Source organism: Tyto alba, unplaced genomic scaffold, assembly GCF_018691265.1.
Source record: "Tyto alba isolate M040663 unplaced genomic scaffold, T.alba_DEE_v4.0 Super-Scaffold_25, whole genome shotgun sequence".
Classification (NCBI taxonomy): domain Eukaryota; kingdom Metazoa; phylum Chordata; class Aves; order Strigiformes; family Tytonidae; genus Tyto; species Tyto alba.
In genome coordinates this window covers 277189-419250 of record NW_024881299.1, presented here as the reverse complement: position 1 = coordinate 419250, position 142062 = coordinate 277189, and the positions used below count along the sequence as shown (strand labels likewise).

Sequence of the window (142062 nt, the reverse complement as noted above, 5' to 3'; positions counted from 1 at the left end):
TTCTGGACGTGTCCCCACTGCGACCTCCACATGCCCTTCACCCCCCTGGAGCGCATGTGCCACGAAAGCGCTTGCCGGCCCGCCCAGGGTGAGGTTCCCCCCCCCCCCCCCCAAAAAAAAGGGGGCCGTGACAAGGGATAATCGGGGAGAACCAGCTCGGTTTTTCCCGGCGGGGCGGGAGCATCTCTGCTCGGTGGGCAGAGCCGTGCCGGCTTTTAGGAGACGCCCCTCAAAACGCCACCGAGGGCCGCGCTTTAGGGGTGCAAGGAGGGGGAAAAAAAAAAAAAAAAAAAGGGCCCTGCGTGGCTTCGTTTTCCTGCTGATCCCCCTTTTTCCTCCTTTTCCCCTCGTTTTTTTTCCCCCAGCCCCCCCAGAAGAAACACCCGAAAGCCCCGCCAAAACCTCCGCCCTCCACCGGTCCTACCACTGCGACGCGTGCCAGCGGGATTTCACCTTCACCCCCACGGAGATCCTCCGGCACAAGAAGCAGCACCGGTGAGGGGGGCTCGCCAGCCGAGCGCCACGATGCCGGGGACAGGCAGGGGACCCCCGTTATTGGGGTGACCCCCCCCCCCCGCCACCTCCGTTGCTCTCGGGTGAGTTTGGTGTTTTGGGGGTGTCTGACGGTGACTGAGCCGGGGGTAAGCAAGGAGTCTTTTACTGGCAGCAGCTCTTCCACCGTTACACAGCCTCTAACAGTGCTTGGCAGCATTTGGCTGGCCATTGCCCTCTCCCCGGGGCACGCCGGACGACTCACTGCCTACAAGTTCGTTACTGCTGTCCTAAGCCTGTTGGTTAATTAAATCTTACAAGTGCAATGTTCGATACACTTAAGGCGAAATTTTTCCGCTGCTTAGGGAGCGGCCAGACGTTTTCCGTTAACCGCAGTCTTGCACGTTTTTCCTTGAGCTAAAACTCAGCATCCGAGCCCCGTTCCTCCGTCTCCACTGGTGTCTGCTGCTCCCGGGGCCTCAGGCCCACCAAGGGCAGGATGTGCTGGTCAGTCCCTCGCTGACCGGCCAGCACCCCCAGCCCTCCCCGGCCGTCCCCCACCCGCTCCCCCTTTCTGTTCAGCTGTTCAGCTCCGCTCGACCGGTTTCTCCGTCAGGCGTTGTAAAACGGGTGGCGGACAGGCCGCCGCGATCAGCAATACGGCCCGGACATAGCGGGCCGTTTGCGTGAGGTTCTTAAGGCAGGCAGTAAGCCCCAGCCCTCCGGGCGTTTCCCCGAGCCAGTCCCCGTCGCTGACGACCTCAGGTTGTAAAACACCCGTTCGGAAGCGCCCCTGTGTGTGGGCCTGGGTGGGCCGAGACCCACCGGGCAGGTTCGGGGGCCCTCGAGGGGCCAAGGGCAGGAGGGCCAGATGCAGCTCCTGGCGGTGCCTCCTGCCCTCGGTATCGCGCTGAGCCCCGGGCGTCCCTCCGCCGAGCTCGCTCGGGGCGGCCGACCGCCGGCGGGGCGAGGGAGGCAAGGACTCGTAGCCCGGGGGTCGAGAGTTCCACGTCACCGTGGCCGAACCTCGGCCCGCTTCGTTGTCCTCAGTCATAGATGTCGGGTTTGCCTTGCTAGGGGGGAGCACAGCCAGCCTCCCACCAGTCCAGGGGCCTCCCGCTGCTTCTCCGGGCGGTCCTTCCGCGCCCCGCTTCCACGTCCCCAACCCGGAGTACCCGCAAGCCCCGCGGCACCGTTCCGCGGGGTGACTCGTGGGGGTGGAGCTGGGGCACGGGCGCAGGCGCCCGTACCTCAAACGGCAGCGCCGGCCCTGCAAACCCACGTGCCGCTTGGATAACTGGAACAGAAACGCGCAAACACCGGCGGTGTCTGTCTGGTGGCTCGGCCCCGCCGGGAGGCACGACCTGATTGAATTCCCCTTTTTTGCTTTTGTAAGATTTAAAAAAAAAAAAAAAAGGAAATAAGGAAATAAATAGCCTTTGTGCTCGGAGTGCGCTGCTGGGGGTCGGGGCTCCCCTGCCCGTGCGGGCGCCCGGCGGGGTGTCTGCACCCCCAGCTGACGCGGGGGGGGGGGGGGGCTGCAGGACAAGGGATGTTTTCAGGGTTTTTGGGGATGTCCCATGTCCTGCGACGCTGCCTGGCGCCGCGCGGCCAGCGTGTGGCACTCCCATACCGGGCTCACCCCTGCCTCATCTCCTTTCCTCCCTCTAGCCCAGCGGAAGAAAACACCGGAGCGTGCCGGGCCGGCACCTCGCCACCAAAAATCTGCCCCCGAACCCCCGGCCTTAGCACCAAGTGACCCGAGCATCCCTCCGGAGGACGCTCGCTCCCCGCGCGGCGCGAAGGTGCCGCCTTCACTCCGTGCCTTGGGAACGGTGGCTGGCTCCGGCGCTTTGTTTTTTTTGGGGCTGACAACACCTGGAGAAAGGCAAATCCGCGGCGGCACCTGCCCCGCGGTGGCAAATCGGCAGCTCCCCAGCTGCCTAAACCCATTCAAAACACGTTAATTATCAGCCCGTGCGCTGCATTAGGCTCAGGCAGGGTTATTAGTGGAGCCCCTTCTAATTAAAGGGATTTCATGGTGTTTTTAGCTTTGTGGCATGTTGCGTTTTATTCACCAGGCAAAAGAAATAAAGAGCGAGTGGTTTAAGCGGCTTCGTGACGCTTCGGGGTAAGGGGCTGCTCCAAAACCAGTTTCCTGGAGTTTTGCATTTTTTTTTCAATCCTGTGCAGAATTAACCAACGCCAGCACTCGATAAAATAGTCGGCGGAGGGGAAGATAAAAACGCGGAAGGACACTCGGCGCTTCCTCATCCCCTTTGTGTCTTTTGTTTTTAAATTGATTTTCTTCCCCTTTTGTTTTTAAATTGATTTTCTTCCCCTTTTTATTTTTTTTTTCCCCCTCCTTTTTTCCTCCCAGCGCGCCCTTTGCGACTCGCTGTTTGTCCCCCCCTTGAGTGGGTTTATCTGGAGCTAATGACCGCCCGGGCGCAGGTTATTCCTGGCGGTTTCGTGGCGCTTGCAGAAATTAATTAAGCAGGTGATTTAATTAAGGAGAGCAGGTTATTTGGGGGTGCTAACTCGGGCCTTTGCCTCCGGCCTGTCCCTTGGCTCGGCGCGATCCCAGCCCGCTTTCGGGGCGCGGGGTGTGGCTCCCCGCGATGGGCGGTGGGCTGATGCTCTGAAGGAGTTGCTATGGCAACGAGGAGGGCTGGGGGATGCTGCTGCCATGGCCACGGGCATCGGCTGCGTTTGGTGTCTCTGGCTTTGGCTCCAGGACCCCCAGCTCTTTGCCCCCCAGCTCCGTTAGGGTTGGGCGGTGGAGGGTGAATTAAAGCGCGGCTTTAAGTTCGGAATTAAAGTTTCTAGGTCTGCTCTGGTTCCACGTGCCTAAAGCATTTAGTTTGAGTCCCAGTCCCAGCCTGGACCCTTGAGTGAGTCTTTCACTCAAAAAGACTATTTATCTTTCACTCCCTTGAGTCCCTGCAATTCCTATTCCACACCCACCTGGACCCTTGAGTCCCAGTCCCAGCCTGGACCCGCTTCTCCCGTTTCAGTTAACCAAAACTTCGTGTTCCTGCCTCAACGACCAGAACCCCGCTGCCCTCAGGGATGATCCGTAGGGATCGCAAAGCTCAGCCCCCCCGGCGCCCCCCCCCCGATACCTCTCTTGCGGCAGCAAAGCCGCGGTGCGGCTTCGGAACGAAGCGTAGAGCAGAGGCGCGGGCAGAACAGAAAATTAAACAAGGCCGCCGCGGCCATAAAGGAGTGGGGTTAATTTTCTTCACTAATGAAAGCCACAAATCCAAGTCTTCTGCGGGAGAAGTGCTGGCCTTCTCGTGAAAAAAGCAGAAAACTTGATTTTTATTTATTTATTTATTTATTTATTTATTTATTTATTTATTTAAAAAAAAAGCGCCACTGGAGGTGCTGCTCTTCACCTCGCCTCAGCCCAGAACTGGGAACAACCTGGCTGTGGCTCGTTAGCACTAATTAATGTGACAGCCATGGCTGGGCGAGCTTTAATTTTCCGTTAATGAGCGGGGTGGGTGGAGGTGGGGGGCTGGTGGCCCTTCACGGCGCAGGGGACGGCTGAGAACAGGATTTCGGAAGGATTTTGGGGAGGAAATCTGGATTTTTCATCTTTCTCCAGAAAACTAGACCGAGAGCCAATAATTTTCCCTTTTTATTTTCATCTGCGGAGCCTGGGACGGGGGCGACGATTTACCACATCTGGTGGAAGCCTGTACCAACGGCTAATTACCCTGGCAGCTAATTACCCGCACGTTTCCTTTCCAGGCTGAATTCCTGAGCTTCAGTTCCCACCGACCGGCCCTTGCGTGTTGCCTTTACTGGATAAAACCAAGCCGATAATACCGAGAGCCACCAACCCCACCTCTTACACTCCTTTAATTAGCGATGGAAGAAGTTTGATGATCTGGAAATTAAAAAATTAATAAAAACACCAGGGCTGCGCGCTCCCAGGGAAAGCTCAGCGCTTAAATGAAAAAAAAAAAAAAAAAAAGAAAGAAAAAAATGAACATTTTTTGCTTTGCGAATGACGGCTCCTCCCCAGCCACGGTGAGCAGAGGGGTGGTGTTTTTTTTTTTTTTAATTTAATCTCAATTTGCACACGCCGCACAATTACCCAGCCACCCTCGGCCACCCGAGCGAACGACCTCATTTGTTCTTTGCAATTTATTGATATTATTACTAATACTATTACTGTTTTCACGGAGGTTTGAGGCAAGCACGTTAACCTCGAATTGAAGCCACCCCCGTGTTGTCTGGGCAGAATTAAATGAATTGTTCGAGCGGGCGGGGGGTCTGCGGTGATTACAGGTCCATTTGGGGCGGTGGGGGGTGCAGGGGCTCGGCCCCACCCCGGCCCACCTCATCCCATCCCGCTCCCCCCTCGGCGCATTTTGGGGGCTCCCCTGTTTTCCGCAGGAATCCGGCTTCTCCACCCTAAAAATCCGGGGCTGGCGGCCGGATTTAGCAGCAGAAATCCACCTTCTTTCCTCCAGCCTTAAAATCTCCCAATTTCCAAGCAGAAATTTGGCCCCGCCGCCCTGGAGGTTGCTCACACCCGGGGCAGTGGATCGTTAATAATGAGGTAATTAATGACCCAGCGCTGGGGGGAAACGCTGACTCAGCACCCTCCCGAGACTCACGACGGCCCGGTGTGAGAGCTCTCCCCCTGGATGCCTCAACCCCAGGAGAAATATCGATCCGAAGATGGAAAAAAACCACTTCCAGCCGCATTCTGCCCATTTAGTGCCGGTAATGAACTGGAAGCAGGGATTTTATTTTTTTTTTTTTTTGGCTCTTTTTCCCAAGAGAAAAAGGGTTTAAGTCATTTTCCCCTGGAAAACCTTCTGCGTTTGGGCTTTGGGACGTTGTGGAAGAGCCAGCCCAGGCGTTTGGCAGCCTGCAGAGAGCAGCCTTTCCCTCTGATGGAAGCTCCCAGCCGCCTTCTGCTCTTTATGAAAATGGTGAAAATCGGGCGAAATCCAAGCACCCCACCCCTCCCCTGACACTGTGACCCGCCACGGAGAGATGAAGGGTCCCCAAAAGTCACCAAATTGTCTTATCAAGCAGGAATTAAAATGTCTTTTGTTTTTCTTTCTTGATTCCCTTCGGGTTTGTGCTTCGCGGTGAGTGGGGCGGGAATAAAAATTCATGTTTTTCGGGGAAAGATTATCCCGTTGTCACGTGAGTCCAGAACCTGGGACTTTACAGAACATCCCGAGACCCGCGGCCAAACGCTGAGATTTGGTTCCTGCTCGTGAGCTGCTCAGCGGGACTCGACGAATGAGCCAAAACTCACATGAAACGGGGCAGTTTGGGTTATTTATGCTCTTGATCGGGGCGCTCGTGCTGCTGCTGCTGGAGCCCCTCCTGCCCCACAGCCCTCGAGGTGCCAACCATGGGCAGCGGCCGGCTTGACCGGCACCCTCCGGCCAGCGCAGCACCGCGCGACCAACCCCTGTGGAGGCAGAGAGCTCAGAGAAGCTGAACGAGGATGATGAGCTCGCGAAGCTCGGAGGAGGAAACAGGAGGTGACGGCGGCTACTGCGGAGGGAGCTGAACTTGCCTCAACACCCAGAGGCCCAAGGGTGGCCCTTGCTGTCAGTCAACAGCTCTGTCCGTTGAGTTGGCCAACTGGCCTTCCCTACAAGAATCCGTAGAAGGAATTGTTTCTCCGAGGAAGCCGGACCAGCGCGGGGGGAGAAGTTACGTGTGGCTCAGCCCAACGTAACGGGGAAAAATGAACCACTGAGCAAAACGAGGTTCAGCGAGCGCTCCAACCCATGTCTCTCCTCGTTGACCTGGGACAGGCAGCGTCGCGCCGGCGAGCGGCCAGAGACCGGCGACGGGATCTCGTGCTGGTGTTGCGACTCAGCCGCGTGTTGCGATTGCTCTGTTGGGTTTGGGTGGTGATTCTCCTGGGCTGCTGGCTCGCTTTTCTAAACACCGCCCCCCCCCCCCCCCCCCCCCCGCCCCTGGTAACGTCCAAATACCTTCAAATAAGTAAATTTGGCGTTAAAGCCTTAAACCCTCCTGGTGCGGAGTAGCTGAAGGAACCTGGTTGAAGAGCGCCGGGCTTCGCCACGCGGCTGCTCATCTCCCGTGTCCCAGGTGATGAAGGTCTTGGGCAGCTGGGGGTCGGGGTCCCCGTGCTCCGACCCGGGAGCAATCCCACCCCACCCCATTCCCCCCCGCACGGCGCCGGGCGTGGGGAGAGGGCGGCGGGGTGACGCCAGCGTGTCGGCTGGTAATTTTATTCCCATTTTTGCCGCGTGACACAGACTCGGCTGTCTCCAAAGCGCCCGTTTCTGCAGCTGGAGAAGGAGGGGAGGCGGGCAGGCGGGGGGGGGGCAGCCCCTCCAGCGGCAACGCGGGCGTCAGAAAAAGCCGCATTTTATAGCGGATCCAGGTGTTGGTGTGTGTACGCAGCCGAGCTCTCGCCTCGCGTCGTCGCGTCCTCCACCAGCTCCCGGCATCACCTCTGCGGAGCGAAAATCTGCCCCGTCCCCGCCCCCGCCCCGCAAAATGGGCCTTGGCTTGCCAAAAGGCCTTGGCCCCCAACCCAGAAATCCCCCCTCCGAGTTAATTACTAATTACTCGCTTATTGGGTGGGCTGGGGCTTTGAAAGCAGCTGGTTGATGGCCTTGCTCTGCCTGGGTGGGTGAGGCAAAGAGAATAAAACCTGAGTGTCACCACCCACGAGGTCCCTGTCCCACCAGGACGGGGAGGGGGGCGGTTCACGGGCGCGTTGGCGTCCCCCACGCCGACTGACCTGGCTCCAGCGTGTCACCGGGGATGGCTCACTGCCAGGCGCCCCAAATCCGCTTTCGGTGCCAAAAGGAGCTCAGGAAAGACCTTGGGAGTTGAAAACACCCCCCCCCAAAAAAAGGAATGGGGAACAACCCCCCCCCCCACCCCCAACCCATCCTTCTGGCTGTCGCAGAGGAGGTGGCGCGACCAAGGGATGAATTCCTCTGGCCAGGCTCGGGACAGGGGTCCCCAGAGGGGACAGGGGTGCTCCAGCTCGCCTCCCATCCCTGCACCCCCCTCCCCAAATGAGGGCACCCCAATTCCCCGCAGAGCACGAGACAGAGGGCCCTCCCTGAGGTGTCCCGGTGCGCAAATGAGCGCCCAGAGGGTCACGCCAGGCGTCGTTTCCAGCTCCAGAGAGGAGTTTTCCCCCTCAAAAAAACGGGATTCATCCCCAAACCACCCTCGTGAGCTCCAAAACGCCGCCAGAACAAAGTTTTCTTGGTTTTCCGGGACCCTTCATCGCTCGCCCACCCCTCAACCCCATCTCTGGAAACTTTTTTTCGCAGGGCTGGATCCCGCTCGCTCCGCTTCTCGCAGGATTTGGTTTCCCCTGCCTTGTGCCAGCTGCCCCGTAACTCACTGGAGAATCAGCTCCCAGATCAGCGCTGAACGATCGTTAAGCCTCATTAGCCTTAATCTTCTTTCTCTTGATTGCCGGTTATTGCCCAGGTAGGAAATCAACACCTCTGCGTGCTGGAGAGTCTTTGCTTTCCCTCTGAGGGGCGATCTCAACCCTTCCTGAAGCTCTGCAGAAGCGAAGCGCGTCGAGATCCTCTCTTGGATGAAGGAGGCAGAAGCACGAGGCATCCGGGAAGGTCACGAATGATCCAGAAATTAAAATGTGCCCCCCCCAAACGCCGCAGCGGTGAGCGCGGGGCCGCTCTCCCACGTTGCGTCGGTCGCCACGAGACCGCCGAGTGCTTTCTCCCCTCCTCAATACATTCCGATCCTATTTCTGGGACAAATCGCCCTGCGCTGGCTCAGCTTGCAGAGTTTTTCCTACTGTGAGTAGCCTCAACTGGAGACAATTCAAGTGCCACGGCTGCATAATTAACGCCGCTAATGACTAATGAAGCAAGTGGGGTGTTGCCCGCGTTTTCCGTGCCGGTCGTGGGAGGGGATGAAGCGGGTCGGTGTTTACATGACTCCTTCGTCGAGCGGCGGTCGGGGACCAGCTGTGGGAGGATGAAGGCTGCTCATGGCAGCGACGGCCCGACGGTCCCCGGATGCTCATCCTGGAAGAAAAATGCTTCCAGGGGAAGGCTGAGCTTGCCGAGACCCCCCACCCCTTGCAGCTGAGAAATGAGATCGCTCTAAGTTGCGCTACGGAAAAACTGATTTACTCTCTGTAGGTTCACTTGACACTCCAGCCGGCGGACGTGGCGGCAGTTTTTATTTTTTATTTTTCCCTTTCCTTCCTATAATCCGTCTGCTCAGTGCGGTATCGGAGAGGATCCTGCCGACTGCACGAACCTGGCTGGATGCGCCGCGTCTTTGCAGAAATGATGGGAGCAGTGGGGGGGAGCGATTTCTTGGGGAAAAGCCCCCCCCAAAGCCGGGGATCCTGCTTGGCGCACGGAGATGCTCCCCCGTGAAATGGAGGGGGGTTTTAGCCATGTCTCGGTGCCCGCTCCCACCCCTGCTCCTCTTTCTGCGACCCCTCGCAGCAATGCCACGCAGGGCATGGTCCCCCCCTTATTTTTGCACAGCACCCTTTTTTCTACACCCTTTGCTTTCCAGATGCAAATAGCTTTTACCATCCCCTTTCATGAGCAAAAAGTGCAAAATAATTCTGGACAGCCTGATTTATTACTATTTTTTTTTCCCCCTGACATCGCAGAATGAATAATTTCCTCTTCTCTTGGCCTCGGTCACCCAAAATTACAATTTTTCCGGTGCGTATCCCACACCTCATGGGAGCACAACTCTTTTTCCCAAGACCAGCGGCAAGAATTGACCCGCTCCGCGCCCCCAGGAGCTCTCGGGGATGTCGTCCTCCTCAGCCCGACTCCGAAACGCGCCGCCGCTATTGATCGCGCCGCTGCCTCGGGGATTTATTTTTGCAGCCCGGCGTCGGCGGGCAAACGTGATTGACGGGCTGGAGCTGACTGATCTGCACTTGTGAAGCAAAACAGAGGGGAACTGTGCCTTCCTCTCTCTTGATTTCAATTACAGGGAAATATTCTCCTCCGAGATGTCATGGCTGGTTGTGGAGGAGAGGCCTCAGCTTTCAGCCCCCTCTCCATCGCCCTCGGCCGGGAGCAAACAGGCTCTTCCCAGGCTCTTGGCAGCACCCGGCTTCTTCTCCAGCCATGAAGGGGAAGGTGGAGGGATGAGGGGGTTGTCCTCAAGGTCATGCAGGGTCCCTGGGGAAGGACTTTCTCACCGCCCTCAAGAGCCCAGCGTGGCAGCAGAGTCGGCATCTCTTCGATTCGCGGACATTGGGTATTTCTGGGTGTTTTTTACAAGATGCGCTGCCTCTCACTGGGTCCTTTCCTCTCTCTGATGTCCCCTCTCCTCCGCTCCCTCCATGCAGGATGAGACCACCCACCTTCTCCTCTGTTCCCTCTGTGTAGGATGAGCTCAGCCCACCCACCTTCTCTGCTCCCTCTGTGTAGGATGGGGACATCCCACCCACCTTCTCTGCTCCCTTCACATAAGATGAGCCCACACCCCTTCTTCTCTTCTCCTTCTGTGTAGGATGAGCTCAGCCCACCCAACAGACCAAACCCCAGGGTGAGCCTATCCTGCAGATCACTCGCACCTCACATATTAGTTTGTATTCTCCTCCTGATGGTTTTGTGGAGCCTGACTGCTGTCTGCATAATAATCGCGGTGGAAATAAGGCACGAGGAAGAAACAAGTCTGGGCTCAAAGCCGCCAAGAGCAGGCGTACATTTTTCATTGCTCTGACATGCCAAATTAATGCCGCAGTTCAGCAAACCCTAGCAATGGGGAGAAAAGTTTGCATAACAGAAAAACAAGCAAAATAAAAGTATTATGGCAAACAGTGACAGGGACTGACGGCTTGAGCGAGATGTCGCTCCCCGGTGCCTTTTCCAAACAAGCCTTTGGATGTACAAATGAATCCACTGGTAATATTCCTCACGGTCTTGCAGAAAGCTCATTAGGAGGCTAACGAGGGGCCCAGGCTTGGAGGATAATCCAAAAGCAATTACATATTCTCCCTGTTTTTTTTGGGTTTTTTTTTTTTTTTTTTTTTTGCAGTGAAACCAGGCGAGCTCACATGCAGCAGCAGCCTCCAGAATTTTTTCATCAAAAATCTCCTTTTCAGCTTAACAAAAGCACCTTTTCCTACAAAAGGTCACGCAACTTCGTGACGGCACAAGGCTGATATCAGAGCCCTGGTTTTCCCTGTGTCGCATACAAAGTGAGGGTCATAAGCCTCCCCTGTGAGCTATACAGCATTTCTCTCTGCTTTCACACCTCAAACCTGTCCAATTTATGAAGATGACCCAGGAAAACTAATACCCTTCTCTCTGGCATTTATCATTTTGCACGGCAGTCGAGCATCTTCCTGCTCCGGCAAAAGGGCAAATACCAAGTTGCTGATTAAAACCCTACAGTCGTTTTCAGTAAAAACCACAAGATTGAGTTCTTCAGGTCCTTCCATGCCCTGTTTCTCTGCGAGAACCTCCTCTCCCTCCTCTCCACCTCCTTCTCCTTGGTGCTACTGCAACAGAAAGGCAATACGGCAGCAACTCACAGTCTGCCGCGGTCTGCGAGGATGTTGAATTGAAAATTTGACAGGAAATTCCTGAAGTTCAACAAGGAGCAGGGCAAAGTCCTGCCCCGGGGGAGGAACAACCCCACAGCACCGGTCAATGTTGGGGGTCACCCGGCTGGAAAGCAGCTGGGCAGAGAAGGACCTGGGGGTGCTGGTGGACGCCATGTTGACCATGAGCAACGTGCCCTCACTGCAAAGGGCAACGGTGTCCTGGGCTGCAAAGTGTTGCCCGAAGGTTGAGGGAGGTGATTCTTCTTTAGCCAGCCCTGGTGAGGACACATCTGGAGTATCGTGGCCAGCTCCGGGCTCCCCGGTACAAGAGAGACATGGACACGCTGGTGAGAGTCCAACAAAGGGCCGGGGAGGTGGTGAAGGGATGGAGCCTCTCCCTCGTGAGGAAAGGCTGAGGGAGTGGAGACTGTTCAGCCTGGAGAAGAGAAAGGTCGGGGGGGTCTGACTGGTGTGTACAGAGGGTGCAAAACCAACAGAGCCAGGATCTCCCCGGTGGTCCCCAGCGATGGGCAATGGGCAAACCGGAGCACGGGCGGCTCCCCCTGAACAGCAAGAGACACTTTTTTCCCGTGAGGGTGACTGAACCCTGACACAGGTTGCCCAAGGAGGCGGTGGACTCGCCATCCTTGGAGACATCCAAAAGCCATCTGGACGTGGTCCTGGGCAACCAGCTCTAGGTGGCCCGGGTTGGATCAGCTGCCTTCAGGGGTCCCTTCCCCCCTCAACCGTGCTCTAATCCTAGATATGTCAGACTAGCAGAGGACCAAGGGCTGTGCGCGTCCTGCTCTGCCAGACCACTCATCTTGCATCTCCTGCACAGCACCAACCTTGCCTCAAAATCTCTTCTTAATAAAACCTGAGCAACCTGTAAGTCCAGCCTAAAAAAACCCCACGCAACGTCATCTCAGGCAGCACCGTGTGGGCTGTAGCTCGCGGCTTGCGTACTGCTTTGTTCAGTAGGAAGAAATGGGGCATCATTAACCACCTTCCACCTCAGACAACGCCGAGGAGGAGATATACGCCTTGACGTATGGCAGGCCATCAATTTGGCAGCACGGATCTGTTGTGATATACATCGCCTCTTCCAGAGACCATCAGTTACCTTCCGCCAGCACATTTCCCTTTATTAGGTGACCGAGCAAGCAAAGGTGTAACGCTGCAGGTACCTGCTTCCCCGCCTGGGAAAAAAAAACCTTCTCCTCCCATCAACCTCCCTCCAGCATCTGAGCAACCCAACCCAATTATTACTACAGCTGCACGGAGATTTTCTGGATAATGCACCTTCTCCCCCTGGAAGAGCACCCGTACCATGAAGGATCTTGTCTGACACTCCAACACCTCCAGATAGTTTATTGCTCTAAGCACGCCAGACTGCGGCAGGTTCACGCGGGCTTCTCTGAGTCAGCTTCAGATAAAGCTATCATCTACAGCCTCATCGTAAACTCATCTTCTTAATTGCCTTGTCATTAATACTGGCGCCTACATGCCACTGGTTTGAACGTCCCCCAGCGCAGCTTGTTGCTGTGAAGATCTCCCTCACCAGCAGATGCTGGCGAGGCCTGGCAGTGCAGCCCATGAAATGCAGGGGGGCTGGTCCTCCCAGAGGACAAAACGCTCCAACCGTGCCACCACGGGCGATACCAAGCGCCTTCAAGAAAGCTCTAGATGCCTCAGATAATTTCATTTGCTTTCACTTTGGGCTGGAACAAGCCATCTACTGGTGGGTGCTGTCTTTTCACATCATATACTCTTACATCTCTTAATGTCACTGGGACTGATAAATAGAGACCTGGAGGTGACAGCATTGCTGTTACTGTTCCTCAAACCGTTGCCGCCTTAGAGGCTCCCTCCGCCTTCTGCAACACGGTGAAGGCCGCCCGCCCGTAAGCAGCAGCCCTTGGTCTTCAGACAGTATTTCCACACTAGGAACTACTCTGCATATTTTTTGAAATGCACCTATATTTGTAATTATGTGTGCAAGCGTGCAAATATTGCCTGCAGAAGTTGCCCCAAAGAACCTTTTGCTGCCCTTAATGGAGAATGAATGATGAAAGCCATAGAAGAAAGCCAGTTGTGGTCCCTCAAGGTCCCAGAGAAAGGTTTCCTTGGCAGATTGGGACACCAAGATGTCTTTTTTTTCCTCGGCCAACAAACTTTTTTTAGCTCATCTGCAGTGAGTCAAGGGAATGGTCTTGGATTTGGGTCAAGCCAACTGAGTTGTGTTTGCTCAGTAGCGATGACCCTTTGCTCAGGATTCAGGTTTGAGGATTGCAGGAAGCGTGGAGCTCAGGGGAGGTCCCAACCTCAAAAATATCTTATCTGTAGCGTAAATACAATTTAATTGGCTTCCTGGATGAGTTGGAAAACATCGTCCTCCTGCAGCTGCTGGAGGGAAGCAAGAGATATGCAGAGCAGACCCTGCTTTCGCCCCTTCATTCCCCCAAGGTGACTACAGGGGAGATGGGATGGAAAAAAAAAAAGGTTGAAAAAGTCTGAATTCGGCCTGGATCAGCTGTTAATAAAACAGGAGCAACCCCCCCTGGAAAATGCCGGTGCAACGGGTTTCTTCAGCCAGCAAAGGCACTCAGGATAGACACTGCGCTCCCCGTCACCTACAAGGGACCTTGTCTGCTACTCCTACCCTTGTGTAAGCGAACAGCGGCCAGAGATGGGCTTGATTAAATTAAACGAAGCCTCACATTTATCTTGTCGCTTGGCTCTCCTCCGCTGACTTAATTGAAAGGGCTTTGCAGAGCTAAAAGTGCCCGCGCCACCTCTTCGGCGGTCAGAGAACGGGTTTGTCATGCGGCACGATGCGTAGAAAGGGAAAGCAACGGTGGATCTCGCTCTTAACGTGAGGAGAAAAAAAAAAAAAAAAAAAAAAAAAGAAAATCAGTGAGAGCTCCGGGCTGCTTCACAAAAGCGGCGCCAGGATTTTTGAAGGGCTCATGGGATGACCTGACGGTGGTCGTCTCAACCCGACCGCGCCAGCACCGGCCGTTTTCTAGTGCCGTTTCATTTCCGATTCGCTTTGAGCTCTCGCTTCCCCTTGGAGATAAATTCCCTGGAAGAATGTCACTCGAACCCGGCAGATTCCTGCGTGCAGCTGCTGGGCCTCGTCAAAGCACGAGCTGCGTTCCACCACGCTGGCGAAGACGTGGCTGGAGATGCCCTCGCCCCGCGACCTCGTGCACTGCAAAGCACCTGCAAAACCCTCTCGTTTCGATCCAGAGCTTTGGTCTGGCACGGGATTCCCATCTTCAGCCGTCAGAGGGACCCACAAGGGTAGAAGAGTCACCACCAGGATGGCACCTACCTCCCCCAAAGCATCCATCAGCTCCAGAGCAAGCCAAGCCACGAACCCATCGGCCACCCTCACGCAACAACCACCAGCGGGTGTTTCGCCGGGTGCTCGGTGGTAACACGCAAGAGCTCTTGAAAGACGGTGGAAAACCACGTGTCCTCGTGCACGGACCCTTCCCGCTTTGGGACACAGCAGCAGGAGTTTCTCTCCCTCCTTGTACTTTGAAGTTGATCAGAATGGGCTTGGAAATAATTTTAATTATTATTTTTTTTTTTTCTCCCCTTCTTCCTGGATTCAGGGCTAATATCTGCCCTGAAACTTTGCTACGGCTTTGCAATCTCCCCCCCTCCAGCTTCGTTTCCCTCCACAACCTGTTTGGTTCCGCAGCATCACGCCGGGTTCTCCGTAGGATTGTGGCTGCAGGCTCAATTCGATCCACAAGCCAGGCCGAGATCTCCACCAGATTCCCCCAGCAGCATCGTAGGAGGTTGACAGAGACCCACTGAGGCAGGTGATAAAGTTGGACTTTCACTCAACTTTCTTCCATGATTACTTCGCCTTGGTGGATGCTTCAGGAGGCGGCAAGACACGGAGCTCAAAGCAAAGTGATGGAAATTAAGTCTGTTGCTGGAGGGGCCAAGTCACCTCCTGGAATTTCCAAGTCTAGAAGGGAGAAACTTCCAATTTCTTCTTGCAAAGCCACCATCCCAGCTGAGAAGCCAGGACGATCTCCCTGAAGTGCAGAACACAAATGAAACACACTTTTACGAAGAAAAAAAATCCATTGGATAGGCCACAGCTGCTTTCCAAAGGCTGAAAAAGTACAAGGAGAACCCAGTTTGGGGCCAACCCCCCCGGCGCTTACAGATGGCAGCAGCACCGATGGGATGAGCATCCACGGGGGTAGGTGTGCAAGATCCCTCTGCGCCGCCGTGACTCTGGGGATGTTTGCTGAGGGTGGGGGGTCCCGTAGGGAGGCAGATGCTCGGCAAACCCCAGGGCAGATGCACGTCCTTGGGGCAGAGCTTCATCCCGCGAAGCTCTGGGGCGCGCCGGTGGTTTACGTGTTAGAGCCAAGGAACCTGCGACGGGGCGATGCCGCCTCTCTGACGTGGGAGAAAGCAGGAGGAGAAGAGAGGTGCTGGGCACGTGTAACGAGCACCAGAGGATAAAGTTTTTAGCTAATGAGTACACGAAGATATAGCTGTTAGCTAATAAGTACAGTAAATTGCAGGTTTTTAGCTAAGAGCAGCCATCCGACTGAGCCTACGGTCTTCCACCACCCATGGAGACTGAGGATATCTTTCCAGGATCCTTGATTTCTGCTACCAATTTACTCTTACTCAGATCCCATCACTCTTTGCCTGCAATCAGGACACTACTCTCATGGAAAAAAAAAAAAATTAAAAAAAAAAAAATAAAAAGATCAACTCAGTAGGCAGCTGGATAATCCTACCATAAATACGTCCTCATCCAAGGCATGTAAGGCAACAAGATTTGATCTAGGCACACACGCAGAATGACAAACCGCGTGCGCACGCACAGGCGTAATGATTTAGCACAGCAGTCGCTTTGCAAGCCAACATCTAAAGCTTCCAAATTTAGCCCTTGTTCAAAGGCTTGTACAGATCTAACGCCGTATTGATCTGATATGCGTGGAAGCCGAGACAACATGTCCGAGAGGAGACAATCCCACCAGTTTCCTTTTTGAAAAAGCATCGTGCTTTTGTTGAATAAGCAAAAGAAACAGAAAATCCAGCAGGTAGGTGAAGACCACAAGCGAGTGAAAAAAAAACCCAAACCCAAACCTGGGGGTGGATATGCACAGTCAGAACAGACTGAGTTTCACCAACTTGCCCTAAGAGATTGTGCAATTTTTATTTATTTATTTATTTATTTTTAATGTGTGTATTCAGGGTTAATCACCTATTAGCAGAGTCCTTGTCCTGAATGAGGATATGTAAAATGCACGGAAAGGGGAGATGAGTCCTTCTGTTCTCAGATACCCTCTCTTCTAAGAAAGAAGGATGGATCAGTGAGTGCGTGCTGGACAAAAACGAAGCCACAGCCAGACCTAACACCGGTCCTGCCCCTCAAAAACATCGTGTTGTATTAAAGAAGATTGCAAATGGCATCCTAAAAAAGCAATTTGCCATTTGCCATCCCAGACACACAAAGCCACTGCCTTTACAGACTCTAGCTTGCAAGATCAGGCTTTCCTTCTATGCAACAGGGTCCTAAAACCAACTGGAGGTTCCAAAGATGGAATGAAAATCCCCAATCTGGGCAATATGATGAGTTTTGTCCCGGTCAGCTCAAGCTCAAGCATACAAGCGTTTTGAAAATGGCTGGGTTTTAATGGGCCAAATGCAGACGAAGAAGCAACACGGCTGGCGTTGCATCTGCCTGCCTTTGGTTTGCCAGGTGGTCACCGACAGCCACTTCTCGAGGGCTTGGGCACCCCAAAAACATCACTGCCGGATCCAGAAAATAAATACTTGGCTCTCCTCTAATCCTCTCTCTTTGAGGAGCCCGAAGTGCTTTCTAGGCCCAACCCAAGGTTGATGGGTTGGTCATGACCCAGTGATGGGACATCTTGCAGTGGGGTAGACCCCGAATCGCAAGAGACGTAAGAGCGCGATGGGAGGGGAGCACAGGGACCCCGAAGGATGTTCAGTGGCAGCGTGGCTGAGGGGGGAAGGGACCTCCGACGTCGTCTGGTCCGACCGAGGCCACCTGGAGCTGGTTGCCCAGGGCCACATCCAGGTGGCTCTTGAGTGTCTCCAAGAATGGAGCCTCTGCTCAGTAATTTGTTCCAACCGCTGGGTTGCACCCGCCCCTTGAATGGAGAAATAACCCCCCAAACCGGCAGCCAAGCTCTCCGCTATTTGCTGAGGCGCTGGTTGCTCTGGACCAAATGCTGCTGGGATGTGTTGTTTGAAGCATCCCGGGCTCGTAGGACCTCTCTCCCTGAGGATTTCTGGGCACTGTGCAGAAACACTGCTTCAAAAAAAATGCAATTAGCGATTCTGCACCCTGCCCTGAAGGCCAGTAACCCACTCAGTCTTAAAAAACCCCACCACAAACCCCCAGCCCAGCCCCCTGCCATCTCTTGAAGTGAAATACGAGGCTGTTCACGCTGCTGCATGGTAATTTATAGCCTCCTGCCCATACCCTCCGCAGCTTCTCCAATCCCCCTTGCTTTGTGTCTTCAGAAGATAAATTGGAAATCTGCTTGAAATTAAAGATCAATGAAGAATTTAAGTAATTTCCCCCCTGTGCTCATTCTCCTCTCCTCTCCTCTCCTCTCCTCTCCTCTCCTCTCCTCTCCTCTCCTCTCCTCTCCTCTCCTCTCCTCTCCTCTCCTCTCCTCTCCTCTCCTCTCCTCTCCTCTCCTCTCCTCTCCTCTCCTCTCCTCTCCTCTCCTCTCCTCTCCTCTCCTCTCCTCTCCTCTCCTCTCCTCTCCTCTCCTCTCCTCTCCTCTTCCCTCTTCTTTCTCCTATTCTATTCTATTCTATTCTATTCTATTCTATTCTATTCTATTCTATTCTATTCTATTCTATTCTATTCTATTCTATTCTATTCTATTCTATTCTATTCTATTCTATTCTATTCTATTCTATTCTATTCTATTCTATTCTATTCTATTCTAATTCTTTCTATTCTATATTCTATTCTATATTCTATTCCATTCCACTCCATTCTTTTTATTTTTTAAATTTTACTTTTTTAATCTGAGCACAAATCTAACAAGGTGAAAAAATAAAAACCATTCCCTAGGAATTTTCCCCAGGAATAGCAGCAGCATTTCCAGGAGACTGTGCAAGCTCCTTGTCACAAACCACCCGGAATCAGTTGCCTGACAGCCCACGCGCAGCCTCCAGATCCCTCCTGTAGCAAAAGCCGCCCCCACACCCCCGAGATAACGGGGGGAGAGCCCATCCCCAAAACGCAGCGTCGCTACGCTCCAGCCCGTTCACTGCAGGCAGCGGTGAGCAGAGCATCAAGAAATACAAAGAATGGGCGAGGTGGGTCCTTTTCAGGGTCACTGCACTGAGAAATCAGCTTTTTCTTTCCCAAGGCTCCAGGAGCATCTTTGGTCCAAAAGTCCTGGTATTGATGAATTCATCGGGAGATTTCAGTGGCTCTGGGGCTTTGGGCTCTTTGCTGGGTGGTGCTCGCTGGTGTCAAGTATTTCTGGGTGTAGAACAAATACAAAGCAAACGTTTTTTAAAAAAAACCCAAACAACACCTTCCCCCAATATTAATATAGTAATACAATTTAAATACTAATAATAATTAAAAAATGCAATTAAAATTTTCAATTTGGCCCCAAAGCCCTTTTTCTCCCTTCCAAAATCTCACCCTTTGCACTTTACCAGGCAGCCTCCACTCTCAGCAGAGCCACTCATTAACCCAAGCATAAAAGAAAACAAATTACTGGAGCTCTTTAACACTCGCGTCCATAAAATTACACGCTAAAAAGCCACAGCTCTGCCCGTTTCTGCCAAAGCCATTACCTGTTTACACACAGCGCTGTGGCTTCGGCGCTCTGCATCTGTCATCTCGTAGGGGAGACAAGGTAGGGAGGGGAACGAAGAGAGTTTGGGGGGGGCTGTAGGCTTTTACAGTTCCCCATGAAGTATTTAGCAAGGGAAGCACATCAAAGCCAGAGCATTTTATTAACTTGACAAGAAAAGAGTATAATCCTGAGACCAGTGCTTTTAAAAACCAGGGATGTCTGGTTTCATTAGCTCTGCCCAGACGCTTACGGAGCACGAGAGGAGGGGAAGGGCTGCAGCCTGAGGACTTGTCTACGCTCACAGACTAATTTGATTTAGGAATGTGGGGGGGGGGGGGTGGATTTAAGTGTCCAAAAAAAGGGATTATTCACAAAAAAGATGATGTGGGAAAAAAAATACCCTGAGCAAGAACTCCTGCCTGGACCATCTTGCTCTGCTGCTGCTGGACGAGGAGAGACATCTCCAGAACCTGCCATGATGGAGCTGCAAGCCCTGAGCTGCACCCTTTGGCAGAACATCAATGGAATTTACAGGGATGGCCCCAAAAAAGGTGTTTGTCCTTGGGGCTGAGCTTATGAGGAGCAGATCACGCTCCGGAAGACACTGTAGATCGTGTGAGCCTCCGTCCCAGAGCTTTTTCAATAACACCCAGTTAAAAGTTTTGCAAAGCCTGAGGGTGATTTCTTTCCCGCCTGCATTTTGTGAGCTACTTGCAGCACTTACATATGTATAAAAAAAAATAATAAAAGAAAAATATTTATATATACACACCTAGAGCTGCCCTGCTTTCCTCCATTCACAAACGTGGCAAAACCATCTGCGCAGTCTCATCATGCACAGCATGCCATCTCTGCAGATAAATGAGGGTCGTGGCAGAGTAAATTTGAGGTGTCAGAGGTAAATGCTAAACCTCAGCGATGGTACAAGGTGGCGGCTGCTGAAGACGTTGAGTTGTTTGTGAGCCATGGACTGTACTCACCGCAGAGTGAAGAGCCACGACCACCCCTCGGCTAACCTCGGTGCCGTGGTACAAGCTGTGCAAGCAAACCAGGAGAGGCAGATTCTGCAGGCAGCAAGAAGAGCCTGATGGAAAAAAATACAAAAAAAAAAAAAAAAAGAAGTAAAAAAACTTTAAAATCACATGCAGAAGAACACCACCAATATCAACATCCCCATGCACCTGAGGGCAAACCCTGGGAGAGACGCGCTTAGCACGAAGCTCCTAAACCTACGTCAGGGTGACAAGAGCCACCAGAGATTTTGCAATTAATACTGATTTTGCATGCAGGGGTGCTCTGCAAGCAGCGTAAAACCTCACCACTGGTTGACATCGAGGTCACCAGGCTGGCGACAAGTACGGGGTCATCCCAATTTAACCTCCTGGGTGTTGCTTGGCAGAGGATCTCATCCATTTACCCCCAGATTTATCAGCTCAGACTTAACTTAAGGTGATCTTAGTAACAAGTTTAACCAAAAGGAAGATTAAGATCTTTGGGGGCAGCCACTGTTCTCCATCCTTTCTGAGGGTTAGCTCATTCTGATGTTAATTAATCAATTCCACTCATTCTCCCTCAGTACTCTTAAGAAGCTATCCAGTTCCTCATGGAGAAGTTGAACCAAATATCTGAAGGGTCAAGACAAGGAGGAGTCAGCCAGGGAGTCCAGCATCCAAACCTTCGCGCCCTTAAAGACCCACGGCCAGGGCGGTGGGCAGCCGCCCCAGGGAGCTGCAGGTGGGACCACCAGGCTTCAGCTGTGACGGCTGCACACTGGTGGGGTCTAGGGGCACCTCCGAAAAACCACATCCTGGGACTCTGTCTGAGGAGCACGGCTTGCTCTTGTAACCAAGATTTTGTGTTTTCTAGGATTCTTAGGTGCTTCTCGAGCGGTCCGTGGTTCAGCCAAAGCCCTGGCATGGCAGACCGGCATCCTCTCAAGGGCAAGGAATTAACTCTGCACGCAGAAAGAACACAGTTTAGCAGCAAACATGTTATTAAAAGTCAGCAGAGGAAACCACTGTATGGTTCCCAGCACTGCGGGAAATGCTGGGTGAGGTGTCAGAGCCCAACGTTTGCAGGGAGGCAAAGCAGATCCTCTCGCTGATGCCGTGCGACTCTGCCATTTGCCGCTACGGGCACTCACAAGGCAGATGGGACATTGCCCAGCTCTGCTTTTTTGGAGTTTCTTTGCAGTGAAAAAGGTCATATTGAACAGCATGGACGTGAGGCATCGTTTCAGCAGGAGGACCAGCTCCGGGGCTCATCGTCTCCGTACCAGAAGTGGTGACCTCCCTGCTGTACTTGATGAACGTTGGGGTTTAGGTGCTGGGCCAGTTGGACACACCTTCTACCTTCTTAGCCTTTTCATGAAGCCTGTTTGCCCAGATACCTCAAGAAGAGCGTATTAACTGAACGTACAGAAAAGCAACATGAAAGCTGATTGAAGCTAGCCCGCAGAGCGATGAACGAGTCAGTATTTTGTCATCCTTCCAGCAGCTCTTTGCTAAAAAACATCTTTTTACTTCTGAAGGTTATGAAAGCCTCATTTCGCAAGGCCGAGAGGAACTTGCGGGCATTGCTGGAGAAGGGGATGTCAAAAAACCTGCTGCATTTAATTTTTCAACATCTTGGTCCACTTTTCTCTTTCTCGGGCAAGCTCAAGAGAGAAAACAAACCAAGGGATCTCGCAGGAGCCCTCGCAGCTGCCTCCTGCCCTTTGCTGTCAACCCCCTGCATGGGTCGATGAGAAATCCCCACTAACGAGCACGTCCTCGTACAGGCTCTGAAAATTGGCTCTGGCCCTGCAACTCCCAAGCAGCCTCACAGTTTTCATTATCTTTTTCCAGCTTTTATTGTCCCTCCTGAGATCTGGGCATCAACTTTTCCATGCAGCGCTGCTGGCTTAGGACCAAGCAGCCTCGGTCTAACAAAGCACGGTGCGACCGTGTTATAATTGCAGTTATTCAGATTCTTCTTTTTCAGACACTCAGCTGGTGCCTCCACCTGCAAAAACACCAAATATTGAGCTGCGCCCTGTGCTGCAGATTCAGGATTTCGAGGGGGCTACTGAAAGACCTCATCCAAACGGGGGAAATTCGGGTTGCAATTTGAAGCGAAGCCCAGCTTGCACCTGCGTGGATGCGGACGCGCACGCCCGGCTGTCTCGCACAGATGGGACTGCTATTTCTTATTGTTATGCACATGGCATGCGCGTTCGCATCAGAAAAAAAAAAAAAAAAAAAATAGCGCAGGTTTTTTTTGCTGCTCGATGGAACCGGGGAGATGTCATCCCGCTTTGCACCGATTTAGGGTCTGCGAGGGGAACGGGACGTGGACCCCCCTATGTGTTGGGAACAGGAGCGAAGGTAAACTCAAGGTTTTACTCAAGCTGTGAGTAAAAACCCACCCTGGGGGTTGCTGGGGCTCAAAGGGTCGCCCGAAGGATGTTTTCCTCCTTTTTCTCCACAGGCTTTTGAAACCCGTGGTGGGGAAATAGCCCAGAATTATGGGGAAATGTCACCTCCGAGGAGGGACGTGGCCAGCTCCCGCGGAGAGGCCGAGCCGTGGCACTGGGCAGGTCTCCGGCCGGCCGGGCCCTGCGCCCCGCCGCGTGCTGCAGGGATGCGGGCGGGAGGACGAGGAGCATCGTGTAGGTTTGACCAGAGCCCGTCGCCAGGAGATGCAGATTCGGACGGATGCACCCCGTTACATTTTTTTCTCTTTCTTCTGCAATACTATTTTTCTTCCCTCCCTCTCTACCTCACCCTCTCTTCTTCTTTAATGGTCTTTTAAATACATTACAGCACATTTAATGAGCCATTTAGCTTATACACAGCTGATATTTTCATCAGATGATAAAGGGGCTTTTACCTCTGGAGATCAAGGGCCCGAAATGCATGACATTTTTCCTTCACTGTAGCCATTAATTGCACTTTTTCGTTTCAAAGATATGATAAATCAGCTGAGTTACGGGTGTCCAGAGAAACATTTTTCTTTATCCCTTCCCTGGCACAGCTCATACTGCAGAAAGTCACCCCGTGCGTGCTAGGGAAGAGCCCAGGTCTGAAGAGAGGGAAAAAGACCAAGCATGGCAGCTTTCTATTAAACAGCCTGACAAATGGGATTTTCTTTCTGCTGCTGGTTGTTTCTAGGATGCTATTAATTCTTCCAGATAGAAAATCAGGCAGCGTGAGACAACAGGAGCTTTGTAAAAGCCAGGAGGAACCTCTGAGCGCCCAAGCTGCTGGCTATCATGTGTATTTTTTTTTTATTTTTTTTTTTTTTTGCTGAGCTGTTTCTGCATGGGACTAAAGCTCCTTCTCCGAAGCAGAAGCGAGTTCAGGGCAGGACTCTCACCTTCCCCTCCGCCATCCTTTCGACGCAGGATAACCACGGGGTTGCTCGTTCAGCTGCTGTGAAACCACCACCTCGCACACAAGTCAACAGAACCGGGCTTAATGCCTCCCCCCACCAAATATCAAGCCTTCAGAATACCGATGCACTGGTTGTGTCCACATTAAGCAGCAAGTTTTGGTTTGGTTTGGTTTTTAGGGTTGTGTGTGGTTTGTTGTTTTTTTTTTTTGTGGCATTTTTTTTTTTTTTTTTTTTTTTTTTCCAGCATTGCTGGAAGTCTTCTGGAAGCATAACCCACAGGCGCCGTGGATTCGGGGTAATTAGCACTAAAATCATGGCTCTTCACTAAGCACAGGAGAGCCTTGTGCATAATTAAGCTAGAAATAATAAAAGCTGGTATGAGAGAGATAAAACTACCCTCCCTGTCGTTTTTTCTTTTTGCCAGTCATCCCGGTGCACCAACGGGAGGCCAAGCTGTGGACACTTAATTAGTGATCATTTGTGGTTCTGGTGTGAGCAATCTGGTTCAGCTGAAATCACCCTGGTTCCCCATGTAGACACAAGATGCTGATGGGTTGGGGGGGGGTGAATGTCACCCACAAATCCCTTGGAAGGGGGGAAAAAAGGGGTGGGGAGGGCAAGTGTTTCTAATCCCCATCTTGCTCTACGCTTAAGAGGAGGGAAACCTGCATTTCAGAGTTGAAAAAAGGCCACAAATTGTGAATTTGCAGGAGTTCCGCCACCGTTTGAAAACTTTATATGAGCACAATAATAATGACTCGAACTAAGAGGAGAATGCACCTTCTGCTCTCTTGTCCCGCTTCCACAGCTGCAAGTGCTTTATGCGCTTTTTTTGGTGAGGCCCATAATTCTAAAAAATGCTCCAAGAAACATTTACGACCTCTGCTGCCCTCCCTAATGCCAATTCCAGCAGACAGACGTGCCTCTGTGGCTGCTGTGGCTCTAGGGGGGAAAGAAAAATATAAATATATATATATATATATAGAGAGAGCGAGCCTTAGCTGAGTAGTTGGAACCAGCCCAGAAGTGGCGGAGATCCAGAGAGGAGGAGGAGGAGGAGGAGGAGACGTGGTGGTCGCCATCCCTGGGAAGCCGCTTGCCAACGTGCCGTTACAGCTCGTGCTGGCCCTGGCTGCGGAATATCCCCGTGCAAGGCAATGCCCTCCTTGCGAACCAACTTTCAGGCATGTTTTATATGAGGTATTTTGAGAAGGGAATCTTTTCAGAAAGGACACCCTATTTTTCTTTCTTGTTTTTTTTTTTTTTTTTTTGTTTTGTTTTGTTTTTTTTGGTTTTTTTTTGTTTTTTTTTTAATAATGTTGAGTCAAGGCAAGCCCAGGCAGGAGATACTACATCAGTGGGGTGAAAGAAGAAGAGACAACTTCTGCATCATCTTGTACCTGCATTTTATGTTAAATTTACTATTTTAGTGGAGAGCAAGCTATAAAAAGAGCCGGAATACAAGAAGCTGAAAAAAGCCCCATCGCAAAGATAAACCACTCCTGCATGAGCTCAAACCCTTAGCCACTTCTCCAATTCATTAAAGACTAATTTCTCAGGTATTTGAGAGCTTTTCAAGGTCAGCCTGAAAGCAGCACACCTGTGAGCTGCCTTGCAGAAGCCTGGCTTATCCTTACATAGGCACAAAAGGCAAAAAATCTGATTTTAAGAGGGGGGGATTATGCAAAGAGCAGAGCTTGCAAACAGCAGATCAGCAAGGGAAATTCCTGGGGAAAAAAAAAAATAAAAATAGAAGATTGTTGGAGGTGAATTTTTGCTGGTATTGCAACTGTAGAAATAGAATATATAGAAGAGATTCTCAAATGGGCAACAGCACAAGAAAAACTCTGATACAGAAATACTAGAAATCTGAATTATCCTGTATCTCTAATTTCATCAGCAGATGAAAGTTTTTTATTTTTGGGCACCAAAATCTGTAACAGAAGAGCTTATCTATGAGAGAGGAGCATATGGTGAGTAAAAGGAGAGGAAAACTCCCCCCAAAACAGTGATTCATGGTGCTGGTTTGCCTGAAAGAAATGGGTTGAGTCAGGAAATTGTTTTGGTTGGGCTTTTAAAGGGAAATTAAAGCAAGTTAGGTGTGCAAAAGGCACATGGTCTGGGGTGGGTGGGGGAGAACGGGCTTCAAGTCCATAAGGAAGTGGCTGCTGTATGGAAACTCTGATTTTCCACTTTTAAGCACTTACCCAGCTGTAATTCTTAGCATTTTACCGGCAGCACCCTCCAGGTACTGTTGTTGGGGGTTTTTGTTTGTTTTTTGATTGGTTTGATTTTGGGTGGGGGGTGGGGGGTGTTTCTTTGTTTGGGTTGGGGTGTGGGGTTTTGTTTCTGTTTGGGTTTTGGGTGTTTTTTGATTTCTTTTTTGCAGAAAGCCTTCCTCTCTCATCTGCAGCACCCTGGGTGATTCACACCATTTTTGCTTTTTTTTTTTTTCCTTCTTGCTTTGCCTTTGAAGTTTAGCACCAGCCGGGATTTTGCAGGGTTATAACCCAACTTGTTATGTCCAGGGTAGAAAATCTGTTTTATTATCCAGAAAACTTAAGGTTTGGTGACAATGGGACAGTGGTAATAATGAATAAAAATGGAAATTCATGTGCACAGGGAAAGGTAGCACCAGGTGAGGAGCTTTTTAAATGCAATTCCCATCTGTCTAAATCCTCAGCTCCCCCCAAAAAGAAACAAGAAAACCAAAATACATAAACCAAACCCAAAAGACACCCTGCTCTTGAGTCTGCTCATACTCACTTTTGCCCATTTTTCTCCCCAGGATGCATTTCTGATGGTGATGAGGGAGTTCATAGTGTGCAGCAGATGCAATTAAACTAAAGCTACACCAAGAGGAAGGAGAGTCTGAAATAAGATCACACAGACAATTCTATTAAAATTTCCTTTCTTATTCGGAGGGCGCTTGATGGACAGCTTGAGGAATGGCTTAATTACAGTTTTAAACCTTTGCAGAATCAGACGTTTACCACACTGCTCCAGTTATTAACTCTGATTTCCCAGGAACAAGCAATAAAATAGATACTGCGGGTTTACTAGTGCATTTCGTGATGAATTTTTTTTTTTTTTAAAAAGGGAGAATTTAAGGGATCTATCAGAGACAGCAGATATCTCATTGCTGAGTGGATACAAGTAGAACAAGACCCAGTTGTTGGAGGTATAAACCAGATACCTCCACACGTGAGGTGACAAATAGATGATCATGATAAAACCAGAGTCACTTTGAACTGGTACAGACAACAGCGAGCACGTCAAGGTACAGAAGTTTTCTGATTCCTGAAGGAATTTCAATAAAACATTAAGAGAATATTTTTTAACACGACTTTTTAAAACCAATCCCTGTTCCCAACCTAGTTCAGTCCTTCTAACAGCCCTTGCACCATAAAAGGTCCTGAGTCATCCTCATTTTTAAGTAAATCTGAAAATTACTAAAGCATGGAAGAAATGACTGCTGAAAACGACACATTTCCTACTTTAAAAAGAAAGAATTAAAATAAACTAGTTAAATTAGAAAAGGTAGAGGCAGAGAAAAAAGCACCTCGAACCATTCACAACATTCCCAGCATGGAAATGAGGGGAAAAGTGTCTTTTTTCCACCTCACTGGCTTGGTTGGGCCGAAAACTTTCTTAAGCACTTGCAGGAGCTCTTCCTACCTAAGTTCGAGTAGTAAAATTGGGTGAACGTGAAGGGTGTGTGAAAATTCAATCCCATTTGATTGAGTTAAGAACATACATTGATTTTCCCCCTTTTCTTTGATTCAGAGCTCCTCCTAAATAAAACAAGACTTTTAATGAAGAGGGGCATGGTTCAGATCCCAGTCACTGCCGCAAAAGCCACCAGCCAGACGTTGTGGTGAGCAGTGGAGAAGGGAGCTCAGCCCACGATGAGAACACCATCGCTTGGAGAACAGGTTTGATCATGTCTTCTCAACATTTCAAATGTAATTTGGGGGATTTCAGGTCTTTCGTGCTCTGGCTTGGAGCACAGTGGGGTTACACAGCTCTCCAGTATCTTTTACATGGAGATATTGCCCATTAAGGGTGAGCCTCCATCCTCTAGCACCAAGTCAACCCAAGATTAAGTGTGGAGAGGAGCACTGTTGTTTTGTTTGGTTTTGGTTTTTTCTCCCTAAAATATAAAGACTGCTAATAAATCTGCTGAGCTGAGAAATTCTGCCCTGTGTGATCCTTTCTGCCAAAGCAAGGCTGAATTGTCCACAAGCTCATCAACTCTTTCAGCAGTTGTTAATTAACACAAGAGCACGTATGAAGGCTTCGCCGGTGCCTCCTGCTCTGCTGTTTTCCGTCCCGTTCACGCCAGTGGTGAGCTCTCTGGGCAGGGAATTCTATCCTGCAACTCCATCTCTGAGGATGAGCTGGGGTACTAGGGGTTGAAGTGCCACCACAAGACAAGAAAAACTCCTCCTGAAGTTGCAGCATCACCTGCCCTGAGCAGGGCCACCAGAGAAGCGCATAAAACTCTTACTGAAAACCGTCTGTGTCCTTTCCTTGCCCCGTCTTGTGATCCTGTAGCAAATCCTGCTCACCTAAACGCCTCGTCCCCAAGCACCAGGTATCCTGTTGAGAAGCCATGTGTGATTTGTGCAGCAGCCCTCCGGCTGCTGACGGTGGGAAGACAGAACATCACTTGCTGGTGAGAAGGTCCACTGGCGCCCAAAAAGGACCCAGACAAAAAATAAGACACCAAAATAATTGGACTCATTGCCGGGAGTTGGGATATAGTCCAGCTAAAGGAGCTGAAGAGATGCACATCGCATTTCTTAGTTCCGCCCATTGTTCATCAGTTAATACCCCAAACTCCAGCCCCAGGCGTTGAGCTTAACCACAGACACCCTATTTCTGCTCAGTCTTGGCATTTGCATGCGCAACGTTTCACCTGACATTTCTTTAGCAGCTGTTTTTTGCCCTTCAACCTCTCATTAACGTGTCTTTGCAGAGTTAGCAGGGAAGTTATTTTTATTGCCATCTCCTCATAGATTTTCCCTGGAGAAGATTCTCCCCAGAGAAGGTGCTGGCGGGTGGGCAATCCCGTGAGGTATCTGCCCACTTGAGCAAATCACCACTGCCGCGCTTCTCCACTGTTATTCTACAGCTTGAATGATTGGACCAATTCCTCTGCAGAAAGTAAATAAACAGCATGAGACAGATGTTTCAATTTTTGCCTCTGCTACGGCTGGGAACGACCAGCAAAATCGCAAGCAAGGGGCAGGGTGACAACGCAGTGATGTCTTCAGGGGAGAAGGTAGACGAGACAAAGAGAGGACAAGAGCTGTCTAGAGGCATTTTTGTGCCAATCAGTCTGCAAAAAAGGCACTGCTGTCAATTAATTTTGGGACAGACAGTGCCCACCTCTGACATGAAGGCTATTGCAAATTAGAGCCATGTTCCAATGAGAATTTTAAGTTTTGCAGCCCTACAGTATGTCCAACCACTGCTTTGCATAATTTATATGCGTTTGAAGCAAGTTCGCGGGCTAACATTATCTTTAACAAACCCAGTTTGCTCTTCAGTGGACAAATGTCCTCTCCTTTCATGACTTTTCTTGCATCACCCCTTTATTTGCCCTCTGGGAAGAGCATGAGTCACACAATCCAGTCTTCTCTTCTGAAAAAAAAAAAAAAACAACAAACAAAAAAACCAACAAAACCCCCAAATCAGAGCAGATTTATGGATTGTTTGTGCAGGCTTTCTGGAAGAGAAGAGTAAACAAACAAGCAGCCTGTGAGGCTGTGAAATAACTAGCACAAGCCTACGACCGACTCGTCTGCAGCAGCTGCAAACCAGGCTCGGCAGCCCCCCGCATCCCGGATTGCGTACGAGCAGAGCGGGCAGCAATTTGTTGGAGGCAACCAAGAGCACTGGGTTTGAGAAGATGACAGACCTCCCGACTCAGAATTGCACAGTAATCATTTTTTTGGGGTGGTTTTGTTTTGTTTCTTTGTTTTGTTTTGTTTTGTTTTGTTTTGTTCGTTTGTTTGTTTGTTTTTTCCCCGCCACGTTCAAGCAAAAGCAGAGCTGCGCACACGTGTGCAATCAATCCTTGGAAGACGACAAGCTGATCACTCCATCCCACTCCCCACGCAGCCAGCGACGCCGTGCCCATCAGTCAACCTCATTCCAACCAGTAACGTCCCATTCCCAAATACACAACCCAGCATCCCCCCCCCGTGTGACTGGGCATCTGGGACTGGTACCCAGTGTCAGGGGACAGCATCCCAGTCTGCATCACAGAACTGTAAGGATGCAGCCAGAATCCTCCGACATATATTCACAGTGTTCTGCAAACTGCAATTTAGCAGGGAGGAACACCCAGACAAACAGTAATTTATTCTTTTTGGGTCTTGGTGGCACTAGCCATCTGCAGTTAAAGAGGAGCCCCGTTAAGACTAGACAGGAGACAGATAGAGGGAATACCTGCCAGAAACAGCTCTCGGCTCGCTCAGGCAAGGAAAAGCAATTACCCCCTACAAAACTTAAGGCTAGAGACCACCTGAAGGGCTCGCATGGAAAACCAGCACGGACCAACCATGGCAACAGGACAGGAGAACCGGAGACAGGGTGCAAGGCTGGGAGAGACGGGGACTTCCCCACCTGCCCCCTAACTTGTCCAAGAGCAGTGAGCGTTCGAGTCTTACTTCTCCTCTCAGGGATCCCACCACTACAAGATGTTAGTCCCCTCCCTGCAACAAAAGGAGTATTTGTGAAGTGTTTTCAGCGTGGCTCGTTAAGGGAGAAACCAACCCCACTCAATTATAACCAACAGTGAAGCTCTGAAGTCAACTCAAGCTGTAGATTGCATACCAGCAAAAGGATTTGTTCCTCCCCTCCTCTTCCCCAAGAAAGCAGTAACAAGGGAAAATCCTATTTACATGTCACTTCTGGGGGGGAGGATCAACAATAGCTGCCCGAGAAAACAGAAATATTGCTCTAGCTCGTTAGAACACTGCAAGCAGTTGCTATCTCAGCAGGTGTGGTTTTGCAGTGGGGCACATGCAAATCGAAACACGATACAATGTTCTCAGGTTTCACATGGAGGCTTTTTTTGCAGTTAGATTCTCATGCAGGCATGAGCTGCAACTCGAGCCAAGGGGGAAGGAAACAGTCAGTTTGGGAAAAACACGGGAATTTTGCAGAAGAGTAAGTAGGATCGAAACTGTGGAAAGCATGCAAAGTGTGTCAGATTCTTCTCCGAACCACAGGACTGGCCCTTAAGCTAAACCTTCCAAACCCTGGGCCAAAAAACATAACCCAAAACTATGAAAATCATGGGATTGCTCAACAATTTAGGCTGGCAGGGACATCTGGAGGTGCCCAATTCAACCTGCTGCTCAAAGCAGGGCCAGCTCCAAAGGGCGAGCAGGTTGCTCAGCACCCTCTTGCATAGGGCTCTATATCAACGCTACGATAACTTCATATCCTGGCCCTAAAAACACCTCCAGGACAGTCTGCCTTGGATTGATGAAGCACCCAGACTAGCCTTGAAAGAAAAAAACCGCCACGAAAAATGGAAACGTGTTGCAAAGACATTAATCCATTCCCTGCTCCTTCACTTGACAGCTGCAAGTAGCCCTGGGCCTACACAGAGTAAATATGTCCTTTAATAAAAATCTATAAAGGGAGAAGCTTTGTCTGGATGTTGCCTGCAGTGCTTGGATCTCATAACTCATCATCCACGATCCAAAGCATCCAACTCATCCCCCTTAATTCCCATGTTTATAAGCGCCGCCTGCCTCTGACGGATTATTTTTCATTATGCATCATTAGTTACGGTATTTACAGAAGAGCCAAAGTGACAATGAAGATCATTGTTCAAAACACCCAAATCCTTCAGGAAGAGAGAGAGCATCTTTTGTTTGCTCCTGGGATATCTGCAATAATTGAAACGTGAGTGGTCTGGGAACATAATGCCGTCGGAGAATGCAGCTCGCCCTTTCCAAGGTCATTCGTTGGGGTGACGCCAGAGCTGGCGTGGCAGAGACACCTCTCCACCCAGTCCCACCGTCCGGACCATCGCTTTATGGAAGGCAGATGTCACTTGGGATCGGGTGTAAAGGGATGAAAATGAATTCCTGTCCCCGCTGCTGGCCTCTCGACTACGCCGTGGGGGAGCAGAGCATGGCCACGGATCCCGGCGGCCTCAGCACAAAGAGCATCTTGAGGGTGTTAAGCTCTGGTTTAACGGGGGAGCACATCTATGGGGAGATAAGCAGCCGTGCCTCTTCCCCACGCCCGGAAGAGCAGGAGCACCCCCCGGGGAAGACCACCGCTCCCCATCCCCTTCCAGTCCAGCTCGGCCATCAGCTTGCCCAAGGCACGCAGATTTGCTGAGCCGCATGCCGCAGGCAGCGCGGTTTTTATAGGGCAGGGGGGTTGGGAAAACCAGAGAGAGGGAGTCAAACCTGCCTTGCAAGCGCTCGGCATCCCCCCTTCCAGCTTAGTACCCCCCCCCCCCCGAAAGGGACCGTTTCCACATATGCTGCGGTCTGGCAGCCGCCCAACTGCACTCATTAAGCAAGAGCTACTGCTCCCATAAATCAAGGAGCTGGCAGCTCGTTTAATGCAGGGCGCTGGGCTATGTTTAGCTGCTGAGCTCCCAGAATAGCATCTGTTCCCAGGTACAGACTGCGGGCGCGGAGGCTGCCTCCCCGGGAGATGCCCACAGGACCGGCAGCATCCTTTTGGGCTGCATTGGCACCTCCCGCAGGCCTCGAGATGCTGTTTATTTCAGCCTCCGAAACGGGGATCGTGCTGCAAAACAGCGGCGGGGCCACGGATGCGACCGGCTGTGGCAAAAAGCTGCGAGCTGCCCCCGTTAAGGCAGAATGGCCCCGGGGTGGGTTTTCCAACATCATCAGAACTCCCACTTTTGGGCTGTGAATCTCAATGTTTTCTGCTCCCACAGAAGGAAATAAAAAATAATGATAAAAGCCATGTATTAAAATGGCAAAGGGACTAGATTCCTACCAAAACAAAACACCCTTGGGGGAGGCAAGAAGAGAGCAAAAGTCCTGCAGCTGTTTTGTCATACAGCTTGCTAAAGCGTGGGAAGGGGCTCTGACAGCACCTTAAAACCAAGGAGAAGTGGCACTGCAAAGCCAGGAAATATTGTGGGTTTGTCTTTTTTTTTTTTAATTCCTAGCTGCAGTTCTGTCCCAACCCACAGACACGGCAAGTACCTTTACAGCAAAATGGTGACCCAGATTCCCAGCACGCTCGTGCGCTTCCCCTTGCACGTAGGAGAGGAGAGAAGAGGTAACACCTCACGGTACAGAAATCCAGGGATTTTCCCCGTTTCTCACCAAAGCTTCAGGGAACACACAGAAGAAGTTGTTGCTGAGCTGAACACCATATCATCAGTTGCAATTATTGTTTTCTCTACCCAACTCCAAAGATTCAGAGCAGTATTTGGCTTTGACACAGCGAGGTATTTCATACCCCAGGTATACAAATGCAGAAAAGGCCAAGTGATGCTTCCAGCAAAGCAGCTCAGCATTTCCTCAGTGCCCCAGAAAGCTCCTCAAATTGCTGAATTCTTATTTCTGAAATACTGAGAGAGAGGGGAGGTAAAAGCACCTGGGCTGTGGCGAACCCAGGGTAATTTCTGCTTGCTCAGTATCTTTCTTGGCCGTGCCAGGCCCTCCAGGAGCTTCTGGGCTCAGGACCAGAAAATGTGTGGACATCCCCCCTGCTTTTCTGGTAACGAGGCAAGACACATGCAAGCAGGTAAATTTAGCAGCACAGGTCAGCAGGACTTGCCTTCAATACCTCTCCTTTATAAATGTACTTCTGGCAAAGAATGAATAGTCTGTATTTAAAAGCACAATTCAGCAGGTAGACGGTGGCCAGCGAAAGGACAGAGCAGTGGGGAGGACATGTGCTGCCCTGCTCTTCTGTAGCTTGAAAGTATAACTATGGAGTTGCTGGAAGCAGTTTTTCCGTAAATCTCTTAATTTCAGTGCACGGAGAGCACGATGCCAAATCCAAGGGCACAGACCCGTGCTCGCCGGCAGCACCGGTGTCGCCCCCCCAAAATCTAGTTCTGGTGCTCTCCATGCACAGATGCTGCAGCACATTTAAAGGACTTGGGCTCCTCTTCCACCACACCTCAAAGATGGGAAACATCTCAGCTGCAGGTGCTTGCGCTGGAGTGTCCACCCCTGAGGTCCTTGATGAGGTTTGCTCTTGGCCACTCCTGGGGCAGTTAAAGTGGGGAGATGATGGGTCTTGAACATTGTGCTGAGCTTCTGTCAGTCTCCCTCCAGCACCGAACAAGAAACCTCTCCAACGGCAGTGGGGAAGAGCAGGGAAAGGGGATCTCCTCCAAAACCCACCGTGGAGGTCCAGCCAAGTGGGAGATCTGGCTTGGAGATCAGAGGAGAGCGCTTGGCCAGTGTGCCAGCTCTCCAGAGCTCCTCCACGCCACCAGCCCCATCAGAGGCCACACTTTGGGGAATGTTTCCATGTTTTTGGGGTACCTGACAAGTTCTGCAGGGGGGCTCCAGGATGCAACAGCTCCCGTGCTGCTGAAAACTCTTTGAGCCCCAAGGTGGTACAGGGTATGAAAGGTCAAGCACGACGCTGGGATTTTAATCCAAGACTCAAAAGCCTTCAGACCAGAATTCGAGCATTTTCTACTTCTCTTCAGCGAGCAGATAAGGGATGCTGCTGAATTAGCAAAGACTGTTATCTCCATGGATTTGGATCCTCTGTACTCCTCACAGCTCCTGTCACCTCCTCCAGACAGGACAAACCTGCTGAAGCATAAACCAGAGACGAGGATTAACTGTCAAGCAAAGAGAAAGGCTTCCAGCAAGGGGGAAGAGGAAAAACTCGAACAAGATGCCAACTCCTCAGCGCTGAAACCCCATCCAGCATCTTTCCCTCTCTGCTGCCAGATGGTTTTTGGCCACGTTGGCACCACGCCGCAGAAGCCTGTGATGCTGATTTGCATCGGCTGATCCACCTCCCCGCTCCCATCTGCACAAAGCCCTGGGGACCGGACTGGGTTTGTGGCAGCACACATCCAGCACCGGCATGCTAGTCCCGTTCTAAACCAGTAAGATGCTTGCCAATTAAAATATAATTTGTTTAAGCCAAATTACCCCGAAAACTTGCAATCCCCAGCCCAGCCAGAGCTGCAGGACCTTGACCCTGGCAGGTCCTTCTTCTTGCACAGCTGAGCACCACTGGTAGAGGTCCTCCAGGCATTTCTCTTCCCTCTTTCATAATCCAAAATGTTTATTTCTTCCAAGAGCATCAGCTGCTGGCAGACAAGGAGTGAGCAATGGGAACAGGACAGAAAGGTCAATCAGTATAAAATCAAGGAATAAACCAAATGTCAGAGCAGAAACATTACTTGTGGCATTTGTTTCCCATGTTGGCTTCTTCCTCCCTGACTTTGAGTGTCCAGGTCTGCTCGACCACCACAGTTTGCTAACAACATCCTCACTGCTGTCAGTAATTACAGCTCCAAAACTATAGACCCCAACAACTACAACTGGAGCTCGATAGTCACCTCTGCCACCACTTCACACAGACCAGGATCTCACCCCGCTCCAAGGTGTGGTTTGCCATTAAGTGTATGAGACATCACAGAGCCATTGGGCTCCCATGGGACCATTTCTCACCTCCCAGCCCACCCAAATCAAGCGCATCTCCCAACTCTGTGCGAGCTGTGTGTCTCAGCCTGCCACAGAGCATCCCATACGTCAACGAGGAGGGCAAAGGATCCAGGTTCAGCTAACAGAAGGATGAATTGTTACTCACATGCACCCTGGTAAAAAGAACACAAACAGAGCAGAAACAAGCCAGCTCACTTAGGGAATGGAAAATTCACAGGGCAATGCTTCCATTTAAGTTTTCAATTTAGGATTTAATTCGCTCCTCATACACGGGAGCGGCAAATTAGTTGCCGTGATGGAAAATTTGCTTATAGAAAGAAACTGCAGTCTTATTTCCCCCCTAAATATCTTACTAAAAGGGATGATCCACTCAGACGTTTCTCTGTCTGCAGCCTCCCTGCACCAGAGTCCCTTCACATATTTGGGGGGGGGGGGATGAAATTTTAAGCTATAAAAGGTGATTCACTGCTCTGACAGGTGTAGCGTACAACCCCACCAACATCAACACAGCAAAGAGTCTGAGACTTAAAAATTCACTTAATTCAGGATTGCTGGGCAAACGTGGCAAGAAACGTGCTTCGCATGCTCACCAAAAATTAGCATTCAGTCAGAAGTGGCTCCACAACTGACCAGCTTTATTAACACTTAATTATTAAGTAGCCCATGTTGCTGTGGCCACCTGCCAGCCTGGGACTCCGCTCAGACCGGCCAGGCTGGGTTTTACTACCAATGGGGATATGCGATGTCAGCCTACAGCATGGCATTTGCTTTTTAAAATCACCTGTCCCCAAAGGGTAGATTGCAACCAAAAATAGCCGTCTCACCCATAAGAGAGTCCTGTTCAAGCTATGAGGTCCATGTAAGCAAGCCGAGAGCTATGGTTCCTGTTCTCCTCACCCCCAAACTCCTCTTCTCATCGTGGAGTCCACGTGGCTGACAAAAAGATGCCTGCAGGAGGGTCCCAAAGCACCTAGAAGAGGTCTCCCTCTCCCTGCTACAGGTCACTGCTGTAGCATGAGACCAGGATCTCCCCACCTCTCTTTTTCTGGCTGAGCTGAAAGCAGAGCATGAGGTCTCCAGCCCCTTACTGGACCCAGAGATACCCCAGTGTAGAGAAGGGACGGCAACAAGAGCAGGAACGTCAAGAGCACCAAACAAACCCTCTGTCCAGGATCCTGACCCACCTCTTACCCCAAAAGAGACGTTTTCTACAGCACAGCTCTTTTAAGGCAATAACTAGAGATTCATGAAAACGTCTTTTCCATCCTCCTTTTGTGCCATGCCTGCAAGTGTCCAACCGTTTCCAAAGCCGCCTTGAGACACTAACGGTTCAAGCAAACCCCGAGGACACAGTTTTGAAGCAACAGACCTGTCCCTGAAGACGTCTACAATATCTCCTAGACCATCATCAGTCCTTGGCACAGCTTTGAACAGCAATGGTCCCTCCCGGGCCGTGGAGACAAGGAGGAGAGCACAGGAGCCCTTGCACACTTGTGTGCAGCAGCTGCTAATTCTCAGGTGCTCCATTAAGTGCACGTGAAACTGCAATTACAGCTCCTGTTTCTCCTGCAAGGCCAGCCCTTGAATCCATAATAACCTGTCAGCTTTCAGAACGCAATCCCGGAATTTTTTTCCAATACAAAATAACATTTCATTATTTCGCTAAAAGGGTTTTAATTTCTTATAATAATTGCTGCAGCAATCCAGCCAAGAATTTTTTCCCTTTTTCTGTAACCTGAGCTGATGGAAAATTGCTTTCATTTAATTTAATTACAGCTGTGGAACAATGCATTAAATATGCGGTCCCTTTGTGTTTACTCTTATATTCAAGAGCTAGAATTAATTAGTCCTTAACTTTGAAAAATATCTGCAGCTAGCCACTATGTAAACAGCACAAACACTTTAGTGACTACGTGTTGAGGGCTCAACCAGCCACGATTTTTCCTCCTCCTGATTCCAAGGGAGAAAAAATAGTTTTGTCAAAGTATTCTTCCTTAGAAGCAATCACATCAAATATGGGCAGTGCAATAGCACAGGCCCACGGATGGTCCCCTCCAGCCCACTGCAAAACTGATTAAAATAATAATAATAATAATAAATCACCAGCTGAATACAGAAAAAGGAGAATTTCCAGCTTTTTGAACAGATATTTGCGGGTCCTTTGGTTATCGACAAAGCTGAAGAGTTTCTACTTGCATTGTGCTAGCACCTGGGAAGAGGTAGACGTACCACCCGAGACATCATCAAAAACCACCCCAGAAACCGTCGCAATGCTCAGAAACAGCTTTTAATGGAGTTAAAACCCTACACACGGGGGCTGGCGCTGTGCCGCTGCCCTACACCAAACATCGGGTCGCAGAAGCTGCTGTGCTAAAAAGACCCCAACAGTAAGATGTCACCTTGGAGACCAAACCATAACCTTTTGTGCTGGGAAATGGAGATTTTGGAGGATGTGGAGGTGACCACGTGCCTCAGAGAGCCTCGGCGCTTCAGCTCCCACAGCTGCAGTAATGGGGCAATGAGGCCAGGGGTGGGCTTGGACACCCAGGAGTCACCAAGCCACATCTGGCCCCGGAATAAGACCGCCCAAGAGACAGCCTTATGGCTAAACTCTCCAAGAACTTTGGCCACTGGCAGCACTGCAGCTCTTAAGCCAATGAATTTTCCATTTGCTCAGCACTGTGTCTAAAAGCACGCACTCGGATGTCTTCTAGAAGATGCTTTATTTGATCTCTTGAGCTCCTGAGCTTTTCAGACCGAGTTGGTTGTCCCTTTGGGCAGCCCCAGCTCCATTAAAAAAACACCTTTTTCCCTTTCAAGTTTGTCTTGCTTTATCTTCCAAATTGGCAGATCCTGCTGTGCTTTACTCCAGCGGGTCAGAGGGCTTTTTACACATATTTTCCCCCTCAACTTCAAGCCATTCTATTTTTTCTTTTTTTTTGGTGTTGATTAAACGGATGGCATTTTCCCAGTCCCTCTCTCCAGCCATTTCTGTAAGCTACCATGTAATTTTGGTGTTTCTTCCTTGTATTGCTTCCAATTTTTTTCAGCATCCTTCTAAAAATGCCACTTGCGTGACAAATACAGCATTCAGTGCTCAGACAGTAAAACCATCTCCCTCTTCTCATCCACTCTTGCCTATCACAGACAAGAGCTGCACTTGTTATCCAGGTTTCTGAGATTTTTAACTAATCCACTGCCCTTCCTCCAGTGCAGGAGGAGAAGAAAAGAGAAAGCCAGCCTAGAAAAAGCTGTTTTCAGTAGAAATCAGTGCTACTTCAAATAGTCTCTATCTCAGTGCACACCAGGAACAGGAAACAGTCGTACATTATTGCTTAATTACTTACAAATGTCTGTAGACACTTTCTATTAACTCACTGTACAATTTAGCCAAAGGCAATAGGATTTACAAGGAAGGCAAGACACTTACCTCTTCCAATTAAAATCATCCTTTAGCAAAGCCCAAAAAACTTTGTAATTTGGTAGTGCTCCACTACCACCAGATACGACCTACAGGCCACTAAAAAGGGAGGAAATAAAAAGCTTTTTAAAATGAATGCTATATTAACACGGCCCACAGACCATTTTTTTTCCTTCACCAACAATTTTCAGATGAAACAGCAGCTAGCAGGGGGTTTATTGCACAAGAGCCGCTTATGCGGTGTCTCATTAATCTAATCAAAAGAGGAAACGGCAAAATACCTATTCAAATGCATCTTGCAAAACTAAAGTAGTCCAACAAGGCTAATAGCCCCAAAAGACTGAATACACCAGAATAATTCTGTAATGCTCAAAGCCCTGTTGGGTTCACAGCTCTGAGTTACTCGGAGGCCACCTCTCCAGCCTCCAGCAACGTGCTCTTGTTGTAAGTGCTTCTCATTGTGGCTTTGCAGAGGCTGCTAATTCAGTTGACTTCTAGGGCACTGTCAGCCAGCCTGGATTTCCAAGTCAAACTAAGAATTTCCCCTTCCTGAGCCCACACGATGGTGTGCTACGTCCACACTGGCAAGGAGCAAGTCTGTAGAGCAAGGGCTGCCCACGCTACGCGGTTATTTCACACTACTCCGATACAAGTCGTGTCCATGAACTTGATGCCCATCAACACTGAGGAGCACATTTTCTGGTGTAGTTTCATCTTGAAGGACCCTCTCTCCTACACCTCTGAGTTCTCAGCCTTTCCCTTTTCGCTCTTAAAACGGATCCAGATGGGTCTGTTGTTGTAGAAGCAGCCCTTGGCATGGCAAAGGCATCACTGCTACGTCTATCAAACTCATGACCGTGGCAACACAGCTGCTGCTTGAAATTTATGGCAGCGAGAAGTTTGATGCCCAAACCCCCTAGGTTCTTGCCTGAAGAAGGTAGGTTCTTGCCCAAAGACAGTGAGTCCTTGCCCTTGCCTACCTGCTGCCCGCTCCTTGCAGGTTCTGTGGCTTTTCAACCTCCCTCCTGAAGGTCTGATACTAATGAGGCATTAGCAGCCACGTCCTCACAACCCTTCTTGCTGGTGGGAACAGGAGGCACAGGCAGGTGGCTTCAAACAGCCTAGTTGTGGGACACGGTGACAATGGGGACAGAAACTAGTGCCCCCCAGGACAACTGTAACGGGAGAGCATATAATTAGCCCACTTGGAAGAAGTTCAGTTGGGAGGGTGAGATGCTGAAGGACGAAATTAATTGCTTCGAGATCAAACAGAAAGGAGCGGGGATAGGAAGGCGTCAGGCGCATTCGAATGAGTTTGAGGTTAGCAGCACGTACCCCCGAGAGCGCGCGAGCCCAGCGTTTGCTGAGGGAAGCTTGCGTGCCAAGAACAAACACGAAGCCAGCCTCCACCTCTCACCATCCCAGGGGAGAGGAGCCTCGACGCTGCCCGCGATCCGGCAGAAGCAGCGCGGCAGCGGGAAGGAGGAGAAAAGGCTGGTGAACATCCCCTCGTGTCTCAAAGCATCTGAGTTCAGGAGGAGGACCGGCCACCAGGTCACCAAGATGATGCTTCTGCACACTGCAGAGCTTCACACACACACACCCCCCCAAGAGTACATTTTTATGCCGCCGTCCAGAATATTTTATTCTGTTTGTCAGTTTGGAAGAAACTGCTTGGCAAAGCCAAGGAACAGAAAAACCAAAGCCCCATAGCACAGATGCTCACAGGTCCAAGTCCAGGGAGCAGAATCCATCCCAAACCCACATCAGAGCAGGGAATGGCTCTCGGCATCTTTTTCCAAGGCTGGTGCACCCTCCCAACCTCAGTCAAACTCAAGTGTGTCTGTAGAGGATGGGAGAAAGAAACCCACCAAATTTATCTGCTTTTTTTTTTTTTTTGGCTTTGCAGAGATGTTTTTGTCTTGAATCCCAGAGCATGAGATTTCTTTGTCTGCTCACAGCACCCTGCCCAGACCGGCATTGCTAGGGCTTTCCAAAGGGGTGTTGAGTTTTACACCCAGAATTCAATCACAGCTCTACCTAAAACATGGGAAAAGGTTTAAAATATAAAGGTTTGTGCCTCCTTTGAAGGAAGAAGAGAAGCTATGTGCGCACATCCACTTCAGGGCATGCCATTCAAAACATAGCTTAGATCTAGGTGAGCTAGAGCTCCTCTAAGGTATTTCAGAAGAAAACCTTCTGCATCTTCCTCACGTTGTGTCTTTGGGCAGCAAAGACTGAAGCAGAGATAAAGCTCACACTGGAGCAAATCTGAAGCTGCAGAGATCTACCAGCCCTAAATACTGGGACTGCCGTTGAGGATAATGTTGATTTGTGTTAGGCAGAGGAGCTGCAAATACATCCAACTTCTTGCAAACCATCACAACTCCTTCCCTGGATGTAGAAAAGTCCCTGGGTCTGGACGACAAGGTCAGGGTCCAGCAAGAAGCAGGTTATAAACAGGTAGCATTTCTAGGGCAGCCTGAAATACCGTTGCAATAAGCAGTCACCCTCAAGGTGATTAAACGTGAGCTGACATTTGGGGTGATATCTGGGACTCGATCAACACGAAGTTGCGCTGAAGAGTAATGCTGACTTTCTTTAAACAGGTTAGGCGCCAAGTCCTTGTTCTAACATACATTTTGTTGTGTTGAAAATCAACGACAACTACAACAAAAGAACACCTAAAGTAAGTAAGAGGAGGTGTGTGCTAGAGGCTCCAACCCATCTTAGCATGACTGCATCCAAAGTCTGCAAGCACCTTGAGGAAACATGGGACCAGACAAGGAATGAGAAGGGGATTTTTTTTCTCCAGCCACTTTCCCCTTGTGCCTTGAAATGCCCACAAAAATATGGATTGATTCCACTTCTGGCTGCAGCTTATCTATTCCTGGATGATTACAAGATGTAAGGTAACATCTCTGAGAAAAAGAAAAAAAAAAAAAGAAGAAAAAAAAAAAATCGATGAGGGCCAATAAGAGATGCTGCAGCAGGTACAAAAGGTAGTCTTGAAGCTTCGAAGCAAATTAAGTGAGAATGGATCTTTTCATTACCTGATTGACACATACTTAATGGTGCCACAGGCCAAAAAACTGATTTATTTGGAGTGGCTGGAGCAGCAAGATAGCAAGAAGAGTCTTCTCTTCCCAAGGGAAAAAAAATCGAGCACTATCCTCACCCCCTTTCCACTGCACAACACGCTCAGCACCCATCACTGCCAACAAAGATGCATGACGTGAAACACCCTGGTGCAAATTGTCATCATTTTATATAACTGTGTTTATACAAAATGCTTTTTCTACTGTATGCTTCCAAGCTGCAGAAGAGAAGTGCTCACGAGCTCTTCTGGGAGATGGTGTCACACGGGCACAGACCCTCTCTCTAAATAGCAGATGGGGACAACTGGGCGGTGGGTATTACCCTATAAACACCAGGCAAAGCACCACCTAAAGAGGGAATTTGGAGAATGCAGGATGCTGAGCTTTTATCTAGATGCTCTTTCCTTTGATGATAAGGATTTTACTCTCTAGTTATCACCTTGCGCTTGCAAAAGTCCCCTGGCTCTTGGCGGAGTTTTGCCAAGTTCGTCGCAATGTTTCCCCAGGAGCAATGAAAGTGGCACAGTGCATGTCTGGAAAAAATGAATACCACCCGATTAAGTTATGCAAAACATATTGTTTGGACAAAAACAATCCATGAAATCACCCTGCGAGGTTGACAGATGCATTGTTAACCTTCTTTTACGGCTTGGGAGTGGGAGCAGAAAGCAAACCCAGGACTCCCAAATCCCCAGCACGTTCAACAGCTTAGGAGAATTATTTTGGAGAGGCTGGGTCTTTGAACTGCCAACTGCAGCAGACAGCCTGACACACAGCATTTAAAACACCAAAAAGCCTCAGTCAAAATATCTGCGTGCTCTGGTACCCTCCCCCCAAAAAGCAACTTGGCTCCCCTCAAAGCCCCCCTATAGCTGGGGGAGGGTTGGGGGGGTGGACAGACCTTCAGGATGACCTTCAGGGAGGGATCTGAAAAGATTGTCACCCAGAACAGGCTGCTGACAGCTTCCACACAACCTGCTATTAATAAGTCTCGCATTTTGTACGCTAGTTAAAATGCTAGCTTTTTTTTTTTTTTTTTTTTTTTTTTAAAATCTACATGGGAAATGGTGTGACAAACAGGCACTGAAGACCAGAAAATTATATCAGTGTCTCTGCTGAGCCTTGTAAGAATCATTCCTTCTTTAAATGTGCTCCTGAGGACAATATTTATTTAGAATTAAAAGCCAGCAGTACATATTTCTCAGGGCTTTTTTCACAGTATAGATTAAAGGCCTGTGTTGAAGCTGAAAGAGGATGGGTACTATTTTCTGTGTGCAAAAGTGCCAAACTCCAGCAGTATCAGTAAAATGAGGCAACTTGGAGGCTCGAAGATGTAGCCCAGCATATGACAAGCACGGCACCTCTCATCCCAGCCTTGGAACGGTGTCCAGTAGCTCACCTGAAAGCTGGCACAGCACGGCCAGGGTTGGATGGGACCTCTGGAGATGGTCTGGTCCGACCTCCCGGCTCAACCAGGGCCACCTAGAGCCGGTTGCCCAGGACCGTGCCCAGACACTTTGGAATGTCTCCAGGGATGGAGGCTCCACCACCTCGGCACTGGCCTCCCCAGTGTTGGGTGGAGGGGAAGGACCACTTCAACTGGTGGCGACGCTCCTAAGGCAGCCCAGGACGCTTGTCCCCCTTCGCAGCAAGGGCGCACTGGTGGCTCGTGGTCAGCTTGGTGCCCGCCAGGACCTTTCCTCCAAAGCTGCTCTCCAGCTGGTTGCCCCCGGCACATCCCGGTGCCTGGGGTTGTTCCTCCCCAGGGGGAAGAGGGGGAACATCTTCAGAACGTTTGACCCTAACCCCAAACTGAATTCACCACAGCAGCTTTTCCACAAGCCTGGCAGGTCTGAAGCTGGTTCTGAGAAGCACGGAGAAGGTGATTTAATCCTTTTTTTTTTTTTTTTTTATTTGCTCTAACCCTGTGGGAGTTTATTATTGTTTACAATAGATTCTCTGCATTAAAGATTATTTTAATCTGAATCTTAGAAAGAACAATAAAAAGGCTATTAGAACTCTACCAGAAATTTAGAGATGCATTTAATTAATTTGTCGAGAGTTAGTACTATAACTGTTTCAAGTGTGATCAGAGTTCTGCATAAATACGCACAGAACTTGCTGGAATTCTCCAGAGAAGATTTAAAACCAGATTTAAAACAAATACATTAGCACTAAAAGCAGAAGAAATTGTTCTAAACACAGCCTTCCCCTCCTGCAGCCAACCCCGTAAATCTCACACAGTTTAGTTACCAACAGACAAAAACTCTGCCTGTGAAAGATATCCTCCCAGCTTTCTGGGAAGGAAATAAAGTCCACTTAAAGCACTGCAGAAGTGGGATGGCCCCACCAGGAGGGAGAAACCGAGGTCTTTCTACTTCCACTTGATTCTTACATTTCCCGCTGGAGACCAGAAGCATCGACTGGTTTACGACTCCTTGCTGTCTTTAGGAAACATCACTGGCAGGCATGCTCAGTTATTTAATGTATTTGTTATTTATCTTGATCTACTCCTCACCTCTCCTGAATAAATGCGTTAGAGCAGGGAAGGCAGCGTGTCAGGCAAGCAAACTAGCTACCGAAGGGTGGCATGATCACTTTGGGTTTAACTATTGTGCTTTTGCATGCAAATTCTGGGATGCGGCAGGTAGGTCTGCAGTTCCAGCAGCTGAGAGGGGAAAGGTGGGAAAGGGCAAGGATTTGAACGCCTGCTTTTAGAAGGAAGCCTTGCATGCAAAAGGTACTAGCGCTATTCAGCGCACATACCCAACAAGCACTCGGCAGAAAAAACAGCGAGCCGCGGGTCATGCTTTGATAATTCTCACTCTCCTTTCTGCCGGTATTCTGTTGCCTCCAGCCCTCAGCAATAAGCAAACACATAGAGTTGTTAACGGTGAAAAGCCCATTACCTGCTCTATCGGTTGCAGTTATAATAAGCAACTCCAGATCCATGGCAACTGAATATCCAAAAAACTCGGTGTCATGCACGTAGGTGCTGTCATTACCAGACAGCACCCACAGCTGCCAACAGGCAGCGGTGCTCACATGTAAATCAGGGCCTTCATCAAGGCTACCATACATAATTTTCAACAGCGACCTACCTACACCCTAAACGTGGCAAAACCATCATATTCCCCAAGAGTTTTTGGGAGGTGTGCCATGCCATGCTTATTTTGCAGTGGGGTGGGTGTCCCAGGGATTCCAGTCCCAGCAAAGGCACAACCCATCCGTGCATCCAACACACTCTTCCGGCAGTCCCCGCTCATCCGTCTGTCCTCTGCCCATTTATTTCAGCCTCAAACCCAACCCGCAGTTAATTTTGTCCCATCCATGTTGCAGCAGGCGGTCAGCTCCACCTTTTCAAGACAACCTAGTATAGGCATCCTGAAAAACCCCAAAAACTTCTCGAGAAAGCTCTTAATTTTTCCAAAGTTCAAAAATAAGTTGAGAAGGCATCCGGTGTCCTTCGTGAGAGGACCTGCTTCAATTCCACCAGCCCTGAAGTCCAGCTGAAACAAGACACAACAGCAACCCTCACCCCATAGCAAGAGGAGAGTTTTGAGTAGCTCCGATTTTTGACATTTTTAAAGCCATGACCACACAAACGCTTCTTCCCATTGGATCTCAGAGTGCCGAGACTTGCACCACAGCTTATCAGCCAATGCTCACCCTCAAAGGTGAGGGTAGGCAATTAATAAGAGCCACGCGACGTGTCACAAGTGCCAAGGCAGCTCCCAGTCCCACTGGGAAGGGTGAGTGTCCTACAGCATCCAGCCGGTGACAGCCAGCTCCGTGCTTAATGAAGACAAATGACAGGATTCATTTAAAGCGCGTGAATGGGTCTGCGCCTGCAATTTGATTCAACTGAATAGGCCTCCTGTCATAGTCAGTACAAATTCTTCTCTAAATGATTCTGTAGTTTCACATACAGAATGATTAATTCTACTTTTTTTTTTTTTTTTATTATTATTAAAAAAACCACCACCTAAGACTTATTGTTTCCTTGTCTGCAACTAGGTTTTACTTGGTAGAGGAAGCAAGTAGATTAGAGAAACTCAGGAATGTCTTTAACCCAGGTGCTTTGGCAAAAGCAAGAGCCTACCTAAAGAGCCGCAGTGCCGTAGACAGTAGCATCAAACCTTAAGGTCAGAAGCTGCGTCATCAAGAAAATTAAAATTCTGAGATAAGGCAAAGTAAAGAAGGTTATTTACTCTTTTGCTGCCAAAATTATTACAAGCAACATGGGAAAACTGAAGAACAATTAGACCCGACTACACTCTACCATGCAGGATGCAGCCACAGCTAAAGCTCCCCAGATGCAACCCCGCCTCTGCCTCCTAGCAGAAGCCTCCCCAGACCAAGGCGGTCTCTCCTCGTAGCCACGGGACAGCTCTGACACCTCCTGTGCGATACAGCCGCACCCCAGCGGGCGCAGGGGAAGCGGGTTTCTAGTGGAGAGGGACATACCAAAGCCTACAGGTCATCAACTGGTGGAAAGATTCACCGTCCATCAGCAGAAGACTTGTCACCAGCCAAATCTGAAACGCATGTCACATTGGGAGAGGGGGCCAGTGTCTCTCCAACAGGAGAGCGTGTGGTCACCAAAAAGCACAAGGAGACAAGCCCTCTACCTTCATTGGTATTCCAAGTGCACGTTCGCATTGTTTACACTAAACACCAATTATTTCATTTACTCAGGGATGATTGTAATTAATAGGGAAAGAACAGGCTTGAGAGCTGACAAAAGACATGATGAAGAACAAGGAGCAGGTTCTGGCCCCAACCTTTTTACCTCCCCACCCTGAAACAGGGAACCCAGCAAGAAGAGCAGCACGTGGATGCCTCACACCAGGCCACGGGAATCGGCTGCCAGAAGAAGGAACATCACACCAACAAGGAGGCAGAAAGGCGAAGGACGGCTGTCCCTTGCTGGTCTCCCTAAGGACACGTTTGGCATCTGGTTTATGGTCAAAGGAGCCTAATGGCAACCTCCAAGCAACCTTCCCTCCGTGCAACCACTCGTCCTGAATTCCAACAGCCCTCAGGGTCCAACTTGCTTTTCAGCAACTCACCCTGGAAATCCGAGGACCGTACTCTCCCCTAACTGATGCAAAGTCTGACCTACTGCACTTGCACCCACTGCGTCTGCCCTCCTGTCCCCAGGACCAGTGAGGGGTACTGTGGGGGTTCATCTCGCCCAAGGCCACGGCTCAAAGCTCTGGGTGGCTGCTACCGCCGCAACGTCCCTTGAGCATCTTAGCTTGGGCTTCTCGGTCTTGCACTGAAGCACGTGCTTTGCTTTTCGTGCATTTAATGGGGAGGGGAAGGTGCCGCTTGCCACTCACCGCTCTGACCGCATTTGCTCTTGTAAGTAAAAACGGTTGGAAGACGAGAGATTAGAGAAAGTAGCTTAAAGGTAGGCTGGAGGGGAAAAAACCCAAACCCACAGTCAGCATCAGGCAGCGAAAATGCCGGTGGAATGATATAACTCCCTTCATTCCCAGCCCTTTTTGCATATCTAACACCAAATCAGTCACCTCACCCACGAGCACTTCTGCTGCGGCAGATGTGGCTCCGCTTAAGATCTGCAAGCGGAGGGGAAAGTAGGTCAGCATTACTCGCAGCTCCATCCCCAGCTGCATCGCTCGGGATCGCGGAGACGTAGGGGCTTGTTAATATTCCTCTTTTACACATCCAAAACCTTAAAGCCTGCTGCCGCTCATTAGCCAGCAAGTCGGAGGCTGATGCTGCTCAGCACAGCTCACGAGAAAGTCAAGTTTCCAGTGGAAATAAACTACAGTCTAGTGCCCCAGGCAACAGAAATAATGTGATAAGGTCTCCAATAACATCAGTATGGGTGAACGCTGGTTTCGGTCTTTATGTTTCCTATTGGCCGTGACAGAGTCCTTGACCCACGCAAGTCAACTAAGAGCCTGATTTATTCCTCTTGCAACACCAGCGATAGCCACAGCAAGAGTCCAGCGTTTCAAAGCCAGCAATAAACAGCCAAACAACACCCAGGATCCTTGAATTTTAAATTAGCTTGTTCCTTATGTTTAAGGATGCACTGGGATCACTGAGTGAGTAATCTCTCTCATATCCCTGCAGAGCGTGCAATCACCTTGTTCGCTGCAGCTCTTCCAGCAGCAATTTGAACTCCCGTTCAGGCCCTGCCCGGATCAGAGATGATCCTTGCATGCAGATTCCCTAATTCCCAGGGTGCTCGCAGCAAGCCGGCTGCTTTCTCTTACTTATTCCTTATTTATACTGTATCCAAGTGCTTTTTCCCTTTCCTGCCTTTGTCCCCACAAGACCCCCATGCCTGCGGCAAAAAAAAAAAAAAAAAAAAAAAAAAAATCCTCTGCATTTTCAGGCAGAAAAAGGTTAAAGAGCACCTGAAAACTACCCACTCAGGAGGTCTCATTTATAACCATGTTTATCAGACTGGAAGATGCAGCCAGCTGGAAAAAGGAAGAAAAAGTAAAAACACTTGGGAAAGTGGGTTCAAAAAGTTTGAAAGTTATCCTTAACTTTTTTATCACAAGGTTACGAAAGAAATGTCTGATTTTGCAGAGGAAACAGAGGAACGGTAGTGGGATTAAGATCCCCATAACACCTCCATAAACATTTGGAAATCTCCAAGAAATGATGCCAGGTTTTGACCTGGTCTGCAGTGCAGAGCTTTGTAATGAAAGATAACCTCCACGTTTTATTTTGCATTTTGATTATCTACAAGATGGACTAATCCAGCTGTCCCAAAAAGGGTCTTATTGAATGACATAAACTCTCAGCAGGCAGCCAGCAGAAAGAAAGTACCTCCTCAGCTCAGCCTGTGAAATTAAAAAAAAAAAAAAAAGTCAGAACAAAACCAGAAAAAAGATGCTGCCAGTGAACCATCAATCCAAGAGAAATACGCCTCTCAGAATTTATTTGCAGCCAGGTATTTGCCCAACAGCTTCTGAGCAAGACAGAGTGAGAAATATGAGCAGCATGGCTGTTTTATTCTGTAGACTGCAGAAAACCTCAACCTTCAGTTTGGGAATGAGGAGATTGTCCATAAAGAAGCCAGGGAACAGCAAACAGCACAATCATTATTAAATTAAAATATCCACAGCCAGCCCTAGGAGCATGGCAGTGCCCTTTCCTTTAACTCCTTGCTATTATTTAAGTCTCCAAAGAGAAAAATGCTCATGCCCTCAGCCAGAGCACGCAGGACAGACTCCAGCCCCAAACTCTTTGACTCTACAATACCTCTTTGACCCCTATTTTTTTTTTTTGCACTGAGCATAAAGAAAAAGAAGTGACAGCGCTTCTGTGTAAGGGCATTTAAAGTCAGACCCTTCTGTATCCTGCTGCCAGCTTTGCTTTCTCCAGCACATCAGTTTTTTATGAGATTCACAGTTGAATGAACTCCCTTTTGCCTTCCATAGGTCATCAGGAGTCACAACACCGGGAGGCACGGCATAGGCGTAAAACATACGTACGACATAGTACATACTACTATAGGCCACTCTGAGCCCAAATTGCACGAACACATCACAGACACAGATGGAATTACACGTATGCAATAAAATCTCATGAACTACAGACAGAGTGCAAGGTGGGTATCATGCTGGATGTGCTAAGGAGGCAGCTCAAGCTCCTTTGAAAACATCCGAGTCCAAACCCTTGACCTCATCAACAATGGATGCATAAGGAAAACAACACTGAGAAAACATCATCATATAAATCAACATTCGACTCCCAAACAAGGCCAGCACTCAACGGCAAAAGCTCAAAGCACCACAGGAGAAACCTGACAAAGTTTTTTTGCTCCATGATATTGGGAGAACTGAGCTGCAAAAGCATCTCTGCAGCAGGGGACGACACTGAACTGAAGGCCCAGTAAGTGCACAGATATTTTAGGGACAAATCAACGGGGTCAGCCAGTCTGAAGCTGGCCAAAAAAATACCAGATCTAACCAGAAGTGGGTGTAGAAGGGCAAGAAGTCCTCCATGAAAGGGCTCATTGCTGCTTTTTCCCACTCTGAAGGATCAACGTAGGGTTTGGGATGGGAATCCTCAGTTTGCCTCAACCTGTTTTGTGGCAGAGGGTCTGTAGCCATGGAAGACATCCCAAAAGCGCAAGAAAAAAGTAGGGAGGGGAAAAAACAAAAGATACATTTCACCTGAAAACAGGAGCTTTACAGGAAGGACAGACTTCAGACCACGTTCAATTCTTCCCCTCTACTTTGAGTGCAATATCCCGGGCTGGACTGAACTCTTATTTCAAAGGTGCTACCAAAACAGCAATTGCCCATTTGGGTTGTATTCCTAGCAAAGAGCCTAGCTAGGGGCTTCATCTTATGCTATGAAGGCACCGTGTTAATTTTAGTGCAGGATCCAGCAAAAAAAAAAAAGAATTAAAAAAAAATTAAAATTAACTTAAGCCAAGCTTGTACTTCTGGGCAAACTGCTCGTGTTGTGAAGTCACCACCGAGTTGCAAATATCACCGCCTGGCATGGAGGTGTCACCATCTGCCACTTCGCTTAGGAGGACCCTTTACTGAATGAACGAAGAGGCATGGCAGGCGTTTGCCTGCTCACCCATGGGCGAGGGGGCCGTGCCAGCCTGGCAGGAGGCACGCTCCAGACCGACAGCCAGCTCCAAGAGACGTTTAATAGCTTGGCCTTGCTCGCTGGCGTGGGACGGGCTTGGCACAGGCTACTCTGCTCAGGCTGGAAGAAAGAGCGACCGCTCGCCCTCAGCGCGTCTCCGGGTTCACCCCAAGGTACCTGTTAAAGAATGAAAAACTCCACAGATAAGCACTAAGGTCTAAAGTGAGATTGGTCAAGTTTAAGAGCAGGTATCATCCTCAGGTCTTTTGAGAGGTCAGTAATTAAGCAAAACTCCTATTTCTCCTCATCACCAAGCATGCCTCGCTGCAACGAGAGTCCTGACAAACACCAACACACGTGTACGGGGAACAGACAGTGTCCCAAAGCACAGCAGCCCCAGGTGAACACCAGAGCAGACCAGCAACGGTGACAATCGTCGCACAGGGGTTGGACAGAGGTTCTGCCACTTTGCGACAGCCTCAGGGCTCACAAAACTTGGCTCTTCATCCCCCCAGTGAAGTCCACAGCGTCGCAGACTGGTTGAGGTTGGAAGGGACCTCTGGAAGTCACCTCTGGACGTCACCAGGTCCGATCTCCCTGCTCAAGCAGGGCCACCCAGAGCCGGCTGCTGTCATGTCCAGACAGCTTCTGAGGATCTCCAAGGATGGAGATTCCACACCCTCTTTGCAAGCACAGATCAACAGGACTGCAGTCAGGGTCTGCTGATGGCTCCTGTGCTGGAAGACAGGCTATATTAATTGCACTCCCATCCACTGTCACTAATAAGAGATGCAACCTCAACACCTTGCACATCCTCTTGCTTTCCCAAAAGCCAGCAAAAGCGCATGCTCTGATGAGCGTACCCACCACGAGCCAACGTTCTCCCCACCCTATCACCCAAGAGGGGACACCCTCTTTGCTTGCCCCGCTTCGATCAACACAAGCTTCTTGCTAAGAGTTAGGTCTCAGAATTGGGGACCCCCTTGGAGACCGTGGCTCAAGACAGATTTTGGGCGAGCTGCTGGATGAGTAAGAGCCCTGAAAAACAAAAAGGAAGGAGACGGGATACCCCACTGGTAAAATTTCTGTTGGTACACTAAGAAATCAGGGGGTTAGTTACCTGTTTGCGTAGTCATGGGAAGATGATCTCAACCTCTGTTTGAACTACTTAAGATTGATGCTATCTCAGTCACCCCCATACACTTTACATCATGAGGAACAGCATACTGGGACCTGATTTTCAGCACCTGTTTAGGACAGGTGTTGTATAGACAAATATCTACCTTTGAGCAGCTGCCTTTTAAGTCTACATCCCACGGGTGTAAATGGCAGAGGAGGAAAGGTGAAGCACCATGGCCATGTCCCATGTGTGGATAGGCTTCTGAAGGTAGAGAGCACGAAAATTTCACAGGTACCCATGACGTGACCAGCATTTTTTCAAAGATAATGCGATTTTTCTCTTGAAGCTTTAGATGAAAGCAGGCTTTTCTTGCCTTGGGCAGAAGCCAGTCAGGTGGAAAGGGACAGCGGGAACAAACCAACAGAGCAGAACGTGGTTTGGAAAGAAGTTCAGAATTTGGTATAGAATTTAAAAAAAAAAGTTTCTTCTCACTGAAAGCAGGCAGATACAAGCTGTTAGGCTCACTGTGCTGGCCCAGCCCTGCATAAAAAATCCCCCTCATCTGATCATTTAGTCTTAAGTTTATCAAAGATATCAACAGCTTTAAAAAGACAGGACCTGACAGCTTAGTTCTCCTCTTGCTCATCTAAGATAAGCAGGCAATTCCTGCTTTGCACTAAAAATAACAAAAATCAAGCCCCACACATTTAAACTTTCTGTCACTCACGTCACTTTTATGAGCTCAGGACCACAAGCCAAACTAGCAGTAACAATCTTTTTTTATGAATCCCACGTAAGGGTGACATCAGATGAACGGTTGTGTTTGCTGCAAGCACAACCCTGGAGATGCCCTTTGGTCTGGATGGTGGAAATCTCAGCTTTTAAAGCAGCTCTGCAATGCAACAGGCATCAAGCAGAGCCACAAGCGCTCGGTGCCAGTTACACCCTCACGTCCCAGCAACTGGTGCTGCTGATCCTCAAGGAGACAAGATGGTGATCGATCTACCTCCCTTCAGTTTTGCCACAGACTGGGTGGTTTTGGTCAAAACTCTTGAAGTAGGAAGACCGAAACTCATCCCTGGGAACATTGAAAGTCATGTTGGATGGTGGTTTTGAGCAACCTGATTGGGCTGAAGATGTCTCTGCTCATTGAAGGGGGGGTGGACTAGATCTTTTAAGATCCTTTCCGACCCAAACCATTCTATGACTAGACATCATCTCCACTTCATACCTAAAATATTTCGGTTGGAACAACCAAAAGCTGAAAACCAATAAATAAAATGATGGATGCCAGAGGGGGAAAAAGGAGCAAGACACACCAAGACGTTAGTGAAAAACATTGCTTGTTGGTAGGAGCAGCGGTAACAACTTGTCTGCGCCGTCATTCCTGTTGCAGATTTCTAGCCTTCTCCTGAAATTTTTTAATTAAAAGTGTGACTAACTCCCCAGCTGCTACCAAAAAAAAAAAAAAATAAGGTTGTTACTGACCAATAGGCTACAGCAAGCAGAATTTGCTGGCTCAATACAAAGCCAGTGAGGTCCTATGGACTCTAACAGGTCAGTGTGGGGATCATCATGGAGCTGCTGCTCTGAAATATATCCACAGAGTTATGAACACTGGTCATTTTTCCTTTTCTTACTTTTTTCCTTCCTTCTGCTCACCTCATCTACATTTATTCAGCAGCTGAGCCCACTGCCCTACAACAATCCACCCCAGGCAGCTTTCCTCCCTGGTCTATAAGAAGAGGGAAAAAACCTTTTGTCGCCAAGGAAAATCGTCCCTGAAGCTTGTTTCAGTCTGGCAGGGAGCAGATGAATCATGCAACGGGCCTCCGAGCGATGACAGCAGGAGCCAGCTAGTGTTTCAGAAGAGGCAGCTCTGGGGCCACGGCTACTTCATCTCACGTAGGTCTAGTGTAAAGTCCTTTTTACAAAAAAATTCTTTTTTTTTTTTACTTAAAATAACTCAAAACAAACATCTCGTTACTAAAGTATATGATGGGTGGCTATCCAGAAAGCCTCTCTGTACCATAGGAATGTTTTACTAAAAACTCTAAATCTCCATAAACCGTTATGCTATAAAAGCACCATCTGTTTCTTTACATTTTCCTTCCATCTGGGTATTTTATAGAGAGATTTTATAGCCTTTTGCACTTTTATATACCTCTTTCAAAAAAAAAAAAAAAGCATACTAAATGGGCAGGATATCCATTCAGAGCTAGGGATGGGAAGGTGGGGACACTGCAAAGGGGTAAAGAACTTGAAGGATATCCTTGAGACATTTCAATTAACAAAGATCTACACCCCAACAGTGCTGGATTCCTTCCTTTTGCGTTTTTTGGGGTTTTTTTTTGTATTTTGTTTTCTGGTTTTTTTTTTACAAATGGCGGGTGACTTTACAATGAAATACAATTTGTTCCTTCTCTTTAATAAACCGTCTCCCTCCAGCTGGGAGAAAGAAACGATAAAAGAAGAAGAAGCTGTTTGAGCATTTGAAAACTTAAATCCTGCTGGAGAGGGCAAAGAGAGGCTCTCATCTCACGGCACAGCGAGAGCACCGCGACTATGACATTCTTCCCACCAGTGGACCAAAAGATTAAACAATAAACAAGACAAAAGGACAGCAAGTCTCCTTTGTACTGGTGTTGCACTGTGCCAGCACATCTCCAGAAAAGCTTATAGACTTGCAATACAGTTGTACTCACTTTTTTTCCCTGTGTTTTTCTCTCTTCCTGAAAGAGAAAAAAAAAAAAATTAAAAAATCACTGCATGTTATTTGAATCCTGTTCCCAAGTGCTCCAGGGCAGGCACCATAATGTCACGACGAGACACAGAGGAAACCTTCCTATGGCTCTTCCCAATGTGCAAAATCAAAACCTCACATAAATACTTAAAAGTTGACCCCCCCTAGAGCTCATACAGTATTTCCTTGAGAGAACTCGATCCTTTGGTGAGCTACAAATGCAGTATCAGTAAAAACTGGTGCCACAACAAACCCAAGGAGGAGCGTAAGAAGCCAGACACACCATCTTCTAAATCCTCTCGTGTTCGCAAACATTTATTGATGCACACAGGCAGAGTCAAAACCCTGAAATCTCTGTTCAAACAGTGCAACCAGAACATGCCTCTCCATGTCCATCCACAGACACGCTCCAGCTCCCACGCCGTCTCCAGGCCTGCTGCCCCAACAAAAGCAAACAACCCCCACTGCCCCACACCTTTAATTTTTGGTCTCCCCACTGACATACTGATCAATAATTCCAGCCACTCTGTTCCTATTTCATGCTTAGACATTTAAAATCCTTTATTCTGAGGCTTTTCTCCCATGTTTCTTCAGAGGAAGTTATGACTAGAGTCCTAACTATCTATATAGTCATAACTAGTTGAAAATAGGGGGCAACAGCAGAGAATAGGGGGTAACAGCTGAAAATGCCAGAAGATATTACACAAGGAGGAACTCGTGTTAAATCAAAACAGGGCTGGATTCAAAGAGACAGCAACAGTAGAATCAGACCTCAAAGATTGACAGCTGTCACAATGAGCAGGCAGGACTTCCTCCAGGATGATACTACAAAAAAAAAAATATATATATATATATAAAAAGAAGGACAAGCACTTCTTCAAAAGCTGAGTCTTGACTTCCCAACAGGGTCTAAGGAGCTAGAAAGTCACATTCCCCCACTTTTATAACCCAAGACGATGACTGAAGCTGCGGAAGGCAGCGAACGGGAGGATTTCTCTTGCTTGGAGCAGCAAAGCATCCAAAGAGAACTTGAAGACCTGCATTCGAAGAGCAGCTGCAGAGCCATCCCTACCCTGCCGCAGCTGATTAAGATAACTCCCCCAGCTCCTGCCACATCTAAAAGATGCTCTCGGTTCTCCCACCTCCCACACATTTCGTTGGTGAGGACCAAACGCCAAGGGAGGTCAAGACACGACGTGGCCACCCGTCCCTGCGGGGATAAGGAGCTCCTCTGGCTTTGGCAGCGAACATCTGTATTTGCTGCTCGGCAGAGGAAGCTCCTGCAGCTGTGCTGAGCCTGAAGAACTTCGACAAGAACACGCCAGCTCTAGCGAAGCTTCCTCTACTCCCCCATAACATCTGGTCCTGAGAAGATCGGTGCTTTTAGGGCTGAAAACCCACAGCTTGCAAAAGGCATGGGTCACCCCGTTTCTCTTGGGCTAAGCCTGCTGATCCTTTTTTTAGGTAGTTTTAGTGCTTCATCAGAGCTCCAGGATCTTTTTTTAGGTTCTCTTCTACAACACAGCTCTGTGGAAGCAAAGCCAATGTCAAGGCAGAGTATCCCACCTTTGGCACATGGAGAAAGGGGTTGAAGAGGCAGAAAAAGCCATGTTTAGGCACCAGGCTTACAAAAAACCTTTTACACTCAGACACGAAGAATGTGACCGGCACCATCTATCACTCAGACAGCCTGGAGATGACTTGATTACAGCACATCATATCTTAAAGAGGAGAAAATACCAGGTATTAAAAGATCTTTAAAACCAGAGGAAGGAGCTGTATTGCAAATCAATGGCTAGAAGCTGCAGTCGGCGATTCAAATTAGCACCAAAGCTCATGCTCTTAACGATAAGTAGGACTGAGCTTTGAAGAAAACTACCGTGGGAGGTAGAGGATTTGCCACTTGTGTCTTGATACCAAGACTAGATATTTCTGGAAGAGATGCTGTACTCCAATTTATTTTTTGCAGAGGCAACTAGCTGTCATTTAACAATCAAGGGAGCAGAAACTGTGACCTACCAGCCTTTCCTTGTCATGCTGGGGGTCAGTATTGGATCCAGTCAAAATTTAAGTGGGCTTGGAGAAAACATATATTCTTGCTTTTAAAGAGCGAGCATGCTGTAAGGAGCCATTTAATAAAAACAGTTATATGAGATACCATTCAAGTGCAAAGAAATATGACATAAAATGAAGCAAAGCCCTTTTACCCCGAAACGTAGATCAGGTGGCAAGTGGCTCTGCACACAATACAAATGATGAACAATTTTTTTACCTTCAAAAATTGCCTTCTGACTGAAACACCGGGCAGGTCAATCTGGAAGACTGCCCAAGGGTAGCAGCACAGTATTACTTACTCTTAAATCCCAAAGGAGAATATTGCTCGTGAGGTTAGTGATAAGTATCCTAGGAGGAAGAACTCCTGATTTTTGTAGTTGCTTATATGGTAGACACATCAGTTGGTTTTAATTATCCTTGGGAAAAGTTAAATCAGCTTATAATAAGTGGGACCATATGGTCTTTCCTTGTCCTGCACATGCACTTAACGAAATCTCATTAAAGTTATCAACAAACAAACACATTTTAACACAAACTTAGAAACGGACGTGAATTCCCATTTACTCTCCAATTTAAGACCCAGCAGCCAATTCCCATTTACACCACGACTGTTTTAGAGAGGCTTAAATACAGTGCAGCATTCGGGACAGAACACATGCAAACTCCTCCGTAACTAATGGTTCAGCTCCGGAATATAGCCTTAAGACCCCCCTCTTTATCATGCTGCACTGCCTGTTGCCTTTAACAGTCTCTATATTAAGCTATTTAAGCAATAAGCCACCATAGCCTTACATGGTAAGAGTTTCTGAATAAGAAATAAATATCCATATCCATGTTTTACACCGATTTGGAAATTAATTTCCTTTTAATACCATGACAACCAGAAAACAATTGATTTAGGGGGATGAAAATATGGATTTTCAGCTCTACATTTGCTGTTTGCAAATGTCCTGGACTTAATTCAGCCACACGTAGATGTTCTTCCTGAGAATAAAACTGAAGCAAAACAGTTATTTAATACAGAATGTAATTTTACTTCTCGGTCTGTAAAATTGCTTATTTCCCAGGTAGCGGATAGACCAAAGGCTTTTATGCCATAAACAGGCTAAAATTATTCAGGATCACATTTCTGGTTATTATTTGCACAGGAATCCAAACTACATTATGATGTTACAATACCAAATATTAAACAGACGAAAGCTCAGAAGTCAAATATTTTGATGAAAACCAGCTAAGGGCGAAAAGACGGTGGGATACTAACAGCCCGACGAGCTGTTATCCACTGTTCAAGCCACCATTTATTTGTGGAAAACCACATTAGAAGTAGTGTGACCCTACAGAGATGAAGCTCCCTTTGAAATTTCTCATTTCAATTAGGTTTTGCAACTATTTTTCCATTCAAAAAATATTACTGGTTGCAGTGTCTTCTACAGAGACGGCCACCACGAACGCCGCGCTGCAGCACTGCGGGCGGCTAACCTGCCCTATTCTCTAATCATTTCCCCCAAATCAGTGAAAATTGACACCTGCCCCTAAATTCTTGTTATTTCCACCCAAGATGAATATTCATGGCACAGCTGATTTTTTGGCTTGTAGGGAATCTCAACTCTGATAATTATGCCAGAGACTCTATACATGATGAAAAATTAATTACATTTTCTACTAGGTCATTTGATGTTTTTACTTTAAAAAAGAGTGCTTTGATAAGAAAACACATTGGTTAAACTCCTGTTACGTGGGGAAAAGTCATAATTATTCACAGGTACCATGCACCGTTCAACTCCAAAGCCTTTGCAAAGGGTCTATAAGCCTTTAAAATAATTTGTAATTCACTGAGGCATGGAAGAGACACAGAGTCCAGTATACAAAGTTAAGCTGAGTAATAATATAAAGGAAATACAGTGGAGGTAAGAATTGGTTTAGACAGTGAAAATGTCAGGAAGGTGGAAAATCTTCAGAAAAGTTCAGTAGATTCCCTTGCAAAATAATAGATCCTGCTATTCAAGCACAATCTAACCCTTTTGTTAGTGTTTTGGAAGAAAATCCAACAAAAAAAGTCTGTATCACTATTTAATGAGGAAGAGCCCTAAGCTTTTAAATATTGACAGTACAAGATCAGAAATGAAATTAAAAATGTATCTTGCAGAAGGCAGGAGGGGGAGGAAGGATAAATAGTTCAAAGGCCCTTCCACTTGCAAATTCAGCAACAGCCAAAATCACTGTAAGAAGAGAACATCACACAAACTCCTCACCAACATCCCTCATACACCTTTTCTGTTTTGATTTGGGTCGGGAGGACGAGGATGGAAGAAGAGAACCACGAGAAGGTCCTTCAACACCGACCACTACCAGAGAGACCATCAACCCAAGACGTACGAACATACGACTTTAAGCCCCATGGTGAAGTTTAAGGGAATTAGGTAAAAATTTGTAGCTGTTGAAAGCAGAACATGTCATCCCTCAAGCACTTGAGTTTTTTGGGTATTTGTTTTCAAAAATAAATTTGGTCTTATATGCAGGAGCTTGGCCAGACCCGGTGACTGTTCCTGTCCTACCTGTCTCCCACAACAAGGTGCTCAATCCCCTTGTACGAAAAGCTAATTAGAATAATCAAGCTGTTTATAGTCAGAAAACACAATATGGAAATCCCTTCCCAATAGCGCTTTTAATCCTAGTTGTAAATCTATCTTTACTTAAACCCTGAGATGGGCACACGATCTTGCTACTAGAAATAAAGCAAGACGTCTCCTAAGTCATGCTTGGTTGATGCAGCTATCTAATTAACCTAGGTAATAAGCAGTTGCTGTGTTATTACTGTGAAGCTGCCTCTTTGAAATGTCTCCTTTTTTAAAATAAAGAAATAAGATGATTTTTTTTTTTTTTAATATTTTCAGCTCCTACAGAAACTAAATTGCTTTTAAGTTTATGTAAAGCAAACAAAAGGGGCTTTGCCCTGCAGTGGCATGCTAGGAGGATGCGCTAATTGGGCATTTTCTGTGCCTGTGAGAAAGCAGATTAATATACAAAAAAACCCTCTTTTCAACCCCTCCCTGCTGCAGTTCAGTTCAGGACAGGCCATTTTCAAAAAATGCTTCTCCATATCCAAGTGGTGCTCAGCAAAAAAAGCCACCAAAACCCCGTGATCTACTGAAACGAAGAGATACTCTGCGAAAGTGGGTGGGTGTAGCAGGAATGAGGTTTGGGATGCTCAACACTGCTTTTTCAGAAAGCCCAGTTTTTACAAAAACAGTACAGAGTAACAAAAAAGTATTTTTTCTAATTATTGACAGGAGTTTTACATAGGTTTGGCCACTTCATTTCTTTGGGCTACACTGTCAGGCAGGATTAAGCTCCAGCCTGTCAGTACAGTCTCTTCCCAAACTAGGCTAGACCATCTTGTCTTCGTAAGACACGGAGGAGAAAAAAAAAAAAACAACCAAACCTCAGAAAATACAGATTCTGCTCACACACACTCATGTCAGTGTCTCAAAGCTGCTCAGAAGCCAACGCCGCATTTTTTGAGCGAGCAACTCACAGGAGACGGGCTACGCTCTCGCTATGCCTGCCCTAGTTTTCATTCCCTTTACATTCTGCCACTGCGATCGACGGGAGAAGGATTTTGGTGCCGACGTGTTCTCTGGAAACCAAAAAGCAGAGCCCCTCACGCCATCCCCTCGAGGCAGAGCGTCTTGCCCTCTTGGCAAGAATGACACAAAAACTTGCATCCACGGAGAAAACTAAATGCAAGGGGCGACTGGCCACGCTCTCCCAGCGAGGGCTACCTTCCTCCTCCTCGCTGCTGTTATCCTGGACGTGTCATCAAGCAGTAAGGTGGAAACACTAAGTAAAACCTTGACAAGGAGCCAACGTTTTGGAAACAGATGATAGACAGCATAAGTATTCAGAAAAAGGCTGTAAGTGCTGTCAAAATCATGTATGTCAATAAATAGAGCATTGCTCCTGTAAGGTGGTTTGGTTTTGGTTGGTTTTTGTTGTTGTTGTTGTTTGGTTGTGTTTTTTGTTTTTGTTTTTGTTTTTTTTTTAAAGCCTTTCCCTTTAATTGGTATTTGGAAGAAAATATTTTGTAGTTTATGGAACTTACCTCTCCTTATAAAAAAAAAAAGTGCAGTAGCAGGGTGTTAAAAATAGAATAACCTTCAGCATCAGAGTGAACGCCTCCTGCATACAAATCAAGTCAGAAGAGACAGATTAAAAAATGGTTTGTGTATACTTCATTTATCAGGAATCTCTTCCTAAAGCTACGGCCTATGCAAGTGCTGTAAATTTTCTTTTAGACTCATTTCCTTTAGATGGAAACTTCACGTTTACCATCTTAAAAATGAAAAACAAACCTCACACATCACTTTTTTTTTTTTTTTTAATCATCTTGATTCTATGCAGACCATAATTAACCCTGGAGAAATAAGGTTTATGGTTGTATCTCATCACTCAGCAAACCTGCTACGTCAGCAAAAGCATTTATTACTTCGCATGCAAGGCATAAAATCCACTATTCAAACCAGGGACAGCTTCAGTGTTCCGGGTCGCGTCATAGGTTCATTGTACTTTTCATTTTAACCAAATTTTATTTTAAACCTTGGATTTCATTGGGTTGCCGATTTGAACTTTGTATGCAGATACACCCAATTCAAAGTTACCCAGAATTAAATTTCTATCCTGCAACTGCACAGGACACCAAGAGAATATGTGCCGGCTTCCCAAAAAATGGTGTAAAAATTAAAAGCCAGGAGAAAAGTGGTAAAGAGGTTTCTTTCCATCTTGACCTTACTATTGGATTTTCTTTCCCCTCCCCCCCATTTGATTTTTAATCAAGGGTTTTACGTATTACCTCCAAACTGCACACATGCACATTGTTCACTGACTTTAAATGAAGATCTCTGCCACAGAATTAATGCAAACATCTGCAGCTCTGCAGGTTTTCACGGTCTAAATTTCAAGGACCAACATTACGAACACTGTTCTGGTTGTGTGGATTTTTTTTCTAAACTGCTTGAAGAAAAGTACATTTCTTCTGCATTTTCATATTCAAAGGTTAACATCTGATACGGAGGTTGAAGCATTCTCTCTTTTGTGTCTTCACAGAAAGAAATATATTATCTTTAAATTGCTGCAGAAGGCACCCCACCCTCCAGGTTTTCTCCTTCATTAACATCAAAGAAAGGACCTTGTAGCCCGAATCTAATCCAGCCATGGGACTGACATATCAATGAGGTGTTCTGCAGTCCAGGAAAATTTACTGGTGTTGCTCTCTAATTCAAAAAATAAAAAAAAAAAAAAAGAAAAGGTGTATGTGGGTATTGATATGGATATTCACCCCCACCCACCCCCCCCTTTTGCCAACTTCCTGGTGAGCTCAGATTGAGAAAGCCATCCTGAAGAACACATCTCAACAAGGAAGCCTAAAATCCTTGGACTGCTCCACATCACTTCGGTGCTTCCCCCGAGCAGCCCGATATGATTTGGTGCTGGGAGGACACTTGGGAGCCAAATGCATTAGCCAAAGACCTCCATCAAAGCAAAAATCGTGTGCTTGGGGCCAGTGACCTGCAGAAGCTCCTCTGCAGGACGTGGAACACGCGTCAGCCCCTCGAAGCCCAGGGTGAGCGGATCCCCACCAGGATCCACACGCTGTGAAGATGCTTAGTGGGGCTTTCATGCCTCAGGTGATCCTGCGGTAGCAGATGCCACCACTGCCAACAGTTTCTTTATGTACTAATGACAATTTTTGCACCAGGGGATTGAACCGGGTCTTCACCCTGAGTTGTTCTCGCCGTCAGAAGCGCTCACCCCCGACGACCTGGAAAGGAAGTCTCTTCCAGAACATAGTTACACCCCTCTTCCACCATGGAGCAAATCTTTTCCTTCTTCCCATATTGCAGCTCCGTAGTCACGCCACAGGCTGTCTAGCTGTCTGGATTCCCTTCTCCTACTCAAGTTATTTTGGAGACAATTCATTTAATTTTGCCTTCGCAAGGGCGGGCAGTACATTATCCCTTCACAAGGTGTACGCTCCCTGCTTTGCATAAGCTGCTATTACCAACTATTATACAAATTACTTAAGCTGAAGCTATTAGACTAAAAATACAAGATGATCCTAGCTATAATGATAAAAGAGCAACGAAAATATCTCTAGGGCATCAGACAGTCGCCTGAAAGGAAAGCTTTACAACTCTATTTTCCATTGCTCCTTCAACTAATGCTCATAATTAAGTAAAAAGGGGAAAGTCTTTTTTGCTCTGCATTTCTCTCTCTCTCCCCCCCCCCCCCCATTAAACTATTTAGTTAATCAAGCTGCTTTCAAACTCAAACTACAACAAACAGCCTCCTCTAGGAAGTGCGTGACCTGTTACTAGTCCTTGAGTTAACTATACTTACACACTAATCAACTGAAAAGCAGCACATAAAGGCTGTTTGCGGTCAAGTTGTGCGTACGTTTATGTAAGCATGGGCCTCGCTCGTTTAAGGACCTTGGTGGTGAACACCAGTGAAAAAACAGAGCAAACCTAAATCTAGATGCAAGAGGAGCAAAAAGTCTAATTTGGGTTAGTTATGCCCTTTTACGTCATTCCAGCAGCATATAAAGTAGCGAAACCACTGTGTGTTGCTCATTTTAAAGGTGAGAGCAGCATCAAGTCACCTTCACGTCCAGAGAGCTGAGCATCCCTGCGCTCACCAGAAACACAAGAAAAAGGCACAATTTCCTCTAGTAAATTACTCCTCTCCCTGTTTCTCAGGTCTTCCCTCAGGCTTCTCTCTTGCAGCTGATGCAACTACAACCAGCGTTTTTGTTCCAATCAAGGTTCCCAGTCTCACTGACTGAATAATCTTCCTCAAAAATCTAATGTTACCAGGAACATGAAATGGTTGTTCTCACTTCCAGGCTGCAAGTGAGTGACTAAACTGAACAGAACTGAACTATCAATATTTCCTTCTACCAGTGACAAAAAAAGGTACTTTAAATTCACATTCAGAGGTCTTACACCTTGTTACTGAGAATATTCCATGAATGAGTTAATAGAGGTCACGTTGCTGCTGCTGCAGCCAAATGAGACGTAGCCATCATCCTGATTTGGTCTCTCGATGGTCTTGAGAGACTTGAGGACGGGTGTCTCTGACTGCCCCAGCTCAATTTGACCTCAGCCCGACAAGTGCTGGTGTTACTGAGCACCAGCAGGAGGGAAGGGCTGCAGGTGGCTTTTCTCCATCTGCCCGTGAACTTGCAAGACTTCAGAAAGCTGCGCTGGCTGCTGGACTGCATCCCACCCTTCCCCGGCAGCCAGCTCTCGCTCCCACTCAAGCCTCTATATTTTCATTGAAGAAAGTCATGGCTAATGCTATCGTGCCCGTTCCCAAGCAGACAGATAACAAGATCATCAGTCGGAGAAAAGATTTCCACAACACACTGTTGGCACCGCTGCTTTTTCTCCTTATCAGCAGTCATTCAGGTTTTTCTTCATTCTCTACCCATCATCATAGTTTCCTCCCAGCTGCAGCCCCGGGAAAACCGTTTTCCAAGACCTCCCCTAGACCAGTCACTGCAAGGCTTTCGGACCTGCACAGTATGAAAACGAACGATTTTCTTTCTCCCCAGCTGCCGGTTTTCTTTGATACTTTGGATGAAAGAGAGATTGAAGAGCAGATGAGAAGTGAAGAAGCGCAGCACATGCTCACGAGAAGCCCCAAAGCCTCCAACACCAGAACCACTGCCTCCAGTTTTCAAAAGAATTCAAGTTTGCTCCCAGATTCTCATTTTTTAGGGGGTTAAGCTCCTGTTGGAAAAAAACCCAAACACCTCCAAAGCAAGTCGTTCTGTATTTCATGGAAGGAAGCTCGGGGCGGGTGTTCACCTCTGTACAGCAAACCGTCAGACCGTATTATTATATGATATTGTGTCACCAAATCCTGAAACTGAACTAGCTGAACATTATTTCAACCCCTCCTAAGTACCCACCCGCCTGTCACTTCCATTCGTGTCAAGTTTTGGGGCTGTTTTAATAATTAAAGTCATTCTTTCATCACTTTGTTAAAATGTGATATTTCAAAGCGATGACTGAGGCAGCAAGAAAAGTGGGCAAGAGACAACATACAACTAAGGGACATAAAATAATATAAAATAAAGTAGAAGGGAAGCATCCAGGAAAGGGTGTTAGTGGAACTATGGATTTAGTAGAAAAGAAAAAGCAGAATAAGCTTAACAAACGGCCCCACAATTTTACTCGATATAACTGGCCACTAGAGAAAACAAACTGATTTTGAAATACTAACAAAAAAAAACAGACTGAAACTCTAATCCAGCACCTTTTCTGAGCACGAGCCAGTTGGTCGTCCTTATGTCCAGGTCCTCTTCTAGCCCCAGTCACTTATAAAACAAAAATTGCAAGCCTACCTCCCCAGAGCTTTTCAATATCGTGCAGAATTTTTCACTTCAGGGTTTTATTTCTTTTCTCCAGAAACTATCCCCATCTCCCGATGACAGGAGATTACAGTCAGAAATATTCCGCTGCTTGCTGGAGCACGTCTGTCCATTCTGCAGTCCTAAAGCAAGCTCTGTCCTGTTCAAAAATAATAACCAGGACTGAATTAACAGTTTCTCCAATTATTCTGGCATATTCCTCTTAAGAATGTGAACAGTAGCACAATGGATGCAGCAGTTAATACCTTAAATGCTTACTTGATTGGAATCGCTGGCACAAGCTGTGTTTGCAATTACTTTCCCTGAATGTTACTTAAATACCAAAGCCACAATATGCCACCACCAGGCCCCCAACCTTGCTTTCTGAAAGAAAAATTAAAACAGCTTCCATTGAAAGGGAAGATTATCACTTCAAAATCCCATTTAAAGACAATTTCGCCTGCTCTAGGGTTGACGCATGAGCCTGTAAATCCTTTCTGACCGCTTCAGGGCAGCATTAGAGAAAAATTCCAATGCACAACTGAATTTATTTTGAGCAGCACATCTGATAATCAAGATAAACTTCATGATATGGCAAATAAAACCATGCAAGGCAGTAAAACCAGTGCTGCCTGTGCAAGAGCCCATGCTATTTCTTCCACCAGCTTTAAAGCAGTGACTCAGATCAGTAGGGGAATGGGGTGCTTCTATCTTGACCGACGCTGTTTGCAATAGGACACTCTGCAGAGGTGACAGAGGCAAGCAACGCCAGTGTATTACTAAAATCCCTATTTTTTTTGTACACGTACAGCAGAGCCTGATGCTTCAAGACTTGGCCTTAACCACCTGCACTGCACTCTCCAGGGAGAAGCGTTAGATGAGTTTCCACTTCTCGGATATTTCACTGCAGCAGAACAGAACTCCCAAACATCATGTTTGCTGCTTCCCCTGCTCCCTTTGAAATAAAAATCTCGCTGCCAGCCATGAGGCACTAACTTTTACCTGGTCCTCTGAGGCCACTGCAGCATGGAGTGATGTCAGGCATTTTCACAGCTTACCGTGTTGAACACCTGTCCAAAGTCACCTCCAATGGACGTTCAGGTTTGGAGATGGACTTAATGGGGGTAGAATATTTAAATACTAAGGTTAGGGACATAAATGCTGCTAGTAAACATACTACTGCTTTTCTTTATTACAGCCTGGGGAAAATAAACTTGCTAATAGTGGTATAGCTCAGGTATTTTGGAGTGTACTCATAGTCAACAACAGCCTGGATGAACATTAAGGAACAGCTGTTAACAAAGAATCACAAATGGCACAGTCCTGTACCGATTCAGTTGCTATTAAAGAGAATCTTAAGTCACCAGGTATGATGTTATTACAAAGGACAGGTCTTATAAAATTCAGGTGAGTCGTTCGTCAAGTCAACGGGAGCAGGCAGCATGTAGCAGCACAGGCAGCAAACAGCCCAGCTGGCTTTCAAGGGAATTAAAAACTCAACTTGATGGAAAAAGTGCCAAAAACCTTAGCTGCTGGCCAGGGTCAACCCACAACTTGTTATTGCCTTTCAGCAACAAAAGGTCAGAGAATTTAGTTCCATTGCATGGAGAAGTGTTATTCATCATGTACAGACTTCACTGCTGTATGCTGGGCTATAAGCAATAATACAAGATTAATCTTGATGCTGCCCATGCAGGTGGAAGTGGCTGGGTTGGGCTGTTTTGGAATTTAATAGGAAAAAGTTCAGTCAATTCTGCTATTGAACTATTTAATAACTTTAGAAGAGGGTTAACTAGCACAGTTCCAGCTGTGAAACAAGAAATCCCTGTCAACGTGATTGAAGATGTTGCCTCGTTACCTACAAACGACACAGGCATCGGTACACGAGCACGAAGATGAGACAGATCACGTCTGAGCAAACGTGTAAGGAAAATGAACTCGATTTGTGGATAATAGGCAAAATTTTAAACACGTGGTTTAAGTTGGGGGGTTTCTTTTGTCTCCAATTTATGGATTTCAAGTGTTCGGAATAGGCTAGGCTGGACAAGCCTTTAAGTGTCAATCATTATTTCAGCAATCAGGCTGAAGCCCAGAACCACAGCAGGATGAACTGTGGAGAAACATACGGGGTATTTAGCTTTAGTTCCCATGAACAGTGTCTGCTTGTGTGGAGACACGTCTTCTCGTGGGTAGCTAGAACAAGGCCAGAACTCAAGAGAAGAAGAGTATTTCATTAGCAGACTTACCCAGGCCTTCTCCACCTCCAATATCTGCATTCCTCCTCCTGTTTGTTTTGCTTCTGCGATGTTAAACATGTTGGGTCGCACGGTCACAATAAAAAGTCAAACACAGTACGCTTAGTTGTGCTTGCACATACTGCTCGACAAATTAAATTGAGGGAGATTAATTCAACTGAATTCAGTAGCGCTAACAAAGCAAGTCAGGCACTTTCAGCTCCTCCTGTCTCCCTGGCATATTTGCCATTATCTTGGTGCTGGTTACACAGGAAAAGCATTTGTAATCAAGTGACACGGGCAAACAAACTGGGCCCTACGAGTGAGTTTTGATATGGAGACATCATCGACTGAATGCTCAGTCCAGTGCCGTAGGTGGTACTCATCTACCTCACATATCACTCAGATGAGTCTAAGAGACCTAATTTGATTCCTGGAACAAAACCAAAGCCTAATCTTTCCCCAGCAGGGCTTTTCCCCCTGGTCCCAGTGATACATAAAGAGGCACAGTGAAGAGGAAACACCCAAGACCTAGCTAAAAAAATAAATCTGCATTATTGCTGGCACACAGTTCAAATGCTTCTAGGTGAAGGAAAAAAACTGAGCATCCCAACGAGACAACTTGAAGGTGAAAGCAGTGGGTCTTCTCAGCAGACCCCACCATCACTAACAGCTCTATGTAAATTGCTGGCAAACCCATCCAAGTCTCATCTAACCCACATTAGACTATTTTCAGAGCCTTAGGTCCATCCTAGACCCTATTCACCTACATCATGACCAGCAACATCTTCTCTCAACGAGGCACAGGCAAAGAGGATCAAACAAGCATACAGAGATTTTGCCAGTTTGGGCCTCATATGACACTGCTTTCCCTTCTGGTGACTACTGCAGTTCCCTACACAGAAACACAGCAGAGATAAAATAAAATTCAAAGGCTGGATATAGAAGCAATCCTCCACTAACATCTGAGCATCCCCAGGAAGAAGCAAACTCAGTGCAATGGAAGAGCGGTGGCAACCGAGACCAATGGACTGCATGTACCTACCTTCTCTCCTTTCAATAAAAAAAAAAAAAAAAAAAAAAAAAAAAAGGATCATTCAGAGGTTGACATGGTAACCAACTGCAATGTGGTACGCCTGTGGCACTTCACAAAGGGACAGCCCCTGTTGAGGCAAAGAGATGCTGGAGTCCGCAATGCAGCCCCCGTGCTCTGAGCAGAGGCTGTGTGCAGCAGGATGGCATTAACTTCTGATGTCTTGAAAGTTGAAATTTCTTAAAAAAAATATATATTTTTTTTTTCTTTAACTCCAAGATGAATTCTGGTGTTTTTCTTGCAATGACCTTATACTGCAAAATATCAAAAAACACAATAGAAAATATTGTGTTCAAACCAAAAGGATGGAAAGTATATAACAAATCTCACTATCAGATAAACTAGTAAGAAAAATAAAGACAAAGAATAATAATTAAAAAAGAGTATCCTAATAGTGTGAAAGAGGTTGCAGAGCGTGCTAGCAAAGCAAGGACTATGGAGAAGATTAGAGCAATGTGAGCAGTTCGGCAGGGGGGAATCTAAACCCTCAGAGATGACTGGAAACTCAAAGTGGTCATCGGGTTGGGTCTGGAGACCAGTCCACATCAAAAGTCAGTTCCAACAGGAATGACTCATTGGAGAGGAAAAGAACAGGCTCAAGAGATGGTGGACAAGGGAAGGCGCGCTCTGCTAACATTTATTTCTCAATGTGGATAATACTGGCCTCAGCCCTGGCAGCAAATCTTCGTTAGCTTGTGGCAAAATAACCCAAATCCTCCACAGAAGGTACAACGTCATCTGTTACGACTGCTTCAGTGGTCACCTGGTTATTTTTTCCAATATCCAGAGAACTGTTTCTAACGTCTTCTTGAAAAGCGGCAATGAAGAAAAATCGCTGGCTACAGAAGAGACTCCTCTAGACCAACAGAGCAATAGAATTATCAGACTGAGCTGAAACCAGTCAGCATTTCTAAAAGCAAAGACGTGCCCTCACTTAGAAGAAAAACTTAGTGTGGAAGTGACATCTTGAACCAGCCCCACAGCAAGCCCTGTTTCCTCCTACAAAGAAATAAAATATCAGGGTCAGCAGAGAAATCCCCTTGCCTGAAAGCAGAGGGGCTTTCCTGAGGCCAGGAGACGTGGATGTGGTGGGAAAGGAGACACTCAAGGGGACTAAAAGTTATTCCTCGACCTCCGTATGAAGAGCCACCAAAGGAAAACGAGGAGTAGGGAGCGCTTGGCAACGGTTCGCCCAACACCGTTCTGTCTTGGTAATAGAGCGTAAAGATCCCAGGACTCGCGACAAGAAAGGATTAACCAGAAACAAAGGGAACTGAGATAAGGGGCAGGTGACGAGGGTAGGACGTGGGCAGGCGCTTTAGAAAAAGAAAAACCCTCAGACTGTCGCTCTGGCGTGCAAGCCTGTAACATTTAAAGGGTGCCGGAGCCTAAGCGGAGAGCCGTGCTCTCATCTGCGGTGATTCATCGCGCAGGAACACGGATAGGATATCCAGCCATCTCTAGAAGGAGGTGTCACAATGCATTTCCAAAAAGCCACACTCAGTCTGTTATTAGCTCAAGGAGACAGCCCTGAAGGCATGGCAACAAGTGTTGAAATACAGTATTTCACTGAAAAGGCTCGCTAACTCTTCTTTCTGGAGCTCAGAGTTACCAGACAATTGGTTATCACGGTGACAGCTCATGCTTGATGGAGATGGGGCTCCAGGGGCTGAGTTAAACCTGTTATTTAGACCTGGCTTTTCAGTCTAGGACAGAATCTAAACCAGCTCATGTTCAGCCTTGAGGATTAAAGGCACGAAGGTTCTTCCGCTGCTGCGCTTCAGCCGTGCCTCTGAGGGTCAGATGCATCCAGGTGTTGAAATGAGACATCTAAAAAATGGAAGCTGCTTACACCCACTCAAAAGCCTTGGGAAAAAAAAAAAAAAAAAAAGAAGAAAAACAAAACAAAACAAAAAACAAACAACAAACCCAAGGGAAAAACCCTGTTGTTTTTATTGCAGGTATTCTGGACCGCAGAAGTTTCCCTTTTGTAGCGAGAACGCCGATGTGCTTTTACCTCCCCAGGTCTCTACAGCGGGGCGTCTATTTTATTTCAAGTGTTACAGCAAGAATGCCTTGCCTAGTTGTTCCTTCATCAAAGGATTGTTTATTAAACCAAAGGGCCTAATTTGCAGTTTTCCACAGGCAAGAACCAAGCTGACAAGTGTTTAAGGTTTATATTGGATACCTTACCTACGCTGATGCCAATGGAGTATTTTGGACTGAGCAAGGCATTTGAAAATCCTGCACTGCCTTCCTCCTGTGCAGCAAAAACCCCCACCTTTCTCTGCAGGCGATGAGCCCCAAATCCATTAATATATAGGAGTTGCAATTGCAATTCTGCAGTCTCTGCTCTCCTCCAGAAAGCCAGACGGCAATAACCACTTCTAATTTTGAAGTCATCACTGATGCAAATAAATTCAGATTGCAGCTCTAAGAAATACGGTTCTTCCCGATTTCAAATGCCTCCAGCCTACAGACATTAACAGATATGGATTTTCTTGATCTTATTCTAGGACAACACACAAATGGAAAGGGGAAATAGCTGGCGGCGCTCCCATCAGACAGCATCTGTAAAGCCAAATTCTGGCTATACCGGCTCCAAAGCAGGTCAGCGGGGCTGAAATAACCATGGATAAGCCATGCGAGGGGCAAAGCCTGACTCCAAAAGCAACCTGAGCACCTCAAAGCTGCTGTTTAACTTGGCTACCTTCAGCTTCCAAGTCAATCCGCCACCACAAAAAGCCGGTTCAGATTCAACAGAGAGGCTGGCTGTTTATTTTACAAAGCAGATCCTCAGCAGCAGCTAGAAAGGATTGCTCCTCAGCCTGTAGTAATCACAGACTTCTAAAAATACATAATAAAAAAAAATATTTTAAAAAACCAAACAGGAGCTATAAACCGTACTTGGGTAGCAATTTGTCTGTGCAATTCATAACTTGTATTTTCACATCCGCGCTCCATTGTGTCTAGGAGTTGCTTCTGTTTTCTTCCCTTGGCATTTTTCCTACCTGGAGGCTTATCACACAGATGTTTGCGCTGCCTGCTGCCAAGGCCCTGGATTCGACACGCGCTCGCTTTCATCTCCGAATTCATGCGGTTACGCCGTGGCCAAACAGCAATTGCTGCTGAAGCTCCTAGCGAGCAATTGGCAGGCTGGTAAAGGCAGTCGCAAGCACCTCGTGGTAATAACATAACACCTTCCCATATTATTCCAGGAATCCGATTAGTGGATGCCCTTTCTTGCCGTGCGATTCCATATACATCGCCCTAGAAATACCCTCGTCTGGAGATTAGCTCTTTGAATGAAGAGAGCCCGAGACCCCAGACAGGGCCGAATCTTGCTGCGCGCACTAAAGAAGCCAAACCCCAAATTGTTCCGATAAACCACGTTCTCCAAGGCCTCCATAAGTACATGCAGCGGGGTACTTATGTGGGTTAGCTGTACAATCGCATTATAGATGATTTATTACCGATACGCCGGTTCTCTTCGAGCACAGACTCCTGATGGATAGAAACCATTCATCACAGCATCGGCCTAGAGCTGAACACGGGGATACATCGGGGTCGTGCGCCCCAGTCTGGGAGATGGGCTCTTCACCAGGACCACACCACGCTCTTGGAGCCCACGGGAACCTCCTGCACCAGGCTCGCATCGACCGTGCTGATCCAAGGGACAGCACAGGTCGGTCCCAGGGCAATTCAGCGATGTGTCTCAGCAGGTTTCTGGTCCAGCTTTCATCCACAGCGTGTCCGTCATCACCCAGTACCTCCAATTCAAGCACAGCTTGACACCAGGATGAGCTAAACGCAGCCATGAGCTGCCCCTGGAGTGAGCCTGGCCACCACCAACTTGGGTACCCAAAGGAAGCAAAACCAGTTGAGGTTTCCATGCCAGCAACCAAAGACATCACACACACAGATCTTCCAGGGGCCCTTTCAGATCTGCCCCAAGAAGCGGTTGTGCGCTCTCCTTATCGCAGCACGGGACGCATCCTTAGGTTTGCAGAGATTTCTCTGCGCGCAGCAATAACCCAGAGCTTTCATCCAGCTTCAGCACCTGGAAGCAACGTCTGATATGAGCACAAACCTCCTGGGGTTTGCTTGGCAGGAGCAGGAAAGTCAAGAATGTAGAGCTGCTACCCACAGGATTAGGCACCTCATCATCTTAAAGACAAGGACTGAAGAGAGCAATAGTGATGTAGAAAGGCCTCAATTTATTTTTTTTTTTTTTTTTTTTTTTGCTACCAGCTATTTCACAAGGAAGACTAGTGTCCACAAAAGGCAAAACTAGGACACCAGGAACTCTTTATTTGCAGTGAGACATCAGCGGTTGATTTTTATCACTTCTGCAACAAACCCCGCTGAATACGGGTAAGAGAATGTGACATCAAATGCAAGTGCCAGGGATTGGACTATCCCAGATAACAACGCTTTCTTCTTATTTAGGGGTGGAAAATATAATTCCCCTCTCTCATCCCCTTGTCAGCTTTGATATTAGCATTAAATAAAGTCTCTTCTGACATGGGCCCCCTTCAAATAACGATGTAGGAGCATACCAGCTCATATATCCACACGTGGAACGTTATATACTGTGGAATTCTTAATTTTCTTACTTGAAAGTAATCGCTGTTCAGCAGCATTTTGTCTCCCCTCAGCATTTAATGATGCCCTCACCCCCCACACACACACTCAGGTCAGAAACACAAATGCGTGTAGACACATCTACAGGTCAGAAAAGTCTATTTTTCTGACAAAACCAGGGCTTAATTTCACTCCAAAATACTGTTTCAGTATAATAACTATGAGAATTAGGAGCTGCTTCTGCATGGTGGAGAGCAGGACCAGAGCTCATCATGGGTATTGTGGTGCTGGGGAGCTCAAGACACCCCCCCAAAGGTTCCACCTTGGGTAATCACCCACTCCTGCTGCTCCCACCCAACAAGGCACAGAGCGCGAGAGCAAGGACCACCACACACCAACCCTAAACTCACTGGACACCTTCAGCTTCCAGAACAGGCCAGGAAGAAAAGTCGTAGGGTCCAAATAATTTTGATTGTCCCCCCCAAACCCCTTCCAGTTACGCCTTACAACTTCACCTGCCATCATAATCTGAATTTCCACCTCAGAAACCAACCACTTCATTGAGACAAAATACCTGGAGGTACTGACTTAGAAGGGATGACCAAACTCTTCCTGCTTTGCCCCTTCTCTCCTTTCTGCTGCACCCACCACAGAGCCAAGGAGCAGGTCCAAAGGGCCGAGACTGGAAACCGGTCCCACTGCCTTCTTACCAACTTCTCATCCCCACCCTCCGGAGAGATTGATGATTTTTGCTGCTCCTCAACCGGTAGCACACTCATTTTTCTCTGGCATTCGTATTTGTTATCCCAGCTGACATAATATAGTTTGTCAGGTCAAGTGATGGAGCCAGTGGAAATTACTCTGGCGTTAATTACACATGGGGTCCTCCACGGCAGTTACTCCCAATGAGGAGGTGCCCCAACATGGCAGATACATCGTTAATTTAGTGAAACATTGAAAAACTAGAGCAAAGTACTTAAAAAAGAAGGGCAACCTGGTCATCGTTGCCCCATACCTGTGTTTAAAGCTATGCATTAACAACCAACAAAAATTTCCAGTCCCAGATTTGCTGTATTATCACTCACAGCCCTCCTCGAGAAAATCTGGGGAGAAACTACCTCGTACCTGATGCTTGTGGCCAACTTAAACCAAGACTGAGCATCCCTGGGATGATCCAGGGCAGAGTCCTGAAAGCCATCTCAGCTGTGGGAGCACGCGATCACTCCCGTAACTTTCCCGTCCTGGGAACTGGAAGATGCAGAGAGAAGTGGCTGAGGAGAATCCTTAAAGGCTGCTCGGTCAGTTCACTGCTCTCTCATTGACCCTGGCACACGGAGGCAAAACTGCTCATACCTAGGTGGTAAGAAAATCCACCAAAACAGCAGGAGATGAAGCAGAAAAAGCTCATTGAGTGTCAGAGGGAGATACAGGAAAAGAGAAAGAGAAGGCTCCTTACCACTCATTAACACACAAATAATGCTGCGCAGCAGTGGGCTATTCCCAGAGAAGCCTTAATGCTATATTTAAAAAACAAACAAACAAGCAAACCAACCCAAAACACCAAGAAAATAGGAACAGACTGCAAAAGTCTAGTTACCCAGAGATCTCTCACTAGATGGAAAATCTGGCAAGAGAAGGGAAACAAAACCCAACAACTTCTTGACCCACCTGCTGTATATCCTCACCTCCCCGCTAGCAAGTTCCTTCCTAAAACTTTGGCATTTATTAGGGAACTGCTAAAAGAGCCCATAAAGTGGCTTAAACCCCACTGTAAAACACTGGATGGAGACGATGAGTGGAAGGTCCCTGTAGGAAGGAGATGGAGGCACGAGCCCCTTTGTGCTCTACATCCTGGAATATTCCACACACAAACGAGAAAACGATTTGCAGCCACAAATCAAACAGACACAGTAAGTATTCTCCAAATGGAGGAAGACTCAGACCCAGTTTTCTTCCACGCATGCCTGGGGACTTCTCATCTCGGCCTGAAGCTGCCTTCCCCATGCAGTTATTAACATCTTGCATACACAATTAGAGTCATTAGCATCTCTACGTGGAAAACGTTGGCGTGCAAGCACACAGCTACCTCTCATCATGTAGGGAAAGATGCTACTCGCTGTAAATATTATAGCCTGCCCTACTCTGGCCTCCTCAGGAGCATGAATCACGTCTCCAGATATTTTTTTGTACTTGGTATTATCAAGGCATGAGTCACGGGAGAGTAGCAATATAGCAACAATTCTCATTCCCCAAACCTTCCACAGGGCAGCCTGAAATCCGTTCAGATTCCTGTAATGAAGTTATTTAGTAGAGGAGGCTGCTTTGTGGTAAGCCATTATCCATATCAACAGACAAGGTATTGTCTGAAAACAAGGAGAACCCCTCAAAACACTGTCTTTACCTCTATTACACTTAAAAATCCCATGAGGTGAAGTGAGGATCTGGAGAGTTTGCTGTTGCTTCGACTAAAGATTCCTCCAACACAGCAAGGGGAGGATTTTGCAGGTTTTTCTGTTGTTTGTTTTTTTTTTTTTTTTTTTTTTTTTTTTTTTGTTTTGTTTTGTTTTTTGTTTTGGTTGTTTTTTTTTTTTTTTTCCCTTACTTCCACAGATCTCACTACCTACGCCTACATTTTACACCCGTGAGAACAGGAGGCAACTTCTCGCTACGAGAGGCCACTTCTGCAGCTGAGTAAAAACACAACGACCCCGGGGACCGGGGGGTCTTCACAGCACCCCACCACCCACCCAACCACCTCTATAGCCAGACCAGCAACACCCCTACTCCACGTTTGCGCTCTTCAAGTTACACGAAGCACAAACCAAACCAAAATTCTCCACCAAGCCCAACCTCACGCAACACAAGGGTCCAAGACCCAAACCACCTTGGCTCTTCAGAGCCCCTGGGATGGTCTACAGCTCTGGACCAGATTAGAATTATTTGGGTTGGAAAAGACCCTTAAGATCATCCAGTCCAACCGTAGACCTCACACCGCCGAGTCCACCGCTAACCACGTTCCGAAGCACCGCACCGCCACGCCTTCTAAATATTTTCAGGGATGGTGACTCAACCACTGCCTATCGCAATGCTTGACAACATTTTTGGTGAAAAAAATTGTTCCCAATATCCAATTTAAACCTCCCTGGAGCAAGCTGAGGCCATTCCTTCTCATCCCATTACTTGGGAAGAAGAGACTTATTCCCCCCCAGCCTCACCAAAACACCCCCAGGACCTACTGAAAGCACTTAAACCCACTTCTACCTTTTTTTTTTTTTTTGCCTTTACTTTTATATCTACCCGCACCTGCCAGTGCTTTGTAATTACCAAGCAATTAACAGCCAAGCCTAATTCCTCAGCTAGGTGCCCACCACCGGGGTGGCCCCGGGGGATGCTGATGAGCTCTGGACCACAGGGAGTGGGATGCTCCGGGCGGGTGGGCACCGTCTCGCCCATCCCCTCCTCCGTGGGGCGGGGCTCTCCTCCTTCTCCTCCTCCGCCTCCTCCTCCTCCTCCTCCTCCTCCTCTTCTTCTTCATCCTCCTCCTCCTCCTCCGCTGCCGCTGCGCGGAGCCGGGGCGGGGCGGCCCCTGCGGCAGCGGCTCTGCCCGGCTCCGCCGGTGCGGAAAACCGGCGGAGCTGGAGCGTTACCGGCCATGGACGGCGGGGGAACGGCCGGAGCGATGCGGGCTGCACCCCCCCTCTAACCTCGCCGGGGGAGAGGTGAGTGGGGGGGGTGTGTCCACGGGGGTTTCCTGGCCGCGATGCGTGGGGGGATGCAGCCGGGAAGGCGCGCCCGCTCCCCCCCCCCCCCTCATCCTCCTTCACCCGCTGCCGCCCCTGAGCATCACCGGTGGAACCCCCCCCCCCCCCCCCCCCAATGTTTGTCCTCAGGACTTTTAGGCTTTTAACACTCTTAGCATCCCGTAGGGTAAGAATAATATGGAAGGGATCAGCTCAGAGCGATGGCTTCGTGATTTATTATTTTTTTATTTTTTCTATATCTATTTTTTTTTTTCTCCCCCTCCCAGTTTTTGATAAATTGCAGTGTCATTGTCAGATGTGTCTTCCGCCGCTGCGCTCGGTTTTAATGCTTCGCCCCGAAGAGAGAGGTAGGATCCACCCTCACCGTTGCAGGCACGCATCGATCCGCGAGAATGCAGCTCGAGCCCCTCAGTTTGAAGCGCGGGTGGCTGGAGTGGATTTTTTCAGGGCAGAAAGGTTCCCAGTAGGCAGCCTGGAATCATCAAAATGACGGTTTCATCTCGCTCTTCATCAGTTTTTCCCTTTTCTTCGCCTCTGGAAGAGGTATCCGGATGGCAACGTGTTCCTTGGTTTGCGATCTGATTTTTTTGCAGGGTCTTGAGCGCGGCGCGTCCTTCCCGCGGCGCTACGGCCCCGAGGATGGCGTGTTGCGGAGGGGTGTAAAAAGGCCCCGGCGAGCTTGGGCTCGCACCCGGCGTTCACATCAGAGCGAAGCATCCCTTTAGGCTCGTGCGTTCGGTGGTGCGGAGCGACCGAGGCTGCGGTTCCGGGGGGGAGCGTGTCGCGGTCGCGTCGGAGGTGACAGCGTTGTCATTGAGACCGGCTGAGGTGATTCTCTGCAATCAAAATAGCGACCAGACTGCACAAACCGGGCAGCCCGACGGAGTTCCCTCAAAGAGGAGGAAATCTCCTCCGAGGGGATGCTGAGGAGCAGAGCAGCGTAGGAACTGGGGGCCTTGTTACCCAGAAAATCAGTTTGAAAATGGGATTGTGTTTTAGCAAAGGAAGATTTTGCTCTAAAAGAGCCCCCAAATCTCCTTTCATAGCTGATTTTTTTTTTTTTTTTTTGCGTTCTGCAGCTATGAGTGAAAACTTGCTATGAAGTGTGTAGGGTACTTAATCCATTTTTAAACCTTAAAAATACCATCTGTAGTCTTTTTTTAAAAAAAAAAAAAAAAAGTAGCAGTGGAGACTGGTTGCACTTAACACTCGATTTTATAATGTGCCTGGATGATCATAATTCACAGGCAAGTGGGCATTATTCCCCTTCCCCACCCATTTCACGTAATTTAGGAAGAACTTATATGATCTTCTGTATGATATTCCAGGTTGGTAACCTGGGCAACTCCGAGATTGCCAGCGTCGCCGCAGGCAGTGCAGCATTTTCTTTCTGCTACCTACCGGCTTGTCTGATGCCGGAGGATTTTTTTTTCTCCAGTGCAGGGCTCGCTCGCCGCGTTTACCGCGAGAGGGCCCGTTCTGCACCGGGTTTTGGTGATGTCCACATGGGAACGGGGCTGCCGCGCGCTGGACCCACGCTTTCCCAGGAGGGGAAAAAAAAAAAAAAAAAATCTCACCCCCTCCACCTGCTTTTTGCACTGATGCTCCTAGGGCTGGTAGGTCTGTGCTGGTTTTAGAGCTGTCGGGATGTTTTTAGAAGTGGATTGCGTATTGTTATAACCTAATGCTCGTGGTGCAGCGAGGTGGAAACAGCTCCTGTAGTTGAGGTGGCCAAGGTGTTTGCTCGAAATCTCCCGTGAGAAGGCAGCGGAGTGGTTGGGATGCCCCTGGCTGCCACGGGAGGTCATGTCCTGCTTGGAGCTGGTGGGCGTGAGCTTAACGGTGAGTCACGGGCGTCCCTAAGGAGGAATTTCTGCCGGGCGGTTGTCTTGCAACGCTTGTGCTTCCAGTTTGCACGTCGGAGCTGGTGGTTGTGCATTGTTCTTGCTCCAAACGAAGTGTTTAATGTGGGTTCATCGGGGCAAGGGGAAAGAGTTAGGTTAGAAAAAGGACGATTGTGATCATCTCATCTCCCCTGCTGCCAGCAAACACCACCGAACAATCCTTGCATCAAGCTCGTTGCCGCTGGCGAGGGTGGAGGACTCTTCTTTGGGAAGAGAGCCAGGATCCTGGTCGGCGGAGCACGGGAGAGGTTCCAGCACGTCTTTTGGCAGCAGCTACTCCCGTAGACCTGTCAAAGGGCCTGGGTGGTTGCAAGACAAAGGTCTCCAGGGGTGCCGTGCTATGGAGCAGCTTGTTTGAAGGTTAAGTTAGCAAGTTGACAGCCCAAAGCTTTAGTCGGCGTTGGCTCTCCTGGCAGGGAAGGCCGAAGCAGCGGATTCAACTCCTGTTGGCCTCGAGCAAAACTTTCTGCTTGGGTAGAGCAGGTTCTGCCATTGCTGGTGGCGACATGAGTGGTCCCAAAGAAGCGTGGACCATTCCCAGGTCACGTGTCAACTCCCGTCTTGGCCTTTTTGGTGATGGAAGGCTTTGGTTTCTCTCCAAAAGAGATGTTCTTCTTGGATGTCTGAAATTTAGCTTTGAAAAGAAGCAATTGTAGCCACCAATGTCCTTCCTTTGGAGGGGAGAGTTTGTCCAGAGGGAGGTTTGTTCCAAGTCAGCCCTTCTCCACCATTCTGAGAAAAAGAACCTTTGTAGCTGAAGCTCCTGGTACAGCTGAAGGGAAGAAATTGTATTCTGTGGGGTGATTTTGTGTTTTTTGTTTTGTTTTAACTGAAAATTCCCTGTCCTACCTCCTGGTTTTATTGGGTTTTTTTCCTTCTTTCTTGCAAAAGCTTTTTTGTTAGAAGATTCGAAAAAACAGGCAGGGAACTTAAAGCTTTTCCCATCTTTTTCAACCAGCTCTACTCACCAGTTCTGGTGGTGGGCGTTTGGAGTGGGTTTTCCTACAGACTGTCAATGAAATGCCATGGTGACAGCTTCTTGGCCCGTCAGTATAATCAGGCTGATCAGGTTACTCCCTCCTTTATAGGAACCATATAATTTGCTTGAATTAATTAGGTATTAAATGACTGGATGTAGATTTTTTTTTTTTTTTTTTTTTTTTTTCCCCCCAATACTGTCTGTGCATCCCAGGTTGGGACACTGCAAGGTGACACTGAACACTCATCTGAGGATGATGCAGGTGGCTTTCCAGGTGGGCTCCTTGTTTGATCAGAGTCTCTGGATGATGTAGGAGATGGATGGACAAAAGCTAAATGCTTCCCATGGCATCTGCAGATACAAGAGCATGTGTGCATGCCTCAGCCGATCCCTGGTCCCCATCACCGACGATTTTTAGGTAATGATGGTCGTGGTTGAAATGAAGGTGAACTTCACAGCGTGGACCAAGTAGTATTTTATTTGCTGCTTGAGCTCCACTTGGTTCCAACTGGGATCCCACTTGGTGCTCTTGCTGTTGACCGCTGTCCTGGGAAGGGTCCATGTGCTTGTTGGCTCTTAGAAGGGATAAAAATCAGATTTCTGGCAGTTCACTGCAAGAGGAACACCTCTCCTTGGGGTTCACAGATAGGCCGCTCACCAGTCCTCAACTGGGATATTTTTTGTTTGTTTGTTTGTTTGTTTTGGTTTTGGTCCCCTGTGTTTGTTGCCAGACTGCTCATAGGTTGCCTGGGGCAGAAAGCATGACTTTAGAACAGACGTTTCTCATTGAACTTATTATAGAAGATGGGCGTGGGGAAAATAAAAAAATCATTGTCATCTGATTTTTCCACTAATGTAATAGAGGAAACATTATGGTTTGGATAAAGGGAATTTTGCTGCAGTAGGAAATACTGGGCAAAGAAAAATACTTTGTAATCTCAAAAGAGAAATAGCACTGATTCTTCTTCTTCTTTTTTTTTTTTTAATTTAAAATTATTTTTTGTAACAAAGAGAATCTCCAATTCTCTGATCCAACGCTAAGCTCTGTGTCCCTTTCTAGAAGAGCAATTAGTCTGGGAAAATTGGCAACACTTAGCCATAAAGTGACAGGAGCTCACCATGAAGCAGAGTGTCTTTGAAATATGTGCATATTCTTTTCTAATCAGTAACAATCACACTTCCAGACAAATTTCAAGGATCACTGAACCTCCGCTGAGCCCTGTCATATGCACTGAGCACAATCCTGCAAAGACCAAATATCTCCTCCTCTCTCTGCCGTTTGTGCTTTCACTTCTCTTACTCAAAGCTGAATTATTAATAGTCCCACGGATGCTCTGTGACACCCCACTGGTTTCCACCAGCCTTTTTCAAAATAAAACTGGGAAGTCTCTGTTAAGCTTCAGCCTTGCCCAGTGTTAGCAGCTCGTTATTGTTTAAGGTGCTTGCAAGAATACGCTTCGTGTAGTATCTAAGAAGCATTTCGTGGTACCTGTGTATGATTCTTACCTTTAAGTTTATCAAAACAATTGCACGTGACTTTGATTCTTCTTAGTACTCAAAATCTCAGTAATTTCCGAGCAGGTTGTGGTCCTTGTGCACTTCACAAGTCTGATATTTCTTGCTGTGCTGGTCTTTCAAGGGGGCAGGTAACGTTGACCTCCGCTTGCCTTTGAACTTCGTGAGTTGGGAAGTTCTGGAGTTGGGGGGAGGAGTGGAAGTGATGGGAGGTGGGAGGGAGACAGACAGGCAGCTTATAAAAAAAGATTTAAATTGCTATACTAAAAGAGTTAATAGCTTGTGCCCACGTCGCTGACGGGTTTCATTTTTTTTGGTATCTAACATGAGGTGGAATCAACTCCTAGGCTGATATGCTTTGTTTTTTGGAGGTGTATTTGCTAGTCTGTTTTCTGGGATGAATGCTGGGAGCCCTGGCTGTGATGAAAATATCGTGTATTGATTGGAAAATATCTTCCGGGATCTGGTTTAGCAAAGTCAGCAACTTAATTTCAAGCACAGGCAACTCTGCTCACCATGGTGGACAAACAGTAAATGAAATGTGTGCTGGTGCAGAGATGCATGTCTCAAAATGCATCGGGGAGGAATGTTTGTGTGGGAATCGGTGTTTTTCTGCTCATAGTGCCTGGGAAACATCTTCTGTATATCACAGTAAAGTGGTGATGTAACTTCTGCTTTGATTTTATACATATATATATACATATGCAAGATAGAGCTGGAGAGGTGCAGCCTGGCTTTCATATTGAGGAAGACCTTCTGCATTTGGGCTGAAGTCTCCCTATTTGTGTTGCTGGCTTGCTTAGATTATTTTGCCAGATGACCTTTATGTTCAGAAAGGGCTTTTTTCTCATTTTACAGTCTGAACATGGTTTGGACTTAGCCTATCACTCCAGGTCATGCCTGAAGCCAGAGAGGCATGATTTGGGGGTTGGACTAGATGGCCTTTGGAGGTCCCGTTCCAACCTAAGTTATTCCGTACGTTCCTGGCATGTAACAGCTGTTAAAACAGTCGTGTTTTGGTGTGCTCTGTGCTAGGTTTTTATATTTCTGCATAATAAATAACGATGGGAAACACTGCAGTGCGTTGGCCTGTCCATGCTGGTTGCAAGCCAAGTCTGCACAAGAGGTCATGTAACTACACGACCATAAACTCAGCCTGGTGTGACAAACAGTGGCCCCAGGCGTGGTGCTGGCTGGGGCTAGGACCACCTCAGCCACAGCTGCTGGGTCCTGCTGGGGAGCTGGGTCATGCCCTTTCGATGTGTAACACGGGTGGAGCACGAGCCCTACTCTGTCTGCAAAATACTGCGTGTAGGCGTACTTAAAACTGGACTTGCTATGAGTAAGCCCTGCCCTGTATTTCGGTTAAACCTGAAAAAAGGGTTGAGAAAATGGCATTTGGCACCGGCTGGTAATCTTCTGCGAGCCCCGGCTCCGCTGCCCTGTGGTGCCTGGAAGTAATGAAGGTTGTTTTCCCGGAGAAGACCCTGCAAGGAAAGGCCACGGCTACTTGGCAGGAGGGCTGTGGTGGTTGCAAGGCAGCGGAGCATCCTTCGAGAGCTGGGAGGTTCAGCAGCAAAAGGGCAGCAGGCTCCCCCCGTCGCGGGCTCGCAGGCATTTCTTTGCTGTGAAAAACAGCGGGGTCAAGCAGCCGCGTATTTCCTTTTTCTTTGTGGTTTTAAAACACTGATCTATTTAGGCTTGTTGCGAGAATTGAACCTATTTCTTTCTGCTCCCTCCACTTCGCCACCACAAGAGACTTGAGGTACGGAATCGCTCTTCGTTTCCAGCTGGAAGGAAGCGCGGCTCCTGGCACGGCTTCCCAGGGTGACGTCCTCACGCACTCGGGAGGAGCTGTGTTTGGAGCTGCCGTCTGTCCCGCTCAGCTGCTGCTGGGGCTAAAATACGTACAACCCCCTCCTTTTCAGTGCAAATAGAGCACAAGTTCCCTCCATGCCAAACATGCTTGGAACAGCAAGGGCACTTTGAGTGGTTCTTGTTCCTCTGATGTCTTGTCAGGGACGCTTTTTTTTATTAGACAAGGGTTCTCAGGGCAATGTAATTTCCATTTTTTTTCTTTTTTAAGCTGAAAAAGGAGACGGGCAGGGTGAGCGGTGGTTTGTAGAGCTCCACACTACCCATCAGAGGGATTGGGGGTAACGCTGTCTTGAGGAAAGCTGTTACATCTACCAGAGGTTGATTAGTTTTGTAGCTTCTAATGATCCATTAAATTAGAGCTGGAATTTAAGAGGAAGTTGTTTGGGGTTTTTTGGGTGTGAGTTTGTTGGGGTTGGTTTTTTTTTGGTGCTAATAGGAGCTTGCTTGAAGATTGATGTCTGTGTGAAACACCAAGATTCATGCATGCCTTGTGCAAAGTGGGTTACAAACGCTTTCCGTCTTCAATATCTACTGTATAAAACCACGAGGCAAACATAAAAGAGCAGAGCTCACTCCTTTCCCATGAAATATATTTTAAGCGTACGGAGGACGAGGTGGACATCTTGTTTGGACTTGTCCTTTCAAACTGACCAGACACGTGGCAGCCTTCAGAGGCGAGCAGAGCCTCTCGGCACTTACAAAAGAAGCCAGATTATTTAGCTTTTTTTTTTTTTTTTCTTTTTGAACAGCTTTTCCTTCTCTCACTGTAATTAGAAGCCATTTTTGTGTCTGAAATTACAGACTCTTAAATTCACCTGAGAGCAGATCCCTTTTGCTGAATGCCCCAGTATTATTTATGCCATCAGCAACAGAGAGAAATCCTAGAATAGTGTTATTGTGTGGCACTGACATTTTTATAGAGCTACCAATTTTGCTGTGATGGCACATTTTTCTTCTGTTCTTATTTTTCTGTCATGAAATACAATAGGCATAAGCAACGTTAAACCAGGTCATCAGCATTAAGTTGTCTGTATTTGCCTGCTTAGTGCTGACTTTCTGTATTATATTAAACCCAAAGTGTGTGTTCTTAGTTTCATATGATTGGCTTGGGTTATTTTTTAATCAAAGGTGTGATCTCGGATGGCTAAATTATCCTGATTGAAGCCACATTTCAGGTAGGTGGATATAAAAGTTGAACTTGTGGATGTTTTCTTATCAGGCTGAACTGCCAGATTAAATGAGCAATTAAATGGTAAGATTTTTATTTGGGGGGGGGCTAGTGCTTCCTTCTAAAACACAGCTCCTTAATCCTTTGATTCCCTTGAATAGAAGGATGCCCTAGGGCTGGATGTGTATGTACATGAGTTCCCCCTGGTTTTGTATTTCCAAGGGATATTTGCATGAGAATGAGTAACAGCACAGCATTTTTTTTTTGTGCCGGGATTCCTGTGCCAAAATGGATCAGCCTTATTCACGGAATTAATGTGAAGAAAAAGGAGGTTGTAGCTGCTTCTGCCTGGCATTGAAGGAAGCCGTTTGACCCTGGTCTTGACCTGTTGTTGCCTGGGATGTGTAGGAGAGGGACCTTTGTCCGTGACTGCTGTTGCCTTTTCTTGCAGCCACTTTACCTTCTGGCTTTTACTTGCTCTACCTTTTTGAATTAAACCTTCCAAAACTGCCAGTTTTCTTGCTTGCAGATAGCCATGCGTGGAGTGCAGCACAGCGGCACTGTTCTACCACGCACAAGTATTTGGAGCTGTTCCAAGACGCTGATTTTTGTTTTAACACTTCATCAAATCTCAGGTTACCACAGCACAGGTCTGAGTGTGTGTCCTGAGGTCAGGTTTTACCCCTGAAATATTTTTCGTTAGTTATATTTTAGGACGACTGATGTCAACAGTGTGTGATTTGTTGAATTTTGCCTTTTTTTTTCTGGACTTCTGACTAGGTCAGAGGGTTGCTGGGCTGGATGGCTTGCCCAGAAATTACTTGTATTAAGGAAAAAAAAAAAATAAAATACAAAATAAAAACAGGAAGAAAAGACTTGGCAAGGCTTTGGTTCTTCATAACACCACTCCCATTTCACAGTCTCCTCAACCTGCAGCTTGTGGTACTTGTGGAGGCTTAATTAATTCTCATTTTGAAGCTTTGAATTTGTTTCTTTCCTCCAATTCTGCTCTTTTTAAAATGAAAACGTTCTGCCTTGAGTCACCGTAACTAAGATCTGAATTGCAAATTACGACCCATCAGAGAAAAAGAGGGGGTACCCCAACCCCCTGACTAATCATACGCAAGCAGGGGAAATCAGGAGTGCCATTAAAGGAGCCAGAATGGGAAAACCAAATTAAACTGGCTGCTTTTTCTGCATTAATCTAACCCAGGATCAATGCTTAGCTTGCTCACTCACTTTTCTCTGAAATCAAATGCCTCTTCTAGGAATATTTCCATAATAGTGCTGGGCTGTCTGCAGTTTCTGAACTCATTCCTGTTAGCTAATTTCATAATTTCTTCCCCTGAACTTCCAATTTAGCACCCACACCTTACTAATTAGCAGAGCTATGAGAACTGACGGGGAGTTCTTTGGCAAACTCACAGATTTCAGACAAGTATTTGGCTGAGATGGGCGGAAAAGTGGAGGATGCAGAAAACGGAGGTACTGTGAATTGTTCAAATGGCATTTAGAGGTCCTATTCCTCCTCCTTCACTTAATGAGAAATGAAACCTGCTTTTATGCCACAGATGTTATGTTACTTATAGAGATATAGATACACACCACTTCAGTGGTACCGTTCTCTGACAGTATGTTATGTATTGCTTACTGAGCCACCTTGGTTATTATTTTGCACCAAGACAAAAATCCCTAAAAACGAGCTGGAGATGACAACGAGTGGCCTCGGAGTTGGAGAGAAGAGTTCAAAATCAGTGTTTTATTTAGATGAGGATGGGAATAGTGGGAGCTGGGTACAGGGCACGGAGGAAAAGAGCCCGTTGGGAATATCTGCAAGGATCAGTGGCCTGATCTGTTTGAAGTTTTTGCTTTAAAATGTAGATCAGCCCCATCTGTGCAGAGTGAAAACTACAGTCCTTGTCAGGCTTCTGATTTGATGGGTTTGGGCAGGGTGGGGGTGGCTTTTGTGATTTTGTTGTTGTTGTTGTTTTTTGCTTTGTTTTGGTTTTTTAGGGGGATGTGTGTGCATGTGTCCCTTCCCCACCCCCCACCCCCACCCTTTTTTTTTGTTGTTTCTTCTTTGTAAGGACGTGGTTGTGTGCGTGGTGGTTTTGAGTCGGGTTTTGGTGTTTTTCAGGGGTGGGTTTTCTTTGTGTTTAGTTGGGGGGGGGGGGGGGTGTTGTTTTGTTTTAGCTATATATGCAGCTGTCCTACATAAGTTGCTTCCCTTTGGCAACCAGAGGGTAGGCTGCATCTTTCCCTGGAGGAGCCTGGAAGTTGCCTATGTCTGGGCACGTATCCTTTCTTTTAAGGAGGAATGAGCTAAAATTGGCTTTAACAGTTCACGTGCTCCCTAAAACTAGTAAAGCCACTCCAGGTATGGTTCCGCTGTGCAATGCAGTGTGCTGCAGAAATCTCAGAATTATTTCTGAAGCCAAGTTCAGCTGTGTCAGCATGCCACTGGAGGTGAATCAGTCCTGACGGAGCCAGAAATAATTAACCTTGGGTGCAGAGCGGTGCTGATGCAGCTGCACTTCAGTGAATTACAGCGTGAGCAGCTCCGTGCCTGAAGTAGATGTTTTCCAGCTTGCTCAGAGACCACTTGGACTTCTCCAATCTTGTGCTCCGCTGGGGATGCTGGAGCTGTGCTGGTGAAGAAGCATTCCCTTCCTCTGATAATAAGAGGTCTTGCAGGAGATCCTCTTCCCACTCCGACCTCCCTACCCCAGTTTGCAAGGAACTAACGCTGCTTGGATGTCCTTGTGTTCTTTGGAAAAGCTCTTGTGGTCTAGCAAGCGCTGGTCGAATGGGAATTATTTGGCTCGTTGTTTCCCGGTTGCTGGTAGGAGAGGAGGGACAATTCTGAAGTTATTGGCATGATGGTCTTTGTTGTAGATGGGTATATAAGACCCTGCGAACTTGTTTGGGATCTGGGTGGCTTCTACACTTGCCACAGTGCTAGAAGAACATGTCACCTACAGAGTGTCGAAGTGGATCCTCAAAGCTTCATATTTTCGTCTGGAGACCTTGGAGCATCTGTGCTTCACTGCCTGGAGTTTTTCACGGATGTGCCGGGGCAACTGCACAGGCCAAACCAGCGGTGATGACCCATGGGAATGACCTCTGCTGCCACGAGGCTAAACAGAGAGGATGATGTTAAATTTGTGGGGAAGGCTCTTGTGGTTGCTTTCCAACCGTCCCATGGAAGCAGAGCGTGGTCTTTAAATGATTTTGCCCATTTGTTTTTCTGCGGTCTATGAGAATGGCTATAGCGATTGAAACATCACAACGTTTTGTCTTCTCAGCAAAATCAGATATTGAAAGGTAAGCGGCTCTTGGGCCGTGCAGAGATCCAATTAAATATACAGCTAACAGACTGCGTGGCCTGACAGCACACCATGGGAAGAAATAACGGGCATCAGCGGCCGTGGTCAGTCTACAGGTAGCTACGCTGGGTGTTTTGCACTCTGGAGGAAGCCTGGTAGCACTTCTCCTGCCGTGGCTTTGTCGTGGCTTTTTTGCAGGGGGGGGTGGTGGTTTGTGCGTGGGTCTGGGTCTGGTGTTGCATGCAAGGATGTGTAGACTTGGAGACCAAAAGGACATGAATGTTGGTGGTACCTGGAGCATCCCACTGCGGCCTGCTATATAAATATGCAATAAATATGCAAATAGCTCATGTGGGTGGTGTGGAGAAGGGCAGATGGAGATGTGGATAGTCAAAGTGGCTTTTCCTGTGGTTACACAGTAGGTAGCTGGGAAGAGGATTTATTTTACGTGAATATATGTCGGCCTGATGAGAGCTGTGGGTCTTGTTGCTGCTTTGTGCTTACCAGATGGACAGTTTTGTGCATGTTTAGCAGGAAATTTCCTCTGGCAGACTCCAGGGACAGGACATCTCCAGAGGTAATACACTTGATAGAGTAATATTTTCGGAAGGAATATACTCCTTCCCTGGAAAACACTGGGTGTCGATCCTACGTAGCAGACCTGAGGAGAGCAGGGCTTTCCGATATTTTGCAGGAATGCTTTGAAACGTGTCCACGTTTGGTAGCGGAGGCACGGAGAAGGAACAGGAGAGGCTCATCTGGACTAGCAGGTTATGAGCCGCTGATGCACCCTTCTCCCCCATCTTGTGACTCGGTGAGAAATAAATCCAAACAGTATTAAGGTGATGACACTTAAGCCCAGAAGCGTCGGGACCTGAGGAAGAGGCCAGGGTGTTTATCAAAATGCACTTAAAACATTTTCGGTCTCCAGCCTTTCACACCGTGGTATTGGAGAGATGCCTGCGGGTAATTCCGCACCTACAGAATCCAGGCAGGCGCCACGAGTGATGGGTTACAGAGTCTGTTAATTACGCAGAAATCAGATTTGCTCTCTGGGGTTGACCGTCTTCGGGCAAAGCCCATGTAGCAGGAGCTCATTCACGGCTCTTCGGTGCTCACAGGTTCACCCCAGTGCTGGTGGTGCGGGCTCAGAGATGACTTCTCTTCGCCCTGGTTTGGTGGGGTCAAGGCTCGGAGAAGCCTCGGCGTGGCTCACTGCTTCCTTGGGTTTCCAGTGGGAAAGGCGCTCCAGCTCTCTGGGTTTGCTCATAAGATCATCTGCAGGCAGGAAAAGTGGAAGACGCCAGGTTGCTTGGCAAAGGCAGCGACTGGGATCCGGTAAGGGTGATGGACACTTAGCAGAAAATCAGGATAAACAATTATACAAGGAGCAGGTGAAAAGTCTAACGCAACGAGGCAATACTAGGCCCAAATAAATTTGACGGGGACCGTACTGCCTTGTGCAGCCCTACGAATGCTGCACAAGAATTTTTTCATGCACAGTTCTTAACCTGCTGGAAAAGCAGCATGATTTTTTTTTTTTTCTTTTTTTTTTGGCTCAGTAAGGCTTACCAACTACAGTCTGGGGAAGATCGTCACTTTGAGAGTGAGGTCAGTTCAAGAGGATTCTGGATGCTGAAATGCAGCTAATTCAGTCAGATGTGGCATCCCTTGGGGTATCAAGAAGCTTCTGCTCTAGTACGGTAAATCTCGGTGTCACAGTCTTCATTACTTTTTACTCACTGGAATATAATCCTCCCCTAAAACGCTCTGATAGATAAGATCGTGCCTAGACTTCCAGGTTTGCTTTTACATTTACATTCTCTCTGTGGCATACGCTCTATCAGGAGCTATTTGCCTTTGTCTGGGCGCTTTTGGAAAAAAGACTTTTCTGCATCTCAAAGCATATTTGAATTTAACAAGAGGATGGTAATGCCCTTCCTGATATATGATGCAGCTTTAAAGTTGCTTTCTTGCGTGTATAATAGTCATTATTTCTCTATCTCATTTTCTTTCTTTTCAGCTGTTTGCAAAGGTTTTTACAAAAGCTGATTCACCAGTGACTGCCATGTAATACAATAGTTGCTGCCTTTTAGACGGTGTTAGAATGAACCTTTAAAATTGTGCCTATAAAACACCAATTTATCAAATCCGCCTGAAAAAGGGACTGTCAAAGCAGGGTTTTTAACATGTTTATTATATTATTAAAAGCTTGCAGAGTATATGTTTATACCGGATGGTTCTAGTTTGCATCTGCATCCCTCAGTAAAATGTCGGAGGGAATTTAAGGGATTAAAATTTTTTTTCCTATTTTTTTCTCATTTATATTTTTCATCCCTTTGTGTGTTCCCCCCCCCCCCCCCCCCCAACCCTTTCCAGTATGTTTTCTAACGGTATTTACATGGCTATTGCTGCAAAAATTCAGCACTAGGATTCTTCTGTCAAGGTGTTCGTTAGCCTTTGAAGCAGGATGAAATTTTAAGGGGTGGGGGAGTAAATCACTAGCGGGGACCCAAAGAGTCTGTTATTGGTTGCAGACACTAACGAAGCTCTGGCACAAGCTGGATTTTGTTTGCAAGCACGTTTTCTTTCCTTTTGTAGAAGAGGAGAGAATAAAACATTGATGCTCTTCAGCGGGACAGTGAAATGTGTTTCCTGCGAGTATTTGAGATATTACGGTGATAAGCGTAGAGTGCAGGGATGCCTTAGACTCCCTGGAAAAGCAAAAGGAAGTAGTTAACAGTAATTGTGGAGTTGCCTGGTACCTGTCAGCTGTGTCAGCTCCTCCAGCTAGCGATGGTGCAATACTTGGCAGCTCCCAGAAGAAGATGTTGCCAAATGAGAGGTGGCTCAGAGGATGACTTGCATCCCGAGGATGCAAAACCTTGCCTTGGGAGAGGATTTAAACTAAGGACTGTCACGGGCTTCCAAAGGACTGTGGGGAAGGTGGAGCTGGAATTTGGTCTTGGAGAACATCCCAAGGCTGGGCGGGGACTTAGGGAGCCGGTGGTTTTCCACGGACCTGGCCAAGAGATTGGGATGTCATCCCCTTCGTGGGGTTCTGTCGAGATAGGCCGAGCAAGAGGGCAGCTCTCGGCTCCGTAAATGCCTGAGCTGGCTTTGCTGCCTGCCGGCACGGCGGCTCAGCGCCGCGCGTAGCTGCGGCGGAAGGTCTGTCCGACACCAAGATGCTCGGGTGGCCGAGTGGGAGGGTGCGTGGCCTCCGTCGCACGCTCACGTCACCTCAGCCTTTCCTGCTGCCCGGCTGAATGACCAGGTCAGCAAGTGTAGCTGGCCTTAGGCGTGTCTTTTCTCGCCCTTTCTGGGATTTCTCGGGGTGTGCACGGTTGCTTATCAAAACACGGTACGATTTTTCAGAGTTCCCCGGTGGTTTGGGAATGACTGAATCGAGTCAGTTCGCATGCAGGAATATGGGAACGGAAGCAGCTGGGCTTTTAATGGGCTAGATGGGAATAAAGGGCTCTGGGGTTAATGCACCAGGAGTTTAGAATATATCGGTAGCTTTGACACGAGTGGTGTGCGCAAAGCAGAGGCGGGAAGGCAGAGCCGCTTCTGACGCAGACGTGTCCTGCTTTACGACATCAACTTTCACAGCTAGGCAAATCCCATCGAGGTTAATCCCACAGAGGTTAGATGTTTCCCTTGGTAACTTCTTTTTTTTTCTTTTTGAGCCAACTGCTTTGTGGCATTAACTAAATTGGCTTTAACGTTGAGGGGTTTAAAGCAACATAAATCCCCAAGTGGATGATTTTGTTCAGAATTAAAATGCATGCAGTCATTGTAGACGAATGGAGCTGGCTAATCCTGATTTAAACCGGGATTAAAAGTGGTCACGTGAGGTTTAAGTGCAGTTTAAATAATCTACTAGGAATGTAATTCAGATTAAATAGCAGCGTTCTTGTAAAGGCAGTGTGTTTTGGATTATGGCACCTCTGTGTGGTGTGCTCTTCCTTTCCTTTTTCAGAATGAAAAGTAAATCATTGCTGGAAGTCACAAACTGAGCAGTCATTCCCCAGCAGCTTCTTGTCTTTTGTGTGTATATATATTTTTTTTTTTCTTTTTTTTACTTTCCTTCTGGATTGTGCTTTGTGACAGTCATTTAATTAATATTCCACATTTCCCAACATCATAAAAATGTGAAAGTCATAAAGAAACTATTGAACATATTAGATAGCCTAAAATTCAGCCTTGGTCAGGGGAGACAAAGTAAATAAACCAGGAAAAAGTATTTATTTGTTCTGTGTGCTAGAAACTCTTCAGCAATAGGGCATTACTCACCCACACAGATGGTGAAGTAAGATGAGAAAAGCGAGTGTTTTGGGGCTGAATGGGGATAGAATCTCTGAAGGTGCCTTCAGCGGGTTTGCTGGCAACTCAGACTGAGAGGACCTTCCACACTGTCCTGGCTGGAACGGTATCTCCTAGCAGGCTCCAGAATGGTTGTCATATAGTGACATTCACTTCCATCAGTATTTTTTTTTTTCCTTTCCTCTAGTGCAGTGACTCTTCCTGTGCCCCAGAACTCCTCTCCTCCACTTCACACGGAGGGATGCTGTGACTGCTGGTGCTGACACATACACAGAGAGCCCAAACTTGCCTCGGTGCACATCTCGTACACTTGGCAGCCTCCTGAATTGTCTTCTGATTCATTTGCTGCCTGGGATGTGCTGGTTTTAAACCAGCTTCAGAGATTTTGGGGTCTGCAGAACAAGGATAAACTGTGATGCCCTACAGTGATGTGTTGAGAGACAGCCAGATGATGCACCAGTTTGTCATCGTGTTTATTCAGAGGAAGCTTGCTAGCTTGCCAGATTTATGATGTTTATCAAAACTGTGCAGTCTCTCCATTTTTAGGCAGCCTCTTCACCCCAGTGGGTAGCACTTGTCACAAGTACGTGGGCTTGGAAGAGACCTCGGTTTTACCCTGCCACCCCAGTGCAGGCTTCACTGAGTTCCACGGGGGAGAGGGTGATGGTCAAGAACTTCAATGGCTCTTGTTCGCCGCTGTTACAGGTTGTTTGGTAAACTGACATGTCCTTAAATGATAAAGGATTTAGCTTTACCCCATGCACCGCTTTCTCTGCCTGGGAAAACAGAAGAATTTTACTTCAAGGGTTTCATTAACACTTCTCAAGGTGATATAATAATTTATGAGAGAGCAGGAGAAGTTGCTAAAGGGCTCTTAATGAGCCCTCTCCACTGTAATTTCATAGGATTGCAGCCTGGCTGGTGCTTTTCATGGGTTTAAAGCAGCACTTGCGATCCCAAATTAGCACCTGGCTGCGAGCTGAGGGGTCATTCTGCAATACAGGAAAATAGCAGAGCAGCCCCCGGTGCTGGCTGGCAGTGGCTACCCGTGGCATGGGCTCGCTGCGGGCTCACCGGTGGGCTACCCGTGGCGTGGGCTCGCTGCGGGCTCACCGGTGGGCTACCCTCGGCGTGGGTGGTGCCGAGCGATCAGCGGTGGGTTTGCTACGCTCGCTCAGCACATATACTGCCCTGCAGCATCGTGCTTCTCTCTCCCCATTTAATGAGCATCCTTCAGCTGTAGCACCCTCCATGCACTCCAGGACTGTTGCTTTGCCCTCCTGATGTACTTGCATCCTTGCCGGCTTCCGCTGCAGTAATTATACACCACGGATTGCAAATTGTGACCTCTTTGCTCAGTACACATTTTCTTTGCCTTGGTCAGAGATGTGATGTGGATACTTCTCTAAACAGAATGATGAGATGGTGCCTATCTGTCCCGCTTTGGCCTTTGAGCTACCCTTGACTTCCAGGATCATTAATCCATTATAGTATTTAGATAATTCATCTTGCCCTTGGCAGTATGGTATATAACGTGACACTCTTGGAACTGAGGACATGTAAGCGTTGCTCAACAGAGCGATGATTTTTTTTTTTTTTTTTTTTTGTCGTTGCAAGAAAAATGAGACATTGTGCAGCGGGTTTGAGACCCAGCCTTGGTGGCACGCTCAGAGTAAAGCCCTACCCGAAAGGAGCAAAGCTGCGCTGGCATTTCTCTCCCAGGCAGTGTCTGGCTTCTGCATTTTGGAGGCGTGACAGCAATCGGTGTTGCACAGGTAGCAGGCTCTCCGCTCCCAAGCAAACCACCTGAACTTACAGTTATCTGCGTGCAGGAGAGGAGAACTGTGCAAGCTGCGTCTTGAATGAAATCACGTGGAGATTTTTAGCCAGGCCAACCTTAAACTAGGGTCCACCAGTGATCTCGGGACTGGGTGGCTTCTCGCCTTGTTTCTGCGAAGCCTGCAGTCAATTAGATGGTGGTTGCAGTTGCTCTTGCATTTCAGATGAATGCTCTTCCCTTAAACATCTGCAGCTTGCAGAGCTGAGCTTAGTTTGTTAGGCCTGAGCTGTCATCTCCTCTGACTCTTAACCACAGGGAGTTGTTTTTATTATTATTGTGCCATGAGCATTTTTTTGCAAAGGATACTGTTAGAAGATAAATGATGTTTAGGAGATATTCAGTACAATTAGAACTACAGCAATAACCTAGATTTACTGGAGCAGTGCAGCTATTTATTAAGTCTAACTGTGCAGGTCCTTAAATTCCTGTTGGGATTTTGTTTGTCTATTGTTCTGTTTGTACTCGGCGTAATACCAGGAACGGGTTCTCTGCCAGAAACAATTCAGAAGATAAAATGTTCCATCCATGAAAACTTCAAACAAAGTTTTTTTTTTTCTTTTAAGACAGAGTACTTGGTGACATAGCCTCTGGTTTTCTGAGAGCTGAATTGGAGTCTAAAGATGTAATGAAAAGGTCTGATCTTGCTTGATCTTAAAACTGCAGCTACTTTATTTTTCCTCTCTGAGACATGAGCCTTCAGACTAATTTAGTACAACTCGCTCCCCTAACAAGCTATGCTATTATTACTTATTTTGATAGCGCCGCGAGGTTCTGCTTGCCTATGCACAAAAGGCACGGAAGAGAGAGGCACAGAAGATAAAACAAGGTTATTGCCGCGTGGAAGATTAACCTGGGCATTTTTCTGTCTGAGCAAGGAAGGGGAACAAATACCCGTGCCACATGCAGGACTTAAGCACCTAAGCAGTCCTGCAGCCGGATATCTCCGTCTAATTAATCTCGGTGCAAGCTTCTACAGGTTGCATCCAGAAAATGTTATCTTAAGAGATCCTCAAGAAACCTGCTAGCTGTGTAAGGCTTAGGTTGCTAATACGAAAAGTTTGGATTCTTATTTCTTTAACTGTCCCCTCATTTTATCCTTGCTTCTCAGGATCACCTAGTTTGACAAGCAGACATTTTTCTCTATGTTTTAAAACTCGAGGAATTATTGCTTACCAAAGTAGAAGAGAGTAAAGAACATGAAATCAGTTGGCTTTGAGAAATGTTTTATAAGGGCTTCAACAGGCGGGGGGTCTGAAGGTCGTGCACCAAAGGAGCATTAAGCCTTGAGTGTGTGCGACATTTAGGGGAAGCTTTGTTAGCTGCTGATAATTAACGCTATTTCAGAGATTCGCCATGATTCCTGACTTCTCCGTGTGTTTGGGTTGCTGTGTCTCTGAGGGAAGAGTTTTGGAAGGAAATTGTTATTTTGGCTCGAAAGCCCCCTAATTCTGTAGGTTTACTTTGACTGTCTTAACTCTCTTACGGCGCTCACAAAGGACGATGTGTTAGTGCAGAGTGTTTCTGGATTTGAGTATGATTTTTGGAAAGGAAATCACCTTTAGTGCTACTTAATTCCTCCATAATCTTGCCTTGCTGTGAACCTCAAACCCAGTATATTTTGCTCAAGCTCTTATGAACTTTTCATCTGAAACATTTCACTTTTCTTGCTGGCAGTCAAAGGATTTGTTTTGTGTGAGTTTTCTTGCTTCATTTTAATCCTTCTAATAGAATTAGAGGCCACATCCTTTGGATCTACAGAGCCATTACAAACCTAGTGACTGTTTATAACCTATGCATCTTGTGAATCCCACCTAAACAGATATGAGTAGCAGACAGCATAGACCAAATATTAGCAGCAGGCACCAAAATGAAATATATCTTTTGAGAATTAGCACAGAGAACGTGCAGATGATTTGCCTGTGGTCTTAGGAGCCCTAAGGATAAACTCCATTCCGTTGATGAGAGAATAATTCTTTCCCTCTGAGTGTGATCTTAGAGATAGCCATCATTTTCTAGAGGGTGACTTGCATTTTTGTGTTTGCTTAGCTTGTTCACAAGCAGGTTGGGAAATGCTGCAAGCTGCATATTTCCTGCTGACTTAATGAGCTGCATCGTTCAAATTGCATAGACCAGGTGATTTATTACGGGCTCTGTAGGTTTGAAAATGATGAACAAATATAATTTTTGAGCTAGTGCTGGTAATAAGGTGAAGTTTCAGTGAGCTCAACAAGGAGGGGGCAATAAGCTCCCCTCTCCACGAGCTATTGAGGTGCTACGGTGCAGTGCTGCTCCAGCACCCTCATCCTTACCATGACCAAAACTCACATTAGTCTCGTTGCCCAACACAGACGTGGAGGAGTTGGTCTGCCTAAAGAATCCTCTTCCATATTGTCCTGGTTTTGTTTGTTCTTCTGAATCCTGGGCTTTAAATTCTACTGCTGCTCAGTTGCTCCCCACTCGGTCCACCCACCACAGTTTGCTGGCTTCCTTAGGAAAGCAATTCAAATTTCTATCTGACTTGAAAAAGGCCTTAGCTGAAACTTCACCCTGTTCAGATTTTCCAGGAGTTTTGAGAACGACAGGTTTTCGTTTGGTTTGTGGGTTTGGTTTTTTTTTTTTTTTCAGAGGTTTTGAAATCCCTCTGCATTTCTTAACTTTCCTGTGCTGGTGGTTTATGTTGCCATCTAGCTGTTAACTCGCAATAACCCTTTCTGTCCCTGCTTAATGGTGAAATGTCAAAGCTACATTGCAATGTAAAAACATCCCCCAGCCATTCAGTGTCAAGGAGCTGCAATATGGCCAAAAGTAAGTGTTCAAAATTGTGACTCTTAGTGCACCTGTGGTAACGATCCCCAGCAGTGGCATCTTGACACTAATTAACCTCACATTGAACTCGCTTTACTGGCAAAACTCTAAATCAAAGCGAGAGATGAAGGGCACAAAACCCCCAATGCTAAGCTGTTGCAGGAGGCTCTCAGCAGTTTTTTAGGATGGAAATGTCCTTTTTTCCAGCTCAGGACTGTGTTGGTTGTCTGGACACCTCCCCAAGAAAACAGAAAGGACCAACGCAATCGAATTTTGCCAAACCCTGAAAGACCTGCGGGCCCTGACTCTGCAGCCCGTAGGGGATGGGATATTTGCCCATTGCTCCCTGCTTTTGGACCTCACCTTACGATTTTTGTTTATGAATAAACTGTAGATGTCTAGAACCAAGATTTCCACTACCTCTGTCCCATAATGATGAAATAGTGGAGTTTTTCTTAATGTTTCTGGCATATCCATGTTCTCCTGGAGAACTCTTTATTTCTCTAGCAGCATAAAAATAACAAAATCACTTACTAAATTGCCAGATTTATATGCAGAACGTGATGAGGCGGTAGAAAAACAACTTCCAGGATCTGTAAATAAAAGTGTATCTGTCTTGCTGTGTTCTAATATGGTAAATGGCTCTGTCTGCTGGTGGCAAGGTAAAGGTTTTGCCGCCTGCAACAAGCACTAAAATCTCATTGCTTGGGATCTCTCTTAGCACTGGCTTTAAAAGCAGCACTTGGCAAGCATCAAATTATTAATCTAACCAATAACTTCACAGTTTCTAACTCTTAGGGCATTTTTTTTTTTTTTTTTTATGTTGCCCTACCAAGACACATGATGTGAAAATAAATAAAGCAGAGGGGAGAGCTCTGGTTTTTGGAATAACTTCCAGGGAAGCAGGAAGGAAGAACAACTGGAAAGGTGGGAAAGAAATAGGGAAACTATTGCATGCTGGGAATAGTCTCCAAAATCCACCGTTTGCACCATCAGCTCCAGGTGTGACTGCAGGCACTCACCTGTGCTGAGAGCTTATCACTCAAGGGGAAGGAGAAGGGACAGGCTTGTTTGCACAGAATTGCAGCTAAATGAGGAAATTCCCATCCTGAGGGCCACTGCTTCATTAGAAACCAGCCTTGCAGAAATCTTGAGTGTTATTTAATTTCTGTTAAATAGGTACGGCATTTTAACTGGGCCAGTACTCCTGGATTTGGGGTATTTTTGACCCAGTTTTGCTGTTGAACAGAACGTACTGCTTCTGCATGATACCTGGTTGGATGCTGAATTTTGGACCTGAGAAACTCCGGTGTTTCTCAGGTGTTCAATTTGATGGATTCTTGAGGGAAATGTCCATGTACTGCTTAGTTTGAAATATAGTCAATATAATGTGGTTTTGTACAGGCAGGATAAATAATTCCTGCTAATGGGAATGAGACCTATTAATAGCCTGGCGTTTGGAGCTGGTTTATGAGCACTGGCCTGTGTGGTGTGGTAGATCTATATTAATTTTATTTCCTTAGTTTTCTCCTTGGCTGCTTGGGGTATGTTACCTTGCTTTATGCAGTAGATCACAGAAGGGTTGGGGTTGGAGGAAGCCTTTCAAGGTCACCTAGTCCAACCCCCTGCAATGAGCAGGGATGTCTTCAACGCGACCAGGGTGCTCAGAGCCCCGTTCCACCCCACCTGGAATGTTTCCAGGGATGGGGCACCCACCACCCCCCCGGGCAGCCTGTGCCAGGGTCTCACCACCCGCAGAGTAAAAAATCCCTTCCTTATGTCTATTCTAGGTGTTTCAGCATGTGTTGCTCTGTCTGCAACTTCTAATTTCTGGAGAGAAACCAGTCTCTTAACAATTTTTGGCTGGTTTAGAAGAGGAGCTTCTGTGAAGATCATGTTGAGATTGGCTGCCCTTTCTAGTTTGCCGTACCACTCGGTGCTGAATCCTTGCGGCTTCTGCCTCTGCTGCGATATTGTCACTCCAGCTGCTTCTGATAAAGTGTAGTTCTGGAGGACAACATAACCTCTTAATTTCAGGATGGATGTTGTGAATCTGAATGGAGAATCCATTACCTCCAGGACTCTGTGCCGAAACGAACCGCTAATCAAAGTGCAGGAGACTCCCAAAAAGCAGCACAGAGTGGTACAGGTTTGACACAACTCAAAGGTCACTTTGAAGGGAGAGCAGCTTAAGCCTCCCCCATTTCCAACTGGATAGAGGCCTGTTTATATTTCATTGAGGTGTTAGAGCTGTGTTCTTGTATTTGGTCATGCACACAAATTAAAATAACAGCAAAATCCCCCTTAAAAAAAAAAAAAAAAAAAAAAAAAAAAAAAGGGTGGCCGAGCTTCCATAGTTTTTGAACTACCATCTCTTCTGTTTCCAGAGATGGGCATTTCAGAATTAAGTTCACATAAAAGAAAACAATCTTCCTTTAGTGCAAGAAAGCAATTTTGGGAGAACAGGACATTGACCCAAATAGCAACTGGAACACACGAAGTGCCTCAATTAGAAAAGGCAATAGCAACTACAGCCAGTATGAGGAGTCTCCTAGACCAATACTTTAAGGCCTTCTACACCTATTTTGTTTGCCATCAGGCAATTAGATTTGATATTTTGTGTTTTAATATTTGTTTTCTGTGCTCACAGCATTGCTTAGTTTGGCACTGTAGGTTTTCGGGAATTTATCAGTAGGTTTTATGATTCAGAAAATGACTCTAAAAACCCTTCTGTGGTCTCTGCCAGATTGGTTGGGCAAATCTTGCCCAGCGTATGCAGGTGTCGTGGGAAATGCCACTTAGCAGTGAGCACCTGGGCACAGTCGCAAGGGCGCTTTGTCAGCAGTGACAGAAAGCTGTGTGATATATCTGCCTGCGTGCCTCGTCTTGGATACAGATACTGTAATCCTTCAAGGAAGATGCTCCAGGATGCTGGAGGAGGATAGAAAAAAAGCTGAGGTCAACTACCACAACCTGTGGCTGAACTACCAGGAAAAGTTCATGCACCCAGTGAGCGAAACGTGGGATTGATATCGGGACTCTTCCCCACCTTCTGTTTTTGCTTGCATTTCTGGAAGCTTTGTCTGCAAAGAATTTACATGCTTCTCCTGCACACTCACCAAAACCTGGAAGGGTGTATGCATTAGATACTGCAAAGGAATTAAATTATGAATAATTCAGTTTAATATTAATAGCTTGCTCCAGTTTGGGATAATTAACTCACCAGCATCAACTTAATTGTATAGATTGTTTCAATAAGCCACCAAAAAAAAATACTATCTCAGTACTGTCTCTGAAGCATCCTGTGAAATATCTGCAATCCTAAAGAATTTGGAGCATCCTAAAGAGCGTTAACGAAAGAGGAAAAGTTTATGCACGCTCAGTGACTCTGGTCAGCTATGGTTCCTGCAGGTCACACGTTCCATCAGCACGTAAAATATATCTACAGGTTTCACACTAGCAGTTGATGCAGAAGTACTGTGTAGTCCTTCAGACTTTCATTTCAAAGCAAGACGGATCAAGGAGAAATTTAGAAAATTTAGTCAGAAACCTGTGAAAAAGCTTAAGGTTTTGAGGTCACCAAAGTAAGGACAGTGTTGGATGTGCTTCAACTCTAGCTTCACAGACATTAGAAACTATCTGGAATAGCACAACAGAATTTTACATGAATATTGTAAAAAGGGGCTGGAGCTTTCTGATTGTTATCGCACAGCAGTGAGCAGCTTGGATTTCCATAATGCTTCTCGCAAAGTGGAACATCTTGTAGTGCTTTGCAAAGCATTTAATTACCGGTAATGCTGATGCTGCGCTTCTGGCCCAACATTTAAAGGCAGTATTAGAAAGAACAATATTCTTTATGTTTTAAGTTGTAATGTTTGGAAACCTTTCAGCTTTCAAAAGCAATCCTAGGCTTCCGGAAGGTTAAAAAATCCCAGAGACAGCTGCGGTTAAGTTCAACTATATCCTTGTATTCTCAGCCTGCAGAAGCTCTTTTAATTAGGGGAGGAAGGTTATGATGAAATAGGCTTTTAACAGCCAGTCTCTGAAGTGCTAAAACCTTTCTGCAGGAAAGGGGTGTGTGTTGTGTGGGTTTTTCCCTTTCATGCATTCCAGTGTGAGGATTAAGAAAGCGGTGGCGTAAATATGGCAGTTTGTGCTCCTAAAAAGCCTGCACAAAGCACTGTGCTTTAAAGCCTGCTTCCATGGAAAGCAGAAACCTTAACTCAGCACTGGAACCACAGAAGGGTTGGGGTTGGAGGGATCTTTCAAGGTCACCTAGTCCAACCCCCTGCAATGAGCAGGGACGTCTTCAACGCGACCAGGGTGCTCAGAGCCCCGTTCCACCCCACCTGGAAGGTTTCCAGGGATGGGGCACCCACCACCCCCCCGGGCAGCCTGTGCCAGGGTCTCACCACCCGCAGAGTAAAAAATCCCTTCCTTATACCGAGGCGCGGAATCCCGACTTTAGAAGCAGGAGGGTTACGCAGTAGGGATGTTTGCTCAGCGCTGGGCGCGCGGGGGAATCATTTCCTCCAAATGCACGCGCGCCTTGGAGCCCAGAGCGGCTCCTTTTTATTGCGTGGAATGTTACACCTGTAGCACCATTCCGGGAAGAGGGAGGGAACGTTACAATTAGTTCTGAGAAATCCTTAAAATATCCCCCAGCCCAAGGCCCCGGTGCCGGCCCTCCCCTAGAAACTCCCATGGTACCAGATAAATGGCCCAGCTCACCAAAACACAGGGCAGGTCCCGACAGACAAAGGGCATGTCCCGACAGACAAAGGGCATGTCCCGACAGACGAAGGGCATGTCCCGACAGACGAAGGGCATGTCCCGACAGACGAAGGGCATGTCCCGACAGACGAAGGGCATGTCCCGACAGACGAAGGGCATGTCCCGACAGACGAAGGGCAGGTCCCGACAGACGAAGGGCAGGTCCCGACAGACGAAGGGCAGGTCCCGACAAGCAATCTGAACAGACAAGGGGCATGTCTCAACCCCCAGGTGCAATGTTTCCTAAGGGGGGGGGGGGGGGGGGCATCTGGTTTCCTTAGGTCAACACCTCGCCGAATCTCCCCTCTTTCAGTTTAAAACCATTCCCTCTTGTCCCATCGCTACAGGCCGTCCGAAAATGTCTGTCTCCATCTTTCTTAGAGCTGAAGCATTGGAGGCTGCCATAAGGTCCCCCCGGAGCCTTCCCTTCCCCAGGCTGACCCCCCCAGCTCTCTCAGCCCGGCCTCCCGGGGGGGCTGCTCCAGCATCTTCATCTCCACGGCCTCCTCTGGACTTGCTCAAGCAGGTCCGTGTCTTTCCTGGCCTGAGATCCTGCTCATCTCCATGCAGAATTTAGTCAAGGGAGGTGGAACCTCCCCCTGGAGAAGGCAGAGGGGCTGAGCAGAGGGTCTTGCTCGTCTTAATTCAGTGGGTGGTAAGATCTGGTGTGCTGCCGTGGGGTACGTGACGGTGTCAGGAGCAGTGCGGAGAAGTTTCCTAGGATAGAAGAGGATTTGAAGATGAAGACCACCACCTGTCAGGAAAGGTTCAGGAGTAGTTGATCCTTCCCATGCATAAAATAAGACCTTGTCAGTTAAATAAAATATTTATGGGGAAAGGGCAAGAATTTACAAATACCGTGAGAGCCATAGAGCAGCATACTTAACAGCTGAGAGACGTGACACGCCTGCTGTGTGTTATATGAAGGGCAAAAAAGCGTTTCCCAACAAATGCCAGCCCTACGTGTGTGGGAATCGTGCTGAGTAATGATGCCCGTGGAGCTGGACTCCCTTTTGCTTGCCCGATGCTGGAGGAAAAAGTAGAGCTTTCTGGTGTTTGTGTGGTCTGTGTGCTGGACAATTCCAAATAGTCTTCCATTTTTAATATTAATTCACATACTGTAGAGGCTTTGGGGGAGTAGCGAGGCCCTTATTCAATATTTATAGTTGTGCTTGTTCTTGCCCCAAAGCACCAGCTCATTTTCCTCTTGAATTAGCGAAGTTCTTAGTGTTGGAACTCATTGTGTATCATTATTGTTTTTAATGTTGCGGATTTTTTTTGGTGGTGTTGGCGATCTGTTCCATTTTAATTGGAATAAGGTGTTTCAAGGAGATGTCTTAGATGTACTTATTTAGGCACACACCACTGGCGGTGTACCTACAGCTAATTTCTAGAACAGCCAGGTGGGACACGATAGAACTTGGTGATGTTAAGTAAGAGGCACTCTCCACCTCTTCCTAGTCACAGACTTGACCTCAGATAAAGAGAAAAAATATGATGCATTGAAAAAAAAAGTTAGAAAGTAAAACAATAAAACTATATTTGGATACAAACATTTGTAAACCATATCCAGCCAGGCTCACTGAGCACTGATTAAACATTCACTGGAGATGTTCAGCAGTGCACTTCTCATTTCTAAAAATACTTTGTCTCCAAGCGTTGTCACATAAAGAAATTTTTTTTTTTTCAACTGGAGAAATTCCTTTTAGCGACACCAGAGCTCTGCAGAAACAGCCACTGTAGATGGTGAGTGATTAATTAACTGCTCGAATCCACACCGTGCTCCTGCTAAGGGTCAAGATCTCGGTGTCGGAGCAAGTGTGTTTCAGTTGGTGTTTCTCAGTCCTGTTCTGAAATGGAAGCCTTTTTATTTGTTTATGATTGCTTGGGTCATAAAGACAAACTACCTCATCATGAAGAAGCTGCCGTTCCCTCCTGCAGAAATCAAGATAAGCTACAAAACCAGAGTTAATTGGCCCTCGTAAATAGTCTGCCTTCCGTGACAGCTCCTGCGGTGGGTATTATGCATACCAGCAGCAAGAAGACATTATGTAGTTTTATAATCCAATTCAAAATAGTTTAAAGAACAAACAAACAAAAACCCTACCAAAACTTAAAATGCAAGCTTTGTTTTATCATTTTTTAAAAAAAAAAATCTTCTCTCACTCTTTCATAACTTTTAATTTTAGTAATAAACAAAACTCTAGAGGCTTAAAGACTCTTGTTGTTGGTTTGTCACCTTAGACAACCTTTATCTCCTGCAAGATAGAGTCTGATTTGAGACTAATATTTTAGCAGTCCTTTTTGGCTGCTCTGGAATAAATTTTGCATTTCAATGATTTTTTTTTTTTTTTTAATTACTATTTTTTTCTTTCCCTCTGTTTTTTGATGATGTTGTAGGACTCTGTCATCGTCTTATTGCATTTGCAGGATATAAGCAAACTCACCGCCTGGCAATCTTCACTTTTACATACATCACCTTCCACTTCAGGCCTTTTTTGGAGGATTATGAGCACTTCACTGATGAGCTGCTCTCTAGGGGCCAAGATTGAGTAGCTTTTCTAGCCAGTATTGGGTTTTGTCTCCTTTACGGCAGATGCCTCTATGATTACAGACTTGTTCCCTTTCTGTTGAAGGCTGCGGATCTTGCCAAACGTCTGTCCATCTGTCTTGCCAGAGCACTCGAGTCTTCCTGTGTAGGAAGATCACAAAAAAAACAAAAAAACACCACCAAAACCAACCCAACTGCAGAGCTAAAATCAGTGCTGCATCTGAGGGATGTTTAGTGGTCAGGAACTAACTGTGATACAGAAGCACCGTCTCTTGTGGCAGAAGGGTCACTTGCATGGGATTTATACTTGAAAAAGGAAAAGAGTGGCCTCTTAAGCACTGTTTGGTAGATTATTGTCTAATTAAACATGTAACATTTGTTTCTGAAGGGAATGGTGGTAACTTCTGATGCTGAGTTTTATACAACCTTTGAGGAACTTGATGATTTTTTTTTTTCTCCCCCAAACGCTTCTGAATCCTTTATCTACAAAGGTCAAAATGACACTTTACATGCTCGTTTCTTTTATTTCTCTAGTCCGCTGCATCTTTTGTGTTTTGAATAAAAATGTCAGTCTAGATTAACTTTTGGCTTCCTTTTTGTTCTTCAAAGGCGGCGTTATCAGCTTTTCAGCATACTCTGGCCAGTGACAAATGCAGTGTAAGCTGGAATAAAACTCATGCACACCACCATGTGGTGGTACATTAATTACCTTCTTGAAGATTTTTGGTCTGTATGGATGTCTGAAGTGTGTGTTAATTGTCTCGATGAATTTTTCAAACTAATATATCATCTTAGCATATATACCCAGCAAGCTCCATCTGGGCCAAATTGCTTCTCTGCACATCTTTGCCTGGCTACAAGAATTTTGTATCTGCAGCACAAAAATGCTTCTTGAACTCCATCCCGGTTATTAAGGCAAATTAAGAATGATGGTAGAGCCTGTTGAATAAATTCCATGTGTAGCCTGGACTGGTCAATAATCTTCACTGGATTCTGAACGGTCTCTAGAGCTTTACGTTAATAAAGGGAAATACCCTGTCGCTTCCTTGCACAGCGCAGTTATCTGGTGAGATGCACTTAAATGCGCCAATCTTAAAGGACTTTTTGGTGTCAGGCTGTTCTGGGAAGGGAGGAGCGGGACTGCTGGGCTGTAGGAGAACACAAAAAGTTGCGTTTTGGTAATGCCAGGACAACTGCTAGAAGCTATTCCCTGCCCCTCTGCGTTTTTGGGCTGTGAAGCTTAAACCATTTGACAATCAGGGAGAAAATAGGTAAGTTACCAATTATCACGAAAGCTCAGGAATACCTTTGCACTTTTTCAAGTGTAACTTTGGCCCGCTGGGTAAGGCCCAGTACAGCACCAGTCTTTATATCTGCTGTATATACGTGTTTACAACGGGCTTGTTTCTTATTGCTCTGCTGATTGAGCTGGCATCCCCTGACAAGTGTGCTCAGGGAGGAGGGTTTTTTCCTACAAACTTCTGATTTCGTGGCACCTGTGGCTTTCTGATTTCTGCATTAATCGGGGAAGGCAGTAGAGATAGATCCTGCTTCAAGCTAATAAAAGAAATTGCAAGCCAGGAGGAAAGGAACACACAGTAAGCTTTGCACAATTGTTCCAAACAATTGCAATTTAAAAAAAAAAAAAAAAAAATGATGTTAATCTTGATGCTGAGGAGTTTATAAGTCTCTTTGGAAACTGCTGCATGCTGGGCAAGAATGCTTGTCTTTGTGATATGGTTTCATTATTTTGTGCAGCATGCGACTGAGACTGGCGCTTTTTTTTTTGTTTTTTTTTTTTTTCCCCAGCTCTGCTCTGGATTTAAGTCCCAGCAGCAGGGCAGAAGGTAGGGGTGATGGAGAAACACCGAATAAATCCCGAACGCTGTGCCTGTGTGACAAAAGCAGAGCCCTATCATGTGTTGGCTTCATCCCCTTGGTCGTTCTCTGTGGTGGATTGTCTCTTCGTGCCGAGTAGAGCTGGGGGGGCTCCCAGAATGGGTTGGAATTTGGGATGCTGCTTTGATAAAGAAATGAGGACATGCTTTTCCTTAAACAGAAGGAGTGTTGAGCGGTACAGACCAAACGTTCCTCTGCTTATTGTCAAAATCTTCGCTTGCCTCGGGGCTGGCCGTGCCCTCAGCCCTGTCCCGAAGCGAGGGGTGCGTGTTCGCAGCAGCGTGCTCGGCTTCCACCCGCAGTACCCTCTGCAGCCCCGAATAGTTGTTGCTTCTAGGTACTGCTGCCTTGGAAATGCTCGCGGGTGTCAGAGGTAAGGGCAGCTGCGTGCTCTCGAGAGATGAAACGGCAACTGAGGGGCAGAGCAAGGGAGTGTCCCTGCCAGTTTCAGCGGGAGAGGCTTCCCGGTGGCTAACGAAATGGCTTTCACTGATGCCTTGCGGAGACCGGCTGATAAAGCACGCTTTATGGGATTACAGAAGAGTCTTTCCATCCCAGTAGACTGATTTTTCTCAAGCATACCTCTGTCAGTGCCAGCAACAAATGAATTGTTCAAATGCATTAATACTGAACCAGTCTGAAGGTTCCCATTAATTCCTCAAATGCAAATGAACAGGATGGCAGTTGAAGTGTAAGGAGTACTTTCTTTCCTCTTAAGCAAAGACATTTATTCAAAGTCTTGCTAAAACAGTTTAAAGCAGCCTCCTTGTTATTAGGGATTAAATTTTGGGCACCCATAGAGAGGTAACTTGATTTATTTTGCACTGTGTAAAGCTGAAAGGAATTGCATAAAGGGAAAAAAAATAAAAATCATGATGTTGTGTTGATCTCAGCTCCCTAGTACGGAGTTAGAAAGGAGAAGAGCGATTAGTTTTACAGCTGAAATCCATTGCTCAGTGACTAATCTTCAGTGTGCTAACCACAACTACGGGGAAGAAAGGGAGTTTGAGAAGAATTAAATGTTTCTGCAGAAAAAGAGACATATTTTCTATGCAACCCACTTTCTTCATGTTGAACCAAAGGTGATTTTCATCTGAATATTATTCTTTTGTTAACATACTGTCTACAAATACTATCATTTCTTTGTCAGAGTAATGACATACCTGCCTGCGTACATACTGAGCATGCAATTTTATGCTTGTTAGACTCTGAATGGTGGGAACGGTGGTGGCATGGGATTTGTAATGAAATTATTGTCTGCCAGCCTTGTTCTAAGTGTCATTAGCTGTCATCAACTGTAAAACAGTTGGGGCTGGTTAAAGAGCGGAAACGGTGGGGTTGGTAACACTTAGTGTTGAACATCTTCTCGTAGCAAGCGCCTAATAGTAGTAGGTGGACACTTCATTACTTGGTGTTTTGCTTCATGAAAATCCCACTTCTCCCTCTCTCAGTAATGCGAGAGAGAAGAGCTGATGCATAATGATTTCTTTTTAAGCCGGCAGCGCTGTGGCACCTAGAATCACAATCCGACGTTGATTCAGCAGTGACTCACGGCGAAGAACGTTCCAACCCGTCATCTGCAGCGTCTCCCACAGCCGGTCCGTCTGTCCATCTCGGCGGGCCCCCGTGCAGGCTTGGCTTGCAGACAGCGGTGTTTGGTCTGAGGTCACGATTCACGGGGGCATTTTAAGAGGGACGCTGGGAATTGCTGAGAAATGCTTCCGAAGCAGAGGCGGCGGAGGGCACCGGGAGAAGTAGGTGTTGTTCTTTTTACAGCAGCAGTAGCAGCTGACAGTATCTGTGATGCACAACGTGACTGGGACGTAGAGACGTGGTTTAGTGGTGGTCTTGCAGTGTTTGGTTCACGGTTCGCCTTGATTTTAAAGGTCTTTTTTATTATTAAGAATAATAAATGATTCCATTATTCTGTGATTTCCCAGGATTTTGAATGCCACTGAAGGAGCCTGCAAGTAAGGTCAACATATTTTTGTGTTCCTTGCTCAGTCTGTCACAGGACGGTTTAGGGTGTTGGTCTTCCACAGATCGCTCCACGCAGCTCGCTTAACGTCGCAGCTGAATATATTTTCAAATTATATCCAGTCACATCACGACCACGGTCTGGTTAGTGTGAATTAATGGTCAGTAATGATCACTAGAATGGGAAAGCCTGCAGAAGTGGTTTCAGAAAGTAATATTACGTGGGGAGAAATTGCTGTGTGTGGTGGGGTTTGGTGGTTTTTGTTTATTTTGCATTTCAGCAGTGTGATCTTATCTGCAATATTAATGTTTATACGAGTAGTAAGCAAGTAAAGCCCAACTGCTAGTACTCCTTCTGCTTTGTCCTGGAGCGGTTCCCTGCTGAGGACTGTGCGTGTGGTGGTTTGTAGCTGCACACCAGAGATTTCGCTTTACAGCCTTGTAGCAGAGACCCAGCGCACAGGCGCAGCACTGCCGCTTCCAATTGCGGCGCTGCAGCTCTTTCCTGTGCAGGAGGCTTTATTAATTCATAAAGGTAGTAGATAATTGCGCAGAACTCGGGATTCTTCTCTGCAGAGGAAACTCTGCAGTTTTCCAAGTGCTTCCCAAACATTCGCCTTCCAGCTTTGAGCATGGAAGGATTTTCACAGCCCTGTCAGGAAGGCTCGAGTAGCAGCTGTGCAATTGAGGGGCTGCCATCGCAGGTGGATCCCCGGCTGGTGGCAACTGGGATTCTGCTCCTCGAGGAGCGGGGAAGGGCTGCCTTGTCCCCCTCTGCTGCCTGTTGCCAGCAGCAAACGCCTCGCTCTAAGGTTTACAAATATGTGTCAAACGTGCGAGACTTCGTGAATCATCACTGGAAGGGAATAATAATTGATAGAGGACTTAGCGCGATGAAATTGGTCCTTTTAATAGCTAGCAGAAGGCCTAAGCTCTATCAACCCCCCACAATTAATAAGCCAGGTCTCTGAGCGTGGTTCAGCAAACAGTGAATGCATTTTTTCCATTTGTTTCGTAGGGAGAGTGGGTGAGTTCTTGTGGCTTGAAGAATTGTCTCGTACTCAAAGCCTGAGTAATAAATTTCTAATCCGCTTTTTTCCCCCTTCCTCACATCTGACATTCTCTTGACCTCCTGCCACTGCTTGTTTCCACTCTTTCATTAAGACTGCTTTAAGAGGATCTGTTAGTCTTTTTAACAGCATAACAGAGCTGTCTCTACATATTTCCTTGTGCAGCATATTTATGAAAAGTGCGTAGCTCTTCAGTGGCAATACTGTAATTTCTTTTGGGGCTGCTACACAGTAATAAAATGCTGCTCCAGCAGTTTTGACTGATAAGGCGAGATCATCCAAGCGGTGCCATGGAACTTACATGTTGGGACCATTTCTTCTTGCAACCAAGACTGGAGTCAGACAAGCTTTTGCAGTGAGCTGTAGAATACATGGTTTTAAATCCTCGCACGAAGCTCTCCCTAGCTTGGTTTGGCATAGACCGGTGCAGGGGGTTGTTCCTCCCCAGGTGCAGGTCTCTACTTCATCCCCTTGCTGAACTTCATGAGAATTGCCAGCCTGTTTCTAACAGCTAGCTGCACTGAATCAATCGACAGAAGTGCCAGAACTGGCTTGTGTTCGGTAATCATCATTTGGAATAGCGTGGATAATCTCATAAAGGGAAAAATCGTATGGAAGTTTGTTAATTATTTTTGGAAGGATGATGATAGCTAATATAGTAAGTGCACAGTGAATTGTCCTTGCTGACACTCGTGTGAGCGCTTGCACCGAAAAATTCAGTAATATCAGACTTTGTAGAGATCCCTCTGTGCCAGACCATAGAGCGCAGCACAATTTGCCCTGTGTGTGCGGTTTGTAAACCTGAGTGTGGAAGGTCATGGAAGTGATCTCGGGGACAGTCTGTGCACTTTCAGCTGAAGTAGTCACGAGGCCGTTGCAGTCCCTCGCAGCGGCGGCACGTCCCTCTTGAAAGCTGCCTCGTGATGGAAGAAAGCGGCTGTCACCTCCACGTTACACCAGTTACAATCATCACAGAAGGGTTGGGGTTGGAGGAAGCCTTTCAAGGTCATCTAGTCCAACCCCCCTGCAATGAGCAGGGACGTCTTCAACGCGACCAGGGTGCTCAGAGCCCCGTTCCACCCCACCTGGAAGGTTTCCAGGGATGGGGCACCCACCACCCCCCCGGGCAGCCTGTGCCAGGGTCTCACCACCCGCAGAGTAAAAAATCCCTTCCTTATACCGAGGCGCGGAATCCCGACTTTAGAAGCAGGAGGGTTACGCAGTAGGGATGTTTGCTCAGCGCTGGGCGCGCGGGGGAATCATTTCCTCCAAATGCACGCGCGCCTTGGAGCCCAGAGCGGCTCCTTTTTATTGCGTGGAATGTTACACCTGTAGCACCATTCCGGGAAGAGGGAGGGAACGTTACAATTAGTTCTGAGAAATCCTTAAAATATCCCCCAGCCCAAGGCCCCGGTGCCGGCCCTCCCCTAGAAACTCCCATGGTACCAGATAAACAGCCCGGCTCACCAAAACACAGGGCATGTCCCGACAGACAAAGGGCATGTCCCGACAGACAAAGGGCAGGTCCCGACAGACAAAGGGCAGGTCCCGACAGACAAAGGGCAGGTCCCGACAGACAAAGGGCATGTCCCGACAGAGAAAGGGCATGTCCCGACAGATGAAGGGCAGGTCCCGACAGACAAAGGGCATGTCCTGACAGACGAAGGGCATGTCCCGACAGACGAAGGGCATGTCCCGACAGACGAAGGGCAGGTCCCGACAGATGAAGGGCATGTCCCGACAGACAAAGGGCAGGTCCCGACAGATGAAGGGCATGTCCCGACAGACGAAGGGCAGGTCCCGACAAGCAATCTGAACAGACAAGGGGCATGTCTCAACCCCCAGGTGCAATGTTTCCTGAGGGGGGGGGGGGCATCTGGTTTCCTTAGGTCAACACCTCGCCGAATCTCCCCTCTTTCAGTTTAAAACCATTCCCTCTTGTCCCATCGCTACAGGCCGTCTGAAAATGTCTGTCTCCATCTTTCTTAGAGCTGAAGCATTGGAGGCTGCCATAAGGTCCCCCCGGAGCCTTCCCTTCCCCAGGCTGACCCCCCCAGCTCTCTCAGCCCGGCCTCCCGGGGGGGCTGCTCCAGCATCTTCATCTCCACGGCCTCCTCTGGACTTGCTCAAGCAGGTCCGTGTCTTTCCTGGCCTGCGGAGTCCAGAGCTGGGCGCAGCACTGCAGGTAGGATCTCACCCGAGCGGAGCAGAGCGGGGGGACCCCCCCTCCCCCGACATGCTGGTCACGAGTAAGAAATGCAAACGCAGCGCTTAGGGTTTTGTCGGGAAGCTCTTGTGTGCGGGGGCTGCCGCAGATCGGGGCCGGTTGTTCTTGGTGCAGCCGCTGCGCGAGCGTCGCTCCGGCGGAACTCAGAACCCCTCCGCGTGTCTCCGGCGCACAGCGGCGGTAGCTGGCTCGGGAGCCCGCGGGGCGACGCGCCGTCTCCTGCCGGGACGCTTACCGGGACGCCGCAGCTCCCGCCACCGCGGCTCTTCGGCACCGGGCCGTCCCGAACTGGCCCCGTTTTGCTGTTTTTAGCACCGGTGCCTCAGATCGCCGGCTTCTACACGGAGCCTTGTGGCGCTCTGGACAGCCCCTTCTCCCTCTGCGTTAACAGCAAGTGCATTAACAGAGCTTCGTGTCAGGGGTTTTACACAGACATGCAAGTCTCCATACCTTTTTTTTACTTCTTTTTTTCTGCTTTTTTTTTTTTTTTTTTCTGCTTTTTTTTTTCCTTTCATCTCTCCCTCTCTAGCAGAACAACTGTTAATGGCTGGTTGTAGCAAGATGTCCTTTAGCAAAGGAGCGAGCAGCAGGCAACGTGACACCTGCTTGGGTTGAATTTTGTTCCATATAGTGCATATCTCTCTGTATCCACGTTGCAAAGCCTTGATGAAAACCACAGGTTCAGGCAGTCCAGCTGAAGTCAGGGCATCCAGTTCAGACTTCCACCCTTAGTGATTTAAATCATTGCAGACCTGAGGGCAGACAGAAAATGTTTCTGTTTCCTACTTTTTGTGATCCCAGAAGCTTCCCCTTGGAATACGCATCCCTGAGGCTGATGTTTATTTGCGTGGGCTTTTCCTACTTGAAGACGGGGCTGCAGTGAGACAGGACACTCGTGGAACTGAAGGGCTGACAGCAGGCCATGGGGTGGTAAGAGGCTGGCAGAGGTGGGTCAGCTCAACAGCTGAACGGTGGCACAGCTCGAGCAGCGACGGCATCTACCGAGTGTGGTCCACGGGGAGGAATCCTGAACTCCGTTAACATCGCCACCAGCCAGCTCCCAGAGCACCTTCTGCGGTTAAATACTCCCCAAATCCATTTGCTGTTCTCCAGGTCATGGCAGGATGCTGGAATCGGGCTCAGGAGGAGGAAAGGTTGTAACTGGACCTCTTTTATATTTTATACTGGTCCAACCAATGAGAGGTTTGGGTGAGATGTGATGTGCCAGACTAGAGTTGCCAGGTTCTTTGGAAAACTGTTTTAGAAGGCATCACGGTTTGCTGCGAAGGTAGGAAACGAAATTAACCTCAGAAATTAGGACCACCTGCTGTTAAACAACTGAGGGGCAATTAATCGTACTGCAAATATTAACTGTCCATATCAGGCTGAAATCATACATGACAGAGACTTAAGGTCCCTGACTCATCTTCTCGTCCTCTTTACCTGGAGGTAAATGCCATATTTTATGGCATTTTATGTTACAGAGGTTAAAGTATGTCTGGAAACTGTCTACAAAAGGTCTACCCAGGCCCTTCTCATAAAATGATTTCAGTTTAAGCAGCAAATGTTCCCCCTTTCGATGTTGTAAAGAGCCATTTGTGTTTTTATAGTCCTGTGAAATATGTTGCCAAATCGCTTCAAGACACTCCTAAAATAAAAACTCCAACAACCTCTTGGAGGAGTCGAGAGAGTCTTAAAGCTGGAGCTGCAGCTTTCTTTGGTGGTTGGTGCACAGTGTTTTACACAGAAGTGTCCTCTGCTTCCATCGTACCTCTCTTCCTAAATTTCCAGACACGTAAAGACCAGTATTTCCACTTTGATGGAAAGCCTCAGCTTCTCCATCTGACCAGGAGCCGTTTTCTAATACGAAGCTACAAACTTTTGGAGATTTTTGCTGGCATTAATCCATCAGACCCAGTGGGGCCAAGGACCTGTTCCCTCAGGAAACCAATTTGCCTTTCCTGAGTGAGAAGGCGTGATTTAAACTATGCAACATTTTTCTACTGTGATCATTATGTCTTTCCCTCAAAGGAACATTTTTGAGCAGTGCTGTCCTGATTTTAACTGTGCTTGTCTGTGCACCCTAAGAAATCAAAGAATCAACGTCCAAAACAATGAATGTTCATCTTAAATTCACTGTCCCGTCAGAACGATGTGCTTTATTTATTTCCAGGAGAGTTTTGTTGTCAAATAGGGGGTGTTAAGAGTCGGACAAGCCCAAGCACTCCTTGCACAAGTGGGAACTACAGGAAAATTCTCTGTGCTTCTCGTATTTTCGGGGGCGCCCATGGAGGCTCCGCTCTTGCAGCGGGAGGTTCCGCTCGGCCGCGGGTGGAACTGTTTGTGCGCCCAACTCCCCGGTGCAAGCAGCGGCAGACGGCGGCGGCAGAGAGATAAAACCGGTGCGGTTTTACACGTAATGAAACACTTCACTGGGGACAACGTGCTAGGACTTGGCGGTGGGCCGTGCTGCAACTCGTAAGAGATCTCCCAATAAATGACGAATGCTTCTGATTGCTAATATTGGTTGTGTTTGCGCGTAGCCTCTGTGAAAGGCACGCGGCACGGCTAAGATTAGCTCCTGTATCGGTGTGGTAACTCTGAAGTAGCATTACCTCCAGCCTCCCTGCACCAGAAGGTGCTCTGTCCTTAAATAAAACATCGATATATAATTCACTCTCTGCTTTTCATCACATACATCTTCAGGAGACCTTGGGCCACTCGTCAAAACCCACAGGAGCTATTTCTGTTTCCTGATTTACATTGGTGTCCTGGCTACCTCAACCACAGATTAAATGGCTCCAGTTCAGGATTTTCTGCGGGGAAAAAAGATCAGCACAGCTCACCATGAGTGTTTAGAGAAAGAGATAGAGGGAGGGAGGGAGTGCAGATATTCACACAATAAATCCATAAAGCATTTAACCTTTGGGTGGTAATTCCTTCCATACCTTCCTCAGTTTATGGTACACACTAATGTTTAATGGGACAGAAACTAGTTGGGGTTTTTTTGTGGGTTTTTTTTTTTTTTTGCAAAACCAACAACAACCAACCAACGCAACCAACAAAAATTATTTTGGGGTCTGCTAATACACTCGATAGATGGCTGAATTAGGTGAAGCAAAAATGAACACGGAGATGGAAGTTATTGCTATGCTTTTACCTCTGGTTTTCTTATTCCACACTTCTATAGCGCAGGTTGGAAATGTGATTTTTGCACGTTATAAATACACTTCCCCGTGGCAGGCAATAACCATGCACAGCTGGATATTATTTGTGCCACCTTCCAGGGATAAAGGAAAAGGCAAATGCATTCGCTTGAATAGTTGACATGCCTGAAAAACAATGTCAAGAAAAATAATAAACTGTATTTTGTTATTTTTAATATTAAATGGATTGGTTTCCGTTTATGCTGTGAAGTATATTAAAAAAAAAAAAAAAGCCAAACTAAAAAAAAAATCCTAGTATTAATATTTATGGTGATTTGCATTCAGAGAAATACTGGCTAGCAGCTTTGCAGCTAATCTGCTTTGTGCCCAAGTGTATCTAGAGATGCACTCTCAGTGGTCTTGGAAAAGAAAAAAAAATAAAAGGCAAATGAGCAAGATACTCCTTAAACATTAATTAGAAGTGTTTCTTGCTCATTTACAGGTGGGGCAAGCAACACTAAACTAAGCGCGTTATTTATTGTTGGTAAATTGAATTTTTCCAACGTGGTGGTTAATTCTGGATCAGAAAAGGGCAATAATAAAGCCTCCCTCAGGAAAAAGCGCTTTTTTCTTCTTCTTCTTCTTTTCTTTCCCTTCTATGGATGCAGATGGCGAGCACCTGCCTCGTGCACCAAACAGGTTGTCGCGGCAGTACGACAGTCAGCCAAGCTGCGCGTGGAATATGTAGGAGCACAGTCTGTTCCTCTCGCTGGACTCAGCAGTGGATGGCCTCTGCAGGAATATCTTGGGCATCAGATTCGATTTCTGTTTGTTGGGAAAGCAGTGCTTGGGTGGATGAAATATCTCAGGCTGTGGCGAGGGTGCAAGACATATGGTTTGAATTAGCTGCTTCTAATGCCCAGGACCTATTTGCCACCCTCTGTATCAATATTTCTGTGCCGTAAGGAGTCAAGGTCTTTTTCAGAAAGACCTGAGTACGAGCAGAAGCTGATGCAGCCGCAGCTTTTTTTATTCAAGATACTACACGAGGCCAGAGCTGGGCGATTAAATCTTGTAGATAAGAGAATAACAGATTCAGCAAGGCGTTAGTGCCTGCGCAAAACCAGCAGGCAGGCTGAACAGGCAAAGCTGGAGGCGGTGATGGCTTTGGACGGGGCACACACCTGGGCGTAGGATGGTCGGCGATTCTTCTACGCGTGACTCAGGAACCCAATTCAGTGGAGAATGAACCAAAAAAAAAAGGATGTAGCTCCATCCCTTAAACACCACTGAAAGACGCGGCTGAACGCCCAAGAGTTGCAGCGCGAACAAGTGTAGACTGGAAACCATGTACTTGAATATATCTTGCTAGCAATTCCAGAAAAAGGAGTAGTTAGGTGCAAGGGAAGGAAACAGAATACGCTGAAATAAATGTGTTGTATTGAAGAAAGGTGCTGTTCCCCAGCAAAGGCTCTTGACAAAGGGCCGTTTTTTGGAAAATGGAATTTCTTCCTTAAAGCTGGTAAAACAGCATCTTTATGCATCATCATTCACACTCTGTGTGTGTTTTGCAGAGTGTAAGAATTCTCTATACCACGGTACCAGTTTAAAGCTGTTGAAAATCTGTTGTATTTACAGCAGAGGCAACCCGACCTCTTTCCAAGAGCACAAAGTTAACAGGCCAATTGCTGCCAATTGTTGGAATTAAATATCCCTTTCTTTAAATATCATTTAGACTACAAACGATAGCCAGTGGTAACCTAGTAATGTTTTGCTGTAGGAAAACAGCTAAAGGCTCCCTGTTTCTGCACATATCTTGAACATGACCCCCCCCCTCATTGCAGGTCCCTTCCAACCAGAACTATTCAGTAAGTCTTTATTACTTTGGAATTAAATTACTACCTCAACCAATTTTTTTACATGAACTTTAAGCTGCAGCCGTGCAGATGGTAAAGGAGGAAATGAGTCAATAAGCAAAAGTTCAGAGAAGTTTTTTTCCCATGTCCTAGATCTGTGGGTAGTCTTAGAAGCATGAAATTTGTTTCTCTGCCTGCCTTCTGATGAGGTGGTGTGGATTAAACTGTCTTTAAAAATCCTACTGTATTATCATGCAATCAGGTATGTTCCCGATGCAGATTTTAGGTGACAGCGCCAAACCTGCTTTTAACAAGAACCCAGAGCAACAGCCGTAACTCACTTATACGCAGCTTTGCTTTGCAAGTCACAATTTCCTTGTGACTGTTACATGGTTTGTAAGAGTAATTGCACTATGTTCATTGTTGACTCTAGAATCATTAATTTGAGTGCCATGGTTTCACATTAGTAACATTTAATTATTTTTTAACAGAATGATGTTTTAAGTGAGGTGGTTTTGTACTGGTTTCTTACAGCCCAGATGGCAGTTAATCCATTAAAATTGCATTAATATTTGCTAATGACAAAACAAGGGAATTGCAATATTGCACAGCAGCCTGGTTTTGGATAATTGCGCATCCGTTAATCATTCGTACCTAGCAGGAGTGAAAAGATGGAGCCATTAGAGGCAAGGAGGGTTCAGAGCACAGGATGGAGTGACAGTAGAAATGGGTTTCGTTTAAAAGCAAATATTTGAAAGATAAAGCTTGGAGTGGACTATATTAAATATTATAAAAGATGTTGAGAAAAAATGATCAGGAAGTAAGACATTACAAGACAATGCTTATTAGAAAATATTATAAAGTGAACTAGCTTTGTGCAAACTCTACTGTAGGATTTTTTTTCCTAACTCAGGTGTTCTTAACAGAAAATTTATCATTTTCTCTGTGGAACTGGCACTCCCAAACATAAAAAAAGTAATGTTCAGAATTGGAATTTGAAGCCAGCACTAGAAATCAGGCGGGCAGAGGTTACAGCCTGTAGAGTTGCAGCTGACATGAGAAAACTGTGGAGATATTTGCAGATATTAGGTCACAGGATAAGGCAGGCAGGACGAAGCCGGAGGGTCCGTGGTCCCATCTCCTGCTGGGAGCGGGGTCGGCCCTGGGATCAGGGCTTGGCCAGTCGCCTCATCCCAAGATGGGGGTCCCACAGCCTTTCTGGATAACCTGCTTCACGAAGGTTTTTCTCCCTCATATCCAGCTTGAACCTTAATTGCACTAATTTCTGCCTCGTGTCTTTTGATCTCCCACCCCCAAGCACGGTGAAGAACCCGGCTCCATCTCCCCGACAAACTCCTTGGAGGGACGAGAAGGTTCCTATCACGGGCTCCACCAAAGCCTTCTCTTCTCCAGGCTGACCAGGCTCTGTCCTCTCAGCCTCTCACACAGACTGTGCTCACCGTACAGAGGTTTTGGAGAGGGCTTTATTGATCGGTTTGGCATTCTTTCATTCATTTTTTACAAAATACTTTGAAGAGACTTGCTCAGAATTGCCTACACCTAAAGATTAACCTCTAAGTGAATGTGCAGCACTGGTTAAAAGGTTTAGACTGACTTTCATGCCCTCTGAATTGAAGTAATAATACTGCATAAGCGATGGGTTGATTTTAATAACCTTTTTTCCCTTTCTGTGGAGCTTTAAATTTGATCTAACCAAACTGATTTCCAGACTCTGCAACTGTGATACTGTAATTCTGTATCTTAAAGAGCTGTTGCCCTGTACAGGAGCTCTAGCTCACGGAAATCATTAAAGGAAAACAAACCAACCAACCAAAAAAAACCCCAAAAACAAAAACAAAAAACCAAACCCACAAACAAACATCCTGAATCTACTGACTCACAGCAAATTGTGCCCTTGCAATCAAAGGCTTTGGTAGTCTCTTTTACAGATAGCTGGCTCAGCAGATTATGCCGTCGTCCCCGACTTTGTGCTGAACTGAGGACCACGTCTTGTGTTGCACTGCTTGTTCTCAGAGGCAGTAGTGGATTATTTTCACACTGCATTCACCCACCATACGAAGGAATTGTCACGTGGAACTAACTTTAATCAGCTGTGATCTCTAGTGTGCTTATATGTGAAATAAAACTGCACGTGCTCATTTGCAAAAAGACCACTACCCTTCTTTTGGAGTAGGATTCACGGGCTGGAGTTTGGAACTGGGTTGTACCAGGACACTCTCAGGAAGCGCACAGTTTGAGTCCTTTACGTTGCATATTAGGTGTTTTAGCCTTCATGGTTGCTTGAGTCACCACACTTTGTGCTCAGCAATTTCCCAGCCAGCTGGAGATAAAGTAGAAATTAAAATCTACCCGTAATATAGCAGGCAAGCACTTCAGATACAGTGGGAAATAACTCGGCACACACAAGATTTCAGAGATAATTTCATTGACCAAACTCATGTGCAATTATGAAATTTATTTTTCTAAAGCTGGTACTTGTGCTGCACAGAAAAAAATATATATATATACCTGCTTCTCTGATTGAACACAACCTTGCTTTTCAGAAATGCCTTTGAAGGTATTTTTCCTTCTTATTTGCTGTAAAAGTTTCAGACCCCTGCCACCTCTTGGGAGAAAAAAACCCCAACCTTGTCCTTTAAACAGGCATTTCTGCAAAGAGCTCACTGCTTGGTACAGGTAAGACCAAGGAGGGGCGTAAATGAGCTCTAGGGGTAGGACAAAAACATTGCTGGACATCTATAAAAGTGAGGGGAGCATAATCACAAAGTAATGGAGTGATCAACATGAGGCTCCAGCCCCAGCAAACAGTTGGATGTGCGTAGAGAAAGTTATGTAGATGGCTCTTTTAACCTAAAATATCTCATACGTTTGTTTTCCCCCCTCACATTCCTCTCACCAAGTATCAGCTTCACATCTCGCTTTGTTTCACCTGTTAAAGCACAACTGTCAACGCTGTTGGTTGTGAAGAGCTGTTGGTAGGCAGGTAACCCTGTCAGTGCATCCCAGAGCGGCGATAGTGATGGACTGTTGCCTCACAGTCAATCTTAAGCCTTGCTGTCAAGAGGAGCAGAGACAAACTAGCACAGAACTAGAAGCTCTTAGCTCTAAAAACATCCGCGTTAATATCAGCAGGTAATTTCGTTATTGTCTCGTGTGATTCCAGTTTGCACAGGTGGACTCGTAACGAAAACTTCGATGTAAACCTATTTCTAATGCTCAATTAAAATAAATTTACATGGATTTTTTTTTTTTTCCCCTCTTTAGGTCTGTCATTTTTCTTACGATGGAAAGGCTGGTTGTCTATCTACTGGTTATTAGCACAGCCGTGAAGGCCATGATGTGTCCCAAAAGATGCATGTGTCAAAACCTGTCTCCATCCTTCACAATTCTCTGTACGAAGACGGGGCTTCTCTTTGTGCCCCCCAGTATTGACAGGAGAACAGCAGAACTAAGGTTAATGGATAACTTTATCACTACACTTAGGAGAAAAGATTTTGCAAACATGACCAATCTAATTCATTTGACACTATCGAGGAATACAATAAGTCAAATCATGCCTTATGCATTTTTTGATCTTAAAGGCCTTCATGCCTTACACTTGGATAGTAATAGACTGACTTATATCAATGAAGATCATTTCAAAGGTTTGATTAACCTTCGGCATTTAATACTCAGTAACAATCAATTAAACTATATCTCTCCTGGGTCGTTGGATGACTTTATTGAAACAATTGAAGACCTGGATCTGTCCTACAACAATCTCGTTAACGTTCCTTGGGAAACGATTGCCAAACTTTCTAATGTCAACACGGTCAGTTTGGATCATAATCTCATTGAGTTTGTGCCAGAGGGAATCTTCTCAAACCTTCACAAGCTTGCCCGTCTAGACATGACCTCCAACAAGCTGAAAAAGATCCCTCCTGATCCTTTGTTTTCCAGAATACCGGTGTACGCCAAGTCCAAAGGATCTCCGCTGTCGTCCCTGGTGCTTAGCTTCGGAGGGAACCCTCTGCACTGCAACTGTGAACTCGTGTGGCTGAGACGTCTCACCAGAGAAGATGATCTAGAAACCTGCGCCTCTCCCCCGGAGCTGATGGGCAAATACTTTTGGTCTATTAAAGAGGAGGAATTTGTCTGTGAGCCCCCAATGATAACGCACCGAACCCCAAAACTAACAGTGACAGAAGGCCAAAGCATCTCTTTGAAGTGCAAAGCTGTCGGCGACCCAGATCCCTACGTTCGCTGGATCGCACCCGATGGGAAGCTGGTGTCTAACACATCTAGGACGACTTCATATGAGAATGGTACTCTGGATATTTTGGTTACTTCTTTGACCGACAAGGGCACGTTTACCTGCATAGCATCAAATGCTGCGGGAGAGTCGACGGCTCCAGTCGAACTCCTCGTTACCCCCTACCCTAACCTTGCTAACAGCACCAACTGCGACAAAGATGCGGAGCCTGGCCCCTCAGATATTCTCATATCTGCCAAGTCAAGCTTCCCAAACGAAACGAAGGCGCAGCAAGAGAAGGTGGTTGTGGTTGCTGAGCTGACGTCGTCCTCTGCTCTTATCCAGTGGCCTTCTCAGCATCACCTCCCTGGGATCCGAATGTTCCAGATTCAGTACAACAGCTCTGCTGACGACATCCTGGTGTACAGGTAACCCCGCTTGCTTATCCATGCTCACACCTCTGCGGAGTAGGTGGTGGGAGTAAGAAAAAAGGGCAGCGTAGTTGGACATAGGCCGTGTAACGAGCGCTATCTTGCAAGCAGTAACTGCAAATGAGAGGATGAGGAGACAATGGCTGGCTTAGACTTTGCTCGTTAAACTCCCGTTGTTGAGGAGTTACACTATTAAAACTAATAATACATCTGCTTCTGTGCTGCCTCTTGAGGATCTCTAAACTCTTTACAGACATAATTAAGTTTCATAGTCCAGTTTAATGGACCAAGTGAAGCTGATGAGCAATATCTTAGTTGTTAACATTTAAGGAAATTGAGATGGAGATCTTAGTTACCTTTTATGCTGATGAAGTGTAATTATTTTGCTTAAAAATATGGGGAAGAGAGAAAAATTTGAGATGCCCAAAGCAACATTCTGCCTATATGGATTCAGCCGTGCTGCGTAATGCCAAACCTTCGGCCCGCGTCAGTCGCTGCATGCTTCCTTTCTCCACTTGTGTGGTGTCATGGGGACAAAACTGACTGGTATGAATCAGACGCTGCACAGGCAGTTTTAGGTTATGTATTTTGTGTGGATCACACGTTCCTCCGATGGAGTTTATGTGGGGAAATTTGGGAATAACAATTTGATATTGTCAGTGGACAGCGTGCAGATTAAGTTTATGGCCTCTGCCCCTGTGCAGGGAGTGGTTGAGTTTCTGATTGTCTGCCTTTCTGCTCATAGGCTTTTGTTTGTGATTAAGTGGAGGGGGAGTAGAATGACATTTAAAGAGGGAGCTAGCATTTGATTCACATTTAACGTTTCACAGTTGTGTACTTCATATGGATGGTAACTTCTCTTAGCTGAGCGATAATGATTCTTCTAATGTAATGCCACCGGTTGTGCTGAAGTTTGGAGTGGAGTAAGCAAAAGCTGAATGACATCTAAGAGCTTCAGAAATATAGCTGAAAGTTTGGGTTCAAATATACTGCTTTAGGAAGCAGTCCCCTATGGAAAGGAATGCAGGATAGTTGTTCGCTGGGATTTCCTATTTCCAGGATTTCAAGGGTGGCTGCAAAGCAGATGGAGACTGCCTTTTTGCAAGGAGTCCCATGGAAAAGATGAGGGGTGACGGGTAGCAGTCGTTCCTGGGGACATTCTGGCTGGATGCAGGAGGAAAATTTTTCACTATGAGAACAATCAGCCACTGGAATAATCTCCCCAGGGCAGTGGTGGGCTCCCCAACACTGGACACTTTTAAGATTCAGCTGGACAGGGTGCTGGGCCACCTTGTCTAGACTGGCCTTTGCCAAGAAACGTTGGACCAGCTGATCCTTGTGGTCCCTTCCAACCCGGGATTCTGGGATTCTGTGAAATACAAGCAAATTCTTGTTAAAAAAAAAAAAAACTAAAAAAAACCCCCACGGAACTGTGTATGAAAATTGTGTTAAGTCCTCGAAACAGACATGTCACTTGGGATTTTCAGAAGTCTCATGTTAAAATGCCCATCCCCAGAGTCTCTTTGAGGAAGGATGCCATCCATCCTCCCGTTGCCATGGCTACGAGCTAGCAAGGAAGCAGGAGGACTCGGTGAGGGTAAGCAAGGGTCTCTCAAGAGGGGGTGGGAGGATGCCTTGTTGGTATCTGACAGGGATGGTGAGGAGCTGGCTGGAAGATGAAGCCTCATTTAATTGTCAGCTGTGAGAACATTTGTGACATTGCTGTTTGAAAGAACTGCAAAGTTGCGAAATTAAGGGAAATGTGAAGCAGAGATGTCTCAATAGCTGTGACTGGGGTTTCTAAAGGGATTTTGTTCAATTCTCCCACTAGAAAGTAAAGCAAAGCAAGGAAATTGAGAAGCAGCCAGAGCTGGTAGGTGCATCACAGGCACGGCCAGGAGTATGAGTGGTGTTTAATGGGATTTTTCATCCTTTGCCATAACAGCTGGTCGGCCGACTTGGCAGCCTTCATACAATTGCAGCAATTAGTTCTCGACAAGTTTTAAACTTCCCAAAGTCCCTAAAAATAAATGAGTGACTCATGTGGTAGCTTGTTAATAAATCTCTAGAGTTGAATACTGCTGCTGCTGAATGGCCTCGTTCCTAACGAAGAAATGGGGAAGAATACCATGTTTCCATGCCCCTTCCTCGGCTCAGATTCCTGTTAACCAAGAGGCTCAGGTTGGTAACAAAGCCACAAAATACTTGATGCTTCAAATCACCAAGCAGCTATTTCAAATAATACAATGTAATAGACCGTAGTATAATGGGTGTCTCAAAGATGAAAATTCGTGTGTTCTCGTTCAGTTCCCACAGTGAGTAATCATCAAATATAGATCCTTAAAGGAAGTTTTGAGCTAAAGTGAGAGGAATGGTAATTGGGCAGCAATTCTGCATTTGTAGTTAGCTGAACAAACGCTACTTCGGGTTCTGCTATAAATGTCGGCGCGTTTTAAGCCGAGCGCATTAATGTGTGCCGGAGAAGCAGGAGCCCCCGGATTTGTTTGCTGACCCTCTGCACGGTCAAGGCCCCTCTCAGACTCCGTGTCTCTGGTAAGCTACATAAACACCGGCTTCACGGAGTCAGTCTGTCGATATATGCAGATGTAAATAGATGTGTAGTAGCATACCCAGCAGTAGCAACGCTTCAGCCCTGCCAGAGGAGTTTTCCAGAAGGTGAAAAGCTTCCCTCTACCTGGAGCACAGTGCGTAATTTGTTTCTGGCAGGCGACAGCTTGCTGCCTGGAAAAAGTATTAAGCGGTGCATCAGAAACCTGTCGCTTCCGTCAAGTTGAGTGGTGCCAGGGGAGGAGCAGTTGCTATGGCAACTTGCCTTTATCTTGAGAATTTAAGTTGCTCCTTTGACTCCTTTATTTCTCCTCACCTTTCCATTTCCTTCCCCCTCTAGATAGGTAGTTGTGAGTAAGTGCGCAGTCATCTGTGCCGCTCCTAGGAGTAAAGGGAAGGAGATGATATTCTTCCTAATTTTCCCTTTGGACCGTAATCAGATTGTCTGTTCACATACGCGAGAACAACGTATATGCCCTGCACGTGGCTACGCCGCCTGTGTACACTTGCACATAAGGGCACCGTAATTGCTCCTTGGTGTTCCCAGTTTGGGAGAGTCACGGACACACAGCCACACAGCGTTTCTCCCAGCGGTGAACGTGGAAAGGAAGATAGGAGTTGTGCTTCTGGCTCCGCCAGTTGCTGTTGTCTCGGGCGAGTCGTTTAACTCCTCTCTTTCTGTGAAATGGAAACCATCACACCGCCCAATCTCCTGGGAGAAGGGTCAGCCGAATTCAAGGCAGACATAAGTTATGGAGGAAGGAAATTGCATCAGAGTGAAGCATCTGGCAAAACGAGTAGCAACAATCCGGAATCAGTAAATGAAGGTGCAGGCAGCCATTTGCGGAAAGCATCAATATTGAAAGTAAGAGCCTTGTTTGTTTGCAGAAGAAAGGTTGGAAACTGTTGTACAGCCATGTATACGGTGAATCAGGAATTGCAATAGCCACTTTGTGCGGCTTTTCCTTCTCTGAGATATAAATGGATCCGTATTCTTTAAACGGCTTACAGTCTTGATGCTGATTACAGTTCCTGTGCGATTTGGGCTTCACAGCACTATAATTTTAGTTTAGCTGCTGTTGTTCAAATGTCCTGCCCAGGTTTCCAGTGCTAGTCCTGGCGAAGACATACCAGCAGAACATACCAGTGGCGCAGGGGCAGGGAATGGGGGGTGCAGTCAGCTCTGCCACTTCCTTCATCTTCGGTGAGGGGAGTGTCCAAAACTTGTTCCTCCTGCTCCATCGTGGTCCCCCTCTCACAGCAGACAGTCCTCCACAAACTTTCTCCAACATGAGTCCCTCCCACGGGCCGCAGCGTTCCCCACACTGCTCCGTCATGGGTCACCAACTTCCTCCGACTGGATTCCCTCCCACGGCTGCAGCCCTTCCCGAGCTGCTCCGGCGTGGGACTCCCCCGCATGCTGCAATCCTCCCAGCACTGAATTACAGCAGCGGGGCTGCCTTTTCCCATGAGACCCCAGCCTTCTTCGGGCACAGAACCTTGATCATCCGAGCAGGAGCAACAGGCCATAAATCAATGTCTGCTCCACCATAGATCTCCATGGGTGGCAGGGTGGGGCCGCCCTGCCGTCTCCCCACAGGATACAGGGGGGTCTCTGCTCCGGCACACCTCCCCCCTCCTTTCTTCCTCCGTTCCTCCACTGACCTTGGTGTTCATGCAGCTGCAGCAACTCCTCCTCACAAGCCCCACTGCCCGTCACCACGTCCCTTCATAAATACGTTATCGCAGAGGCGCAGCCGATTGGCTCAATTTCCCAAACAGAAGTGGAGCTGACGTGGAGCTGGACTTGTCCTCCCCTGCCACCAAAAAACTCCACCACTCACTCAACCCAGGACATGACCTTTCGATACTCAAATAGTAGTGACGGATATCATACAAGCTGGAGACAGCAATAATTGATCTGGGAGAGAAGCCACACTCTTTTATTTTTATTGCTGCTTTGGCATGATGCGCAACCGTGTCTGTGCGTGCGTATAGATGAAAAGGCACCTCTTTCGGTGTGCAAGAGAGAAGTGGGGCAGCAACTGCTGCTCGGAATCCCCTGAGGGGAACTGCAAGCGCTCCTATTTTGTCTGCTGGTGCTTCCTCGAATGGCCAGCAAAGTAAGGAAACCTGATTTTGTATTTGTGAGCTAGGCTGGATAAACTTCAGTTCCTACCACAGTTGATATAAGCAGCAGATTACTAATGCTTCATAACAATCTGATTGATGTCCTAGTCAATTAGAAGCTGGATCTCATAACATCAAAGGCAATAGTCTCCTAAGCATTGAATTGCATCTTTCATAGCTAGTGATCATCTAACTTTAATTAGCTGCAACTACATGCTATAAATTAGAAGATGAGTATTTAATAGTGATGCTTCTCTATAGATAATCGAGAGACTATATATTGCATAAAACTGCTGATAATATGTCCTTGTTTTCTCTGTTGAGAGGAAAAACTTAGAAATTGAGCGGCAGACCGCTTTTAATATGGAATACAAAGTACCATTGTTTAAAGGGCAGAGCTGTCACTCTTGGGGAAAAGGTGATATGTTGCCAGATCAATATAGCAATGATTACATCTGTTGCGTGAAAAGCAGTTGGGATCAGCCACGCTACGTCTGCTCAAAAATTCTCAAATTAGTTCAGCGCAATGCAATGGAAAGCCTCGGGACCATGCTAGATTTCAAACAGCGAAGTTTGAAAGGGGTTTTGTAGCTTCCCATCGGTCAGGCACGTGCCGGGAGACTTTGTGTTTCCTTTCTGGGTGCCCCCGAGACGCTGGACCCTGCAAATGCACGGGAGGGATGGGCCCGGGCTGGCGGGCAGGGCAACGTGTCATCGTGTGCGTGTGCAGTCACGGTGGTGACGCCGGAGTATGTGGGGCTGCTGTGGGTATCCAGTAAATCCGCACAGGAGCGGCGGCTGTTCGTCGGGAGGGAATCTTGGACAAACGGTCACGTTGGAGTTTCTTCACCTAGCCAGCAGTCGTTCCTCAAAAAAGAGGATATGCACCAGTGGATATGCAGAAATACCGAGGCCATCTGACATCTGTAAATGCAGGGGATCAGATGACTTGCCTCTCTTTGGATTTAATTTTGGTAGCTTTTTTCCTTATCTTGCAGCGTAGCTGTTATCGTGGCAGATTCCAGGCTCCTTCAGGGAGTTTCTCCTAGGCAACCTCTTCTTCAGATTTCAGGGGAAAAGCCTTCAGATTTCAGGGGAAAAGCCTAGTTGACTGTGTGCCGAGTTAATCGGGATTACCCTTACCGAGCTGGATTCCTCAGACCACAGAGGTCACTCCTCCACTGGCGTTCCCCTCCTTCCCACGCTCCTTGTGATCGAGGCTGCCCACCTGATAGAGCTGCGTCGTGGTTTATAAAACTACAACCCTGCAGACACAGATGATGGATGCTCGTGGCATTATGGGGAGACCATTCAAACATGAAATATCAATGTCTTGTTCCCCAAGTGTTTAAGATGCTGTGCTTTTTGTTGGAGGAGGAAGACATCCCTGGTTCCTTTTGTACTGTTGATGCAGAAGTGTGTGGGGATTTTTTTGATAGTATGAATAAGAATCCATTCCAGTCATTGCCTCTATCGAAAATTTTGGTATGATTTGTGTGAAAGCTCTATAAATAAGAAACCTGCCATCAGTACTTCCCGACTATCTATATCTTCTGGTGCATGGTCATTTCATTTCCAGGCTGTAGCACCAACCATGTGAAAATAATTCTTTTGAAAAATCCAGCCAGCAGCCTGGGTTCAGTAACAGTCTAGGATTTTATGTCATCTTAGAACGGTCTTTGGTGGGGGTTGTTTTACCTCCACAGATGTCATAGATCAGATTTGGGTCTCAGTGGGAGTTTCTGTGAAAAAACAGGCTCTATACTGATTGCTTTTTAATCCCTTTAATCAGCAGAGAAAACTGGGTGCTCAGGAGTTGGTTGACAGAATCGGTTCAAAAGACCTCCTGTCACTGGGGTCCCTCCAACACCTCGCGCTCCCCCCCTCCTTTCACCCCCGCCCCTCTGCTCCCAGTTGAACAGTTGAAATGGCAGAAAAGACATTCTGGTTTTCAATCTTTTGAAATGGTGGCAATGGATTGGGGGCAGAGAGGTGGGCCAAAGTAAAAGTTACTGATTGGAGGCAGTCTGGCCCCGGTATTACGTTTTCCTATGGACAGCATCACGTCAATTAGAGTCCAAACGAAAAACTCCATCTCTATTTCAAGCTGCTCGGTTTATTTCGTTGTTGACAATGTTGCTAGGAAATATTTCCAATCTCACAAAGTGATGTTTTGTCAGAAGTTTTGCGAGCAGATTTCACAGTTGAGTTTTCACTAAAGGGCTTTACTTGTTACTGGCTGGCTACAGATGGCAGGGAAATGCTGGCACGGATTATGGCTTATAGATGTTAGTGCTCTTAAACCAGTTACGTTAGCACTGTTTGCTTAAATCTGACAGTTGCTGTTCTGCTATTGATCCCTTTGAAAGATGGTGCTCGGGGGCCAACACTGAGCACATGGGGACTCTCTAACATTAGGGATGTAAGAGAAAAAGTAGTATGCTTTCAGCTACAAAAAAATTATTTGATGGATTTGTGTCTAAAACCCACAGTTTCAGCAGCTTTTATGGGTAATAGGAAGCTAGCTCCTGATGAAACTCTAATAGAAATAAAGAGGGGGTTTTGAGAAAAAACCTGATGGGTAGTTATTGTGAAATAACATAATAACATTTCTTGAAGAATCAAAAAAAAAAAAAAAAAAAAAAAAACCAACCTAAACCCCCCAAAAGAATAGCAAAGTGAGAGGATTTTGTGTTCCTGGAGATTTGAGAATCTCCTGGCAGACATGTGTTTTTGGTTTCTGTACCGTTATTGTGAAATGTCTTTCGTGCAAACTAATTATTTAATTAAGTGACTTTGCTGCAAGCTCCGAGTCTGAGATGGAGTAACTCCACTGAGAGGTTGATAAGCTTTACCCCGCTCAGAATCAGAGTGCCCCTATATCCCCCTCACTTGGGGTTGTCAAGGATCCTACGGCAGCCCAAATATGTTTCGTAACAAACCTACGACCTAGTCGCTGTTATTAGGTCAAACTAAGTGTTAATGGAGGCGTTCGTTCTGAAGACGCCGTTCTCCAAACTGCAGTCAGTGGGTTCTGGTGGATCGATAAACCTTTCCGAAGATTCACTTGCTCCCAACGTCCACCCACGGGCTTTCTGGCCTTTCCTACAAACCCTCCCCGTTCGCCACAGCCTGGCACTAGAGACCTGCCTTTGTTACAGCTGCTACACTCGAGCTTGGGCTAATTTGTCAAGCTCATTGAATTTAACCACTATCCGATCATTTATAGCATTACTGAAATAAAGTAAATAATGGTATAGGGATGCCTGAGCTCTGCTCCAGAAGTAAATGTTCTGCAGGCACAAGCGAGAAAAGAGGCAGAGGTTAACTCCTGACATGGCCTCGGGCAGACTGCCAATCAGTTGTGAGCTGTCCTTACTCATTTGTAGAGGTTTCCCCGAAACTTCCTAAACATTCCAAAAAAGCTACTTTTCCTGGGAGACGTGTCTGTGAATAGCTGCTCAGCCAGCGAAGAAACCTTATCTTCTAGCTTATCAAGAACTATACGCTTCTCTGTATTCATGGAGCTGAAAATAGCCTTGTACTACCGGAAAAGCTGATAGAAATCAAATATCTATTTGGTCTTATTGAACATTTGTACAGAAGATTTGCACGGGAGAACAGAAAGACCTTCGCTTAGAACCTTTTTTTTGATGGGCACACTGTAAATACAGCATATGCAGTACCTAGCTTCCCATGGAAATGGAGCAAATTTCAATACCGAACCCTTCATCGAATAATCCTGACAATAATGCAATGCAGAAAGTTGTTTGAAAGAAGAAAAACGAGCATCAAAGGCTTCTGAATAAGGCAAATAACAGGGACATCAAGCTAGAAAACAGTACTTTGCACAATTTTTGCAGTTACACCTCCCTCTCACAGATGGGCAGAATCCTAGAGACTAGAAAGACGATTTCTCTACGGTGTTTCCTTTCTATTCCTGTTGTTTAGCTGGTCTTCAAAATGGTGTCGCCTCCTGCGGAGGTTTTCTATGACATTCCTTAATTTTTTACACATTGTCCCCTGAGGTTTGGAGATGGTTTTGTTGACGTCAAGTGATTTTAGACTTTGCTCCGTGGTTGGATGTAGGTGCCAGCAGTATTCTTCTCTGGGAGGCATGACTGTTCCTCATAGTGTTGAAGGCTGGCAACTAAATTCCCCACCTTCTCAGCCGCATCCCTCTGTATGACAAGCAAGAACCTTCTGCTTAGTTTCAGTGTAACTCGGTGTTTGTACTGAGGGAGGAGTGCAGTCCAGTCCGAGCCACGGTGTTGTCATGTTTGGCCGCTATGAAATGTGGCTGAGAAGTTAGTTAGATATTTGTCCGATAATTGATAATGTTGCGTGTTTTAGGAAGGCGAATGTCAAGCCACAGAGCAAACTGAGCGGTGCTTTGCGGAGCACCAGCCACACTGCGGGCCACGTTCACGCGGAGAGTGGGGAAGAATCGCCCTGCCCAAAGCTGTGCCTGGAAAAGCCAGGGGCCAGTGAATTGCTGTCTGGGGCCCTGGCCCAGTGAGACAGCACAACCTTGGTGTTTTCTGTGACGTGGTGTAACGTTAGATAATGACATTGCCGAATTAGACTCGTGGGAGAAAGGAAAAAGCAGGGAGCACGACATAGCTGGAGGGCTCGGGCCAGCTGCTGTAGGAGACGTGTAACTGTAGAGCAACGATCACGACGAAACGCTCGTTCCCCAGCGTGGTGCTGGTAGGGCAGGGCTGACTGCTGTTATCGCCTGCCGCTGGCAGGCCTCATTCGGCGTGGCCCCCGCGCGGAACGGACAGCACCGGCCGTCGGGAACTTCAAGGGCTTGTTCTGCTGGTCTGCAGCGGTTCCCATCTTTGCGTGTTTCCTCCTACATTAACGTTGGATTAAATTTCTCGTTAAGTACGCGCTAGGAATTGCTTGGATGTTTCAATTTGACTAACGTATCTCTGTGTAGTTTCCTCCCAAACCCTGTTTTTCCTGCAGTAAAAAAAATCTCGATAGCCTTAAAAGCCAACGTGGGGCCAGATTCTGTGGAGGTTGTGAAGCTGCTGTTATAAATTAAGGCTGGGGCAATGGCTATGAGGCGTGGTTTGGGAAATTCAGATAGGACATTTGGGGAAAAACATTTAGGAGGTGAATTCTGGAATGGTGCCTGGAGAGCTCATGGAAGGTTTTTCAGGTGTTGGCTGGGCAGAAGTGCGGTCGGCCCGATCCGCTGATTGCACCAGTAGTGCTCTGTGTGGGGAGCTGGGCAGGAGATCTCGGGGCGAGGGGGGGGGTCTCCTTTAGTGTTTCTATGAACTTGTGGTGGGGCATGTACATCGAGAAGGGAGCGGTTCTGTTTTCTCATAGTCACGGAAATTCAGTTGTTATAAATGAAGTGGGAGCAGCCCTGTGTTTGGACAATGCTCTTTTCAAGGCTGAGCTCTTCTTTCTTTCCAGCCTAAGCATTAGTCCTATGGACGACTACTTGGAAAAGGCTGGGTGACAAGTGGTTAGTCTTCACCACTGCCTTTGTGGCCAGAAGGCCACGTGCCCGCCCGCTACAAAGGAAGGTGGTTTCACGGACTCCTCTGCAGCAGAATTAGGTGACTCCAGTGAGGAATCCGAGCCAAACGTGTGGAGAGTTGCTCTGCAATGACATTGCGATTCGTATGGTCACGACTGGGGCCTGTGGGAATTTGTAACATAACGTAGAGGTCTTCTTCTGGGATCCTTCTCGTGTCAATGTAGTACCAGCGCTACCTTCCGCTGAAGGAATATTTGGAGTTGACATTGAACAGGCCCAACGTCAGGGTTGCATCAAGGAGAGGAAGTCAAACCATCTCAATGTTGGGGGTCAATCAGGGTAAGGGAGTTAGAACGTGCTGTTATTGGGCTACAAAAGACACCACTTAGCGGCGAGCGCGTGTTCTTTGCTCTGATGGTTCTTACCAGTCACCTGATTACGAGACACTGAGCATCATGGAGCTGTTAGAAGATGGAAATAAGGTTAATCTGTGGACCAAAGGTTTGAATTTGCTTTGTTCCCTTGATCTTCAAAATGTGCCTCCTGTGGGTGTAAAATTACTAAAATACACTTTAAAGTGTTTCATTTCATCCTTTTCTGCCACTTAACTCCCTAAGTTTGTTGCTCCAGTTCCTTTATGTTTTTTGAAAGGCTGACCATATTCCCTTCTGCACAGGGCATGTCACACCCTTTCATTTTGAAACTGGAAATTTAAGAAAAGGCCGATCAAAACAATAGAGCAAGCGTGACTTCTCCTCCGGCCATTGGTAGGCATGTGCACTCTAGCCCGTGTTTCTTTGAAATGGCCAAGGTAAAGGTACTATCATTGCTAAAATCTGTGTCTTCCACCCCTACCAAGTAACCTAGAGAATGGTAGAGTTTTGCTGCCTGGTCCGGTTGCCACGCTCGCCTTCTGCTCTGTTCGTGTCCTCACAGTGGCACCGAGAGTCAAGAGAGCTCTCCGTAGGCTCGATCAACTCGGATGTTTACTGTACTCATTTTCTCTTCCAGGATGATCCCAGCTGCTAGTAAATCCTTCTTCTTGACTGATCTGGTTGCAGGACGTGAGTACGACCTCTGTGTTCTTGCTGTTTATGATGATGGATTGACATCCTTGACCGCAACCAGAGTGATCGGATGCGTGCAGTTCACGACCCAGGAAGAATACAAACAGTGCCGATCCCTTCACGCGCAGTTTCTTGGAGGAACCATGATCATCATTATTGGGGGTATCATTGTGGCTTCAGTTCTCGTTTTCATCTTCATCCTCCTCATGAAATATAAAGTCTACAACAACCACCACAAAAATAAAACTACTAAAGTTAGTAATGTCTGCTCTCAAACCAATGGAAGCCAAAGTGGCTCGATGGCTCGGTCCACTTCTAAACTTGCAGAGAGGCGGGAAAGTTTGCACCAGGAATGCTCGGGCTCTTCCATCAAAGGAAAAACTGTTGTAGATTTGGATTGTGAAAAAGTGACTCCAACCAACACAACCTTTTTAACAACTGATACGTTATCTTAATGGCCATTTGATGGAACAGGACACACCAAGGTGGTATTGCTTGAAACATTTTAATGCGAGTGGTTGTATTTTAAGCTTCACTACTATTGTCTATTTTTAAGATCAGATGGTTTAAAAAATATTTTTTTAATCTGTATACAGTTCTTGCATTCTTAACTATTTTGTTTCAATATATTAAATATAAGTGTGTGATTTACAAGATTTTTTTACTGGTTCTTTTATAGCATACACCTCTGGTATAAAGGCAGCAGCATAGCTAAATTCTACTAGGTTTGTCTTTGGTAAAATGCACTATTTTTTCATTTGGTTACCAACCAGCAGCAAAATTGTACTCTCAGGATCCTCAAACTTCCTTTCTCATGGCAGAGTCACTTAGCAGCTTAAACTACTCATCTCTTCAAGGAATGATTTGTTATAAAAAGTTACAGCTTCTCAATGCTGAGTTGTTTTTTGCCATAGGTATGTTGTATACATGCTGCTCACAAAAGTAGTAAAATTAGCAGAGGTTCCCTACAGGAAAAAAAAAATGAAAAAAAAACACCAAAAAAAAAAAAAAAAACACAAAAACATACTCTTAAAAAAGGAGAAAGAAAATTGAAAGTACTTGAGGTACTTTAGCATATTATCTCAATTTTACAGTGGCACAGAAATATGAATTCGTATTGTTTGCTTTGTAACAGCTGTTATCTGTTGAGACTGTGCCTTTGAGAAACCTCCTCTTGTTCTTTGTAGTCAGATTTACCTTTGGGCGGGCAGAAGACCTGGTTTTGTTCTTTTTAAACTGTAAAACTTCACAAGCAGGTTGCAATTAGATGTGTTTCACTGTGCACATTTCGCTATGCTGAAAACCATGCCGTAGTCTCTCCCTCTGAAAGCGTACTGGTGGAGGTATTTTTATTCTTTTTCTGTTGGTAAACTTGTTGATTGAGGACCCACAGATTAAAGCTTCCGTGTCCTGAGGCACATTGCACTATCTCACTGTGACACTGCATCTTCAGACGGCTTTTATATCAGTCTCTTATTTCTGTAATAATGCATGAAGTGTAATGTAAGTGGCTGACAGATGAATTATGTGAATGTGTCTGGTCAAGTAATTCTAACACATCATATTGAACAATGAAATGTTCCTTTTGTTTCAGGGGACACTGTCACATCGAGATGGGCCCAAAGCTTAGGTTTTGAAGTAACTTTTACAAAGCCCATGAGGAGCTGGTGACCTCAACGAAACACCATGTTCCCTCTGCCATCCTCACTGGTTGGTGATTTTTGTGTCGATACCTGGCTTTGAAAGCAAAACAAGAGAAAACATGAATACCTTTTATTTATGAAACCTCGAGAAATGGAATGTGAAAGCGATTGGCAGGAGAGGCTTGCAAGCTGAGTGACTGGCTTGTGTCTTTTAAGGTGATTGTGTCACAACTTAACAATCAACAGAAAAGTATTTTTCCTAAGGTTGTCCCTTTAGCAGCCTCAAAATATTTCTCCTGTTTGGATGTGAAAGAATGGAGCAAGAAATGTTACCTGACAGACAGCCAAAAGCTGTTTAACCACACAGCAATTAAGTGCTTATATTTTAATATAGCTAGTCTTACTAACTGCTAACGTACGAGGCATTTTTTGACGTTTCTGGGATGCACGGATTTGCTGAGGTCTGTGTTGGGTTTTGATTCTCAAGCATAAATGGAGGAAAAAGTAATTTGAAGGGATTCTGTTATCAGGTATATTTGTGACAGTGAGGTAAGACTATGCAGCTACACTCATATTAGTTTTCTTTTAGAAAAAAAAAAAAAAAAGCTGTATGTGCAACTGTGCAAATTGCTGCTTCTTGTTATGTAGACGATGGTGACGGTGTCTGTGCTGTCCTGGATTTTCCTCGCTTCTGTATGCCTTCCCGGGACGCAGCCTGTCACTCCCAAGGTACAACCACGTGAACCTGCCAATGATCACCGATCTGAAATGCTCTTGTAACCCCCACCTCTGCCAGAGAACAAATCGATTCGTCTTTGGCCAGACACAAAATTCAATGCTGGAATTTGAACACCGTTTTCTTAATTACTGCAGCCTGATTGCAATGAGTATCACGAGTGGCTCAACCCACCTGTACATTAAATCTGTTTATTGGTAATATCTTGCCATTTTCTGCCGGTAGCAGTATCCGTCACGCCCTTTTATTTGGTTCCTACTTGTTAAATATGAAAACGCTGCATTGCTGAGCAGCATCAGGTGGGGTTCAGGGACTACAAGTGCAAATTCTGCATTTTGGCACTTCAGAGCGTGTATGTACCTAACACGGGCATCGCAGCAGCCTAGCTTACCTCCTCTGTTGCCCCTTGGACCACAGGCAGAGATGATGTGCTAGTCCATCTTGTAACTGCTGTTCTGACTTGTTCTCAGGTTCTGCACCTTATCGCGAGGGGAAGAGCAATGCTAGCACCATCCTTGCCTGCACGCATCGGCAGAGACTTACCGGACTTAAGTATTTCTCCACTGAAAATAGAATTGGGGTTTGGTGTGTTTCTCCGGGCTGCTTTAAGAGGCTGAGGTGGCTGGAGAATGACTCTCTGTTCCTGATGCCTCTGTAATAGAAGCATAAAAATGTGGAAAGGAGCGGGAAGCTGCTTCTGCAGCAATTGCTCCTTCCGAAATACGGAGGGTAAAAAAAAACAAAACAAACAAAAAAAAAAACCCCAACAAACAAACAAACAAACAAACAGGGGGAATGGTCCAGAATGTCATAATTAACCAGCGCTGCAAAAGCCACCCTCCCCACACCCGGGTGGGTGCCACAGCCCTCCCCACACCCACGTGGGTGCCACAGCCCTCCCCACACCCGGGTGGGTGCTGCCGCCCTCCCCACACCCGGGTGGGTGCCACAGCCCTCCCCACACCCACGTGGGTGCCACAGCCCTCCCCACGCCCGGGTGGGTGCCACAGCCCTCCCCACACCCGGGTGGGTGCCACGGCCCTCCCCACACCCACGTGGGTGCCATGGCCCTCCCCACGCCCGGGTGGGTGCCACGGCCCTCCCCACACCCACGGTGGGTGCCATGGCCCTCCCCACGCCCGGGTGGGTGCCGCCAGCCCTCCCCACGCCACGGTGGGTGCCGCCGGCCATGTTGGCGCTTTAGTCGCGGTGCCGTTGCCTCGGCGTGTCCGTTCCACGGGGGGCAGTCGGAGGGACAACCCCCGTCACCCGTCCCCGTCCCCAAAAAGCCGAGGGACCCTGAAACAGCCCCTCGGTGGGGCGTGATCACCAGCTCCGCTCTGCCCACGTTTTCCGGGGGTCCGGGCTGGTGGTTGAGGCCAAGTGGGGAGAACTGGGGGCAGGAGGGGAAAGGGGTGGGTGAGGAGTAGTTGTCCTGGGAATCAAGACGGGGCGACTCGCTTTTTGCCACCAGCTCCCCTCGAGACCCGTTCATTCTCCCTCGAGCCCTCCCCCTATCCCCCAGCCCCCTCTGCAGCCCCCAGCCTGAGCCGGTTGCCCCCTCAGAACCTCTCAGCACCCCACGGTGCCTCTTGGTGTGCCCTAGAGGCCTCCGTCGGCCCCCTGGTCCCCGCAGCACCCCTCTGTCGGGCTCCTTGCGTTGCAGGCACCCTAATAAAATAGCTTGAATACTTGCACCCTCCCGCGGAGCCTCCGGGACCCCCCCTTGGCCCCCATCGTGCACAAGAGCCCACCGCTGGCCTTCACCGGGGCCCGTGGAGGGCTCCGGGGCACAGTCCGACTCCTCCGTTTGCCCCGTAGCTGCCTTAGGAAGGCTCCAGTGCCCTCGGGACCCCTCCCGAGTCCTTCGGTGCGCCCCAGGCCCCTGTGCGGGACGTCGAGCACCCCAAGGCACCCCACTGCACGGGGGGCCTGGCCCCTAGACCCCACACCACCGCTTTAGTCCCCTCGGCCCCCCTCCGGCGGTGTCTGTGACGCCCCAGAGCCTTCTGTTGCTCGTCTGGCCGCCTCAGCACCCCGCTAGTCCCCCCCAGGACCCTCCCGAGGCATCCCTGCCGGCCGGGGCGCGCCGTTTGTCCTGTCGTCCCTCGGGGAGCCCTGCGGGTACCCGCCGGCCCCCGTAGCACCTCCGGCCTCTGCCTGGACACGGGGCGGGGAGGTGGCGGCGGAGCAGCGGCGGGTGCCTGGAGCCCCACGGCATGGAGCCCCACGGCATGGAGCCCCACGGCATGGAGCCCCACGGCATGGCCGGAGCCGGGGCCACCCTCCCCGTGGCCTCTCCTGGCTGCGTGACCGAGGGGGCCGCGGCGGCACAGCTCCGCTTCTCCTCCCGGGTGGGGACCGAGCCGTGGCGCTGGGGGGAGGATTGCTGCAGGGCCGGGAGACGGGGGCTGCGGCCCGAGGGCTCGTTCAGAGCAGCATCCCCGCGCCGTGGGGTGCTGTGTGTGGGGCAGGGCTCGCTCTGGGGCTCAGCGGGGAACTTCTGGAGGGCCGCTGGAAAGCTGGGGCGTGGGGCAGCTCCCCCCCGGCCGCCCCGATTCCCTCGTGGGCTGCCACCTGCCCTCTGCCACCCCAAAGGAGAGACCCCCCCGGGGGTGGCCAAACGCAGCTTCTTCTCGGGAAATCCGCACTGAGGAGTAAACGTGCAGAGCGAGCGGCGGTTTGCCGAGGGACAGGCCAGCGGTGGCACTCCCTGCTCATCACGCTCCGGGCGCCGCACAGCGGGAGGACACTGTGGGGCTGGGGCTGCCCCGGATTGATTCAATTATCGCCCTTTTCCCGAGGGAATTGCCCCTCTGCCCGGCTCAGCAGCACAGCGCTCGCTTCCGCACCCGCCCAGCTCCCTCCCCTCACCCCCCAGGGTGAGCGAGTGGCTGCCGGGCAGGTTTAAACCACAATTTAGTTGGGGGGAAAAAAAAAAAAAAAAAAAAAAAAAAAGCGTTGAAGTCTTGAGGATAGCGTAGAATCGCTGGCCTTGCTGTGGTCTAAAACAGTCCATCTGGGGGATTTTATTTTTGTTTCTTTATATGCTAGCGGCTGTGGCAGGTGAAACCAATAATTCCAGAAATGCCATTGAGCATTACCCACAACATGTCAAGTTTCAGATCCCAGTGCACATAGTAAGGACTTTCTTTTTTTTCCAGGAAAACCCCAACCTCCCCGCTTTCCTGGGCCAAGGAAGTTTTCCAATTAGTCATTGAAATGTTGCAACAACTCATTTTCAGAATTCTTCGGTTTTCCACTGTCTGCCTTGCTCCTAACCTGACCTCTCTCCGTTTGCAGGGGTTTGTGGGAAAGGCAACCCCCCCAACTCTTCACCCCTTGGAGGAGGAAGAGAGAATTTGGCAGATTTCAAAGCGCAATAAAGAAGGAGAAATGGGGGAAAAGATGTAAAAATATCCTTCTGTGGAGAAAGAAACAGCCTCGCTGGGGGGATCCCCAAAAAGAGTACAGTTGCCCTTACCTGGCTGCTTTGAGGGTTGGACCTTCAGTCATTGAACCTTCAGTGGTTGCAGCTTTGGAGACAGTTGAACCTTCAATGGTTGAACTTTGGGAGAGGGTTGAACCTTCAATGGTTGAACCTTCAGTGGTTCAACCTTGGGAGAGGTTTGAACCTTCAGGGGTTGAACCTTCAGGGGCTGAACCTTCACGGGTTGAACCTTCAGGGGCTGAACCTTCAGGGGTTGAACCTTCAGGGGTTGAACCTTCACGGGTTGAACCTTCAGGGGCTGAACCTTCAGGGGTTGAACCTTCAGGGGTTGAACCTTGGGTGGTGGAAGGGCAGAGGCGGCCACCAAAGCCACCAAAAGTGTTGTTCCCTCCTGGGACACGGGACTGAGCTCGGGCCGACCGGCGGTTTCCTGCTCGGGGCAGGGCAGTATGACACCCTGACGGGGAAGGGAGCAGAGCCCAGAACACTGCTCCTCAACACAGCCAGCCTGATTTCACCACTTTTCTCCCCAAAGTGCAGCCTCATTCCATTCCACCCTGTAGCACCGCGGCCACGTCTGGCTCCAGGCAAGGTGGGAGCGGGACGGCGCCCGGCCACGGTTGGGAACTTCCTCCACTTAATTAAATGATGCTTTTGATTGCGATGAGATATTTTGGGGACGTTAAGGTCAAAAAGACCAGATGTCCCCCAGAGACGCGGGCCCTCCACAGACCCACCCTCGGCCATCTTGGTCCTCTGTGGATCCCTCCAGCTGCCAGGTGGGACCGTGAAGCACCAGAAGAGGATCCAGGTGTTGGGGCGGTGGGTTTGTAGAGGAGCCCCGGGGTTTGGGTGGGATCAGGGGAGGAGCACCCACGGGTGGGGCAGCCCCCACCCCCACAGGAGCTCCGTCCTCCAGCACCGGCTTTGGGGCGACTCTGGGACACACAGACGCAATACCCGTGCCCCAACACCCCCCTCACACCCCAACAGTCCATCCCAAAACACCAGGTGGACACAGCCAGTGCGCTCCAGCTACACCCCAACTGCATCCCAACTGTTCCCATAAATCCCAACTGCGCACCTACAGCCCTAGGACAACCCAAGGTACACCCCAACTACACCTATACACCCCAAACACATCCCTGTGCCCCAACTACACCCCAACTACACCTATACACCTCAACTGTATGCCAAGTACACCCAACTGCACCCCAGCGACACCCCAACTACACCCATAGACCCCAGCTGCAACCTGACTACACCCAACTGCACCCAAAACACACCCCTGTCCCCCAACTGCACCCACACACGCCAAATGCACCCCAACTACACCCCAGGTACATCTGACTGCACCCCCAAATGCACCCCTGTGACCCAACTCCACCCATACACCCCAACTTCACCCCAACTACACCCGACTGCACCCCACACCTCCCACCTCCGCCAGCTACACCCCAATTTCACCCAACTGCACCCCAAACACATCCCCGTCCCCCCAACTCCACTCATACACCCCAACGGCACCCAACTACACCCCGACGTCAGTGAACACCCCCAAAACAGGCAGAACCACGCACCACCCGCGCTGCCCCAGCACCCCCAAGCCCCCCCTTGCCCCCCGTGCAGGGGGTGCCACCGGGGTCGGGGCCCCTCGTTAGGGCCCCTCATTAAGGCCACAGGAACTGGAAAACCAGTGGTTTATTTCACAGCTTTGGCCGCCCGTGACAGCGCCCAGATGGGGGGGCCCCCAGTCCCCCAATTTCTCCCCCAAAACGCCCCAAAACCAGGATCTGGTCCCACCCCTGCCAAGACCCAAACTTCTCCCCAAATGCCCCAAAACTAGAGCTTGAGGTGCCCTTCTCCTCCCCAAAAGGGCCCCAAATCCCCCCAGAATGGCCCAAAACCAGGGCCTGGTCCCACACCAGGGATCCCCAACCTTCCTGAGAGCCCAAATCCCACTGAAACACCCCAAAATAATCTTGTGGGGCAAGAGGGGGGGTGTCCTTCTGCGTCCTGGGGAGGGGGACCCTGGAGCATTTTCCAACGGGGAAATGGGGTCCCCCCAATCCACCCCCTCAACCCCAAAGTCCCTGTGGAAGATTTGGGGTCCCTCTGTCCTAGTGGGGTCCCTTCCCCCCACCCCAAGCACCCATGGGTGCCCCCGAATGGTGGGTTTGGGGTGCAGGGGGGGGCCCCGGGGAGCTCTTGGTGGCAGCGGGGTGAGGGGGGGTGTGGGGGTGTCCCGGTGGCCTCGTGTCCCCTCATTTTGCCGTCATCATCTGCACGAACTCTGGCGGGAGAGAGGGGGGACGGTGACGCGATGGGGACACGGTGGGGGACGGTGACACGGCGGGGACACGGTGGGGGACAGTGACACGGCGGGACACGGTGGGGACGGTGACGCGATGGGGACACGGTGGCGGACGGTGACAATGATGGGGACGTGGTTGGGGAGCCCCAAAAAGGTGACACGGTGACGTGTGGACCCTTCGCGAGGAAGGAACGCGGTGGGATCCCCTCGGTGGTGGTGACAGGAGACTGTGGATGTTGTCCCCCGCCCCGTTCCTGTCCCCGTCCCCAACGCAGGGCTCTTGCCAGGGGGGTGACAAGGGACACAGTGACATCCCAGGGTGGTGGTGACAGGGGCACAGTGGTGACTTAAGCTGATGGTGACGGGGAACGTGGTGTGACACCGGGGGATGAGTGACAACAGGGTCCCCTCCGGGTGCCAGCACGGACCCGAGGGTGACAGAGGAGACGCCGGGTGACAGCGAGGTGACGGTGACACTCACCCTCGTAGTTGACCTGTCCGTCACCGTCGATATCGGCCTCTCGGATCATCTCGTCCACCTCCTCGTCCGTCAGCTTCTCCCCCAGGTTGGTCATCACGTGCCGCAGCTCCGCCGCGCTGATGTACCCGTTCCCATCCTGGGGGGTTGGGGACGCGGCGGTGAGGCTGTGTCCCCAACCCCCCAGGATGGGAACGGGTACACCACCCCTGTCCCCTCCCTGTCCCCCACTCACCTTGTCGAAGACGCGGAAAGCCTCGCGGATCTCCTCCTCGCTGTCCGTGTCCTTCATCTTCCTCGCCATCATGGTGAGGAACTCGGGGAAATCGATGGTGCCGTTGCCTGCGGCGGGGCGGGGGGTGACGGGGGACAGTTGCGGGGAGGGGGGGACGGGGACGCAAGGGGACACTTGGGGACAAAGGTAGGGGGTGGGGAGGGCTCACCGTCGGCGTCCACCTCGTTGATCATGTCCTGCAGCTCGGCCTCGGTGGGGTTCTGGCCCAGCGAGCGCATGACGGTGCCCAGTTCCTTGGTGGTGATGGTGCCGTCCCCGTCCTTGTCGAAGAGCGAGAACGCCTCCTTGAACTCTGGGGACCGTCGCCGCGGGGACGGGGACGGGGGGGTCAGGGGCTGTCACCAGCGAGGGGACAGCCCGTGGGGCTGGGGGGGCGGGGGGGGCCTGGGGGGGGCACAGGTGGCACCAGCCCCGCAGCCGTGTCACCCCGGCAGTCAGCATCCCCGCTCCTGCGTGCCCTGGGGACACCCCCCCCACCTCACTGGCCCCTCCCGGGTGTCCCACTGTCACCCCGTCATACCCTCCCGGGTGTCCCACTGTCACCACAACACCCCAGTCTCCCCTCCCGGGTGTCCCACGGTCACCCCAGCACCTCACTGTCCCAGTTTGGGTGTCCCACTGTCACCCCAGCATCCCCTTCCCGGGTGCCCCACTGTCACCACAACACCCCAGGGTCCCCTCCTGGGTGTCCCAGTGTCACCACAACACCCCAGTCTCCCCTCCTGGGTGTCCCACTGTCACCACAACACCCCAGTGTCCCCTCCTGGGTGTCCCAGTGTCACCACAACACCCCAGTCTCCCCTCCCGGGTGCCCCACTGTCACCACAACACCCCAGTCTCCCCTCCTGGGTGTCCCACTGCCACTCCAGTAGCCCAGTGTCCCCTCCTGCATGTCACATTGTCACCCAGTGTCCCCTCCTGGGTGTCCCACAATCAGCCCAGTACCCCAATATCACCTCCTGGGTGTCCCAGCGTCACCACAACCCCCCAGTGTTACCCCCCACCCCACTGACTCCCCCCAGCCCAACCCTCCCAGTGCCCCCCCAAGCGTTGTCCCCCCCCCACCTGCGATCTGCTCCTCAGTGAGCTGGTCAGCCTGGGGGGGGGAGGGACACGGACACAGGTGAGGGGGCACCCACGGGACCCCCCCCAACACCCCAATGCCCCCCCAACACCCACAGCCCCCCAACAATCCCCAGCACCCACAGAACCCGCCAACAGCCCAACACCCCCCAGCACCCACAGCCCCCAACATCCCACCGACCCCCCAACACCCCTGAGCACCCACAGAGCGCCCCCCACACCCATCGGTGACCCGTTGTCATAGCAACCCAGTGTCACCGCCCCTTGGTCGCCATAGTAACACCGGTGTGCGCACACGCCCCCCCCGCCATGGCAACCCCCGGTGTCCCCCCCCCCCCAGCGACCCCTTGGTCGCCATGGCAACCGCGGAGGGACACCACCCCCCCTCCACCCCATAGCGCCCCCCCCTCCCCCGGTGCGCGCGCCCCCCCCCCCGCGCCCCATAGCACCCCTCGTCGCCATGGCAACGCCGGTGCCGCCCCCTGACCATGGCGCTCCGGTAGCGGCGGGAGGCTCCTGCGGCCGCAGCACCGCGGATCCCTCCGCTGGCTCCGCCCCTCCCGCAGGCCCTGCCCCTCCCCGTCAGGGCCCGCCCCCGGCGGAAGGATCCCGCTCGCTCGCTGTGCGCCGCCTCCTCGTTGGCGGAGGCAGCGCGGCAGGGATGAGAGAGCCGCCCTGATTGGCCGCGGCGGACCCGCAATGCGCCAAAGCGGCCGCGGGGGGAAGAAAGACCCGGAAGGGGGCGTGGCCTGAGGCGTCACGTGAAACGGAGAGCCCCACCCCCCCGGCCCGTCCACTTGGCTGTGGGGGCCGTGGCACGGTCGGCATG

General features: G+C 47.9%; 3 protein-coding genes across 7 annotated transcripts in view; 2 read left to right on the top strand and 1 right to left on the bottom strand.

Annotated features, from left to right (window-relative positions):
* Positions 1–818, top strand: part of DHX34 (DExH-box helicase 34) — a 6239-nt gene extending 5421 nt beyond the window's left edge. The window contains exons 15-16 of the mRNA XM_033011851.2: positions 1–88; positions 366–818. The exon at positions 1–88 is cut by the window's left edge and continues 36 nt beyond it. Of these exons, the coding sequence (XP_032867742.2) occupies positions 1–88; positions 366–499 (222 nt within the window). The 3' untranslated portion in view covers positions 500–818. The remainder of the gene's footprint in view (positions 89–365) is intronic.
* Positions 819–75821: 75003 nt separating this feature from the next.
* LOC104366262 (leucine-rich repeat and fibronectin type III domain-containing protein 1-like protein) lies at positions 75822–133813 on the top strand. 4 transcript variants are annotated; one of them, XM_042797250.1, is made up of 4 exons: positions 75822–76000; positions 79139–79199; positions 118571–119965; positions 131178–133813. In XM_042797250.1, the coding sequence occupies exons 3-4, from the start codon at positions 118590–118592 to the stop codon at positions 131686–131688; spliced, it is 1887 nt and encodes a 628-aa protein (XP_042653184.1). In that variant the 5' UTR covers positions 75822–76000; positions 79139–79199; positions 118571–118589; the 3' UTR covers positions 131689–133813. The 4 variants fall into 4 exon arrangements, with proteins under 4 accessions (XP_042653184.1, XP_042653183.1, XP_032867748.2 ...); XM_042797249.1 differs by lacking the exon at positions 79139–79199; XM_033011857.2 differs by lacking the exons at positions 75822–76000; positions 79139–79199 and adding an exon at positions 79233–79343.
* Positions 133814–138749: 4936 nt separating this feature from the next.
* Positions 138750–141912, bottom strand: CALM3 (calmodulin 3). 2 transcript variants are annotated; one of them, XM_042797265.1, is made up of 6 exons: positions 141721–141912; positions 141216–141246; positions 140299–140442; positions 140091–140197; positions 139859–139994; positions 138750–139356 (listed from the first exon to the last, which is right to left on the bottom strand). In XM_042797265.1, exons 1-6 carry the CDS (start codon positions 141721–141723, stop codon positions 139328–139330), a joined length of 450 nt encoding a protein of 149 aa, XP_042653199.1. In that variant the 5' UTR covers positions 141724–141912; the 3' UTR covers positions 138750–139327. The 2 variants fall into 2 exon arrangements, with proteins under 2 accessions (XP_042653199.1, XP_042653200.1); XM_042797266.1 differs by having other exon boundaries at positions 140299–140410; positions 141721–141802.
* Positions 141913–142062: the final 150 nt, after the last annotated feature.

Bases quoted from the DNA above. Each gene is read 5' to 3' on its own strand.
- LOC104366262 (XM_033011857.2), top strand. From the start codon at position 79,261: ATGCTTCCCATGGCATCTGCAGATACAAGAGCATGTGTGCATGCCTCA. The intron at 79,344-118,570 runs GTAATGATGGTC...TCCCCTCTTTAG, and splicing joins CCATCACCGACGATTTTTAG to GTCTGTCATTTTTCTTACGA. The intron at 119,966-131,177 runs GTAACCCCGCTT...TTTCTCTTCCAG, and splicing joins GACGACATCCTGGTGTACAG to GATGATCCCAGCTGCTAGTA.
- CALM3 (XM_042797265.1), bottom strand. The intron at 140,443-141,215 runs GTGGGGGGGGGA...GACGGTCCCCAG, and splicing joins CACTGAGGAGCAGATCGCAG to AGTTCAAGGAGGCGTTCTCG. The intron at 140,198-140,298 runs GTGAGCCCTCCC...GCCCCGCCGCAG, and splicing joins CAACGAGGTGGACGCCGACG to GCAACGGCACCATCGATTTC.